This window comes from Oncorhynchus clarkii, chromosome 14 (assembly GCF_045791955.1).
Source record: "Oncorhynchus clarkii lewisi isolate Uvic-CL-2024 chromosome 14, UVic_Ocla_1.0, whole genome shotgun sequence".
NCBI classification, from domain to species: domain Eukaryota; kingdom Metazoa; phylum Chordata; class Actinopteri; order Salmoniformes; family Salmonidae; genus Oncorhynchus; species Oncorhynchus clarkii.
In genome coordinates this window covers 16586756-16730934 of record NC_092160.1, presented here as the reverse complement: position 1 = coordinate 16730934, position 144179 = coordinate 16586756, and the positions used below count along the sequence as shown (strand labels likewise).

The 144179-nt window shown below is 41.4% G+C and overlaps 2 protein-coding genes across 4 annotated transcripts in view; both read right to left on the bottom strand.

Moving 5' to 3' along the window:
- Positions 1 to 12439, bottom strand: part of LOC139366352 (ELOVL fatty acid elongase 6) — a 25615-nt gene extending 13176 nt beyond the window's left edge. The window contains exon 1 of the mRNA XM_071103734.1: positions 12174 to 12439. Within this exon, the coding sequence (XP_070959835.1) occupies positions 12174 to 12256 (83 nt within the window). The 5' untranslated portion in view covers positions 12257 to 12439. The remainder of the gene's footprint in view (positions 1 to 12173) is intronic.
- A 22050-nt stretch (positions 12440 to 34489) lies between these two features.
- Positions 34490 to 102765, bottom strand: LOC139366005 (paired-like homeodomain 2). Of its 3 annotated transcripts, none has more exons than XM_071103079.1 (4): positions 102665 to 102765; positions 42680 to 42748; positions 37803 to 38005; positions 34490 to 36490 (listed from the first exon to the last, which is right to left on the bottom strand). In XM_071103079.1, exons 2-4 carry the CDS (start codon positions 42723 to 42725, stop codon positions 35927 to 35929), a joined length of 813 nt encoding a protein of 270 aa, XP_070959180.1. In that variant the 5' UTR covers positions 42726 to 42748; positions 102665 to 102765; the 3' UTR covers positions 34490 to 35926. The 3 variants fall into 3 exon arrangements, with proteins under 3 accessions (XP_070959180.1, XP_070959178.1, XP_070959179.1); XM_071103078.1 differs by lacking the exon at positions 102665 to 102765 and adding an exon at positions 45489 to 45856 and having other exon boundaries at positions 35293 to 36490; XM_071103077.1 differs by lacking the exons at positions 42680 to 42748; positions 102665 to 102765 and adding an exon at positions 38695 to 39303.
- Between the last annotated feature and the right edge of the window lie 41414 nt (positions 102766 to 144179).

The following is a 144179-nucleotide window of genomic DNA, read 5'->3' as shown; positions in this document are numbered from 1 at the left end:
CTGCATTCCATGGCTTCTCTACAGACATCGGAATTCTCCAGTTGGAAGGTTATTGAAGATTTATGATAACAACATCCTAAAGATTGATTATATTGATTCTACAAGTTTCTTCGACCTGTAATATAACTTTTTGAAGTTTTCGTCCGACGTTCGGATGGACCTGCACGAGCGTTTTGATTTGTGTACTAAATGCGCTAACAAAAGTAGCTACTTGGACATAAATAATGGACATTATCGAACAAATCAAGCATTTATTGTGGAACCGCTATTCCTGGGAGTGCATTCTGATGAAGATCATCAAAGGTAAGGGAATATTTATATTGTTATTTCTGATTTCTGTTGACTCCAACATGGCGGATTATTTTATTTTATTTCTGAGCGCCGTCTCAGATTATTGCATGGTTTGCTTTTTCCGTAAAGTGTTTTTGAAATCTGACACAGCGGTTGCATTAAGGAGAGGTATATCTCTATTTCCATGTCTAAGAATTGTATTTTCATCGACATATATAATGAGTATTTCTGTAAAATGATGTGGCTCTCTGCAATATCACCGGATGTTTTTGGAACTAGTGAACGTAACACGCCAATGTATACTGAGATTTTTTTAAATATGAACTTTATCAAACAAAACATACATGTATTGGGTAACATGAAGTCCTATGAGTGTCATCTGATGAAGATCATCAAAGGTTAGTGATTAATTTAATCTCTATTTGTGCTTTTTGTGACTCCTCTCTTTGGCTGGAAAAATGGCTGGGTATTTCTGTGAGTTGGTGGTGACCTAACATAATCGTTTGTGGTGCTTTCGCTGTAAAGCCTATTTAAAATCGGACACTGTGGTGGGATTAACAACAAGAATGCCTTTAAAATGGTATAAGATGCATGTATGTTTGAGAAATTTTAATTATGAGAGTTCTGTTGTTTTGAATTTGGCGCCATGCACTTTCACTGGCTGTTGTCATATCATCCCGTTAACGGGATTGCAGCCCCAAGAAGTTTTAAAAGTTAGGACATTTTTTTTTACATTTAACTCAACATTAAATTACTTCGCCAATCATGCGTTGCGGATAGAGCAGCTTGCGATGGAGAAGGCAAGCTATAGATCAGTGAGATGTTTACATGCATGACAGAAAGACAAGAGGCAGCTGAAATTTTGCGGGTGGGGAGAGAGCGAGTGAGGGTGGAGGAGGAGGCTTGGCTGGAAGCACTGGGCATCTTGTTATGACATGCATCATTTGAATTTGGCCCACAGCATTATACCTACGGAGGAGCGGCTTCTATGGAGGAACTTTGAATGTCTTTCAACTTAAGAGTTGACTTAACGTTGGACCAGAGATAGCTAGCTAACAAACAAGCTTGTGAGGTCAGAGCAGCACCTAAATTAAAAACCCGTCTTACATTTTTGTAGTCAATAAATCCAATGTCAACTGTGATAACTATGTATCCCTAACCAGTAGCAGTGCATGGTTAAAATCACGGGGGGAGGCAAGCCCCAAAAAAAATCATATTAGAACCTGTGTTGTGAAAATTGTGTTGTTTGCTCTATAACCTGTTAGTTCATATGCCTTGCCACTGTGATATATAGGACGAAGGCTGAGACAATAAGAAGACAACGTGGCAGAACAAATTAAACCACACCTTTGTTCACAATACTGGAGAGCAACCACTGTCCAGTGAAGTCCGCAAAGCATATTGCATGTAACAAACAGTTACATGACCTATAGCATGGGCAAGCAAGCTAATGTATCCGACATTTTCGGACCACTAAATAGCTTTTAAAATAGAACCACGGAGAGTTACAGCAAGTCGCAAAGAAAACAGGAGCTGCCTCCACTATTCCAGCACCATTTCCACATTTCAACATCATCAAATCACCTATGCTTAGTCTCATACAGTGACAACTAAAATATACCAAAAACTATTTAGTCCAATCAACATAAGCTAACTATGATGTGGCTGTCCATTGTTCTGATTTGTGTCTGTGTGTGTGTGTGTGTGTGTGTGTGTGTGTGTGTGTGTGTGTGTGTGTGTGTGTGTGTGTGTGTGTGTGTGTGTGTGTGTGTGTGTGTGTGTGTGTGTGTGTGTGCGCATCCGTGAAAATAGAAAAAAACATGTTGTCTCACCCTACAGGTAGAGAAACGCCAATGCCATCCTTCTCTCTTTCGTGTTGCCTAAAAGGTCTATGGCTGTCATACAGTACACAATTTTATTTTTTGTTGTCCTAGGCTACCTGGATAAAAATGCGTTAGCTAGTTACATATTGAAAGGCTGGTCATGGCTCACATCAACACCATTATCCCAGAAACCCTAGACCCACTCCAATTCGCATACCACCCCAACAGATTCTCGGATGACACAATCTCTATTGCACTCCACACTGCCCTTTCCCACCTGGACAATAGGAACACCTACGTGAGAATGCTGTTCATTGACTACAGCTCAGCATTCAACACCATAGTGCCCTCAAAGCTCATCACTAAGCTAAGGACCCTGGGATTAAACACCTCCCACTTCAACTAGATCCTGGACTTCCTGACGGACCGCCCCCAGGTGGTAAGGGTAGGCAACAACACAACATGGGAGCCCCTTAGGGGTGCGTGGTTAGGCCTTCCTGTACTCCCTGTTCACCCCCGACTGTGTGGCCAAGCATGACATTAAGCTTGCAGACGACACAACGGTGGTAGGCCTGATCACCGACAACGATGAGACCTGGCAGTGTGGTGCCAGGACAACAACCTCTCCCTCAACGTGATCAAAACAAAGGAGATGATTGTGGACTAAAGGAAAAGGAGGGCCGAGCACACCCCCATTCTCATCGCCGGGTCTGTGGTGGAGCAGGTTTAGAGCAGTCCACATCACCAACAAACTATCATGGTCCAAACACACCAAGACAGTTGTGAGGCAGACAGGACAACGCCTATTTATCCTCAGGAGACTGAAAAGATTTGGCATGGGTCCTGAGATCTTCAAAAAGTTCTACAGCTGCACCATCGAGAGGATGTGGCATCTGGTGGCATCAGAGGAAGCCCTTAAAAATTGCCAAAGACTCATGCCACCCACACTCAAGTCATAGACTGTTCTCTCTGCTACCGCACGGCAAGCGGTACCGTAGAGCCAAGTCTAGGTCCAAATGGCTTCTTAACAGTTTCTACCCCAAGACATAAGAATGCTAATCAAATGGCTACTTGGACTATTTGCATTGACCCCCTCCTATTTATTCATTTCTTACGCTGCTGCGACTCGCTGCTAATTATTGATGCATAGTCACTTTACCCCTACCTATACGTACAGTTGAAGTCGTACGTTTACATACACCTTAGCTAAATACATTTACACTCAGTTTTTCACAATTCCTGACATTTAATCTGAGTAAAAATTCCCTGTCTTAGATCAGTTAGGATCACCACTTTATTTTAAGAATGTGAAATGTCAGAATAATAGTAGAGAATGATCTATTTCAGCTTTTATTTATTTCTTCACATTCCCAGTGGGTCAGACGTTTACATACACTCAATTAGTATTTGGTCGCATTGCCTTTAAATTGTTTAACTTGGGTCAAACGTTTTGGGTAGCCTTCCACAAGCTTCCCACAATAAGTTGGGTGAATTTTGGCCCATTCCTCCTGACAGAGCTGGTGTAGCTGAGTCAGGTTTGTAGGCCTCCTTGCTCGCACACGTTTTTTCAGTTCTGCCCACACATTTTCTATATGATTGAGGTCAGAGCTTTGTGATGGCCACTCCAATACCTTGACTTTGTTGTCCTTAAGCCATTTTGCCACAACTTTGGAAGTATGCTTGGGGTCATTGTCCATTTGGAAGACCCAAGCTTTAACTTCCTGACTGATATCTTGAGATGTTGCTTCAATATATCCACATAATTTTCCTGCCTCATGATGCCATCTATTTTGTGAAGTGCACCAGTCCCTGCTGCAGCAAAGCACCCCCACAACATGATGCTGCCACATGCGTGCTTCACGGTTGGGATGGTGTTCTTCGGCTTGCAAGCCTCCCCCTTTTTCCTCCAAACATAACGATTGTCATTATGGCCAAACAGTTATATTTTTGTTTCATCAGACCAGAGGACATGATTTGCACTTTTCACACCAAAGTACGTTCATCTCTAGGAGACAGAACGTGTCTCCTTCCTGAGCGGTATGGCGGCTGCGTGGTCCCATGGTGTTTATACATGCGTACTATTGCTTGTACAGATGAACGTGGTACCTTCAGGTGTTTGGAAATTTATCCCAAGGATGAACCAGACTTGTGGAGGCCTACAATTTGTTTTCTGAGGTTTTGGCTGATTTCTTTTGATTTTCCCATGATGTCAATCAAAGAGGCATTGAGTTTGAAGGTAGGCCTTAAAATACATCCACAGGTTCACATCCAATTGACTCGAATGATGTCAATTAGCCTATCAGAAACTTCTAAAGCCATGACATAATTTTCTGGAATTTTCCGAGCTGTATATAGGCACAGTCAACTTAGTCTATGTAAACGTCTGATCCACTGGAATTGTCATACAGTGAATTATAAGTGAAATAATCTGTCTGTAAACAATTGTTGGAAAAATTACTTGTGTCATGCACAAAGTTGATGTCCTAACCAACTTTCCACAAATTTCTTGTTAACAAACTATAGTTTTGGCGTGGTTGAAAAACACATTTTAATGACTCCAACCTAAGTGTATGTAAACTTCCGACTTCAACTGTAGATATTACTTCAATTACCTTGACTAACCTGACTAACCTGTACTCCCGCACATTAGCTCGGTAACGGTACCTCGTTATTGTTACTTTGTTTTTACTTTTGTTTATTTAGTAAATATTTTCTTAACTCTTATTTTTCTTAAAACTGCATTGTTGGTTAAGGGCTGGTAAGTAAGATTTTCACGGTAAGGTCTACACTTGTTGTATTAGGCATATGTGATAAATTAAATGTAATTTGATTTGATTTGAACTTCCATCCTCTCAGTCCAGAGGCACAATGTATGAATTTATGGTTAGATCAGAATCACCGTTATAATCACTGGCCAGAACGGAGAATTAAGTCCAAATCCCTATCTCCATCCATGGCTAATTTAGGAAAGGGATAATTCAAGCTAGCTAGCTAGCCACCGGAGGACAATACATCGAGATGCAAAAAATCAAGTTGTTTCTGCCAATTACATATTTCACGCAATGTGATGTGATAGGAGTGAAGCCAAGCACTTTTTTTCATCTTTTGTGGGACTGGGAAAAAAATGCCCAGAACTAAAATAATGTTATTAACGGGTTTAAAATAATGGTTCTGTTCCAGAACAGTATACTGTAGATCACTTTCATTCCCGGTTCTGATTCTGTTCCTTTAAAAATTGTGTTCTTTTTCAGTTTTCGGTTCTGTTACCTGAACCAGTTCCAACCTCTAGAAGAAGGTGCTCTGGTGCTATAGGGTTTGAGCCCGGAGGGAATGTGATAGTTAATAACGCTATGCTAAGCAAAAACAGTCCCTTGGTTTTTTTTTCTCTCTCTCACTGGGCAATGTCTCATCAGGTTTATACTTAAGACCACACAGAGAACAAACAGCGTCCTCTATATAAACATAAAAATATTGAGACATTTGAATGTACAATTATTTTCAGTTATAGCCACATCTTGCATTCTATTGCCACTGAACGGTGATCTCAAAGTGATCTTGTGAATGAATCTGTTTAATGTCAAACCATCATCAAAATGTCACAGTGCCACTTTGTTGACTAACTCCAAAAGAACAAGTGTCTGTTGCCAAAATGCTGTATGTTCCCAGGACTGAGATTCTTTGTTTTATTCAACATCATTTGTCAATGTAAGTCAAAGTAAACTGTTGTTTTAAGGTTGAAATTTTAACCACAGAATTATGTCATCATGGTAACCAAATTTCAACATAGACAATACGTAAAATGTGTACCTTTATTAAAACAACATCAGATCATTTATATCCACTATCAGAAAAAAAATTATAGGCTGGGCAACACCTACTGTCGAATTAATCTATCTACAGCTACCATTTGGTCACTCATCCAGGGTTTTAACCAAGCCCTGTCCTGCTTAGTTATGATATTTGTCACTATTACAATGTGCTATTATAAGAATGTTTGTTGAGAGATCTCCTCTTAAAAACTAAATAGATTCACTGTTGTTATCCAAGTTATTCCAAAGGGTAGGTTTATCAGAGCAAATGAAATGGGACAATACCTTATCACTCATATATCATAAATTATACTATTTTAGGTCATCAACAGCTATTGTTCCAATTCAACCCAGAATTCAACTAAAATTGACAATACAATAGGTCTAGGGATTTAAGCTCTGGTTGGCTTCAAACCTCAAAATGTGGCCATGTGTTACTCATTTTAAGGTTGAATGTTACTTACTGTTATTTACTGTATAACATTGATACGTTGGATTCACGTCTCCATCTCAATTAAAAATCTAAGTAAAAGAATCGGACTAAATCAAATCAAATTTGATTTAAAGTGCATTTAACTTTTGATTTGATCATATTCTTTAACTTTGATTGTTGGTTGAGATGGAGACGTGAATCCAACATATCAATTATTAATTTGTAGAAAAACTGGAATTAAAGACAGACTAAGTCAGTGGCACAGATGGAACTATCCAAGCAGAAAATAAATCCCCTGTAAAATGATGATATTTGGTTGTGTTGACAACCAAACATAATTCAATATTACTTTTGAAATCACTCCTAAAATACAATAAATAGCCTATTAACTTGTCCACAAGTTAAAGGGATACTTTGGGACTTTGACAATGAGGGCATTTATCTACTTCCCCAGAGTCAGATGAACTAGTGGATATCATTTTTGTCTCTAGCATCCTAGTAAATATCCACAGACTTCCTAATGCTAGTTAGCATTGATGCGCAAAACTACCTCTAACCTCCTTCATAATGGACACAGACATAAAAATGGTATCCTTTAGTTCATCTGACTCTGGGGAAGTATATACAGTGCCTTAGGGAAAGTATTCAGACCCCTTCCCCTTTTCTACATTTTGTTATGTTACAGCCTTATTCTAAAATGGATTAAATAAAACATTGACATCAATCTAGCACAATACCCCATAATGACAAAGCTAAAACAGGTTTTTCGAAATGTTTGCAAATGTATTAAACATTAAAAACAGAAATACCTTTTTTACATAAGTATTCAGACCCTTTGCTATGAGACTTGAAATTTAGCTCAGGTGCATCCTGTTTCTATTGATCATCCTTTGAGTGTTTTTACAACTTGATTGGAGTCCACCTGTGGTAAATTCAATTGATTGGACATGATTTGGAAAGGCACAGAACCTTCCAGGAGAACAACCATCTCAGCAGCACTCCACCAATCAGGCCTTTATGTTAGCGTGGCCAGACGGAAGCCACTCCTCAGTAAAAGGCAAATGACAGATCGCTTGGAGTTTGCCAAAAGGCACCTAAAGGACTCTCAGATAATGAGAAACAAGATTCTCTGGTCTGATGAAACCAAGATTGAACTCTTTGGCCTGAATAGCCAAGTGTCACATCTGGAGGAAACCTGGCACCATTTCTACGTTGAAGCATGGAGGTGGCAGCATCCTGCTGTGGGGATGTTTTTCAGAGGCAGGGACTGGGAGACTAGCCAGGATCCAGGGAAAGATGAACAGAGCAAAGTACAGAGAGATCCTTGATGAAAACCTGTTCCAGAGTGTTCAGGACCTCAGACTGGGTGGAATGTTCACCTTCCAGCAGGACAACGACCTTAAGTACACAGCCAAGACAACAAAGGAGTGGCTTCGGGACAAGTCTCAGAATGTTCTTGAGTGGCCCAGCCAGAGCCTGGACTTGAATGCGATCGAACATTACTGGAGAGACCTGAAAATAGCTGTGCAGTGACGCTCCCCATCCAACCTGACAGAGCTTGAGAGGATCTGCAGATAAGAATGGAAGAAAATCCCCAAATACAGGTGTGTCAAGCTTGTAACGTCATACCCAAGAATCAATCAAATGTATTTATAAAGCCCTGTTAACATCAGCCGATGTCACAAGGTGCTGTACAGAAACCCAGCCTAAAACCCCAAACAGCAAGCAACGCAGATGTAGAAGAAGACTTGATTCTGTAATTGCTGCCAGATGCTTCAACAAAGTACTGAGTAAAGGGTCTGAATACTTACATAAATGTGATATTTCAGTTTTATATTTTTTATAAATTTGCAAAAAAATCTAAATCCCTGTTTTTGCTTTGTCATTATCAGGAATTGCGTGTAGATTGATGAGGAAAAAAACAAATTCAATCAATTTTAAAATAAGGCTGTAATGTAACAAAATGTGGAAAAAGTCAAGGGGTCTGAATACTTTCCGAATGCACTGTAAATGGCCTCATTACCAAAATTCAAAAGAATCCCTTTAACAAATTATATGTTGAGTGGAAAAATATATGGCAGCTAGACTGTATGGTCTTCAGAGATAGATGGGAGGGGTTGAGCTTAGCTGACGGGTGGGACTAAAAACAAACAAAATATAACTAATGTAAAATATACTGTCCGTGAAATGTGTGTAGTCTGTATAAGCTGGAAGTGAAAGCATAAGTATTGTTGTCCCATTAGTTTACTCCAATTAGGGGAGGTGTGGTCGGGTTAGGGGAAAATAATAAAGGGTTTTTCTTCATTTTTACTATTTTCTACATTGTAGAATAATAGTGAAGACATCAAAACTATGACATAACACATATGGAATGATGTAGTAACCCCAAAAGTGTTAAACCAATCCAATTATATTTTATATTTGAGATTCTTCAAAGTAGCCACCCTTTGCCTTAATGACAACTTTGCACACTTGGCATTCTCTCAACCAATAACATTGATAGAAGCCACAATCTATTTACAATATTAAAGCTGATCTACACCCCCCCCCCCCCCCCCCCCCCCCCCCACCCAAATAAAAACAAAATAGAAGAAAATAAATTATAACTCAACCACAAATACAAGTTAAAGAATAGGATGGTCTAGTGGCTCAGATGGAACTAAGCAAGCAGTAGATACATCTCCTTTAAATGTTGATATTTGGTTGCATTGTCAACAAATACAATTAAATACTACTTTTGTAATACAGAAAATAGCCTTAAATTAATGAAAGTAACATTCAACCTTAAAATGAGAAACACATCCATGGCCACATTGAGGTTACTGTAACTATAAAGGTATTCTTATGTAATCATATAAAGTGTGCATGTTCAAGATAGTGTGCATAGGTCATCGCAGATCTGCGGAGATATTCACAATTGCTGCAATGATTTGCTCAGAATCTTGAACGCTATTGATCACTTGCACCATGTACTTTTAATGTAATCTCATCTGCAACACAGGTCATGTGGTTGTGCTATTAGATGAACAGTGATATCACAATTTGTTGTGTAAATAAACAAAATATCTGAAATTGTATTCCCATTTGAGTGATTGTAATCTCATTGATCAACATCGCAACCAAATATTACCCAATTATCCACCTTGAAATGACATGGTGTGCCCAGTGGGAGATTTTATAAATTCACTGAGTTTCAACCAAAAACATTTGTCCTGAGGGGGAGGGTATTTGCAGGAGCTAATGGCAAGTGAGGGTAGTTTAATTAGCAATTATGTGAGGGTAGCTATATGCTGTTTTTCAAGTTAAGCACACTGCACACTGCCCCCTGAAGCCGAAGCAGTGATTTGAAGATCAGATGCCATTTCCAGACATGCTGAGTCAACCATGACATTTTTCTCCCGTTTGGATTTAACACCCCAATAGCAAAGAGCAAGCCTTGTTATAACAACGAGACAAGGTTTGCGTAAGCTTGATTCTTTGCAGTCGTTCCCAAAAGAGCTTATCATCTGTCCTCACTTTCCCCAGGGGTTTTGTCCTCGCTGGACTAAGGTGCACTTCCTCTGAGTTTGTTAGTACTGGCAGCTACAGAGGCCGTCCCTGCAACTATTTCATCACACAGTAGTCAATAGACTGCAGCAGCCTACCATTAAAACTTTCCTCTATTTCCCATTGGTATTTGGTAGGCCTCAACATACAGTAGCCCATTCAAGAAATGTGATGAGAGAGAGAGGGAGGTCACCTGCATAGTGAGAACACATGCTTCAATTACAATGCTGTAGAGTTTGAAAGTGTTGTTTTGATTAGTACATGCATCAGAAAGTGCCATTATGGTATTTTGTTTCATTGAATAGGGCCCCAACAGTTAAAGGCAGTTGAAATGTGCCAGAAAATCACCCATGAAGCAATGCATTGTTATTGTATCTGTACGGCAGAGAAAGAAACAGGTTGGTTAGCATTCAATTATGATTTTTCACTTTAGGAGTTTAGGCTGAAGGGCTGCACCTATTTACAACTAAGTTGACTACTCTATAACATATCTCTCAAAACATGTAACATGTTCATACACCTATTGTGTAATGTCAATTTGGGTGAATATGACTAACCACTCGTGAATTTGTGCAGTAGTTATTTCCTCTCAGAACCATGCGGTATGGTCTTGTCAGAGCAGACATCCCTGCTGCAGTGCAAACGCTGCCCAGAAGAGTGGGCACAGATCATGAGCTGCGATGTGATTGGCTAGCACTCTGTCAGCAGACATCATAAGATAATTTCTATTGGTCCGTTGGTAGCACCAACTTATGGGCAGCTCCTGCACAATGTTTCCACACGCTTGATTCTGAAAAGGAACACATTGGACTTCTGTAAAATGTTCCTTTTTAAAGAATGTTTAATTGCAACATAAATGTTTCTACTATTACAAATTAACACACTTCTTTTTGCTATTTCCTAGTTCTGTAGCCTACCAATAAACCAGCATGTGGCATTAGTGTAGGCTGCTGTTGCATTACAAATGAGATTTTTACCTGTCTATGGAAGGTTTTTCAACAGGTATAAATACTTTAATCATTATTTAAGTCAGTTAATAACCAATGCATAAGTGGTGACTTCCCATAGGCTATTACAATGGTAAACACAGGAGACTAATTAGACACTGATGGTCATGGATAACAGTCAACTATAAAAATGATTTTAAAAAACATAATGGTGATTTATTTCCTAGACACTTACAGGTATTAGTAGGGTGTGATTGCAGATGGAGCATAACCTGAGCATAACCTGATTATGGCCGTGCTCATCACCTGCATCATCCGGCATCAATAGGCATTACCAAGACAAGTTTTGTTAGTTTTCTATTTATTCAGTCTGTGGTGGATATATAATGGTCTTACCCTGTCTTTGGTGAGCATATGTCTATGTTAAGGGTTTGGCCAGAACACGAACATATAGCCTATCCAGGCAGTGATGTTATTTTGAGTGTTTGCCTATAATTTGGTCATATTTTCTTAAGGAATGTGTTTGTAATGGTTAGCACCTTAGACTTATAGGCTAGGAAGGTTATTGCCACAGGCACTGGTGCGCTTTGTGTCAATGAATGAACACGTTTGTTTAGTTATTCTGTCTGTTTGGCCAGAGAAACGAGACTACAGACTCCAAACCGGTATTGTGCGTATTGTAGGTCTAAATGTAATCAGTTTTTGGAGCGCAACGGACTAGACAAAATAGTATGCTGATAAACGAAAGATCTACCTCTGTCAACTCTCGGCATGTGGGATTTATTTCATTCATAGCGTACCGGTTGTAATACAGGGCTATTGGGCAGCGGTAAATGTAAGAGGACGGAATTATCTGGTCAGCAGACAGATAACAGTAGCGCCGCATCACCTTGAATACCTGGAATCTGATGCCTAAAAATAAACATTCTACATCCGCAAATCACTGAAAGTCATATCAGAAGGCAAGGAAATTGTAACGAGATGTAGCCTAATAATAGAGTGATAGGTTCAGTTGGTAGGCTATTCACCAATAGGCACTTTCTTGATTCATTGTAACTAATTCACAGCCAGGCCTGCATATGTTGTGAATAGGGTAGGCTACTGTGTGCGGATGATCCTCTAGCTGCTTTATGAGAAATATGTTATTATAGGAAAGCAGACCACAACATAAGCTATTTGCAAGCTTAACGTTAGCAGCATCCAGAATATGCTATTCTTATTCATTAATTTCCTGTTTCTATTAATACGAGTATGAGGAAATTGTGTCACATATACACAAACAATCCTCCCCACATCAATATGATATTTCATAGACTATATCTACCAGTTTTCTTGCATCCATCGTATGGCTTCGTCCTCGTTGAACTGTCTCTCAAATTCGTACTCTTGTAGCGCTAACACCGACATGTTCACTGTGCGCTTTCCTGTAAACGGATACAAAGTTATATTCTGATTAGGTGTTATATTTAACTGGTTTCCTCTTTATCTCTCTATCTCATCTACACTCCTTGTCTTGCATCGCTCTTGCCACTGCCAAAAACTATCAAACTGAACGCGAACGTCCGACTATATGACAGCTCGATCCGGCATAGGCCCTCTCCACCAAGGAGGTGGATTCACGGTCCTAAAGCCTGAGTTGCCGAGTTTATTTTGCAAGTAGATTGTCACTGTGATGCCTCGTTCACGTTAACCATAGGAACCCCGTTAAATTGCGCAGGATGTCATTCATTTAAATGGTGACGTCCACAACAAAGTGGAATCGCAACGCCCCGGTGCCGTTGAAGGCTCTGCGGCGAGAAGGACGGCGCACACTTAATTTTTCCAAACTTTGCATCATCTTCAGTCCAGTCAGAGTCCGTGGAAGAACAGGAAGTGACCAACCACAGAAAAATATGAAAATGTGTAGTTTTTGGTGATGGCTTTATGGGATAGCTAGCAACTTGTAAACAATTACCCATTCGTATAGAGTACTAACGTTAGGGGGTAACTATCCCGTTGGGTAGCCCGTTTGGGTAGTTACCAAATACGTTCTCTGACTGTCACTGCTCTTGCTCAACAACAACAAAAATCCTCTGTGTCTTCTCAACTTTTGGACATATTTCAACAAAACTATTTTGTGGTAAATGTATCCATTTTTTTTTTTTTTTAAGTTGTAGATATAACGTTACTCCAATGAATTTGGATCTATAATTGTTTTTAAATGTACAAGCCTTAAGATAAATAATCCTCTTGTTTACAGAGAAATATTGAGATAATTTTTAAATAATGTTGGATGAGTGTTTTGGGGGCTAGTTACCCTTTTACGGTTATGAATGTTTCTACCTGTCATTTAGACAATGACTAGCACAGTTAGCGCTAGTTTATGCTAACTTGCTAGCAACTTCACTAGCAGGAAATGCTAGCCAGCTAACTAGTTAGCAAAAGCTGCTAGGAGTGCTAGCTAGCAACCTTACTACCAGACCGTCTGAGGGAAAATACATTAAAAAGATAACGTGACTTAATTTCAGTTGTAAATGACTGATAGTTTTGCAGTTAATCTTACTTTATTGAATTTTAGTTATTTTACACAGCATTTTATGTCATATAGCTAGATAGCTAGCTATGTTTTTAAGAGAGAGCTTTAAATTGGCATATCTCCCCATTTTCAGTCACAGGTGGGGACTGGATTAGGTTTGAGCATTGCAGGAGGTGGGCTCATGAGTTGTGCTCCAATTTTACTGGGGATAGCTTTATTTGTGACCTATGTACAAATTAGAATCATGCAATAGCAGAGCATAAGAGAGTTTCCACATCAATGTCACACTGAATTAATTAGTTAAGTTATTGTTATTAAATGTTATATTCCAAAGTTATTTAATGTTATTAGTTATATTCCATTCCAATATTATATTCCAAATAATATATGTTTTTTTTTATTAATTAAAAACATCTATTGAAAACCTTTTGCTCCTGAATGTCATTTTAATGACTGCTGGGATTGAACATTTTGCATTATTCAAATAATATTTAGTGGAATTGTACGTAATGGATTGTATGGAAAAGGAACAGCAAAGAAATAACTTTTTTTTTTTTACAGGTGTCACGCCCTGACCATAGAGAGCCATTGGGGTTCTCTATGGTGCAATAGGTCAGAGCGTGACTAGGGGGTGTTCTAGTCTTTCATTTCTATGTTGGTGTGAGTATGGTTCCCAATTGGAGGCAGCTGATGATCGTTGCCTCTAATTGGGGATCATACTTAGTATGGTCCTTTTCCCATCTGCGTTTGTGTGATATTGTTTCATTTGGTTTAGTGCTATGTGCGCTACGGCTATGGGTGGATGCGAGACCCTTCCTTGGCGGGAGTCGCCAAGGAGAATAGGAGGACAGTGACGACACTGGGGTCCGCGGCCACAGAAACTGCAAGATTTTTTTGGGGTGGGGGGGGCACAAGGGGCTGTCGGTCGAGCCGAGGAGAGAGCCAAAGACCGTCGGGGAGTCGATGGAGCTGTTTGAGGAGGGAGATCGGAGAGAGATGTTGGTTAGGTGTATTCTGCAGCGCATTCGCCCTGAAAAGCGCCTTCCTAGCCCGGTACGTCCTGTGCCGGTTCCTCTCACTCGCCCTGAAGAGAGTGTCATCAGTCCGGTGCCACCTGTGCCGGCTCCACGCACCAGGCCTCCAGTGCGCCTCCCCAGCCCGGTATGTCCTGTGCCGGATCCCCGCACTCGCCCTGAAGAGCGTGTCATCAGTCTGGTGCCACCTGTTCCGGCTTAACGCACCAGGCCTCCAGTGCACCTCCCCAGCCCGGTACATCCTGTGCCGGCTCCCCGCACTCGACTTGAAGAGCGAGTCATCAGTCTGGTGCCACCTGTGCCAGCTCCACGCACTAGGCCTCCAGTGCGCCTCCCTAGCCCGGTACATCCTGTGCCGGTTCCCCGCACTCGCCCTGAAGAGAGTGTCATCAGTCCGGTGCCACCTGTGCCGGCTCCACGCACCAGGCGTTCAGCCCGGCTTCAGGGTCAGATCCGCTGTCTGAACGGGGGCTACGGCCCGCACCGGAGCCAGGGGGGGGGGGGGGGTAAAACATTTTGGAGGTAGAGAGCCCTTGGGGTTCTCTATGGTGCAATAGGTCAGAGCTTGACTAGGGTGTGTTCTAGTCTTGAATTTCTATGTTGGTGTGAGTATGGTTCCCAATTGGAGGCAGCTGATGATCGTTGCCTCTAATTGGGGATCATACTTTGTGTGGTCCTTTTCCCTCCTGCATTTGTGGGATATTGTTTCGTTTTGGTTTAGTGCTATGTGCGCTATGAACTGCACGTTCGTTTATTATTTGTTGTTTTTTGAAGGTTCACTATAATAAATATGTGGAACTCTACTCACGCTGCGCCTTGGTCCGCTCATTATGTATACGACGAACGTGACAGCAGGTAAGTAAAAAGACTTTACATCAAATCTCCTCATAGTGCAGATATTAAAGGTGACATGTGCAACACCCTTTCCCTCCCATATTTTATTTAAATAATAAAAATAAGACAACTACACTTAGCGTTTAAGTATTACTTACAAATAATTCTAAATAAAAGTGATTAAATGGATTTTAACACACTTGTGTGAAACCCTATGCCATAATCTTCTACCTGGGTAACTGGCACCCCCAGTAACCGAAAGGTTGCTGGATCCAATTCCCGAGCTGACAAGGTAAAAATCTGTTCTGCCCCTGAACAGGGCACACCCCGGGAGGCCGTCATTGTAAATAAGAATTTGTCCTTAACTGACTTGCCTGATTATGTAATAAATAAATACAAATTCACCTAAGCATGACCTTCATCCAGATGCCACATTTTTTCCAAACTTTGCTTTTTTTTGTCAGGAATTAAACGTTGTTCTTAGGGGGTGCTAGTTACCCCCTAGTACCCTAAGTTAGTACTATTTTAATAGTAATGTTAAATAACACACATTGGCTGTTAATCCTATTAAATTATATGACTTGCAACCCATTTAAGTCAGTGTTGGTAATGAAGTTTGTTTATGATAATTATTAGGTGGGGTGGAGGTCGCTAGCTAGAGTGGTATCTTCAAGCTTGCCTAACGTTTAGCTAGCTAGCTTGACTTGCTACAAAGTTAGAGAAACAAGTTGAAGAAAAAGTAACTAAACAAAACATGTTTTACTATCACCTGAAGCAATATTTTTCCCTGTCTTGAATGAAAAGGTCATATTTTACAATCTCCCAAAATAAATGCAATCTCTGATGAAAGACATTCCTCCAACTTGTGTTAGAAACACTACACTTGTCCATTCAGTAGCGGGCAAGACTCTGTGAAGATGATTTAAGGTGTAATAGGTTACATTGTATTCAGGTATTTGGTTTTAAATATTCTTAAGTATCAAAAGTAAATGTAATTGTCAAAATATACTTAAGTGTCAAAAGTAAAAGTATAAATAATTACACTTGTCCATTCAGTAGTGGGCAAGACTCTGTGAAGATGATTTAAGGTGTATTGAAATACGTCACGGTGTGTACGGGGCTTATGTCATCACTGACACTGCAAATGCTTACTACATACAGCCTATTGGGAAATGTGCCTACTGCCTATTGAGAAATATGCAGCAAAAATAAGTTTCCTTTACTTATAGTAGTGCATAATCATTTGGTAATACTCCATATGAATACCATCTTCATACTGCATTAGAGCACATTCCTAATGCCTTATACGCTATGTATAACATGTGCTGATAACACTGCACATAAACATACATACATTGCAATATCCACAGAGCATTACAGCCAGTAAATTATAACACTGCTTCCTAAGGTGTTATTCAGTCTGGCCATAATGCTCTGTGGATGTTATAATGCACTACATGAAATGCTCCACAGGTGGGTAATGACATTAGAATCCATGCAGGAGTTCCGTATTCAGGTTTGCAAGGTTTTCAACTTGTTATGACTTATGAAGCAGTATTATAATGCCCTGTATGAAATGCTTTACAGGGGTGTAACGACTTCAGAGACCATGCAGGAGTTCCATATTTAAGGAGTTACATTAAATGCACATGCTTGTCAGTGGTGGGAAAAGTACCTAATTGTCATACTTGAATAAAGGTAAAGATACCTTCATTGAAAATGACTCAAGTAAAAGTGATTGTGACCCAGTAAAATACAACTTCAGTAAAAGTCTAAAAGTATTTGGTTTTAAATATTCTTAAGTATCAAAAGTAAATGTAATTGTCAAAATATACTTAAGTGTCAAAAGTAAAAGTATAAATAATTTCAAATTCCTTTTATTAAGCAAACCATGTGGCACACTTTTCTTGTTTTTGTATTTATTTAAGGATAGCCAGTGGCACACATTTACCAACGAAGCATGTGTGTTTAAGGAATCCGCTAGATCAGTGGCAGTAGGTATGACCAGGGATGTTTTCTTGATAAGTTTGTGAATTTTCTCTTCCTGCTTAAGCATTTAAAATGTAACAAGTACTTATGGCTGTCAGGGAAAATGGATGGAATAAAAAAGTACATTATTTTCTTTAGGAATGAAGTGAAGTAAAAGTAAAAGTTGTCAAAATATAAATAGTAAAGTAAAGTACAGACAACCATAAAAACTACTTAAGTAGTATTTCAAAGTATTTTTACTTAAGCACTTTACACCACTAATGCTCATTAAGTGTTATAGTGTCATTCTACCTTACACACGTAACTCTGCTTTAAGAGCCAAAACCTGTATACGGAACTCCTGCGTGGATTCCCAAGTCATTATGTGGATCATCTCATACAGGGCATTTTAACACTAATTCATGAGGCATTATAAGCTGCCGGTTCTATTCTGCTACTGGATGTCCCCCAAATTCGCAAACTTAGAGTTAGGGCTTATTAGCTGGGTGGTAGGGTGTGGAAGGTTGCTGGCTGGAGTATCATTGTGAATTGCTCCATCAGTTTGCATCTGAATACGTTTACAGTAGGCTGTTCTTATCTCAACTATTGCAATCAAAGAGCGGTGTTTCCCTAGCCAGCAGGTGGCAGATCGCCACACACACACATTCTGTTATCCAATATGGAGTGGACTCCCACAACCTTGCCCTAGATTTGAAAGGGGTAGGTTATATCACCTGATGTAGAAATACTGTCATCCTCAGTGTGTAATAATGTGGTAATATTTCTGTCTGCACATATTGAGTCATCAGGTGTTTCTCAATATGCATACTACCATGCTCCACACGCTCATGCTCTGAGTCCATTCTCCGATTACTTTCTCTTGAGTATGTTCTTCTAAGGTCGAGAGTGTGGAGAACGCATAAAACATTACATTTGAGAAGAACTCGCACTCTTCCTACTGTATTACCTCACGCTTTACCTCCCCATTCACTGAACCTTCTCCCAGCCAAGACAATGGCAACAAGATTTACACAAAGCAAATGTTTTAGTTCATAATTATCAGCTAGATATGTGACTCATAATGATCTACCTAGCCAGCTAGTTAAACAGACAAAAATGACCTTAAAGTAATGTTATGCAAGGTAAACGTAAAAGAAAATGTGGGCTAGCTATTAGTAGTAGCTAGCCAGTTAGCCCTATTGACTTATTATGGGCTTGCGATCTACAGTACGTAGGCAGGTAAGCGTTCCAAAATTAACACAGCGTGTATTTATTAACATATCAAGATAATATAGGCAACATTTCATTCTGAAGTCAGAGTGTATTTTCTCTAGATTTAGCTTAAATAGTGTCCGCCATTGATTTGAAAACATTTTGCGTCGTTTTTTTTGCGTGGTAGCATCATAGCCTGTCAGTGACTGAGCTCATTACATTAAGGACACCCCACAAAGCTAGATGACCTTCTGCCTGTCAGTGACTGAGCTCATTACATTAAGGACACCCCACAAAGCTAGATGACCCTCTGCCTGTCAGTGCCTGAGCTCATTGCATTAAGGACCCCCCACAAAGCTAGATGACCCTCTGCCTGTCAGTGACTGAGCTCATTACATTAAGGATCCCCCACAAAGCTAGATGACCCTCTGCCTGTCAGTGACTGAGCTCATTACATTAAGGACCCCCCACAAAGCTTTCTACTTGGATTGTGTTTTTTTCCTTCCTTAGAGATAACAGTGCACATCGCTCTTTCATTTCAAGTGATCATTAAAATGTTTTTATTTTAATGATCAAATTCTTATTTACAATGACAGCCTAGGAACAGTGGGTTAACTGCCTTGTTCAGGGGCAGAACAACAGATGTCAGCTCAGGGATTTGATCTAGCAACCTTTTGGTTAGAAGGTCCTGTGTAGATTGTATTTTCACCCAGAAACTACACTAATGGGCAAATGTATGTGGACACCCCTTCAAATTAGTGCATTCGGCTATTTCAACCACACCCGTTGCTGACAGGTGTATAAAATCGAGCACACAGACATGCAATCTTCATAGACAAACATTGGCAGTAGAATGGCCCGTATTGAGGATCTCAGTGACTTTCAACTTGGCACCGTCGTCGGATACCACCTTTCGAACAAGTCAGTTCGTCAAATGTCTGCCCTGCTAGAGCTGCCCCGGTCAACTGTAATTGAAGTGGAAACGTCTATGAGCAACAACGACTCAGCCACAAAGTGGTAGGTCACACAAACTCACTGATTGGGACCGCCGAGTGCTGAAGAGCATTGTGCGTAAAAACGTCAGTCCTCGGTTGCAGTACTCACGAGTTCCAAACTGCCTCTGGAAGCAACGTCAGCTTAAGAACTGTTCGTTGGGAGCTTCATGAAATGGATTTCTATGGCCGAGCAGCCGCACACAAACATAAGATCACCATGTGCAATGCCAAGTGTCGGCTTGAGTGGTGTAAAACTCGCCGCCATTTCACTCTGGAGCAGTGGAAACGCGTTCTAAGGGAGTGATTAATCATGCTTCACCATCTGGCAGTAAGAAGGACAAATCTGGGTTTGGCGGATGTCAGGAAAAAATGCTACCTGCCCCAATGCATGGTGCCAACTGTAAAGTTTGGTGGAGGAGGAATAATGGTCTGGGGCTGTTTTTCATGCTTCGGGCTCGGCCCCTTAGCTCCAGTGAAGGGAAATCTTAACGCTACAGCATCCAATGACATTCTAGACGATTCTGTGCTTCCAACTTTGTGGCAGCAGTTTGGAGAAGGCCTTTTCCTGTTTCAGCATGGCAATGCCCCTGTGCACAAAGCGAGGTCCATACATAAATGGTTTGTTGAGATCGGTGTGGAAGAACTTGACTGGCCTGCACAGAGTCCTGACCTCAACCCAGTCGAACACCTTTGGGATGAATTGGAACGTCAACTGCGAGCCATATTAATGCCCATGATTTTGGAATGAGATGTTCAACATACTTTTGGCCATGTAGTGTATTTAAGTGATAATGCCTGAGAAGCCGGTGTTTGGAGGATATATTGGCAGGGGTGTTGTTTGGCCCGAGACTTACATTTTTCTGTACCAATATTCTGTACATCCGGGAGATGATTCTACAAGTAGATAACACCTATCAAATCTATTCTCTCTGACTCTCTCCACATATGAGTGCTGTGTAATCTTGAATCTCTGACTTTCAATTTATACCTCAGTTTGAGTATGACATCATCGGTTCTGCACGGTCTCTATACAATTCCACCTCAGTGCCACCTCAAGGATCCACAAAGAGGTGCCCAGTACAAACAAATGCAAGGGCATAACAAACACACAGTATGTAGATTCCCCTATGGTCCACTTAAGCATCTGTAGGGTGGCAGGTAGCCTAGCGGTTAGGAGTGTTGGGCCAGTAACTGAAATGTTGCTGGTTTGAATCCCCGAGCTGACTAAATCTGCTGATGTGCTATTCACTCTGGATAAGAGTGTCTGCTAAATGGTTCACGTCATGAGCAGAGGGGAAAAGCAATACATTAAGTTTTATTTAACTTCACATTATTCATTTTCTCCTTCCCTCTCTTTTGCTGATAAGGCAAGGGGCCTTTCTGTTTCTCTCTACCCTCTCTCTCTCTCGACATCTGCTCATCTCTCTCTGTTTCTAGCACTCTCTTTCCCTTTCTTGATATCAGAAAATAACTGAATACATTCATGTGAGCTGATGTTAGCTGATGTCTCCCTGTACATCCTCTCTCGCTCTGTCTCTCACACCCAGATGAATGTCCTATCCCCCAGAGTACCTTTGAGGGTTCTCCTATCCCAGCTGTGCAGAATAAGGCCCAGATGCCTGGCATGACTGACCAGAGAAGCTGGATACTCCCTCGAGGCAAAGGCCACAAAAACAAGTGGACACACACACACACACACCAAACCAAACCAAACCAGTTCATCCTCCCCTGGACAATGAACACAACTTCATTCCTTTTTGATCCTCCTGTTGAGTTGTACCTGAAGCTTGGTCGGCAGGTAGCCTAGTGGTTTGAGCATTGGGCTAGTAACCAGCAGGTTTGCATGGGCGGGAGTTTTGGCTTGCCTGGTGACATCACCATGCAGTAACTGGGTTAATAGACCAATAACAAAGAGTTCCAAACCTCTCTGCCAATAACAGTTAGTTTTAAGTTTTCCCCTCCCCCTCAGACAGTCTGAGCAAAATTCTTGCTTAAGAAAAAATGTTTTGCTAACAAGTTATTTTTGCCCATTTTAAAGGAAATCTATTACGACATTATTGTCTCACAGAAACTATTTTATAGTAATATGAAAACGGTTGCATTGGGACTTTAAGCCTAGTCCAGGACTTGAAAGTGCTTTCAATGATGATTCTCTTTCAGAAAAGGCTCTTATAGGGAGCCACGGCCTGTGAATTATAAACAAATCTTTGACACTCTACGTTTGTGTTGCATTTTTGCCCTTTATGCATGGGGCGGCAGGGTAGCCTAGTGGTTAGAGCGTTGGACTAGTAGAAGGTTGCAAGTTCAAACCCCCGAGCTGACAAGGTACAAATCTGTCGTTCTGCCCCTGAACAGGCAGTTAACCCACTGTTTCTAGGCCGTCATTGAAAATAAGAATTTGTTCTTAACTGACTTGCCTAGTTAAGGTAAAATAATTGCTCCTTTAAAGTTTCCACATGCAGTTACAGAAGGTACCAAAACCAACAATGCATTTCTAAGGAAATTAATCACACCATAAACCTTGACACAGGAATCCAGGGATCTGACTCCGAGGGGATGCAGAGTACAACTCCAATTGAATATCCACCTCCATCTTGCACCCTTTCATGAAAAATACACATTTTACAAAATCTTCTGTGGTGCCATTAACGATGAGGTTCACGTGAGCTATGTCGTTCAAAGTAACTATGCTGTTCACATTAAATAGGCGGTTCACATGAACTATGCTGTTCACATTAAATATGTGGTTCACATTAACTAGGCCTGGGTGGACTAGCTAGCTCAGTGGGGTTGCTTTTGGAAATCCTGCAGGACGGTTGAACTTCACGGCATAGGCTTTATATTAACTCCAAATGGGTGTTCTATGTGTACTTTTTGATTAGACCCCGCAATTGTGGAAGCCCTGCAAAGGTAAGCAATTCCCAACCCAGTGTGAATTCCATCCGGATCTCCATAGAAAGCTGTTATGTTCCCCAGTTTCTGTGTTGTTGTGGGTTTGTATGTATGCATTTCAGGAAATGTCTTCCTGGATTCTAAGCAGCTGATTGGTCAGCCCCATCGCAGATTGGCGCTCTGACCCCTCCCACTTATCAGGGGATACAGCTGTCATTGCAATTACCAACTCCTTCTCCAGCTTGATAAAAGCTAGTGTTCCTGCCCCAGAGAAGAGTGTCTTTTTATGTTGTGTGTTGGTTGTTGGTCAGTGAAAGGTTTGTTGATGTTAGTTTGTAGCCGCTCCTTCAGAGGTATGTGTATACCAATAGGACTTAGTGTTATTGAAATTGTTCACTTAAAGTGTTAGTAATTATTTTGTTTAATTTGTTCCCAGGGGGGGAAGGGGAACGCACCCGTGGCGTGTTTAGGCAAGAGGCCTGCGGGCATACATAACTCGTAGTAGTTATTCTGTCTATGCACACTAGGTAAAACCTGGGATGGACCACCCCCTGTATTTTGGTTAGTGCGCCAGGTGGTGCTAAAGGTTAGGGAAGTAGTGGGAAGGCAGGTAAGGTAGGAGAGGGGACTCTTTAATTTTTACTTTCTTTGTTTTGGATCTGTCCAGTCCCTTTTCCCCACTTTACCATGTTAATGAATAAATAAATTCCCCGTAAACTGTATATTTCTCTGTCCTTCCCCGCACCTACGATCACATATCTTTTCACTCCACGGGGAGTTGATGTAGCGGGGTGTTGCGTTCCTTCCTCCAAGAGGCATATGTAACAAAAGTTTCAGAATGCTTTGAGTGGTGAGCAGTGTTCATTTTCTATGTGTGCCTAGCCTATTGAATTAAGTTTAGGAAACTTATTTGATCCAGACAACACATTGAGGGCCCACAACAGTAGGGTTTGTTCAATTGCATGATGGCTACATTATACAAGCACAATCGCACTATTGTTTAGGAGTAGACAAGTCTGTGTCTTCAAGGCAATGAATGAGAGGTATACAGTTTGTCTGCATGTTCCGTACAGTCATTGGTTTGTTCCAGTAGAGTGCCGTCTGCTGGTGATATATTAGCAGTGAACTTCAAGGAGCAGAACAGAACTATTCACTCACCTCAACAATCAGGATTCATGACATGGCCTCCCCTTCTATACTCTATATACAACCAACTCTGTACCTCACAATAACACTACTGCAAGTTACATTTTAGAAATAAGGGGGACATTTTCAATGAGACTGGGTGATCTGATGTGTGATTGAACAAGGTAAACAACAGTGATCAGTTCTAGCGTGAGCGCTTCAACCAAACTATACCAGTTGCTGTCACAGGGTTGTGCTGTGGGAAAGTGGCTATACAATCGGTTTAGTGAGGATAAAATACATTTTCCCTGACCTTTCTGCTTCAGTAACCTGAAGGATACCAGTTAAATTGCCAAAATGCAGGTCCAACCAAGTGAGGCAACCTTTTCTGTGACCATAGGCAGCACACTATTGTGACTAATTGTAGATAAAGTAGTTTGAACATGAACACAGAAGTTGTCATGTTACAATGTTTACAAAGAGTGTATAATGCAAATCATTGATGAGGATAATAGTGGTTTAATTCATTTCAAGCACAGTTAACTAAAATGTTTTCCAATGACCCAAACACCAAAACTCAATGAACTTGTCATGACCATACAAACTTCTCAAATGACGCTTTACACCATTTGAATTGGTTTGACTAAATTTGCTGCCCTCTTCTGGCTAGATGTGTGCATCAACACACTGAGCATGCTCCTCGAGGACTGGGGTTGTGTGGAGCTACCCCTTTTTTTTAAGCATACAGTGCTATTAAGAATGGACATATTTGTCCCAAAATGTATTCACAGGTCCAGAAAGAGTAAGGTTGGTGAAGTCATGGAGAAGGATGAACGCGGAAAAGATGAAGGCAGGAGATACCGCTGAGGCCTTTTACTCCACCATAGGAGCTGAAAGGAACAAGTCAAGTCCAGCAAAAGGTCAGCAGCACACTTGATTCAGGAAGGAACATGTTCATGCTAAAGAACATAGTAGACCTCAGGGGCAGCCTGCCTAGACGTCAAGAGAAAACATATGTGTTAGGCAGTTTCAGAGACACCACGTCATATTCTCCCGCAGAGAACACCAACATATTTGATCTGTGGTTATGTGTTGGGAGTCACATCCATCTTCCATCCATCCAATCCCTTGTGTGTCTTGCCTTACCGTTCTGTCCATTCCATTAATGATCGTGGCGCCTTCCAGCCGGGATTACCGCGTCGCACACAGTGGATTTCCCACTGCGCCCGGTAATGAGCAGCGATGTTGGAATGGGACTCCCATTATGGGAGCATGCAGCGGATTGCTTTTCACCAGAGTGTATTAGAGTGAGAGCGGGTTCGGACGTGCCTTCCTTATTAAATATTATAATTGGCAAAAGGAGGGAGGTTGGAGATGGCCAGGTAACTGCTAATGGTTGTTTGGTTGTATGGACATAAAAAAGTAATGCAATGTACATTTATACGCTTGTTATCTCAACCTGCCCGGCGCATATACCCGTGCGTGGCCCTTTCACCGGTGTGCAATTTCACAGCAAACAATTGAAGGGAGTCATGTCAAACTGGCCAGTTTAGGAGAGACTGCTATTCATGGTTCAGTATTACTATAGGGTGTCAATTCAATATACCTTGTTGCACCACAAAAATTACCTTTCAGCCGCCTCAAGCCAATGTACATGCTCTAACCTGCAAAGTAGTCCAGGCCTTTGTGATAATGTTAAGAAGGTTGAACTGTGTTTTGTTTGTGAAAAGATGAACTATGCCTTTAATGTTTGTGAGAAGATCAACTATCCCTTTAATGTTTGTCAGAAATTGAACTCTTTTTAATGCTCACCAAATGAGGCATGTCTTGTCTTGTCTTCCTGCTGTTGTTAAAGCTCTGTAATAAAGTAAGGTAACTGAGACATGGGTTGGTTGTCACAGACAGTGCTCCAGACCTGGGACACGTCATACATCAAATACTTGAGATGCACTTGATTATGTTTACAATGGAACTAATGGAATATATAGTCCCAAAAGTGCAATCTCCAAACTAAATTAAGCATATCTTAAATACTTTAAAGTATTTTAAAGTCGCTTCAATATTTACTTCATCTGAACAGTTATTTGGTGGTGTTGGATATTATCTGAATTACAGAGTGGTGAAAAGCAATATAAACACCCTGTCACTTATAGGAACAGTTTAAACCTTTTTAATCCCAACATGTTTTATGGACACTTTATTTATTGAGACAATAATCATCTTTGTGAATAACAATGTAATAATCAATGCTTGCATCTTGTCAAGACAAACCATATACATTTTAGCAACTGCATATAATGAACACTGGTACAGTAGAATGAAACTTGAACTGAAACAAACTATTTTCAATATGATTAGATTAGTCATTCAGTATTACTGGGCATCATGTTCCACTGCAGTATGAGCATGAACCACACTGTAGTGTAGAATCTAGATGAATAGAGGTAGAGGACCGTGGTGCCATGGTTCTCCCTGGTACAGTAGCAGGTGTCTGTCAGAAGACCGTAGGTCCTATATGAGATCACAGTAGCTTTGTCTCACTGCAGCCCCCAGTGGAAGTGGACATCCTGTGGAGATCAGGCATAGATAATGTTACCACAGATCAATATCCCTCAGTGTATTTCCTAGATCAACTTCCTGAGATTCTACCATCTGTGACATATAGCTTGAGCCAATAAGTCGCTTCTGGGTTCCAGAGCGATCCATTGGTCTCTACCCTCGCTCCTTGTTGATTATCCATGATCTACTGATCCTAAAGATCTGGGTAGGTATTTTCGTTGACATGGTCTAGTTTCTTATGATGACAATGATTTATTTATTTTCAGATCTGCAAGGGAACAAGTTTTTGGTTTGGAATTGGGCCATATAGACACTCAATACCTGCTAACCTCAAGACTGCAAAAAATGTCATATTGTGTACCATTAGAATGCACTGACTTGACGTCTTACCCAGATAAATTATCTTACTGCACTGGCAGACAATTTACCTTATTTTAACCTAAAAAAAGGCTTGATACAAGACTAAATAAATTGATGCATTTAATGGGCAAGAGAGATCAAAACAAGTAATTTTACCTCCATTATTTCAATACTAGACTATCAATCTAGGTAAGATTGCATTTTGTTTTTAAAGCAGTACCTAGGTTGGCTTCTGGGGACCTCAAGACAGTGAAGTGATTGTGTCTGAGTGTCTCAGCTGAAATGAGGGCCGTATTTGGGTTGTCTTGTCATTTCTCTCACCATTTAATTGACAGGAATAACATTAAATGCAAACTCAAGCATTGCCAATAATTACTTGTTTTAAGCAACTGTTAAAAAAATAAAAATAAACATTATATATATATCATGTTTTTATTTTATTTTTTTACAGTTGCTTAAAACAAGTAATTATATATATTATATATACACTTTAACCCTTAAGATGTCAACTGCTAATTTTCAGATTTACACCACACAGTCCAGTGAAATGGCTGTGTTTATCTGTTGCTGCCAAGTCATGATTTCCCTGGGGGTTAGCCTTGCAATAACCAAGTGGTGAAACACATAGCCCTCTATATTTAAATGTTTCAGGTACACCACGATAGGTGTTTGTCCTCATGTGTCTGTTTTTCAGCATAAAGTACTCCCTAGCCACTTAGTGTGGACACCAGGTGAGACCACACACACACAATAACAGTCGCTCTCCTTCACTTCATCCCTCTCCCCCTTCCCCCTAAATCCTCTAGGTTATATCAGCTGTTGTGGTAAACCCCTCTCGTTTCAGAAGAAAGTTCTTTGTTTCTGGCCATTTTGAGCCTGTAATCAAACCCACAAATGCTGATGCTCCAGATACTCAACTAGTCTAAAGAGGGCCAGTTTTCTTACTTCTTTAATCAGAACAACAGTTTTCAGCTGTGCTAACATAATTGCAAAAGGGTTTTCTTTTTTTACCCCCTTTGCTCCCCAATTTAGTGGTATCCAATTGTTAGTAGTTACTATCTTGTCTCATCGCTACAACTCCTGTACAGGCTCGGGAGAGACGAAGTTCGAAAGCCATGCGTCCTCCGAAACACAACCCAACCAAGCCGCACTGCTTCTTAACATAGCGCTCATCCAACCCGGAAGCCAGCCGCACCAATGTGTCGGAGGAAACACTGTGCACCTGGCGACCCGGTTAGCACGCACTGCGCCAGGCCCGCCACAGGAGTCGCTAGTGCACGAGGAGACAAGGATATCCCTACCGGCCAAACCCTCCCTAACCCGGACGACGCTAGGCCAATTGTGCTTCGCCCCATGGACCTCCCGGTAGGGGCCGGCTGCGACAGAGCCTGGGCGCAAACCCAGAGTCTCTGGTGGCACTAGACCACTGCGCCACCCGGGAAGCCCGCAAAAGGGTTTTCTAATGATCAATTAGCCTTTTCAAATGATGAACTTGGATTAGCTAACACAATGTGCCATTGGAACACAAACGTGATGGTTGCTGATAATGGGCCACTGTACGCCTATGTAGATATTCCATTAAAAATCAGACGTTTCCAGCTACAATAGTCATTTACAACATTAACAATGTCTAAATTGTATTTCTGTTCAATTTTATGTTATTTTAATGGACAAACAAATTTGCTTTTCTTTCAAAAACAAGGATGTTTCTAAGTGACCCCAAACTTTTGAACAGTAGTGTATACACAGTGGCAAGAAAAAGTATGTGAACCCTTTGGAATTACCTGGATTTCTGCATAAATTGGTCATCGAATTGGATCTGATCTCCATCTAAGTCACAACAATAGACAAACATAGTGTGCTTAAACTAATAACACACAAATGATTGTATTTTTCTTATCTATATTGAATAAATCATTTAAACATTCCCAGTGTAGGTTGGAAACCCCTAGGCTAAAGACTTCTCCAAAAGCTAATTGGAGTCAGGAGTCAGCTCACCTGGAGTCCAATCAATGAGAAGAGATTGGAGATGTTGGTTAGAGCTGCCTTGCCTTATAAAAAACACTCACACAATTTGAGTTTGCTTTTCACAAGAAGCATTGCCTGATGTGAACCATGCCTCGAAGAAAAGAGATCTCAGAAGAACTAAGATTAAGAATTGTTGACTTGCATAAACCTGAAAAGGGTTACAAAAGTATCTCTTAAAGCCTTAATGTTCATCAGTCCACAGTAAGACAAATTGTCTATAAATGGAGAAAGTTCAGCACTGTTGCTACTCTCCCTAGGAGTGGCTGTTCTGCAAAGACGACTGCAAGAGCACAGTGCAGAATGCTCAATGAGGTTAAGAAGAATCCTAGCGTGTCAGCTAAAGACTTACAGAAATCACTGGAACAGGCTAACGTCTCTGTTGACGATTCTACGATATTTAAAAGACTAAACAAGAATGGTGTTCATGGGAGGACACCACGGAAGAATCCACTGCTGTCCAACAAAAATATTGCTGCACATCTGAAGTTTGCAAAAGTGCACCTGAATCTTCCACAGCGCTATTGGCAAAATATTCTGTGGACAGATGAAACTACAGTTGAGTTGTTTGGAAGGAACATACAACACTATGTGTGGAGAAAAAAAGGCACATCGCGCCAACATCAAAACCTCATCCCAACTATAAAGTATGGTGGAGGGAGCATCATGGTTTGGGGGCTGCTTTGCTCCTTCAGGGCCTGGACAGCTTTCTATCATCAACGGAAAAATTAATTCCCAAGTTTATCATGACATTTTGTAGGAGAATTTTAGGCTATCTGTCTGCCAATTGAAGCTCATCAGAAGTTTGGTGATGCAACAGGACAACGACCCAAAACACAGAAGTAAACCAACAACAGAATGGCTTCAACAGAAGAAAATATGCCTTCTGAAGTGGCCCAGTCAGAGTCCTGACCTCAACCCGAATGAGATGCTGTGGCATGACCTCAAGAGGGCAGTTCACACCAGACATCCCAAGAATATCAGATCAAATGTTATGCAGAAATCCAGGTATTTCCAAAGGGTTCACATACCTTTTCTTGCCATTGTATATATTTATTTTATGTATTTTTTGCTATAAAATGTGCCTTTTAGGAAATGTATCCTCCTACATAAGGTCAAACTTTAACCAGCATGAAAGTATGTTCTGTATCAGAATAGTTGTCAGAGACTCTGGGTGGCTGACAGTAGGGGGTAGAGGTAATAGCCATTTAGAATGTTATAGGAGGTGACGGCAGAAAGGAAAACATTGAGAAGCGATTGACGCCGTTTGGCCAGACGGCAGACTTACAGTGTAAACTAAAGGTGTCTGAACATGATGATTCACATGAGGGGGAGACTCAGGTTAACATGAAGGGACATGAAGAGGAAGATATTGGTTGTTGCAGTAGGTGGGGTGATTAGTGGATAATATGGCTCTGTGTTTGAGATCGTTTTTTTTCAGGCATACCTCAAAAGGCACTATGAATGTGCTTATAATGTCTCTATATAGGGCAGCCAACAGAGACACAACAGCCGAATGTCATATTCAGTAAATGATAATGAATTAGTGTATTTTGCGTTTAAAAACCCCTCACGCTGTGAAGCACAGAAGGCTGCTTAGGGAAGGACAGCTCATAATAATGGCCGGAACGGAGCAAATGGAATGGCAGTTAATATCACGAGCCAGTTCTCCCCAATTAAGGTGCCACCAACCTCCGGTGCTGTAAAGGCATAACTTGTCCCATCCACCACCAATAAACGAATGTTATCCTTTTTCTACTCATCTGAGTTGCTTAAATATGGTATGATTCCTATTGGTTTGGTTTTACCATGTTAAAACATTCCTATGACATGTTAAATAAGGCTTTCTGACTCTGTTTTCCCCCCAGTGAAATGGATCACAGGTCGTACAGCAACTACAGAACATCACACTGACAGAAGAAAAACGCAAGGTTGGGGTTAACTTCAGGCTTTAACTCCAAATGTATAAGGTTAGGCATTCACTTAGAATGGTTAAGGTAGGGGATAGGCTTCATCTGCCCATCCGCCATTCCCGCCTACAACACACTCGCAAAACTGAAACCTACTTGAAGGTAAGAGTGCTCACTGTTACCCCTAGTGGCCTGTTTCCACATCATCTCCCGACATCCTCAGACATGGATGGACATTGATTACTGACTTGTATCACAGGTGACCTGGCTGGTCTCAAGTAGGAGAGCTGATCTAGGATCAGTTCCCCCCTGTCCATGTAATTGTATTCATTGTGGTCATAAGGCACTCCTGCTCTGAGACGCTTGATACATGGTCCCATGTCACCCAAAAGACACATAGTGCACATTCCTAATAGGCTATTACCTCCCATTCCAATACATTTCTAGAAGACTACTAGAACACTGAATAGTCAATTTAACACCACATGGTTGAAGGCAAGACTGTTAGAAAACACAAGACTGTTTATTTATCTACTGAATCCATCCTTGGATCATATTATTTTTCTATTCAAGGCACATTAGGGCCATGGTACCGATCCTTTGAACACACTCAAGGGTGAAGCCAACATGCTCAATGTGTAGCAATCGATTTGGAGACAAAACATCACATATTTTTTTTCTGCATCCTTTAATATAACTTCACAGAGCAGGAAGTGTGTGAGTCATGAAATTTGCCCTGGTTATCTGCTTTCACACGCTCCAGCCGACCGGCCAGCCAGCAGCCCATGGAAACAGGACGAGGGGAGCCAGAGCTGTCCGAGTCACACACACTTGCATGCTCCCAGGCTTCACAGCACAAGCAGAAGCATATACACACACAGGCATACACAGGTGCACACACACACATCGGTGTGCACACATGCAAACATATATATATATACACACACACACACACACAACACACACACACAAAACAAGTGACTTTAGAACCCCTTTATTGTAAGGTTCTTACTTGCGTAATGTACAATTATTTACCACAAACAGGTTTAACAGATGTTTTATGCAAAAATGTGTTCCCACACTGTAATTACACTGTCTATGCAACTACCATGTAACATGTATAGGTATTTTTCTTACTTTCTTCATACAAACAAAGACAAGGTGATGTATACACTTAGCTATGGAAGACACCTTTGTCTGAGAGGGAATAATTGTATTTCATCTTGTTATGGAGGGCCTCCTTGTGTGTGTGTGTGTGTGGGGTGGGGGGTGGGGGGGGGGGGGGCGTTGAGAATGTGTGAGGTCAGCTCATCTGACCTCTAGCAGCGACCCCTATGCTATGATTGGTCAGAAGCCCCCCACTGACCCAGAGTGGTATGGCCAATGTGTATGTGTGTGGATTCTTGTGCTTGTGTGTGTGAGAGGCGAATAATTGGAATTGATAAGCATGAACGAGTTTGTCTGAGATTATTCAATGTGTATTCCTACTATCCAGCCAATGCAAGAGGGCTTGCCATTCTCTTTGATATTTCACTGATTATGACAATACCAATTTGCCTTGTACAGCATAATGCAATCAAATCATCAAAAGGAAGAGGTGTACATTTCCCAGGCTGAATGGGATTTGCGTTTAGGCAACGCCTCTAATGTAGGCCTGCTCAATAGTTATTTGTTTATGGCTAGCCAATTTAACGCATGAGAATGTTGAATCTGACAAAAAAAAGTAGGCATATTCTTCTCAAATAATGTCGTCAATTCCGCCATTGACAAGCCAGCCTACAATGCAACAGTGTTGAAAGTGTTAATAAATTGGTAGTTTTTGAAATACTATAATTCAACTTAACACATTGGTAAAACAAAGGATGAAAATATAAATAGTTGTTTCGATAGTTAAGACCCAATTCACCCCGTTCCCAGTTCAAACGAGAAGAAACTCCATGATTCTATTGAATAATCGATCGCCATAACCGCTTGGCGCCCACATCTATTTTGAAAACATTAATTTTCCATTTGCTTAAGATTGTTAATGTATTATATATAATAACCCACTAAGATGACCAAACCTATGCCTGATTTGGTTGATATTTACAAAATTATTTGAATAGGAAATTGCTCATGCATTTTTATCAACTTGTGCACCCGTGTATCTGAAATGAAAAATTGCAAGGGCATGTCGAGCACATTTTGCACAGAACAGAAAGACCTAAACAAGTTGACGTGCATAACAAAGTCGTTGGAAAATAGCTTTCAGAAGATCGGAGTTGCATGTAATTGGTGTGTGTAATTGGACAACAAATAGACACCATATTGGCAAAATGTCTCACATGTTTGGCACACCATGACATGAATATTGAGAGCTTGTTAATTATTTAGATTAGAAGTAACGAGTCATGCACGGATGTGTGCTCTCACTTGCTTAATTTGAATTCCCCGGGGTGGGATAGAGGTGATAGGGTCTCTGTATTTTCTGTAACTTTTCCTTATCATACGAACCCCAACATGAGCTGACAAAATTAGACAACGAATTGAATCAGCATTCACATTATGTTTCGGGATATTTCTATTTCTGTAAAGAGTAAACTACAATCACAGTAGAAATAAAACAACCAAGCGAGAAAAAAAACTGCAAAAGGGTAACATCTTCAAAAAGGTAACAAAGCGTTGCTTATTCTCTAAAGTCGAAGTAGTTATTAGTCTTATTGGTGCTGTTTGTGGTAGCCTAATAAACTGTGAGGTTTGACTGTACGCTTGTTCATTCCATGTGTAACTCTGTGTTGTTGTTTTTGCTCTATCTTAGCCAGGTCGTATTTGTAAATGAGAACTTGTTCTCAACTAGCATACCTGGTTAAATAAAGGTGAAATTAATGTAAAAAAAATTATTAGGTTATTAGCGAAGAAGGCCCAGCTTGGTGGAGGATAAGCTCTTGAACTAACATTGACTTAATGAAACAAGGTGTTGAGTTTACTTTTGAATGGTTGTTTACATCGCTTTAAAATGAATCTCAATAATGACAGATATCAAACCGAAGCGTTTTTAATATTATTAAGGACGTTCGTTTTGCAGGAGGTAAAATTGAGCTGCAACCAAATAAACCTGGTCAAATAGATTGCCTTCCTAAATTTTTAAAAGCTAAAAGCATTTTGCATCATTTTAAATTCAAAAACGTGAAATAATTTGGTCACAAATAAAATGTTTGAGCAAACCACTTGTGGTCAATTACCAAAAAATAAGCCTGTCAACCCTGTTATATTTTTGTAATTTATTGAAAACATTGAAATATATTTCTTACCAGGTAGTCCATGCTTAACAGAAGGAGAGGTCTGGAGGCTTGGGCGGTTTCTGGGCGAGTGAGATGTCTCCCTGAAGACTTGTCTCTTCAGGCCCTCTGTGCCCAAATGTTGATTGGGATGTGTATTGAGACGCAGACTGCATATTCGCCAGGCTGCAAGATTTATCATTGTCAGCCTAATATTGCTCCATGTTACCGACTCCATCAAACTCGAGTGGCTCTGAAATTGAAAATGTACTGCCTCCAGGTCTTTAGGAAACATTTTTAGGGGGGCTCTTTTTATGGAAAAGGTTCGTTTGGTGTAGCCTAGGTGCTCCAGCTGGTGGATGCTGCTTTTAAAAATCAGACCAGTATTTCTTTCATGTTATGTTATATTTGATGAGCCTCAACGCGCATTAATATGTGCTAATAAAATAGTGATTGACTTTCGCTACAGCACAACTAAATTAGGTCAATTATTGTTTCAAACATTGTATGAACAAGGGCTCACCTGAAAATATGAAATAATTCCTCTAGGCCAAATAAACCCCCATGCACAGTGCATTTGATTTCGAATTGAAGGCTATTTCCCTCGACATCTGCTGAAGGTTGGATTTTCCTTGTTAGCCAATGTGGCCAACAGTGGTAACTCTTCCATTTTTCATCAGCGCTCTACAATGATCTCGAGCTCTGCGCTGACATTAGATCACAAGTCTCAGCCTCCTCCGTCCCCGAGCTTTCTTTGTTTGTTCAAACTTGTGAATTATATTTTCTCGGTGCCTTGTAGTTGTTTTGATTTTCTATAAACGCACTGGTGCATTTGATAACGGACCACAGCACATTGTAAACAGGACTGTATAGACAAAACTACCATCCCGGAACGAACATGTCAACACAATGCGTAAAAGAAGGTGCATGGGCTCTCTGGAAAAAATAGTAGGCCACATTTAAAAATGTTTAATGTACTATTCAGCCAAGTATAACATTGTTATTATCGTAGTCATAGTTAGCCAATTGTTATTGATATTATGATTGGTGTTGTTATCTTATTGAAAAGACAGATTGTTGTAGATCTGCACAACAAATATAGCAAAAGTGAAAATATTTACAATATGAACATCTACGCCCAGAACACGAGGCCATAGGCCTGTCATATAGCCTATATCTCAAATAGGCTAGAGAATGGTTTTGCAATAGTTAATCGTTGTGTTTATGAGAGATTTGTAGAACATTGCACAAGTCAAAATAAAAACAAGATGCTAACATTGTATTGGTATTATTGATTATTTTGTGATATAGAATGTTATGTAAGTCTATAATCACTTTCCACTGCATCAAGAGGCGCATCTTAAACGTCCAGTGCTGCTCATTGTTTGGTTATATATAGCACTCGTGATTATTATGTGTCAGAAGGTAATGAGCTCGGGCCTTTGTTGTGTGGTCCAATTCCAGTTTGTTGATTCCAGTGTTATTTCAAGCACCAGTGATCACTCCGGGTCCTTGGCTAAAAAGCAGACATGTATTCAGCAGTTAATCTGGCGGGGCATCTCGCCCTCTCCACCCGTGAATCTCCCTGCGTCTCGATTCATATGTGTATTGGAGAGGGCCATTGTTTTCGCTTTAGATTAGTAGGCCTGGTAGCTAGCATAATCGAACCCCGATAGACACACTGTCATTCCCTGCACTATAGACTCGACAAAACTTACACTAACACTTTGATCAGCACAAAAATCCTCAACAAAACGTTTTGAACAATATATTTACTTCCATTAAATAAAACACAATAGTTTATTTATTTTTTTGTTGAAAAAAAACCGAAACAAAATTCCGTACTAAATAGTATACACAGAGCAAAACCAATTTAATTTCGCAGGAACATTTGATGCGTCTTTTTATACGCAAGATTGCTACTCTAAATCGATATTCACACAGACATTTAATAATAAATTTATAATATGTTAGAAACACACAACTGGTGCGTTTAGTATGTACATTCCCTTGTTTGCAAGCAAAACATTATTCCTTTAGGGTTTTCACATGCTTTGTTAAATTTAACCTTGAGAAAACTGGAGAGCAACAGCATTCGCCTCAATAAACTGGAGATGATATTTCGATATATATACAACCTTTCAGTCAATTAACGTCCAAAATTAGAAACCTCAAAATAAACAAGCGTGGAAAGTAAAGTATCATACATTCTCCACTCGCCGGTGTAGAACAAAATACTAATTAGGATAAAAAAAAAAAAAAGCCTAATTACTTCCGTTTAAGTTTGAAACTCCATCGCGGGTTTCGGTGGTTTAGTATTCTAGTGCCCTTCTGAAAAAAAAAGAAGTAGTCTCTCGTTCCTCTGACTGGGGCTCGTGAAATTCTCAGGTATTACACTGGTCTATCCACGGCGTACTGGCACGCGCTCAGATTTGAGCCTGGATTCTGAACACTGGTGTATCCAAAACTCGAGTGCTGCTTGGCTTTCAGTCTCAGGCTTGCCAGACTGGAGTTACAAGTGTCCCTGTACACATAAGGAGGGGTCGGCGGGGCGTACGGGCAGGTTGGCGTGGGAACTCCCGAATTCAGAGAGGGGTTGCTAAGGTTGTTTAAATTATTGAGGCTGTTGAGGCTCGAACCCGGCACGCCAGTAACCGAGGACGGCACCATACTGGAAGTCATGCTCATTGAAGAGATGGAGTTGGGCGGGGAGAACATCGTCTGCGATGACAAAGGGTTGACGTTCATGGAATTGAAAAAAGGGAAGCTTTTGGTGGACAAGGAGGCCGAAGTTAGCCCTTTGGCGGCCCAGTTGTTGTATGTGTAGCTGGGGTACATGTCTTCATAGGGCTGCATAAGTCCATTGAACTGAGGACCGAAGCCGTTCTTGCATAGCTCGGCTTGCTGGTTTCTTTCCCTTTTCCTCCATTTTGCTCGCCGGTTCTTGAACCACACCTATGACAAAGACAAATATGAGTTCAGAATTTAATAATAGGCTATTACTGCAATATGAAGGCGGCCCCATGAGCTTTATTTTATAGCCAACAGGCCAACATAAGAATATTAGGACTTGTTGGCTATCCTGTGCAATTCACAAAAATGTCATTGATGGGTAGCCTAATTGGTCTGCAAGGAACCAGATGTGGTATTCATGTGTGGCCTTCAGGTGTGTCTTAAGTCAAAATCAGACATACAACTGTAAATCACTTAAATTAATTTCTCACAAATGACAAATGTCACCTTACCAATTTGCAAAATAATATAAATATACAACTCAATTATTATTGTTGTTAACACAGGCTTTGCAAAATAATATAAATATACAACTCAATTATTATTATTGTTAACACAGGCTATGCCAAAAATCTAGTTATCCTCAGACGTTTAAATAATTTACATAATCCCCCCAAAAAACGATTGTAAAAGCGCAACGCTATTTGTGATAACAATAGTATGTTGGATTGCAACTCTACCAGGCCTAATTGAGTCACTTTCTCTCGTGCAGAGCAATCTGTGTTGATTCCAATAGAATCCCAATACACATCCATCGTTCCTAACTGTCGTTGGACCATCTTAATGTGGTGTCTGAAGATGTGTATTCCTCCATAGGCGGAGACAAACACGTTAGTAGCTTTAGTTATACAACACGAGAATGACAAACGCAAAATACAAGCTTTGCACCTCATTCAAACAAACATAGTAACAAGATTGGTATCTGTCAGCCATTAATGTCAATAGTTCTAACAGCTAACAAGTTAATTAGCCTGTAATTATGCTTTGTTTTTCTAAAACAACTAATAACAGCCTAATTATCTAGTTATCAGCAATGTCAGATATCTAACAAAACTGTGATATTATAGCCTAAATATAGTAAATGTGTGAAATGGCTATATTTAATACATTTCCATTTTATCCACTGCAGAGATATTGACAGTAAAATCATACTGTTGTACAGGGAAAAATATACGAGTAAAGTAGGTGGACGGCCTATCATTAGAGATTTTCTAAATAACAATGCATTATAGGCGTAGCCATCTAATGTATGGTATTTTACTATTTTGTGACATTATAACTGAGTCATATCATTGCAAAGAATAACCAGTCATGCAATTTTATTTCCCTAAGACAACATGTTCTGGAGGTGAGTAATTATGCGTGCCCAAATTCCCTGCGTAATAATTGACATCCTTGCCTCGACTCCATATATGAGTGGCACAAATAACCCGAAATTATACACATGAATGGTGTTCGTTCTCAAGGGCCTTACCCTGACGCGGGCCTCTGTGAGGTTGGTCCACACGGCTATCTCCTCTCTTGTAGACATGTCCGGATAGCGATTCCTCTGGAACGTGGCCTCCAGTTCCTGTAGCTGCTGGCTTGTGAAGTGAGTCCTCTGTCGCCGCTGTCGCTTCTTTTTAGAAGGATCATCTGAAGAGTCGTCAGTTTTGCTCTGGCCCTTTGAGTCTTTCTCTGTTGAAACAGTGAACAAAATACTAAATGAGTCATTGTCGGGTCGGTCACAGGCCTATCCTGGGTGGTATTATAAGAGGTATCCTCATTAAATTGGAACCCATTTTAAAACCTTTGGATCAAATGTTACTCTCATAGTTAAACTACTAATAATGTAACGATTCCTTATTTAAAGCATGTAGGCTACATGAAAATGAGTTAAAAAGCCTACAACGTGACTCTAAAACAATGTCAGTATGCACAATGGTAATACTACACAAATGGTATTTAAAAACGTTTCTAGATTTTGTAATTCATCGAATATAGGTTTACATTTAAAAAATGTAAACGTTTTATTACAATTATTACACTTACAAAAATATGCGTGAAGACATGAAACATTTCGAGAAAAATATATATAACTTATGAAAGTAACGACAGCGTCACCTTTCCTGACACTTATGACACAAATAAATCAATTACTGGCGTAATCACAATATCTGCATAGTCAAAAAGAGAGTGATCCTCTGTCTGATATTTCCAATACCCAGACTATTTGCATACATAAACTAATAACGTCCTCGGTCTCAAACTGCTTTTGTTTAGAGAGGCTGTAGAGAGACATCTTGTTTCCTATCATCAGAAAAACGGCCATCCATCCTCAAAAAGCCATGTGCTGACAGTAGTCTGCACCACGGGATGATTCTTACCTACGGACTCCGGACTGGAGGTGTCTGATACTGTGTGCACCTCTAACCGGTGTTTCGAGTCCACAGACCGCTGCAACGGCTGCAGACTAGAGGCCATTGCTAGTGCCGTGTGGTGCGTGGAGGAGAGTTTAGTCCCGGTTAGGTGGTGGTGGTGATGATGGTCCAAATTCAATGGATCCTTCATAGAGTTCATATGAATAGGATAGCGCGCAAAACTCGCTGTCAGAGGCGGATTAAGTTCCCTCAGTGCAAGCAAAAAAAGAGAGACGTCCGACGGATAGAGAAAAGGGGGAATCAGTGGTGTTAAGATTCACAGCAACACGTCTCCTCTGGCAAATTAATGTTTAAAAAAAGTTGTTTAAACGGCTTAAAATGTATTTAGAAGAAACCCAGCATTATTCGCGTTGGGTGAAAATGCAACGGCGTTTTGATTGAAGGAAGAGCAAATATGTATCTCGGGCTGATACTGTTAGCTGTGCGGAGTACCAGAGTGACAAGGGCAGGTAGGTGATATTAGATCCAGAGGCTAGGCACACTACGCCGCTCACTCTTCATTTCAGCTGTTCGCTGCGCTCTGGCTGTCCCACTGTGACTCTCTCCTACACCTTTGACGTCACCGAGAGCCCTCCCATTTGTTATACAGGCCGTCAACGTGGACATGACGGTTTGCCCAGCCAACCGGTGCGCGGAGAAATAAGAGATGTCTGCCAATGTGTTTATGCGGGGTAGAGTACGGTGCTTTTTTTTCTTTTTTAAAAAGCATGTAAAGAGAGACAGGAGGCACCGTGTAGTATGTAGCCTACCCAAGACGAACCGAATGTCCGTTTTGCAGAATTGAACACTAACCCAACTAAGGCAATCATATCTAAAAATCAAGTCAAACGAACAGCATGATGCATTTATTTGGTCAAATTTGGCCTATTCATTGTGTTCTTGCCAATCTTATCTTCTTCCCATTGAAGAAACGAAGCAATAAAGATGACCTGATGAACTGACCTTTCCATTAACAGTCGGCTATCTCTAAAGCAAGGCACAAGAGCAACGCTACAGTATGTCTATGATGGGGATATGGTGATGCGCTGACCCCATTCGGGGCCCAGTTCACAGAACTGATGTTGTCACTTTCAAGTTGTTGCCCATTTCGGGACTACCAGATAAATGATGACCAGATAAATCAACCACATCAGAAGTAAAGTGACACAATCTAGTCACACATTTATCCTAATTTGTCACCAATTGAGTAAAAGTTAAATGGCCTTGGTTTAGGCAATAAGTAACCATTTCATTCTAGCTCGTCAAAATGACGCAGTTTATCTCGGTCCTTAGCCGATATCCTGTACGTTTGGACCTCTCAGCGGTTCTCAGGGAGTCGACTTGTAGTGGTTTTTAATCTGATAAGACTCTCATTTGCCTAAGAATTTGGTATAAGGACTTTTAATGACTTAGAGCTGATTTCCCATTTCATTTTCGCTAATTCCCTCAAGATCATGACGCCTAAAAATAAAGTAAACATATGTCCAGTATCCTAGCAGATAAATGGCCTATGCTTGGAGGATATTCTCTAATCAGGCTTTTGACAGCAGTTACATGTGACCACTATACTTCCCCTTAGGCCTTTGTGTTAACATTGTAAATGCAAACAGCATTAAAATCTTCATTCATGCTACACTATACACAATAATTTGGAAGAAAACGTTGTCAGTCCCCACAAGTCAGATAATATATGAATTTATAATATATTATTATTTATGAATGCATTGATATTATTAATTAATAATAATAGAAATAATAATAATATCACACAAATTATGAATAATTTGAGTTGATGAAAAAAATAAATGTTGCATGATTTCTTGATAAGGCAATAGCCCGGCATGTAAACTGCTGAATATTTAGCTCACGCGTCTTTTCACCCCATTCTCGTAGATATCAGGATATGGGCTACTAATACGTTATTGAGCTAATCCCGTGAAAGCCCTTGATATACACGTTATTTGCACTCTTGTGGGAGAGCTGCCCGCGGACCATGGAGGAAGGTAGCGAAAGCTGTTGAAACCAAGGGTATGATTATTCTTCCATCCTCCCTCCTTATAAAAAATTATTTCGTGTTGTGTGTTTAGCCACCCCACTGTAGGTACATATGTAGCTGGCCGATAATATATGCAATCCTTGACTGAAGATGTGAATTTAGCCTGCAAGTCTTCCGTTCATCATTTATTTCTTCAGTTTATTTGAGGATTCTCGGGAATGCCTATCCATCCACCCCTGTCAGACATACCAGGTGGATTTTATTTGTTTAAATCTCCCTGATATGCGATTAATGTGGGGTCTAATGCTTCATGATCTAAATGGTGACTCATTTTATTTGAGGCCTATATAGGCCTAAAGCATTCACCTGCAGTCTGCGTGTTGGCGAGGATTCTGAGTATTGATTTATGTTGACTGATTTATGTCTTTTTTAATAGGCAAAAAAAAATAATACTAATCATTTCAAAAGAAAAACATGTAAATGGCATAACAGTCCAAAGGTTTTGTGTAGGCTATGCAAGCAAGTGATTGCTCAATTATTTTCTGAAAGTAATACTAGACTTGCAGTGGATTATCGGTTTCCTCTTCTGTTTTACCTTCAGGATGCTTTATCTCTCTTCCGCGGATTACCGCGCGCGATACGCCATAGAGGGCCATTAATTAGTAATTCAGTCAATATAAGGGAGACGACAAGGCTTTTTACATAAGATTAAGGGGACATCAGATTCCCCCATTAGTATATTCCTCCTCACGAATAAGCTTTCATTATACATTTAGTTTTCCCCGGAGTCAATCTATCAAGACCTGCATATATTAAGGCTGGTGTAAAACAGTTGAAAGGGGATCCCAATAATCAGGTCGCTCGTGTGTCTCTTCACTCCGGTGCCTACATTTGCAAGCCTCGTTGGCTCATCATTGCATTACCTCAAATAATTATGTTTTCTATTAATCTTATTACTGTTAATCAATGAGTGATCATAACGCCGTCCTTGCTCAAGTTGCTGCTATGGAGCAAAGTAGGCTCACGTGCGTTGTCACTTGATTAGATCCAATATAGCATGAACGAAAATAAAATGAGCTAAATTAAGAGTTGACAAACTGGTCATTCGTTTAGCACTTAAACAATATTCGTTTTATGTCATTCCCTGAAAACAAAATCAATTAAATCCACTCCAACATTATTGACATGGCCCAGACGAAATAAACGGTATTTTTCTTTAATTTTTCTTTTTTATACTCATACGGACAATAGCAATTTTTGTTTATGTGCATATTTCTGTGTATGCATTTAAAATGCGTCATCATATTTTGGCATAGGCTAACTGATATGGGCCACAACTTGGTGTAAGATACATTAATTCAGCATGGATATCCATTACAGCTACTGTAAGTTTCAATGGGAGTCTCATAAAAATAAGAGTTCCTTATAGGCTAATTTAATAAATACAATTAGATAGCCTGTCATTCATAGGCCAAGGGTCGGCTATTAGACTACTTAATAAGTCAAATGAAGAAAACAGACAACATGACAACAAATAAAAGTAGTCCATATATAGTGTTGCGAGTAATTTGTAACCTCTGGCACGTTTAACAAAAGCTGGGTGTATGAAGATAGAATTTTTGCTTAGGCCTTTTCCAGTCGCCCGCTACTGCGCATCCATACCCAGCCACCAGGTGCCACTCTAAGACAGTATAAAACCACTTTTTCCATATTAACTAGACTAAAGCGCATTTAGGCCTAGACAGGTCTCTGACATTTTGGGAACGAAGAAGTAGGCCTTTGTGACAAAAAGTGACAATTAAAGAAGAGAAATGCATCGTATTTCCTGCTATGCAACGGAAACAAAACGCGAAATTATGCTGCTATAATCTCAGCATCTGTTTTCTGTAGTGGGCGAAAATAATGTCACGTTGACGTGTGGTGATGGTGCGTCAAGAGTTACACATAGATACTCACCTATTTGTGCACAAGTTGATGCAAGTTTGCGGCAGTGGGAGTCCATTGTTGCAATTAGAGGAACGGCTTCTGGAAAAGAGAGGGACTGGATGTATTATGAGAATGCTGAAAATGTTGCATCGATTACACACTACCTTGTGTGCTCCAAAGTAATCACACAATTATTATTAATCTACAGTCAAATTGTAGTACAGGACCAAACACAATTTTCACCTATATGTTTTCATAATTGTTAATATATGACGCTATACACAATTTTCCTCAAGTTTCCTCACATATCCAACGTTTGAATAGGCCCCATTACTTAAACTGCTCTTCAAATGTGAGGCCCATGCAGTCCCACAGAAAAGCAGTTCAACCGTACTCTGTGACGGGGTTGGCGTAAATTGTGCCAGGCAGCATGCAGCAGTTTGGGGCGCTGGAAGTTGAGTGAATCCGCAGTAAAATCACGGGATTAATGGCTGATTGAGATGTCTGTCGGTGGGATATTACAAAATTCATTATCGCAGCTCTAAACTAACTCGATATGAAGTAACACAGATGGGATTTTATTAGACCAGACTTCCGACTGTTTGCTTATGATAATTTAAGATGGGAAATTTGCATGCAATCATGCTGTTAACCGTTTTCCCCCTTCATTATTTTTCTCTCTGGACCCGCCTGCGCGGCACGGATCTCCTACTCGCCTCACCTGCTTTATAGCATACATCTGTGATTTTATTCAAAAGGGTGAGCAATCGGAGGTTAGTTTTCCCATGGCGTGTACCTGCTAACCCTGGTTTTGAGTGGAGCAGGTTCTCGTGTATTCCGCCGTAAAATGAAAGATGGGGTGTCAGGTTGCAAGGTGCAAGGTTATTGCAAATCCCTCGTGTTATCTAATCAGCGGCAGAAATACGATTTCATTCATATTTCAGCAGGCTCCCCTTAACCCCTTCTCTTTACAACTGCTTTGGAAATGACATTGACGGGGAATAGTCGTTTCAAAGAAGCCACATAGAAATATTCACTTGAATTTGAAAGTTCCTGTTTAAGTTTTGGGCGAATAAAATTACATGGCCACAAAAAGGAGCAGTAGCCTTGTATGCACATAGGCCTGTGTGAGAAATGTTAGAAGTTCAATTGATCATATTAATTGGATTCGTGTTACTTAAAAATAAGAAGTAATAGTTCAATTAATATTGCACGATTAGGAGGTAAATGTACCTGTTTGTAGAGTTTATTTTAACTCCAATTTAGCTTGCAAGCATAGTTAATACATACTATACATTACTTTGCAAATCTCTCATTATGATAACCATTGTACTACTACTACTTCTAGGCCTACTACTACTACTACTACTACTACTACTAGGTCTACTACTAGGTCTACTACTACTACTACTACTACTACTACTACTACTACTACTGCTACTACTGCTACTAACACTGCTACTATTACTTCTACTACTACTACTAACACTGCTACTACTACTACTACTAGGCCTACTACTACTACTACTATACTACTACTACTACTACTACTAGGCCTACTACTACGACTACTACTACTAGGTCTACTACTACTACTACTACTAGGTCTACTACTACTACTACTACTACTACTACTACTACTACTACTAGGTCTACTACTACTAGGCCAACTACAACAACAACAACAACAACAACAACAACAACAACAACAACAACTACTACTACTACTACTACTACTACTGCTGCTACTATTACCACTGATCCTACTATTACTACTACTACTACTACTACTAGTAGTATTGCTACTACTACAACAACAACAACTACTACTACTACCAGGCCTACTACTACTAGTTCTACTACTGCTACTACTACTATTACTACCTGCTACTACTGGTACTACTACTACTGCTACTGGTACTACTACTACTACCACTACTACTACTACTACTACTAGGCCTACTACAAGGCTTACTACTACTAGTTCTACTACTACTACTACTACTACTACTACTGCTACTACTGGTACTAATACTACTTCTACTGCTACTACTACTGCTACTGCTACTAGGCCTACTGTATTATTACCACTTGTAAAAATATAATAATAATAATTAGGTCAATTTAAATGTGTGTATTGTGACACCATTGAATGTCTAATTATGTTTGTCCTAAATCATAACATTCGGGTCTATATTCGTTGATAGCCTAGTCATACGCATAAATGATCAGTATTGATCTATATCATCATTAATATGCCTTTTACTGGTGTACAATATTTTGAGGGTGTTACTATAATCGACATATAATATAAATAGCCTATATTATATTTATTTCAATCGGATACATGGCCAGTTTGAGATTAAGAATGCAATCACAGCAATATACGCAACGCAACTGATGCGCAATCAGTCCATTAGCCCACAACCAATTGTTGAATCAGAAGCGATATTTGAAGGTTCGATGTATGCTTCTTTATTTCTTTGGTTTGCACAATTCCCTTCAAAAACACGAACAACCCCAGTCCAGCCTGTCTGCATTAAGAAAATAAAAAACAAAAACATGTGTTTTTGCATTAGGATAATTAGAGGCGCAAGACCATGAAGTCCAGTCCATTCCATGTTCAATTCAGTGCTAACGATACATCATTATCATCTGGCGGACTTGTAAGGTGAAACCTGCCACGAACTCACTTATCATGTCCCTTCATATTACTGCGGTGCTGATGAAATTCACATCAGACTTTCCCAGATTACGCCGAAAAGGCTAACCCGAGGTGGAACGAATTATTTCACTTGCATTAACTCACATCTCCGCAAAGTGTAGCATCAGCACTTACCAGTGGTCGAAGACGCCAGCGCGTTTCGTCCTTTCCTGTTTTATTCTTGTCTGGTTAAGAGGTAAATTCCACACCGATGGGTCCGCTTCTCACCTTTCAGATAAGAACCGGAGACAGCGAAGTTCCAGGTCCAAAATATGAAAGTTGCTGTCTGCCTCCCGAAGGAAAAAGTCTCAGAGCTACTTAGATTTATTTTTTCCCCCGCTTATTGGATAAAAACTGAAGCCACATACGATTTTATAACCATCTAGCTAACAGTGCGATTAAAAATGGTGAAGCAGGCGCTGTCACTTCAGTAGATAATTCTCTTCTTGGATCGTCCTCAGCCTTAACAACTTTTTTCCCCAGACAGTCACTCAAAGAGTGGCGCATTTTTTTCTCTCACTCTTGAGTTTTGAGACAGAGCGCGTGGGTGTGTGTCTGTGTGAGTGTGTGTTCCTCAGTGGGTGTCTTTATCTGCGCCGACGTGCATGTGTAGTTAAAGACAGTATAAACTTAGAAACGCTCAATTCACAACCACAATGAAAAATAAAATAAACGAAATGTAACAGTATTGCATAAAACCTCATTAAAACAAATAGGTTACCCTTAGTATTTTCTTGTTTTTTAGGCCTTCATTAATTAAGATAATATATCAAATATGGAATTAATTCACAGTGTATGTTTGCATAAGCAAATTGGCAATGACTACATATTTTTTGACTCTATAATTCCCGTATAAAATAGCCTATACTATTTATATCTCTCAGTAAGATTAGGGCATTTGAAGCCTATGTTAATTTCTATCACTGTTATTTCCAAGTCAATCATTTCTTTGCAGCCCACATAGGCTACAAGACATTTGCTGGAAGAGAGTCTTATTATACATGTTGAAATTTACCAGAAACCAGTCGCTAAAGCTATATATTCATGAATTGATTACATTTACTAACCGGCATCACAACAATAAACCATAAAAGTAGACTAGAATTTAGTTGGCAGGCGCAAATATGAGAATTGTGAATGTTCATATCATGATAAAACAAATATCTGCCATTTGATACAGATTTACAGTGTCAGTGTACATTACCATGTCTTAAATGTTAATTGAAAACATTTATATAATGTTTTGGCAGTTTAAAGTGAAACATTTTTGTGTGAGATTTTTGGTGTAACAGAGATAAACATTTATATAAATCTAGTTAGTAGGCCTACATTTTAATTGACACGTTTTTTGTTAGACTTATCGAATATTTTCTGCAGAAGCGAACAGCTGGCTGGGATGCAAATGCACTTTATAGATCCTTAAAATACAGACTGATATTCCTTTCACATCTTAAATGAGCCAAGCAGACCGGATGTACATTTCACGTGCCTAATCCTTCTTTCACATTTTTAGTCATACTCTCATTAAACAAGGAATTAATGCACACAACCACATGGGAATTTCGCGGCAAAGGGGCACTGAAGCAAAACATGCACACGACAGATGACTTGTATATCTTATGTTTTTCCCCACATTGCCCCTTTAATTTAATGATGCGCGCAGAATACCATTACGCATACTATTTAAAACACCTTCCTAACATGTAGGCCTTATAGTCTTGTGGGTAAATTATGCATTCGACGTGCATGTCTAATGAACTATTGTAAAGATATGATTATACTGGTGCTATCATTTTCGTGTAAGGCAATCGGATTAGATCTATGGACACAGGAAATCAATTACCCTTATTTATGAGAGTTGCATCCCTGATTTTCTCTGCGTCCGGTCATAGGCATAACACATGTCTATAGCCTAGTTAAATAACAAGCACATTCGTAGGCTATTATGAATTAATACACGCGCAAGGTAGCCTGTAATGCAGATATAGGGCTATATTTTCTGTTCTGCGACGCCTTTTTTTAATATCAGGTCACAAAATGTTCTGAAGATGTCCTATATACACCCATTATATTTGATCTCCGTGTGGGCCGCAGAATTCCTAAATCCCCCAACTCTGTTATCAAATATATCAACCTGGCATGCATCCCTTTGGTACATCACGCCCAACCCCGCCTGTCATATCAGAAGGGGGAAAAGTCTGCGTCTTGAGAGTCACGTTGTTCTATAACCGCGCTTACCTTCATCTGGAGAATAAAAACGAGAGCCTGCCTTCTCTTTTTCACGAAGAAAGGTGCAAAAGAATGCATGAAGTTCAGTCAAGACTGCTTGCTGCTGGTGCTATGAAATCTTTTGCCTCGGGGGCAAACCGACGGCTTCTTTTCATTTCAAGCACTTATCGATTTGCTGTTGTCATCTTTGGCGACGCAGAAGGACACTTGAAAGAATTTCTGATGGGGCTGTGATGTGGGAAAGGAGGTGACCTGACCAAGTGCGCTCTCCTGATTCTTAACGAGCACATCATCTACTTGGCACACATTCAGCTGTCGACAGCAGTACAGTTAGACTTTTCAACTTTTTACTTGTGCATACTCTAAACTTTTAGACATGACCCTCTCCCTTTCATGTTTATGGATGTATTTGTTATTCCACGATATGAATGTGTAAAAAACCAAAGAGAGGGCAAATAATATGGGATTGACTATCAGTTGCTGAACTAATCAATCAACTCCATAGTCTATTCATTGTGAATATGGTATAATAAACATTGCATTGCAAATGGAATTTGTAAAAACCTGTGTCACATGCATGTGAGTGTTTTCTTGGCTGGATTTTGATATAGCCTACATCTACCTTTTTCTTCCTAAATTATTTATAGTTTGATGTATGTTACATTAGTAAATGCTTCATTGACTGTGTTGTGCCAGAGCAGGACAGTCCTCTCTCTCTCTCTCTCTCTCTCTCTATAGGCCTTGTTGCTGTGAGCCCAATAACTAGATTGTTATGTGCGGTGGGGGGTATAGGGGGTGAGTGTTCACTGTGTATAGCACACATTTGTTATAGATCATTTATCACTGGTTCAATTATCACTCACCTGTACTACATCAGTGGAGGCTGCTGAGGGCAGGACGACTCATAATAATGTCTGTAATGGAGTCAATGGAGTGGTATCAACCCCATCAACGACATGGTTTCCATGTGTTTGATACCACTCCATCGACTCCATTCCAGCCACTATTATGATCCGTCCTCCCCTCCGCAGCCTCCACTGATACTCATGCACCAAAATCAGAAAAGTTGAGATATTGAACTATTTGGCATTGTATCACACATCTCCCTCTATTCAGCTCCATAGTGTCATTAATATTAAGCCCCTGACACAGTGTGTTATAAGTCTATTTCGAGAACACTTTATTTCTTCTGACATGTAGGATAAATAGTTTGGCACATCCAATTATTTTTCGTACCCCAGTTTCTAGTCATTAAAGTCAAATCCAGCGTAGACCATGAGGAATCAATTAAAATATAGTTAAATTAGACAAAAAATACCCCAAAGCAGAACGTTGTGCAAATGTTTCTCACCTCCACCAATCAAATCTCCACATCACTATTATCAATACATTCCGTTCCAGGTTGACATGAACTTGTACATTTTTCATACCATCTCCCACCCCAAAACACTGGACTATGCATGATGACATCATATGGTCCACTATCAATCTGTCTTTCAGCATAACATCTCTCTTTCAGTGACAGGCTTTGGTAATGTGGACGTGAAGTCGATTTCTCAGGAGTGTACGTCTGCCTGAGACACTGGTCTGCCTCGTTTTCTGCATCAGCCCTCAAACCCACATGTGATTGTCGCCTAACGTAATGTCTGGCCGGCACTCTGTGGCCATGTAATAAAATTTGGAGTCAAATGATGTTTCCAAGGCCACAAATCTTGAAACAAATCAGTTTATGTACTGCTAATATGTTAGAAACTAATGGCTTGGAAATCAGTTTCATTTACCATCGCTACATTTGAGCGAGGAGGAAAGGGAGGGAGAAGAGAGAGAGAAATAGAAAGAGAGAGTAAGAGAGAGAAAGAGATAGAGGTAGGGAGAGAGAGAAACAGGGAGAGAGAAAGATTAGAAATTCACTACTACAAACGTCTTCAATGGAAAAAACATGTATTTCAACTGGCCCAGCATTATTCTAAGTCAAATTAATAATAAGAAGCTGCCTGTAAATTAACAAAATTAAAAGGATGACTCCTGGATAGCTCTTGAGCTTGTTGAATGGCTTTCCGCCTGATCCTTATTATATCCAAGCTGTGTCTCAACACCCAGTGGGAAAGATGCAGCATGACAGTAGGCTAGGCTATTAGTACAGTCCAGCTAAACATGAGTCTGTGGTTTGAATTTAATAGAGCTGGCACATATAATGACTTACATGGTTGCTTGCACTCCCCCTTGCCTACCAACTCATGCAGTGTATATTTAAAAAGTACTCAGATGTTTGCCTATCCTATCTTCTTTGTAATTATCCTAGCCTTGAGTTCCCAAAGAAAATGCACCGCTGATGTCACGGTGGTTTTGGCCTTTGACTGCTCTGATATGAATCTCATACATTACAACGGCTTCCAATGAGAAAGGATTAGTTTGAATTAAACTTGGGCCCACGTTGACACGTGAACAAATATTCTGTTGTCATTTCTGGTCAGATTTAACAGGCATGTCTGTATTCTTATTGACTTAAGACATGACATTGCTATGGTCAGAGGTGATTTAAAATGTTCCAGAGAACAACAAAGAATCCCCCAGGGAAGTCAACCCACGCTCACATAGAACACAATGCAACCTTTTTTTAATACGAGTGCCAAGATCCCACAATCAGTCTTGGCAAAATATTGACGGACACATAGATAAGGGCACGTAGCATGCGGATCTTAATCACAGATGCAAGGGGACCAATAAATTGCTCAAGCAGTTCGCTGATCAATTCCACACAACAAAAAAATCTATTGCGAACTGCCACTAACCTGCCGAAGGGGAAATTGGCCAAGAATGAAATTGGTGTAATAAAAAGACCATGATACTTCCATCTTGTCAATAACATGTAAAACAGATCGGCTACACGCTAACTCCCCTGACCATGTACCTCAGGTGTATCGCAGGTCGCAATCGGAATCAGCTTAGCCATAATTGGTCTACTGAGGCAGAGAGAGAGTATGACTGTAAGGGAAAGAGTGATAGAGATAGATGTTGATAGTAGAAGGGGAGAAGAGATGGAGAGATAGATGTTTATAGTAGAAGAGGAGAGGGGAAGAGATGGAGAGATAAAGGTGGTATATAAAGATAGAAAGAACGAGGGATAAAGAGCAAGAGGAAGAGGGAGAGCGATTGTGCTAAGGACCTGGGCCCGTTTGCATAAAACATCTTAAGTGTTTCATTTAAAGATTTCCCTGAACAAATAATTTCCCCTTACCTAAGGAAATTTAAGGGTGCTGCAGAGCCCCTAAAACATTTTCCTTAGGTAAGTGCATAATTTAAGGGGTTTTAGGGTAGTTTGAATGCATACTGTAGATGCGGTAAAGAGGTCAATCGATCTCAACCAAAACAATGGGGTTGCCATGGAAACATGTGGAGGAAAGGGCCATGGGGGAAAGATCCCGAGTCTTGCCATTGCCCCCCAGCAGAATTAGCCTACATGTAGGCTATTGTTTATACGTATTTCACACTATGTTTAGGTAAACATCTGAGTATAATGCTTGTATGGATGTCAACCCCAACACATGTTCATGTCATCCTTACCAATCAACTGCATTACAGGTAAACACGAATTTGATTACCGCCACCGATTTCTGTATGCTAGCTATGCTAACAAGTTTATACGAACGGGAGTAGGCATTTAGCAGTCACTTCTTCTAAACCTGAAAACTGACAACTTCTAAATGTCTGCATTCCATTGACTCCTTCACCACATCTATGCATGGCAGAAAGAGTCTGGTTATCATGTAGATTGACTGAACATCTTGTCATACAGATGGCATTTTGGGGGATCGCAAAATAGAACTTCTGCATTCAAGACAGGAGAAACAAATAAATTCAGAAAATAATAAAACGCGCTTTGTTTAGTGACTTCTTCTCAACTTGTTTCTATTACTTTCTAGCACGTCAATATATCTTAAAGAGCTAGCTAAGATTAGCTGTGTAGCCGTGCACCTTCCATTGTTTAGCTAAGTAGCTAGCTATCTATACACCTAGCTAGCTGGTTGATGTTTTACGATAAAGGCCTGATTGATGGAGTGCTGCAGTGATAGTTGTCCTTCTGGAAGGTTCTCCACAGAGGGAATCTGGAGCTCTGTCAGAGTGACCATCAGGTTCTTGGTCACCTCCCTGATCAAGGCCCTTCTCCCCCGATTGCTCTGTTTGGCCCGGCGGCCAGCTCTTCCAAACTTCTTCCATTTAAGAATGATAGAGGCCACTGTGTTTTTGGGGGCCTTCAATGCTGCAGACATTCCTTGGTACCCTTCCCCAGATCTGTGCCTCGACACAATCCTGTCTCTGAGCTCTTCAGACAATTCCTTCAAATGTATTTAACTAGGCAAGTCAGTTAAGAACAAATTCTTATTTACAATGATGAACTACACCGGCCAAACCCAGACGACCCTGGGCCAATTGTGCACCGCCCTCTGGGACTCCTGGATTCGAACCAGAGTGTCTGTAGTGACACCTCAAGCATGAGATGCAATGACTTAGACCACTGTGCCACTTGGGAGCCCAGCTCATGGCTTGGTTTTTGCTCTGACATGCACTGTCAAATGTGGGACCTTATATAAATAGGTGTGTGTCTTTCCAAATCATGTCCAATCAATTGAATTTACCACAGGTGGACTCCAATCAAGTTGTAGAAACATCTTAAAGATGATCAATGGAAACACAATGCATCTGAGCTCAATTTCGAGTCTTATAACAAAGGGTCTGAATACTTATGTAAACAAGGTATTTCAGATTTTTCTTTTTAATACATTTGCATACATTTAAAAAAATCTGTTGTCACTTTGTCATTATGGGGTATTGTGTGTAGATTGATGACTAAAATGTTTAATTTAATACATTTTCGAATAAGTCTAACGTAACAAATTGTGGAAAAAGGGAAGTGGTCTGAATACTTCCTGAATGCACTGTAGCGAGGTATCTTTCGTCATGTGAAAGTGGCTCACTTTTTAGCCAGGTAAATTTCTATGTCAACGAATCCTTCTGAACTAACCTACTCAGAGGCTAACTCACGGCTAACTCCACTTACCCTGAATGAAATGACTGAGCCACGAGTTGAGGAAAAATTAAATCAGTTTCCCTGCCTCTTACAAAGATTGTGTCATCATCCCCTTCATTTGAAGAAGACAACTGACTAAATATTTTATTAATCAAATGTTTATTTGTGTTAAAAAACAATGATGTTAAAATATATCAAGGACCTCAGCCACCTGAGCCACGGCTTGTTCAACCCGCTACCATCTAAATGGCGACAGTACAGGTAAATCAAAGTTGGGACAGAGAGACTGAAAAACAGCTTCTATCTCCGGGCAGTGTTGTAGTACTCTAGACCGGTCACGGACCCCATGTTGAGTGTCTTGGTCTTGTCTCCGTGTCAGATACATTTGTACTCAGTCTCGGACAGCGAGGACTCCTAATTTCTTCCCAAGACCAGCCGAGACCAGCGGAGTAAAAAACTTGAATTAGCTTCCATTCAGTCAGCGCATAAAACCCCTTCGCCAGGCCAAATATTTATTGAAACCTTAATACAGTTTCTTAACAGCCTTTATATCTACTATAGACATGTTTGCACAGTGGTGAATCTATAGGCCTTCAATGTGTGACAGGTTAGTACAGCGGCGAACCTATGTTCAGTGTGTGACAGGTTCATGATTCTGAAAGGACAGCAACCATAATACCATTGTGTAGGAGAGAGCACTTTAGGTAAAACACAAATGGCCAGTGATGTAGTGGAGGCTATATGCAGGTATAAACCGTCTACACACTTATTTTTCAGTGGGCATTGCCTATACTCACTTCTTAATCCCTACTGATGCATATCAAAGTAGTGTAGTGGAGGTATACGACTTATTCCATATGTAGTACAATAAAGATATCATGCACAAAGCAGCCTACACAATTGCAAAGCATGTGAAATATATTCACATGCACGCCGCACACATAGCCTAGTTTCAGCGGAATATCATCTGCAGGCAGCAAGAGTGCGCAGCTCTCGACTGGTTTTGGCATGGAGCAGCTCACAGAAGAATGTCATCGGTAGCCGGCTGGGTAGGAAAGACATTTCGACTTATGATATCTATCAGTAAATGCCAACTAAGGCAACAATGGGTATGCAAACCAGGTATTGAAAAAGTTTAGTCCAAAGTGTTGGTTAGTAAGGTTACTGGTTACTATTTCTGATCCGCAATTGTCATCATGCACTGTTTGCATCAGGGGTGTAGACATGGATGGGCCTGGGTGGACTGAGGCACACCCACTGGGGAGCCATGCCCTGACAGGCACACCCAATCAGATTGATGTTCTATAAAAAAAAATGTAATTTTGAGAGTGAAAATCACCTTTGGCAGCGATGACAGCTGTCATTCTTTTGGGTAACTCTCTAAAAGCTTTGCACACCTAGATTGTACAGTATTTGCACATTAATTAAAACATTCTTCAAGCTTTGTCAAATTGGATGTTGATAATTGCTAGATAGATATTTTCAAGTCTTGCCATAGATATTCAAGCAGATTTAACTGTAACTAGGCCACTCAGGAATATTCAATGGCATCTTGGTAAGCAACTCCAGTGTATATTTGGCCTTGTGTTCTAGGTTATTGTCCTTTTAAAATATGGATTTGTCTCCCAGTGTCTGTTGGAAAGCAATCTGTACCAGGTTGTCCTCTAGGTTTTAGCCTGTGCTTAGCTCTATTACGTTTCTTTGTATCCTAAAACACTCCCTAGTCCTTGCCGATGACAAGCATACCCATAACATGACGCGTCCACCACCATGCTTGAAAATATGAACAGTGGTACTCAGTGATTCTAAACATAAAGCTTTGTATTCAAGACATAAAGTGCATTTCTTTGCTGCATTATTTGCTGTTTTACTTAAGTGCCTTATCGCAAACAGGATTCAAGTTTTGGAATATTTCTTATTCTGTACAGGCTTCCTTCTTTTCACTCTGTCAATTAGGTTAGTATTGTGGAGTAATTACAAGGTTGTTGACTAAGCCTCAGTTTTCTCCCATCACAGCCATTAAACTCTGTAACTGCTTCAAAGTCACCATTGGCCTCATTGTGAAATCCATTAGTTGTTTTCTACCTCTTCGGCAACTAAGTTAGGAAGGACACCTGTATCGTTGTAGTGATTGGGCATATTGATACACCATCTAAAGTGTAATTAATAACTACACCATGCTCAAAGTGATATTCAATGTCTGTATTTTTTATTTTAGCCATCTACCAATAGGTGTCGAGGGATCTTACATAGTGTATGTGTGGGGTACAGAGAGGAGGTAGTCTTTCAAAAATCATCTTAAATACTATTATTGCACACAGAGTGAGTCCTTACAACCTATTATGTGACTTGTTCTGCAAATTTTTACTCCTTAACTTATTTAGGCTTGCCATAACAAAGGGGTTGAATACTTATTGAATACTTATTCATTTTTTATGAATTCATTTTAAAAAAAAATCCAATTTGACATTATGGGATATTGTGTGAAGGCCATTGACAACAAATCTCAATTTAATCCATATTAAATTCATGCTTTAACAGAACAAAATGTGGAAAAAGTCAAGGGGGGTGAGTACTTTCAGAAGGCACTGTAGTAATTGAAAACAGGACAATTTAACAATTTTTACATCATGTTTTACTCACTTCATATGTATTCTAGTTACGGCTCATCCTATATAACTTCTATACCTTTTCTATCCATATACTGTCCATAATGTTTATATACACCATCATCTACAGTACATACAGTATACACTGAGTGTACAAAACATTAGGAACACCTTCCTAATATTGAGTTCCACCCCCTTTTGCCCTCAGAACATCCTCAATTTGTTGGGGGTATGGACTCTACAAGGTGTCACAAGCATTCCACAGGGATGCTGGCCCATGTTGACTCCAATGCTTCCCTCAGTTGTGTCGAGTTGGTTTGATGTCCTTTGGGTAGTGGACCATTCTTGACACACACAGGAAACTGTTGAGCGTGAAAAACCCAGCAACATTGCAGTTCTTGACACACTCAAACTGGTGCGCCTGGCACCTACTACCATACCCTGTTCAAAGGCACTTAATATTTTGTCTTGCCCATTCACCGTCTGAATGGTATACATACACAATCCATGTCTCAATTGTCTCAAAGCTTAAAGATCCTTCTTTAACCCATCTCCTCCCCTTCATCTACACTGATTTAAGTAAATTTAACAGGTTACATCAATAAGGGATCATAGCTTTCACCTGAATTCACCTGGTCAGTCCATGTCATGGAAAGAGCAGGTAATCCTAGTGTTTTGTTCACTCAGTGTATATTTATATTCCAAATCAAATCAAATCAAGCCTTATTTATTCAGCACACACCAGACATGAAATGCAACACAATGTGCTTCACAGGAAAAAAATAATAAAAAACTATGAAAATTAAAGCTGAAATATTTACTACACAAACAAAAAATGACAAAAATGTAATGACTAAAAAGCATCCGAAGGAGAAGCAAAGCTAAAACGAATTGTACTAAGACCCCCCCCCCCCCCCCAGGTTCTCTGGCAGGCTATTCCAGAGGCTGGAGGCATAATAACTAAAGGCTGCATCATTGCCACTTGGCCCTAGACTTTGGGATAGTTAAAATTCCAGTGCCAGAGGACCTGTATGTTTTGCAGTTTACCAATGGCTTTCTTGGGTAGACCAGACAGGAGAGCATTACAGTAGACAAGCCTGCTTGTAATAAAAGCATGGGTGAGTCTCTCTGTATCAGCCTGAGATAGAAACGGATGTACCTTGGCATTGTTCCTCAGGTCGTAAAAAGCTATTTTGGTCACATGATTAGAAATTTAGTTCAGAATCTAAAATAACACCTAGGTTTTATTTACCTGCTGTTTTATTTTATTGTTTATTGAATTAAAATGTGCAGCCAGATTCTCTCTCTCTGTGCTTTGGCTCAAACAATACATTTTAATAATACGTTTTAATAATGTCTGTGCTTTGGCTCAAACAATATGTTTTAATAATAAGTTTTAATAATGTCTTGATTTAGCTGGAGGAACTTATGAGCAATACAAGTATTTAAATCACTAATACAGTCCAATGATTTATCCGTGGAGCTAAAATCCTCTGGTGAAACAGAAATGTAAAGTTGTTCTTTCTGAAAACGTTGCCAAAGGGTAACATATATAAACTGTACGGGATCCAAAACCAAACCTTGTGGAACGCCACATGTGATATGTATTTTCTCTGAGGGATGTTTCTGTTTGACAAAAAACTCTTGACCGGTTAAATAGGTCCTAAACCAATTTAGAACTGGACCGGAGAGGCCGGAGAGGCCAACCCACCCCTCCAGTTTACCCAGAAGGGCATAATGGTCAAAGTGTTGAATGCGGCACTTAAATCTTAAAGGACAGAGAGCTGTTTGGCATCTATGTTGGCTCTAAGATAATTGACCACTTTAACTAAGGCTGTGCTGTGGTGGGCACGAAAACCAGACCGGAATTTTTCAAAAATACAGTTGCCACTTAAAAAATAATTTAGCTATTTGAAAAACTATTTCTCAATAATTTTGCTTAAGAATGGAAGGTTGGAAATTGGCCAAATATTGCTAAGAGCTGAAGAATATATCTTACCTTTCTTCAGAAGGGGTTTCACCATTGCAGTTTGTAATGAAGTGTGGAAAGTGCCTGTGGACAGGGCATGATTAACAACTGCTTGCGCTTCTTTAGATATGCATTTAAAAACTGTTTTGAAGAAGGTGGCACAAATCATCAAACTTCTCATTAAGTCTTGCTTGACTGATACCCAGCCTAATGTTGGTTGTATTATCTCTGAAATACGCCACAAACTTATCACATTTATATATCGAGGAAAGTTCACATACAGTTGAAGTCGGAAGTTTACATACACTTATGTTAGAGACATTAAAACTCGTTTTTCAACCACTCCACAAATTTCTTATTAACAAACTATAGTTTTGGCAAGTCGGTTAGGACATCTACTTTGTGCATGACACAAGTACTTTTTCCAACAATTGTTTACAGACAGATTATTTCACTTATAATTCACTGTATCACAATTCCAGTGGGTCAGGAGTTCACATAGACTTGGTTGACTGTGCCTTTATGCAGCTTGAAAAATTCCAGAAAATGATGTCATGGCTTTAGAAGCTTCTGATAGGCTAATTCACATAATCTGAGTCAATTGGAGATGTACCTGTGGATGTATTTAAAGGCCTACCTTCAAACTCAGTGCCTCTTTACTTGACATCATGGAAAAATCAAAAGAAATCAGCCAAGACCTCAGAAAAAATTGAAGACCTCCACAAGTCTGGTTCATCCTTGGGAGCAATTTCCAAATGCCTGAAGGTGTCACGACATCCGCCGAAGTTGGCTCCCCTGCCTGTTCGGGCAGCGCTCGGCGGTCGTCGTCACCGGCCTACTAGCCGCCACCGATCCCTTTTTCGTTGTCTGTTTGTTTTGTCTTATTAGTTTCATCTGTGTCCTGTTGTACTGTATGTGCTTAATGGGCTTCCTTATTTAAAGTATGTGTACCCACCCTTGTTTTGTGCAGGATTGTATTTATGTTACGTGTGTGCGTTATGTACACACAGGGCGGCAGGGTAGCCTAGTGTTTAGAGCGTTGGACTAGTAACCGGAAGATTGCAAGTTTAAAACCCCGAGCTGACAAGGTACAAATCGGTTGTTCTGCCCCTGAACAGGCAGTTAACCCATTGTTCCTAGGCCGTCATTGAAAATAAGAATTTGTTCTTAACTGACTTGCCTAGTTAAATAAAGGTTAAATTAAAAAAAATCTAGAGGTGTTTCTGGACCTGGAACCCTGTTTTTTGGGTGGTTCACATTATTGTCCGCGCCCTGTGTTTTGGGCTTGTTATTTTTTGTGCCACATTAAAGTGCAACTTTTCCCAGTGGAACAATCTGCGCCTGATTCCTTCCTCACCCACCTAGTCCCGCGTGACAGAATGTACCACGTTCATCTGTACAAACAATAATACACAAGTATAAACATCATGGGACCATGCAGCCGCCATACCGCTCAGGAAGGAGATGCGTTTTGTCTCCTAGAGATCAACGTACTTTGGTGCGAAAAGTGCAAATCAATCCCAGAACAACAGCAAAGGACCTTGTGAAGATGCTGGAGGATACAGGTACAAAAGTATCTATATCCACAGTAAAACGAGTCCTCTATCGACACAACCTGAAAGGCCGCTCAGCAAGGAAGAAGCCACTGCTCCAAAACCGCCATAAAAAAAGCCAGACTGCGGTTTACAACTGCACATGGGGACAAATATCGTACTTTTTGGAGAAATGTCCTCTGATCTGATGAAACAAAAATAGAACTGTTTGTCCATAATGACCATCGTTATGTTTGGGGGAAAATGGGGGAGGCTTGCAAGCCAAAGAACACCATCCCAACCATGAAGCATGCGGGTGGCAGCATCATGTTGTGTGGGTGCTTTGCTGCAGGAGGGACTGGTGCACTTCACAAAATAGATGGCATCATGAGGCAGGAAAATGATGTGGATATATTGAAGCAACATCTCAAGCATCAGTTAAAGCTTGGTCGCAAATGGGTCTTCCAAATGGACAATGACCCCAAGCATACTTCCAAAGTTGTGGCAAAATGGCTTAAGGACAACAAAGTCAAGGCATTGGAGTGGCCATCACAAAGCCCTGACCTCAATCCTATAGAACATTTGTGGGCAGAACTGAAAAAGCATGTGCAAAAAAGGAGGCCTACAAACCTGACTCAGTTACACCAGCTCTGTCAGGAGGAATGGGCCAAAATTCACCCTATTTATTGTGGGAAGCTTGTTGAAGGCTACCCGAAACGTTTGGCCCAAGTTAAACAATTTAAAGGCAATGCTACAAATACTAATTGAGTGTATGTAAACTTCTGACCCACTGGGAATGTGATGAAATAAATAAAAGCTGAAATAAATCCCTCTCAACTATTATTCTGACATTTCACTTTCTTAATTAAAATAAAGTGGTGATCCTAACTGACCTAAGACAGGGAATTTTTACTAGGATTAAACGTCAGCAATTGTGAGAAACTGAGTTAGCTAGGTAGCTAAACAATGGAAGGTGCACAATCCATGGCTACAGAGCTAGCTGGCTAGTTAGCTAGCTATTCTGTAAGCTAGCTTGACATGCTAGAAAGCATTAGAAACCAGTTGAGAAAAGGGAACCTGAAGAAACTTGTTTTATTATTTTATGAAGCAATTTGTTTCTCCTGTCTTGATTGTAAAAGTTATCTTTTGGGATCTCACAAAATAAATGTGATCTCTTTGTTTAGTCAATGAATCAGGCTGTCTCCATGGTAATGAGATACTGTTTCTTTCATACATGCTTTGAAAATTATTCCTTAAGGTAAACCCTTAAGAGAAAAACTTAAGATGTTTTATACATCCAGGCCCTGAAATCAGACTGTGTAGTACTGTATCATAAACATGAAGCTGTTGTCACTTTTGGCGATAGAACGCTGGTCCTGCTATCTAGACCTGAAACACATCTTATTTATCATTGTCAGTTTGTTCCAATTGAGGCAAAATTGGTCTCTGCTTCATGGTACTACTTCCCTGAATTGCTTTGTACACAGACAACTACAGTAGAACCACCAACCCTGCAATTACCAGACCCCCCATTGCCTCATACTGAAACATGCTATCCCTTGTGTTGACCAAGCATCTTCTTGCCAATGTTCTTCACTCTTACTCTCAGAGTTTATTTAAGCTATAAGGCCCGAGGAGATGTGGTATATGGCCAATATACCATGGCTAAGGGCTTCTACTTATGTACAACGCAACGCAGAGTGCCTGGGTACAGCCCTTAGCCGTGGTATATTGGCGATATACCATAAACCCCTGAGGTGCCTTATTGCTATTATAAACTGGTTACCAACATAATTAGAGCAGTAAAAATAAATATTTTGTCATACCTGTGGTATACGGTCTGATATCCCACGAATGTCAGCCAATCAGCATTCAGGGCTCGAACCACCCAGTTTATAAATGTAGATAAACCATGTCCTCCCATTTTCCTCAGTATTGTATTCCAATGACAGTCAATGCAATATAAATACAATGGTAAAACAGTTAATATTAACATGGGATGAACAACACATATCTACAGTATGTAGCCATGTCAACCTCTCCTCAAGCCATTTAAAGAAACACTAATCCATGGGTGAGGAACCGTCGGGGAAAGGTGTGTGTGTTGTGTGTTAGCTAGCAAGGAGGCGCCTAATCCAGTCCCTGTGTGAAACTGTTGACATTTGTGCTTTTTCCCCCTTCATTATGTGACTGAGGCTGTTTTGCGTTGGATTAGCTACAAATCTCCCATGCAGCACATTCAGCATGCCACTAGTAGTTTAACTTCATTAATAATGGATGAATAGGTTGTAATCCTCAAGCAAGGGAGCAGGAGTGGCAAGACACTAGCAGAGAGGAGAGAGCAGTAGAGGGAGTCACAGTTTTTCCCCCAACACTTAACTGAATTGTTGATTCACTGATAACATTCCCAATCATCGTTGTCCACTTGTAATATCCAATCTCCGATCAATAACATTGTTTGGGATTTAATTTGCCGGGAACTCACAAAGGTTGGGGCGTTTAAGCCAATGTCTGGAGGTGGAAAGGGGAAAATAAAGAGCGAGAGACTTCGGAAGTCTCGGCGGTGCATATCCCGGTGTCTTCCATTGATTGTGTTTACTCAAGCTTCTCATTGCTGACTATTACAGAGGACTGAGGCACACCCTGCCCTAACAGCAGGATAAGGGGGATTAGCATTCAACGTGTTCACAATCTCTTCACCGCCGGCATTGCTTTATATCAACATAATGGGATATACATGTGCCGTATAGCTGCCTATTGCCCTTAGGATGAGCATGATGAGTATGTAATGGGGAATCACCTCAGACTTCAGGATCTGCAATCACTTCATATGGTTTATTGAGACATGTTGTCATAGCTGGGTTGTTTGGATGTGGTAGGTTTGAGGTAAAGTCATTTGTTCTCCAACTATAGCCTTGTGGTGCTGGTGAACTGGCTGGCTGGTGGTCCATCTGCACTGGTTGCTTATTGAGGGCGTTGCTTTGTGTTGCGGCTGCTGTCTCATTTGGATGACCGTGGGTATCAAAGGGGAGAGGTTGGTAATCCTGAGGAGACTCTCCACAACCACCATCTTTAGTAACTATGTCACATTCGGCCCTAATGGAATAATTCTAGTCAAAGAGAGGAGATAAAGAGAGAAAAAGAAGAACGGCGGCTTTGATGTTTTCCTAAACCTTTTCCCGGAGGAATGGCCATCCGAAGAGTTAGAGACACTGCTGTTATAGTGTCTGATGTGCTTCTTCGCTCCAGTCTTCTTCTTCTCTGTCTTCTTTCTTTCTTTCTTTCTTTTATTCCTTCTTTCAAGATTGCTCTTCTTTTTGTTCAAGATTCAATCCCTTGAATGTGATTGGATTTGTATCATAATATGGTTCAACTATTGTATCACATAATTGATTGTTCAAATATTGTATCACATTATTGATTGTATTAATTACTGTCTATTGATGTCTATTCCATACCTATATGTTATTTCTTTCTTTCTTCCTTCTTTCTTTCTTTCCTTCTTTCTTTTTTTATTTTTCTTTCTTTCTCTTAGTAACTAAGATGAACTGTATGACAATATACCATGGGAATCCCACACAGTATCCATTAGACACCTCAGATCCCTGTCATCTATAGAGTGGAATGAGGAGTAGATTAACGTTCTTTCCCTCTATCAAATAGGTATGGACTACTTTTTAAAAGGGACAAGGGTTAAGCACCCAATGGCATAAATCTGACAGGGCAAGCTTTAACAAAGTGAATACTGTACGCTTGACAGGGGCTCCAGTACGCCTTTGATGTTTATAAACAGCTTGAGGATTGTCAATGTCTACAATTACAAGAGCAGCCAAGTATTACCGTAGCGGATTTGGAGGGTAAACCAGCGGAATTCAAAAGTGTCAAGTGTGAAATGTCACGATACATGTATGAACTATTATTGTTTATCATTTTCATGCAAATGTTTTTCATTGAAACATTACCTTTAAATATAACTTGCGTAGGAGGTCTTGCTAATTGGCTGTGGAGAACACGTTGAGAAATGAAAGGTAGGTTGGGCCTAGTCCTGGCTGCTTTCAAGCTTCTACAAATGCCAGAGAGGTCAGTTTTCCTTGGCACATCAACAGACTTCTCACAAAAGACACAAACTTGCCACTGGAATGCATCTCGTTTTGAACATGTTCCTGTCTAACCACATATCAGTAAATCTGTTTGCTCATGTCATTCTAAATGGAGCTTGATTGCACAACTTGCCCCTCACTGATGACTCGCAATAAAAATAACACCACCTCGCCTTTCAAAACAAGCCAGCTGATCCAGTGTTTGCTCATGTTCAAAAATGAAAATGACAGAAGATATGGAAGTTTGGCTTTGAATGAATTCCTATGCTGAGATAAATCAAATCTATATTTAACAAAGAATATTGAAATTGTGACCTTGCAACAATGCCCCTATTAGGGAACAGCTCATAAGCTCCAATACCTTTTAAGTGGTATCTAACAGCGATCCATTACAATTTACCATCTACTGTCCTTAATAACATTTTTTATATCAGTGAAAATTAAACACAGTGAGTGCCAAGTTGGTTATACAAAACTTCACACTAGGCATTCCTGCAAACAGTCCTTCTCCAAGTTATCAAACCAGATCAGGGAGTGGAAACAACCCACTGCCCATTTCTGTGCCGTGGGTTGACATCCAATGTTATGCACACCCATTGCTGTGCCTTGGGTTAACATCCAATGTTATGCACACCCATTGCTGTTCCTTGGGTTAACATCCAAAGTTATGCACACCCATTGCTGTGCCCTGGGTTAACATCTAATGTTATGCACACCCATTGCTGTGCCTTGCATGTATTTGCATTCAATGTTGTGCAATGCATTGTTACAGTTTGGATGTGTTATTACATTCAGGCATGGGACTATGAAATGGCATAGTAAATACCAACTGGACAGCTTTGATATGTGAGGTGCCACATTGTGACAAATACATGTGTAATAGGGTAGGCATTATCGTCATTTACTTTATGGCAGATGTCTATCTCGTAAATACTGCTTAAAATAAAGTATTTCAGAGGACACCGTTAGACTGACACCTCGGTTTGCTGCAGGGTTGGTGAACCCAGCATGCCCTGGAAGCTACGGGACAACACTAGAGTTTCATTGTAACCCCCCCCCCCCCCCCCCCCCACTAGCTTGTTCCAGGTTTGGTGTCTCTGTGAACACCATTTTGTCTTCCTGTTAGGACTGTAAAGCCTGAAGGAAATGGTGGTGTCTGTAAAGATGGCCACCATAGATGTTTTCCTGTCTATATACTTGCTATTTAAATACCATAGGGGTTAACACAGCTAGAACATTGGCCACTTGATTCTTCGCTACCCTTGATGACTGTCACCTTCATCATCTCCATTCAAGGTCAGCTACGTACGCAAAAACACACCGACAAGTTATGCTACGGGATTCCCACAACAAACACCAATACAACTTTGTATAGACTAATTATTATAAGATAGAGTGTGTCACTAATAGATTATTACGTTACACAGTGACAAGGTTTAGTGTCATGTGGAGGGGACTGCATTTACATCGTCTCGTCTCCCCATGTTTCTCACCCTTGGCTTCCTTCCTGGTAATGCTTCAACACGTCAGTAAATCATGAAATGGTGTCCCACAGTTTCCTCGAAAATAAGCCACACCAAAGCAATAACTTTGTAACCAATGGGGACATTTCTGTGGCCACGGTCTCTATATGATGCGACTGCTAATACAGAGAAGGCTGAGTACTAAGTTACATCTGGCCCCCCTGGTTGGAGGGAAAGCCAGCCCATTGACTTGAGCCAAGCTGCCGCTTGATGTCTTGCTGCTCTCCGTGTCTACAAGTCTATGTGTCCTATTTGATGGCGATGTGTCAGCCAAGGCCATTTGAACTCTGCGCACATTCCACCCATCTAGCGTTACAATTAATTGCAGGGCTGTCACAAACGATGTTTAGCTAACAGGAAAGACATTGGGCCTTGACACAAAGTCCCAGATTGTTGATAGATGTCATTAGAAGTGTTAAATCTTGTTCCAGGTTGTTTCACTCCCCCGCCACAATGTACTGTACAGTATGTTTCATAAGGGACACAACAACAGAGTCATGTCTGAAGACATCGGGGTTGTGTGATTCCACGGGACACTCTGAAGTTCCTTCATCCTTCAAATGGGTACACATACAGTTGCCAAATGACTCATCAATAAAAATACAATGATAATTGTTATCATTTGTAATATCAAATCTTATACCTTGGAATCAGACACCTAGGAATAGAATCCAAAGAGCAGGATGACTTGTGAGGAGAGAGAGGGAAGGAAGGGAGGGAGGGATTGAGGGAGGGAAGGAAGGAAGGAAGGAAAGAATTTAGGGAGGGAGGGAATTGTTAATAACTGAAGAGGTGTTTACTGAGTTGAGAAAAAAGCCGTAGAGCAAAAAGTGGTGGCTGAAGCCTTTTTTCTATAATCGAGAATAGCTGCTTTGATAGATCATTTAAATGAGATCATCTCTTCTCCCTATGCATATGACTTGTTTATTTTATTTTGCATGTCTGAGAGGGCAGACGTTTCTGTCTTGACAACTTTTGGCCCGTTGAGTAACTCCTTTATGCATTCTCACCTGTCTAAGTGCAATTAATAGGAAACATGACACAAAATACATTTGATTATCGTAATTATCATTCCTCTTTCACCCCAGCTGCCAAACTTACCCTGATTTAGATTACAGTGCCTTGCGAAAGTATTCGGCCCCCTTGAACTTTGCGACCTTTTGCCACATTTCAGGCTTCAAACATAAAGATATAAAACTGTATTTTTTTTGTGAAGAATCAACAACAAGTGGGACACAATCATGAAGTGGAACGATATTTATTGGATATTTCAAACCTTTTTAACAAATCAAAAACTGAAAAATTGGGCGTGCAAAAATATTCAGCCCCTTTACTTTCAGTGCAGCAAACTCTCTCCAGAAGTTCAGTGAGGATCAGTGGCCTTTATGGAAGAGTGGCAAGAAGAAAGCAATTTCTTCAAGATACCCATAAAAAGTGTTGTTTAAAGTTTGCCACAAGCCACCTGGGAGACACACCAAACATGTGGAAGAAGGTGCTCTGGTCAGATGAAACCAAAATTGAACTTTTTGGCAACAATGCAAAACGTTATGTTTGGCGTAAAAGCAACACAGCTGAACACACCATCCCCACTGTCAAACATGGTGGTGGCAGCATCATGGTTTGGGCCTGCTTTTCTTCAGCAGGGACAGGGAAGATGGTTAAAATTGATGGGAAGATGGATGGAGCCAAATACAGGACCATTCTGGAAGAAAACCTGATGGAGTCTGCAAAAGACCTGAGACTGGGACGGAGATTTGTCTTCCAACAAGACAATGATCCAAAACATAAAGCAAAATATACAATGGAATGGTTAAAAAATAAACATATCCAGGTGTTAGAATGGCCAAGTCAAAGTCCAGACCTGAATCCAATCGAGAATCTGTGGAAAGAACTGAAAACTGCTGTTCACAAATGCTCTCCATCCAACCTCACTGAGCTCAAGCTGTTTTGCAAGGAGGAATGGGAAAAAATGTCAGTCTCTCGATGTGCAAAACTGATAGAGACATACCCCAAGCGACTTACAGCTGTAATCGCAGCAAAAGGTGGCGCTACAAAGTATTAACTTAAGGGGGCTGAATAATTTTGCACGCCCAATTTTTCAGTTTTTGATTTGTTAAAAAAGTTTGAAATATCCAATAAATGTCGTTCCACTTCATGATTGTGTCCAACTTGTTGATTCTTCACAAAAAAATACAGTTTTATATCTTTATGTTTGAAGCCTGAAATGTGGCAAAAGGTCGCAAAGTTCAAGGGGGCCGAATACTTTCGCAAGGCACTGTACCATCCTACCCATGCTAGATTACGGAGATGTAATTTATAGATCTGCGGGTAAGGGTGCTCTTGAGCTCCTAGATGTTCTTTACCATTCGGCCATCAGATTTTCCACCAATGCTCCTTATAGGACACATCACTGCACTCTATACTCCTCTGTAAACTGGTCATCTCTGTACACCCGTCGCAAGACCAACTGGATGATGCTTATTTATAAAACCCTCTTAGGCCTCTCTCCACCCTATCTGAGATATCTACTGCAGCCCTCATCATCCACATACAACACCCTTTCTGCCAGTCATGATCTGTCAAACATCCCCAAAGCACACACATCCCTGGGTCACTTGTCTTTTCAGTTCGCTGCAGCTAACGACTGGAACGAGCTGCAACAAACACTCAAACTGGACAGTTTTATCTTCATGGACAGTTTTATCTTCATTCAATGACTCAATCATGGACACTCTTACAGACAGTTGTGGCTGCTTTGCGTGCTGTATTGTTGTCTCTACCTTCTTGCCCTTTGTGCTGTTGTCTGTCCCCAATAATGTTTGTACCATGTTTTGTGCTGCTACCATGTTGTGCTGCTGCACTTTCATATTGCTACCATGTTGTCGTCATGTTGTGAATCATTGTAAATAAGAATTTGTTCTTAATAATTGACTTGCCTAGTTAAATAAAGGTTAAATAAAATACATACAACATATTATTACGCCACATTGCCATTTTGACAAGTCTCAACTGCAGACAAACCTTTTTGAAAGCACCTTGTATTTGACAAGAGTTATCTGAAGTTCAGGGTGAGGAATATATGAAAGTCTCTACACTGATGTTGTGGGCCAGAATGCGGAAAGGTTATATTTCTGATAAATAGGGCTCAAGTGGTTTCCTTTAGGAAAATCTATCTGAAAGCCAGACCATGCATAGACAAACTGACTCAAGGGACTGCCTTAAATGAACCTAAAGTATACATGAATCATGACTAATGAAGGACTTGAAATTACCTAGTGATGCTCACTATCCTCTTCTACCATCAAGAGTGAGGTGCTTTTCTCATCCATGTGAGGATGGAGTTACATGGAGAAGGCTTCTACTGAAGTGTAATGGTTTACAGTAAAGTACCCTTCATAAGGGGTTTATACATGTTTTGTCAGTAGCTAATATTAGGTTCATTATTAATCCTGTAGTTATGTTTATGAGTTATACCTGTTTATAAACGAATAATTAATAGCCTATAAACCCTTTTGAACCTTGGGTGCCTTAATATAAAGTGTTACCATGTTGGGCTATACAACAATGCAATGCACATACATGTGGTTATTCCCTTACCCACGGTGCACTTTGCAACACCTTCACATTGTTGCACAAGATTTACTGTCATGGAACATGAGTGATGTTGGATGCTAATATAAGCACAGTGTAGATGCAACTGCCATTTGTTGATAATGTGTCAGGTTGACTTTTTCTGATAGATCTGCCAGCTGAAAAGTCAAAATTGGCAATATCGTAAAAAGGTATGAAAACATTATTTTTGGTCTACATTTAAGGTTACGGTTAGGCATTAGGGTTAGCAGTGTGGTTACAGGTAAGGTTAAAGTTAGGTTTAAAAAAAGATTTTATGACTTTGTGGCTGTGGTCAGTATGGGTGAGCCACTCTGCAGAGCTGCCTCCAGTGCACGATTAATGACAATAAATGCCAATCTACGATAATGTGCCCCTAGAATCACTTGCATTAGTGCACGCTGTGGTGTGACCACATTTGTTGAATAAAGGGGGCTATGTGATGCTTGACTGTGATGAATTTCAATGACGTTAGGCTTAGCACTGGAGCAAGGTATAAGCTAGGGGTTAATTTGACGACGCTGCTAATAAAGTTGACTAAATCTAACAAAAGTCTGCATGATGTCCAAGCGTGATTATTAAGCTTGCAGGTGTGCGTTTCGGTGGCCGTGTCCAAATACCTGTACTTGCATTCTAAATAGGCATTTGGGTATGTATAAAGTTTATAGTATTAGATTAGATTGTCCTCCCAGGAGGAAATTCATTTCCACATGCTCGTACATAACATTTAGTCATAATAGTCATAACATTATAAATACAGTCATATAGTCATAACATTCACGATACCAAACCAAACTCCTGACAGCAAAGGCAAAGGTACCTGTGGCCAGGGGGTAGTCTTTCAAGACAGTGGTGGAGTGGGTGGTCCAGGTCAGAGGCAGTGGTGGAGTGGGTGGTCCAGGTCAGAGGCAGTGGTGGAGTGGGTGGTCCAGGTCAGAGGCAGTGGTGGAGTGGGTGGACCAGGTCAGAGGCAGTGGTGGAGTGGGTGGTCCAGGTCAGAGGCAGTGGTGGAGTGGGTGGACCAGGTCAGAGGCAGTGGTGGAGTGGGTGGTCCAGGTCAGAGGCAGTGGTGGAAAAAGTACTCAATTGTCATACTTGAGTAAAAGTAAAGATACCTTAATAGAAAATGACTCAAGTAAAAGTGAAAGTCACCCAGTAAAATACTACTTGAGCAAAAGTCTAAAAGTAATTGGAATTGCTAAAATATACTTAAGTATCAAAAGTATGAACCATTTAAAATTAGTTAAGTAATCCAGACGGCGCAATTGTCTTTTTACATTTTTGGTTGACGAATAGCCAGGGGCACAGTCCAACGCTCCAATTTACAAATGAAGCATTTGTGTTTAGTGAATCCGCCAGATCAGAGGCAGGGGATGCCAGTGATGTTCTCTTGATAAGTGTATGAATTGGACCATTTTCCTGTCAAAATGTAACGAGTACTTTTGGGTGACAGGGAAAATGTATGGAGTAAAAAATTACATAATTTTCTTTAGGAATGTAGTGAAGTAACATTAGGCAAAAATGTAATTAGTAAAATAAAGTACAGATTCCCCAAAAAAACAACTTAATGTCACGAACATCGTCAGGGAAATGACCGGACCAAGGTGCAGCGTGGTGAGCGTACATGTTCCTTTAATGTTATAAATGTCGCCAACAAAACAAGCCACAACACAACCAAAACGACCATGAAGCTTACTAGGGCTATACAGGCCACTAACAAAGACAACTACCCACAACTAAGGCGGTAGAACAGGCTGCCTAAGTATGATTCCCAATCAGAGACAATGATAGACAGCTGTCCCTGATTGAGAACCATACCTGGCCAAAACATAGAAACAGAAAACATAGAAATAAAGAAACTAGAATGCCCACCGTAGTCACACCCTGGTATAACCAAAATAGAGAATAAAAGCCTCTCTATGGCCAGGGTGTGACACTTAAGTAGTACTTTAAAGTATTTTTACTTAAGTACTTTACACCACTGGTCAGAGGCCCTGTGAAATTTAGAAAATTGTGTATGCTTTAAATAGTATAATTAAATAGTATAAATAGTATAATTAGTAAACAGTATTTTGTTTTAGGAAGTAGTAGGCAAGATAGATTTAGGACACGGCCAATGTGTGCCTAAGATACATTATCACACCTTTGGGGGGGGACCATTGTTGCAGATGACCCTAATACAGTGAAAAATGAGTACTGGTCATGGAATAGAGTGAATCATCTCTATTATTATCTCAGTTATTGTGGCACCATAAATGGCCTGCTCTGTAGCCATTCAAACTCCATGTGTGAGGTGGGTTCCATAGTGTGCTTACAGAAGGGTGCTATAGGGGCAGGACCATGATCCTAGCAGAAAGAAGTGACTATCCTCCAGTGAGTTCAAGGCCCTGCAGAGCACCCCAGTCTTAACCTCCTTTATGGTGCTCATGGGTACAACACCGGGCCTCAAGTTCAAATACCGCCAGTTCACTCGACTTCAAGAGTCTTTAGGAGAAGGAAATCCATCAACTTCTATATGACTCCATGATGGTACCGTGACAATTGAGAGCCAAGACAGTTTATAGTTACACTCAGTTACCATCACTTACTAAATTTTAACAAAACCAACAACGAGGAGGACTATTTCTAACATTAAAGACAAAGGGAAGAACAAGCTAGATTAAGATGATCTCTGAACAATTTCTCAGGAAACCAAATAGAAAATGGCAGCCGTATCTCCTGACACCCAATTAAATTTTCATCCAATTACAGCAGCACACAACACACACACACACACAACACACAGATCCCCCAGGGTTTTCAACCCAAGGATCTAAAGAAAATTACATCTGGAAATCTGAGCATGCACATCGTTCAACAAGACAAACTGAATGGGGGTCATAAGTACAGTTCCCCCTGTGTTGATGTGGGGGAATGTAGAAACATTGCAGGAACACTGCAGTGTAGCAGCAAGCAGGCAGGAGTTGGCACCGAAGGTGGAACCCACCGCCCAACACTACAGAAGGTCACAATTGGACATTTTTTCCCCCTCGACTCTCGACATGGTGTGAATGGAGTGGAGCACTCTGGGTCGCCTGTCAGCTCTGCAGCCCAGGGCCAACAGCTTCTTGCTGACCCACTCCGTCACGGCTCCAGAGCTCCAGAGGTTGCAGCCATGCAACTCACAGTGGGGCAGAACAGTGTACAGAAGTGGAGATGGCTGAGGCTTGCACCTGTTCACCTCAGCCAAACATCAAACCCTTCGTTGTCCTCCCTCCCATTGTCCCTTCCTCCATTGCTCACACCCAAGTTTCCTCAGTGTTCTACAAATCAGTGTTATGAAACACCATTCAAATAGATCAGGGGTAGGCAACCCTGTTCCTGTAGTGCCACAGGTACTGCAGGATTTTATTCCAACTAGGCGCAACACCTGACCAACTGAGCTAATTGATCAGGGATTGCCTAAATTCAACACAGCTGGTCTTCTAGGTCGTTTAAATCAAAAATATGAAGCTGCCTACCCCTGAAATGGTTGGCGACAGACTGGGATGTACCTGTTTAGATCTGTGATTGGAGTAATGGAAGCATATCCCTGAATCATAAGGCTCCCTACTTTGAATGGCGTATTCCAATGCCACTGGAATCCTCACCCAGTTACATGACAGTGTGATCGCATCACTTAATGAGTGAAGTGCTATCTTCCTGCTCGGTTTGGGTAAACAATTCCGCCCAAGTAGGGACATGATGGAGTGGAGACACGTCTTCCGTATTGGTTAGCACAAGGCACAATTATGATGTGCTTTGCAAAATCACCTTATTAAGTTCCCCCATTTTTGTGTATTTTGGATGTTTCAAGGATTACCAGGTCATATTCTAAGGAGTGTCGCTCTAATTCTTGTTGAGCCTGAATGTGCACTTGGGATGAATATGCATCCTGTAATGTATAGGCAGCACATATCATCTCATGCCATATAACCGTGGAGACCCGAGCGTTAATCTGAGCAACAAACAGCGACTGTTGAAAGGGGGCACAGTTTGGAATTAAGCCTCTTTCCTGACAATTGCAATGACGCACAAATGGAAATAACATCAGAAAATCCACACCAATTTATTATTTATTGTGTCCCTATGCAGATGCCTCGCTACCAGGTGATGAAAGCCGAAGGAGATGGAGGAGATGTGAGCATATCACCTGGGACTTTGATATATCACTATCGAGACCAGTGAACTGGAAAAGGCAGGATTTAATATGGTATCTGCTCCTACTAAGTCCCTACTAATTCAATAACATTATGCTTATGATTTATTAGGCATCATCCGATTTAGCATAAACACATTTGCATGGTAAAATTCCAAGCTGTGGCACATATACTCCCAGGTGAATGAAGCTCCAGAGTTTCAAAATGGTTTGCTTGTGCTAGGAATGTGTAGACCAGACCTGGCGTCAAATGACATTTTCAATCTTTTTAATACGAAGCTGGGCTTGATTGGGCTTGCCTGGCACAGTGGAATCAATGGAATAGCCCTGATAGTCAACGCCATTGTCCTGGCACTCCAGGAAGGCTCAAGCAAAGGCTGACAGTATATGAACGATTTATCTGTAACATGTATGAACATAAACAATGAAACGGCCTATAATACACCCACATATTAATTGAATGACTGAACCAACTTCTCAGTGCCTTTGTTATGGCCTGTCTAGTCTCTAAGATTGCAGTAGTCTCCCTACATCAGTAGCTCCAATGTTGAGTTTATTTTGAGTGTCATCCGTACCCTTCTAGTTCGGGGGATGAGGATGTCTGTTGGATGAGTGCTGGGGTCTGCCGTTGTACCACTCCCACTCGCAACCCTGTACCATTACTAACCTCGTTATCAAGGAATGTGTTTAAGTTCCTACCCATTTCCTTTAGTTCTCCCACTCTGCTATCACTTGCTGGCAGGGCACGGAGTGCTAGCTATCTCTTTATAAAGTGTTCAGGGGGAAATTAATAAACGAATCAAATGGAAATGGATTCCTCTAATCTTTTTTAAATGTGTACTCTTGTCCCTGCTCTTATAGTTGTCAAGTTGTAAAAGGTACACGGAATGAGTTTCAGAGAGGCACATTTAATGGCCAGACCATCTTCTCTCCTGGAATCCATTAAGAAGTATATTAACCCCCCAATTGTCGGTCTGAGATCCTTGTGAATTTGAAACCCCAGAAGTGAGTGATTGTTTCATTGCAAATGGGGCATGAAAGTTCTTCTTTAACTTTAGTTTTTGGTCTTGTCATGCTTGATTACAATTCTCCAGAGACGCTTTTCCTTCGTTGTAGGTTGCTCCTTGTGACTTGCAGCACCCTATGTTCTATTAAGGCAGTCAAACAAAACATACGCTACATGACCAAAAGTTTGTGGACACCTGCTTGTCGAGCATCTCATTCCAAAATAATGGGCATTCATGGAGTTGGTCCCCCCTTTGCTGCTATAACAGCCTCCACTCTTATGGAAAAGGCTTTTCACTAGGAACATTGCTGAGGGGACTTGTTTCCATTCAGCCACAAGAGCATTAGTGAGGTCGGGCACTGATGTTGGGCGATTAGTCCTATTTCACAGTCGGTGTTCCAATTCATCCCAAAGGTGTTTGATGGTGTTGAGGTCAGGGCTCTGTGCAAGCCAGTCAAGTTCTTCCACGCCGATCTTGGCAAACCATGTCTCTATGGACCTCGCTTTGTGCACAGGGGCATTGTCATGCTGAAGCAGGAAAGAGCCTTCCCCAAAGTTGGACAGCACAGAATTGTCTAGAATGTCATTTTATGTTGTAGCGTTAAGATTTCCTTCACTGGAATTCCCTTCACAATAACAGCACTTACAGTTGACCGGGGAAGCTCTAACAGGGCAGAAATTTGACAAAATTACTTGTTGGAAAGGTGGCATCCTATGACAGTGCCACATTGAAAGTCACTGGGCTATGGCGATTACATGGCTGTGTGCTCAATTTAATACACCTGTCAGCAAATGGGTGTGGCTGAAATAGGCGAATCCACTCATTTGAAGGGGTGTCCACATACATTTGGCCATGTAGTGTATCACAATCACCAGGACAAAATATAATCCGATCACTTCCAATTGTATCCTGGTTGATGTGTCAATTTCTATTTGTTGCTAGTCACAAAAAAAGAGGTCTAGTCTTTCCTTGAACAGTCACAGGAGGCTCCGTGTCAACATGGGATGTGTGTTGTGACAGGGGGATGGCTGTGTGCACAAACACAGGGCTAGTTTTTCTGGGGAAGTAACTAAAGCTGGCGTGGTGTTGACACCTCCAGCTGTCTCCAGGGTGGAATAAAGATCTGACACCAGCAACAGTATAGAGCTACAGACACCAGCTGGGCCTGGAGCCAGAGGAACAAGGAACTGTCTGTCTTCTCTCCCGTTATTCTCTCCTCTCTCCCTTCCTCCCTCCTCTCCTTTCTTTCTCTTTGGTTCTTATCTCTTATCCCTTGCTCCTGTCTGACCTACCCTATCTCCTGCTCCTGTATCACCTACCCTATCCCATGTTCCTGTATCACCTACCCTATCCCCTGTTCCTGTATCACCTACCCTATCCCCTGTTCCTGTCTCACCTACCCTATCCCCTGATCCTGTCTCACCTCCCCTATCCCCTGTTCCTGTATCACCTACCCTATCCCCTGCTCCTGTATCACCTACCCTATCCCCTGTTCCTGTATCACCTACCCTATCCCCCGTTCCTATATCACCTACCCTATCCCCTGTTCCTGTATCACCTACCCTATCCCCTGTTCCTGTATCATTTACCCTATCCCCTGCTCCTGTATCACTTACCCTATCCCCTGCTCCTGTATCACCTCCCATATCCCCTGCTCCTGTCTCACGTCCCGTATCCCCTGCTCCTGTCTCACCTCCCGTATCCCCTGCTCCTGTCTCACCTCCCGTATCCCCTGCTCCTGTCTCACCTCCCGTATCCCCTGCTCCTGTCGTACCTCCTCCAAACTGCCTCTCTACTCTCCTCTGCTATTTTGTCTCCTCCTTCCCTCTGTGTTTTTCTTCAGCCTCTGCTTTCAAGTCCCTCTTCTCCTCCTCAACTCCTCCAATTCTCCAGTTCTCAAGAGACACTCACAGACTCTGCCAACTTTACTTCCCTCCTCTAACATTGCTATCAGTGACACGGTAGCTTTTTACTCCAGTGATGACTTCATTCCACTACTCCCTTGGCCAATGTGACAGACTGAGAACTTAACCAGGGTATGAGGAATAGTAATACTATCTTAATGCTATAGGCAGGCCTCTGCCAGTAGTGTTATGGAAGCGTGATATAATGCTGATAAGACATTTAAGTGTTACAAAACGGCAACCATGGGAGATATACCTACTACACCCTTAGAACAAATGTTTCCAAGCTATGTTAATTTTGGTTTGTTTATCAGCAGTAATTGTTCCTTGGTAGTTGTGACAAAATGCATCATTCCACTAGGACTGCAATCGTATACACAGCATACTGTTGCAGAAAAGTACAGCATCACTCATACGTACTGTTTATATTTTCTGCAACCTCTTCAGAAATGACTATTCCTTCAGCCTATACCCATTTTGATACTGAAGAGTAGAACATTAAAATGTTAATTAATATAATATACGGACCCTCCACCTTCAAATCGATCCTGCTCCAGAGTACAGGCCTCGGTGTAACGCTCATTCCTTTGACGATAAACGCGAATCCGACCATCACCCCTGGTGAGACAAAACCGCGACTCGTCAGTGAAGAGCACTTTTTGCCAGTCCTGTCTGGTCCAGCAATGGTAGGTTTGTGCCGATAGGCGACGTTGTTGCCAGTGATGTCTGGTGTCATTGCCTTACAACAGGCCTATAAGCCCTCAGTCCAGCCTCTCTCAGCCAATTGCGGACAGTCTGAGCACTGATGGAGGGATTGTGCGTTCCTGGTGTAACTAGGGCAGTTGTTGTTGCCATTCTGTATCTGTCCCGCAGTTGTGATGTTTGGATGTACTGATCCTGTGTAGGTCTTGTTACACGTGGTCTGCCACTGAGAGGAAGATCAGCTGTCTGTCCTGTCTCCCTGTAGCACTGTCTTAGGCTTCTCACAGTACGGACATTGCAATTTATTGCACTGGCCACATCTGCAGTCCTCATGCCTCCTTGCAGCATGCCTAAGGCACGTTCACGCAGATGAGCAGGGACCCTGGGCATCTTTCTTTTTGTGTTTTTCAGAGTCAGTAGAAAGGCCTAAGTTTTCATAACTGTGACCTTAACTGCCTACCCTCTATAAGCTGTTAGTGTCTTAACGACCGTTCCACAGGTGCATGTTCATTAATTGTTTATGGTTCATTGAACAAGCATGGGAAACAGTGTTTAAACCCTTTACAATGAAGATCTGTGAAGTTATTTTGATTTTTACTAATTATCTTTGAAAGACAGGGTCCTGAAAAAGGGACGTTTCTTTTTTTTGTTGAGTTTATATACAACTATATTTCTAAGTTACATTTCATGCTTGTGTAAGAAAAAAGGTTCAATGTATAACCTTCAATGCAGATTCAATGCAGACGTGAAATGCTTTGTGCATTCTTTTCCCACAGCCGAAAGCTGCCAAAGTAAACTGGTAGAACACTGACATGTAAACATTTCAGACAGAACAAAAATGATCCTGTAGCTTTTGCAGCCTGTAAGGTAGTGGCTAACAACAAAAAGAGCAACTGTTTGACACTGAAGAAAAAACTGTCAGCAAGAGCTCAATCAGTAACATTCATTTACAATTGGGCAGCGGCCTTAGGCACTGCATCTCAGTGTAAGAGGCAACACTACAGTCCCTGGTTTGAATCCAGGCTGAATCACATCCGGCCGTGATTGGGAGTCCCATAGGGCGGCGCACAATTGGCCCACCGTCGTCTGGGTTTGGTCGGGGTAAGCCGTCATTGTAAATAAGAATTGGTTTTTAACTGACTTGCCTAGTTAAATAAAGGTAAAACAAATAAAAAGCTATACTGCATGATTATAGCCAAGAAACAGAAAGAAGGAAAATACACATGCGCAGACACACAGGTACAAAAGACAATAACAGCATGTTTGTTTCTAATTGATGCCTCTCTTTAGTCAATGAGATGTAATTCATTATTGTGTACTTCAAGCATCACTGTCCCAGCAAATACATTGTCAACCATATAGGTCATTCAACCAAAATCACAAAAAGATCAAGTTGAGGATTGAACAGAAACACATTACTAGTGGTGGAAAGTGTACACAATTGCCATACTTGAGTAAAAGTAAAGATACCTTAATGGAAATGACTCAAGTAAAAGTGAAAGTCACCCAGTAAAATACTTATTGAGTAAAAGTCTAAAAGTATTTGGTTTTAAATATACTGAAGTATGAAAAGTAAACGTACAAACCATTTCAAATTCTTTATATTAAGCAAACCAGACGGTACCATTTTCTTGTTCAGAAATAATTTACAAACGAAGCATGTGTGTTTAGTGAGTCTGCCAGATCAGTGGCAGTAGGGATGACCAGGGGTGTTCTCTTGATAAGTGTGTGAATGTCAAAATGTAACGAGTACTTTTGGGTGTCAGGGAAAATGTATGGAGTAAAAAGTACATTCTTTTCTATAGGAATGTAGTGAAGTCAAATTAAAAGTTGGCAAAAAATATAAATAGTAATGTACAAATACCCCCCAAAACTACTTAAGTAGTACTTTAAAGTATTTTTACTTAAGTACTTTACCCACTGCACATTACACAGGTAGAAGTACCACATCATATGACATCACATGAGCAGAAATTAACACAGAGACTTTCACAGTGATGTGGCCCATGGGACCCAGTCAGTTTGCTGCAGAAGCAAGACCCGAAACTATAAAAGATCATTGTTATTTTCCGAAGTTTCATTGAGAAAGTCACCAACTCAGTTTTGCTGGAATACAAATCAACCCAGAAAAGTCTAGACATGCAAGGAAAAGGGCAACATTTGCATTTTCTCTCAACTGCAGCACAGAATAGTCCAATTCATTAGCTGTCTTTTGTGGTCACCAAAACCACATATAAGAAACATCCGATCTACGAACAGAGCTTTCCACTCCAAGAAGTTATCCCTCAGCTCTCTCGCTCTCTTACTTTACTCTCTGAAAGGTTTCATTATACATATAAAGGCTGAATAACTTTAATGATAAAAGTCAATAAACTTCAATTGAGGGGGTACTTTTACATTTCTTCTGCAGTAAACGAGAAGGGCATGGCTTTGGTGAAGGCTCCAGTGATTCTGTAAGGGTGCAGAAGGGGAAGGGATTGCCTTCAGATGTCATTTGGAAGGAAAAGGCTGATGCTGTGGTAACCGAATGCAGACAAAAATAACTAGTAACAGAGAGAAAAAAGGAAAAGAATGATAATAGACTGACGTGTTTCACAATAAAATGTTGTGGTCACACAGAAGCAAGAAATTCCCAGTTTTTCCCCAAATGTTTTCCTTTCCCTGGTCTTACACACTTTTTATGGGCCCCATATCCTGCTCTATCACTGGTTGAGAACTATGTGTCATGGTATGTATGGGGACTGACATAGGTGGAATTCCTTGCTTTGATAAATGCGAGTTGGATCCGTGTAGCTGGATCGCATCGTAACCTCGCCAATATCCCAGCATGCTGTTGGTCTTTCTAAGAACAAAGGGTCTATGAAAGCCCCTGCGGCAGACTGCCAGACACCACCCAATACGACGCCCTCTAGCCATAAAGTCACTACCTTGTTGACAGTGGACGGAAGATTGTGTAAAATAATTTCAGAACCTTTTGACCTGCTTGGGTTTTATAAGAATTAGGGAGAAGATCATTTTCATTTAAACCTGTTGGTGACAAGAAAGATGGGCCGTGGGCCAACGTTGGTGACTGATGGAGAGGGCTGTCTCTTCAGCTACCTCCTAGCCCAGGGAGAGAGCGGCCCAGAGAGGTAGAAACTAAATATAGAAGGCTATTTTTCACCAGGGGTGGGTGGATTACTACAAAGTGAAACAATGTACAATGTCCAGTGGGGTAACACTATGGCAACAACACATTATGACATGTGCATTCATTCAGCATTTATTGTCTTGTAAGGAAACTGCATTTGAAAGTACCATGTTACAATAGACTTGATTTACCATGTTACAATAGACCCGTTTTTGTTGATGTTGTGACAATTTCTTTTTGTTGTTGTTTTACTACAGGACGTCACAAACTAGACAAAACAAAAACAAAATGCTCACTATAAAAAATATTCTGCCTCACATCCACAGGCAACTTGTATGGTGTTGTGTGGGCGAGCGGTTTGCTGATGTCAACATTGTGAACAGAGTGCCCCGTGGTGGCGGTGGGATTATGGTATTGGCACACATAAACTACGGACAACAAACACAATTACATTGTGTCGATGACAATTTGAATGCACAAAGCTACCGTGGTGAGATCCTGAGGCCCATTGCCATGCTATTTATTCATCCACCTCCATCACCTCATATTTCAGTATGATAAACAGCCCCATGTCGCAAGGATCTGTACACAATTCCTGAAAGCTGAACATTTCCCAGTTCTTCCATGGTCTCCATACTCACCAGACATGTCACCCATTGAGCATTTTTTGGGATGCTCTGGATTGATGTGTACGACAGCGTGTTCCAGTTCCCGCCAAAGTCCAGCAACTTTTCACAGCCATTGGCGAGGAGTGGAACAACGTTCCGCAGGCCACAATCAACAGCCTGATCAAGATGTGTCGCGCTTTATGAGGCAAATGGTGGTCACACCAGATACTGACTTGTTTTCTGATCCACGCAACAACTTTACATTTTTTTTTTAAAGATATCTGTGACCAACAGATGCATATCTGTATTCCCAGTCATGTGAAATCCATAGATTAGGGCCTAATAAATGTATTTCAATTGACATATTTCCTTAAATGAACTGTCACTCAGTAAAACCTTTGAAATTGTTGCGTGTTGCATTTATATTTTGATCCAGTATAGTAAAGATTTGACCAAATGGACAACAGACACAACAAAGTCGACAGTTCACTGGACCTAACGCATCCACAAAGTAAAACTCAAAACATATGGGTGATGCACTTCCTGAAATTCCATTATGTAGATGACTATTTCCTTATTCATTAACCGCACCATCTGTGGCGGAAAACAACTAAGTAGAAAAAGAAAAACAATGTGCATATTGAGTCTAAACTGGAAGCTACTGCAACAAAGAGTGTGGCATGCTGTTTTGAAAGGAGGTCTGCACTCCTCCTGGGGTATTTTGTTGTCAGCTGGGTTTGTGTTCTTTGGAGAGCAGCCCAACAACCAGATGTTTCTCTTTGAGCAACTGAAACTGATATCTCATAAAGCAGGGCAATTTTTCAAACCCACTCCGACTGCGCCACTCAACACCCACATAGTGTTTCATTTATATAAGTGGAATGAATATGGACTTTGAGGTGATATTCTCCAGCAAAATTTAATGGGTGCTAGAGTGGCATCTTTAAACTTGCTAAAAATGATCTTTCCAAGGAAAAACTCTGTGTGGGAGCATTTGGTTTCCGAGAGAGAAAAATGCAAAAAACAATCAATATGATTTTAAATCGAGCAACATGTCATTAATTCCTGTCCTTTGTTTGGTGAGCAAACACGAAAACACATTTCGGGGAGGATTTCCCCCTTTCCTTTCTCATATTGCCTTGGTGTTTTCCTCCTCTGCAATAGTAAATTAGCACCGGGGCTATATGAGATTTGCTCATGGACAGTTGAATAATTTCCACAGTGATGCGCAGAGACAGCAAAGATCAATACCCAATGAAAAGAGGTGAAATTAAAAGACAACAAGAATAATGTATTGCTAGATGAGTTTGGATTGTTAAGCTTTTGGAACTTCTCACTTACGCTATTCAATGCCCTCATGGTATGTTTGCATCCTTTCAACACTGGATGAATTTATGGATGCTATTGCGTAGACAATCTCACTGAAATAAAGCGTGCCCAGGTTCTATAAATATGGTCACAGTCAAAAATACCCCTGCCCTTCCAGGAAGTCTTTTCACTTGTTAAATCACCAAGCGCATTGGACCAAACTATCAGGACAGAGGGGAATACTATAAAGTATAATAGAGCTTCTCTCTCTTACACCAGATCATATGACACATGATACAGCATTGTTGAATACTCATTTCTGATTGGCTAGAAGGGTATTTTAGGGTGGACATTACATTCATATATACGGGACAGTTGGAAACAATATAGGACACCTCTGTTGTAGTTCCAGCAGTAAATGCCTTTTTACCGTTTTAAAAAATATGAATTCATTTATCAAAATGAAAATATCTTTGAAAATGTTTTCTTTAGCAACCGTGTTCTCTACATTATCTGGGAACTATTGAACCCCGCTGTGACGACCCTCCCACTCTGTCTGCCGTATTCTGTCTTTGTTCTTGTTTCCTTATTAGGATGCCGGTGGGCGGAGTTGGGATGGTCGTCAGCTTCATGGGAAATACCTGGGCCAGGTGTCTCCCAGGATAAATAGACCTCTTCCACATTCATGGAAGAGACTCTCTCCATGCAGACACCTTTGTAGATTGTGGTGTGGTTCTTGGTGGCCTTTTGTTTGTTTGCTTTGGCACCTTTCAACACCCTGCATTATCACATTCATGCATGCAAAACACTCACTTACACTACTGATTACTGATTACACACACCATTGTATATTTTCCTTAGTTGCTTTAGTTAATAAATATATATTTTGTTACTCCTTATCTCCACGTTGTCTCCCTTTGTTACGGGCTTTGAGCCGGTTCGTGACACCGCGGACCACCATTTGAACTCTGTGGACACCCATGTCGTCCATTATTTCAAAGATAATATGCAGAGTGTCTGCGTTTATCCCTTACACATCCCAATGACAAAAGAGTCAAAGGTCACAACAGATGCCAGCCCCCCTCTTGAGACACAAGGAAAAAACAAAAATGCCAATAGTGACCATTTGCCTCATGGGGACCTTTTTGAATTGTCCGTATAGATAACAAAAAATGTGTGCCATTGATATCCCTGAAGCAATGTTGCACAAGTGGCTCTTATTTGCTTGTTGATTGGGCAAGGTTTCATTTCTCCAACAAATCTTGTCATGGCACTATGGCATTAAAACATGCCCTGACAGCACTAACTTATAGCTTTTCTAATGGGTCAATCCATATGTGCGTCACAATAAATAAAGGAGGCCTTCATTTGAATATGTGCCAGAGTTATTTTTGCTACAACTGTATGTATGTCTCTGATTTCAGCACCGTTCCAACATACACATCACAACAAAGACATTTATTTCTGAAAACAGGTTTTTCTTTTTTTAGGACCTAGCTAATTTGCAGAAGGGGCATTACCTACATAATTGAGGAAAGTAATCAAGCAGCATGTGTGGGGTGAGATGGCTTACATCATGAAAGTTCCTGGTTGTTTGAACTGACCCAAGTATTTTCATAGGGATGCTTATGGTCTTGAAATTTAGCTCCCTGTCGTAATCCTTTGCATTGTTCTGTTAGTGGGGAGCTATGTCAGACACGTCACTGGATATAGGACGGCTAGAATATAGAGGGGAGGACGCTGGGAGTCAAGTGCAGTCCAAGTTCGCCTCGTGCCATTGTGTCAACGACCAGAAATGAAGAATCACCAAACAACTGGAATCGCAGGGGTCAGGAGTCATGGTTTCGGGTGTCTCTTCAGCTCAACAATAACCAATCAATGTCAAGAAAGCAGAGCACAACTGAGACTAGCACAGCAGGGGGATGTTCAGTTTGTTGGCTTTGGAAGTGGTGGATAACAACTTGTACATGGTTGTTTAAGCTCCTGAGACTTATTAATGTGGCTACACAATACAATTTGTCAGCATTTCCCAATTTCCTCGGCTGTTGTTTCCCCTTTGAGTGACAGAGAATCCCTCGACGTGATCTGGATACAAGGCAGTATTTTCAAGCGTTCTCTCTCTCTCTCTCTCTCTCAATCAATGTTGAAGTTTGTCCAAATTTTATTTTAGAAATGTGATGTGCAGACAAATGTTTGTGTTGTTTATGGTACACAGGTACTTAAGCTGTGTCCATGAGTACTATCACAATGTATTGTCGTTGACATGGTCACATTGCCACTTCCCCTCTTGTTTTTATCATTTTTTCCCAACAAAGGGCCAAAGGGTTAAATCACACATGTTGACGACCGCTTGTAAAATCGACACACATTCTCAAGAGGTGTTCTCATATCGACATTCCCTGTTTTGTTTGTCAGTCAAAAGGGGTGTGTGGCGGTCTGGGAAATTAATTAACTCTGTAACAGGGTATCAAAGGGGGAAACCCAATATCTATGCAGGCTACAGTGGGGAACCCCACCTGTTTAGGCAGATAATGGGGGTGGTGGGGTTCTCTGTCCATAGTGTGCTTGATAGGGTTTCCATATTACCACTGCCTCCACTCCAACCCTACCAGACCAAAGCATCACAGGTGGGTCTCAAATGGCCATCCTAGCCCCACGCCGGAACGACAGGTGGGTCTCAAATGGCCATCCTAGCCCCACGCCGGAACGACAGGTGGGTCTCAAATGGCCGTCCTAGCCCCACGCCGGAACGACAGGTGGGTCTCAAATGGCCGTCCTAGCCCCACGCCGGAACGACAGGTGGGTCTCAAATGGCCGTCCTAGCCCCACGCCGGAACGACAGGTGGGTCTCAAATGGCCGTCCTAGCCCCACGCCGGAACGACAGGTGGGCGAGTGCTTTTTCTTTTCTTTACGATGTCTGCCCTCTCCGTCTGAAACATTTGGGGAACGCAACATGAGACGTCAGAAATGCCAGCTGTAAAGAGGAGGCGAACTTGGGGGAACTGTATACCTGAACTGTTAAGTTTATGGTTCTGGTCATTGTGACGTGACGTGGTTGGGCATTTATTAGGGAACAGAGAAAAGCTATTGGTTTGAATAAAGTGTGAGGCATAACAGAAAAACAGAAAAATAGATATCTACTTTTTTTTAAATCTGTGATCCAGTGTGGTCAGCCAAACACCAGCCACGCCACCTTGTTTGGAAAAGAGCAAGCTCTCGTCAGTTCTCGGTTCTTGACTCAACAACCTCTGTTCGACCTAAAAAAGCATAGACAAACTCAGTAGCCTAATAATAATTGATAATTGGACAAATATGTGAGAAGGCTCTTTCATAACAAGGCATTTTCTACATAAAGCCCTGAGTCAATCTTCAAAGTCTACTGGGCCTAAATTAGAGCTGATTTTGAAATTGCTTTTGCAAGGCTTGGATGTAAAATTGGTTTCAGCAAGTAGGAATCTGGTCAAAGTAATGATTCATGACGGTGAAAGTGACAGAAACCAGACATCACAGACAGAGAAGTTGATGAAAGACCAAAAATGATCATGTCATCATTACTCACATGCAGTAAAGCGATATAGACCAGTATTCTCAGAATGAACAAAATCTCTCCTTTAAAACTGTTGCGGTAGACAGTACTGTATCATTTAACTGAGGTATGCTTGCGTTCCGACAACTGCGTTGAATCGTACTCAAGTTCCCTTATTAATGCAAACCGTAGGATTGCTGAAGCAAGGGGAGAATAAAATGTAGAAGCCTAGTAAGTGGTAGCTGCAGTATTTGTCAGCTAAAGGGTTGGTACGTTACGCCATGGCCTCAAGACACGTGCAGGCAGCCAAAAGGCAGAAGGTACTGAACGCTTAAATGAACAGCCAAAGCCAGGTAAAGCCCCATCCAAACCACTTGGAAAATAACATTTGTGCGTTTCTACTCCCAAGTTGGGGAAAGTCCAAATGACCAGGGAACTAAGCATCTCCAAACCTACCTTAGGCCTCTTACTACTTGACTTCTTATTTTTTTATTTGACCTTTATTTAACTAGGCAAGTCGGTTAAGAACAAATTCTTATTCTCAATGACGGCCTAGGAACAGTGGGTTAACTGCCTTGTTCAGGGGCAGAACCACAGATTTTTACCTTGTCAGCTCGAGGATTTGATCTTGCAACCTTTCAATTACAACATTCTAAACACTAGGCTACCTGCCGCCCCTACCCCAGACTTTAGGTCTGGTGTAATTACAAGACAACGTTATGCCCATATAGTGGCAATACAAATGACAAAATAAATACATGTCTTTTTGGGGTGTTTATATTTCAAATGAGTCCCCCTTTTCTTCCTACTTGATTCTGGTGTATGGAATGCTAAGAAAGCACAGCGTCAAGATTTATTTTCATTTTTTGATATGTCGAATTCTATTCATTCCAGTTGAGGCTCCTTGAGGAATCCTTTAACAAACTGGCCACCACAGTTTTTCCATTCCATTTCAAAACATTTCCATAGCACCACATTTTACGTCCCATTGAACTACTGCCAAATGTTACAGGTTTATCATATACCACCCTATATGTTAACCAAATAACCGTACCAAAATTGTCATTATTCTCGCTGCTCAAGGAGCCAGCATATAGTTAGATCAAAGTTCCATCTCAAGTGGAATCTGTTCCCATCCCATCTATCTTTAGATCTCCTTGCTAACTACCTGCTATTCTGGACTTGACTGGAGATTAGCACATTTTCCTTCTTGGAACAGAGTACAAGTAGATTTGGCAATGGGTGAACATCCATCCTTTTATATAGAAGCTTTAAGTCCTCTCAGTCTTCTAACTGGATGTGCACCTCCTATTTCTGGAGAATAGAGGCAATGGGCTTCCAAAGAGTACAGCGTGTTGATCAGGACCTATTAATAAAGGTCCCCAGGGGGTCTTTGTGTGTGTGAGTGGGTGTCTGCATGTTTGTAGGGATAGTGTGTGTGTGTGTGTGTGTGTGTGTGTGTGTGTGTGTGTGTGTGTGTGTGTGTGTGTGTGTGTGTGTGTGTGTGTGTGTGTGTGTGTGTGTGTGTGTGTGTGAGAGTGTATTGTCAGCAAGTGAAACTGTGTGTGTGAGTGTAGACTGTAAGAGAGCTCCCAGCTCGTTGGCTGTAGACTCTGTAAGAGAGGTCCCAGCTCCTTGGCTGTAGACTCTGTAAGAGAGGTCCCAGCTTCTTGGCTGTAGACTCTGTAAAAGAGGTCCCAGGTCCTTGGCTGTAGACTCTGTAAGAGAGGTCCCAGGTCCTTGGCTGTAGACTGTAAGAGAGGTCCTAGGTCCTTTGCTGTAGACTCTGTAAGAGAGGTCCCAGCTTCTTGGCTGTGGACTCTGTTTAGACATTCACAGGGCAGCATATGGGACAGACAGCTGGTGGGGCTCAGGACTCTGAAGGTTATGATCACAGTGCTCTGGTAGGAGCCTAGTAGGAGCCCCCCTCCCGCCCCACCATACACACATACACGGACATACTGTACACACACACACACACACACACACACACACACACACACACACACACACACACACACACACACACACACACACACACACACACACACACACACACACACACACACACACACACACCCATCCCATGGCCCTCTCAGACCCCCCTAGACAGGTGGGCCATGGTTCTGGTTTCACCACCACCTTTATTCAATATAAACTCACTCCGCTAGAAGAAGGGCACGCACAAACCCAGGGACTTCCTGCAAGAACTCTTCTCGAGTCTGGACCTGCGAGAGGCTGAACCATCTGTCCGTCAACAGGCTCTCACTCTCTCCTATTCTCCCTGACTTTTCCGGTCCCCACCTCCCCTACTCCCTTCCTCCTCCCCTCTCTTTCTTCCTCTCCTCCGTCCGTTTTCCTCCCTATCACGCCAGCTGTGGTCTAGCACAAAAACAGATTTTTGGAGCGTTAACCATGATGTTCTTCCTACCCGGCGGCCGGATTTCATTTGCAGAGCACATGGGGGCAATATCTAGGGTAATTCCTGGGGTTTAGTGTCACTGATCTTCTCACAGCTCACCTCGGGAGAGAAATTAAAGCCCAGATAAGGCCATCTCTGCTTCCATCTCCGTCTTCCTTAGGCTGACCAGGACCATTCCTCACAGCACTGTGCTGTCAGGGCTGTCTGAGATGACACTATGGTACTGCTGTCCTACTGCATGTCCACCCTCCACTGGCATTGTAATAGGTGTGATCTAATCTCTGACCCATAGAATTTACATACACACAACACTTCGATTATGCATTCACACACACCTGAATGTTCGACATAAAGGCAATAAAATAAAAGGTTTAGTACGTACTAACGGAATAATGGATCTCAGCTATACTCGAGCACCCTTACCGGATCAAATGTAATCGACGCTGACCAAATATCATTCAGTGTCATGTTTGATTTAGTTGTTATAAAGGTGTGTGTGTGTCCTTTAGTTAATGACACTCAAACATAAGGAATTGTTATTTTAACATATTGCAAGGACTTAAGGTTTGAGGTGATGGCTACTTACATGTGGATTTGCAGTCTCTTGTTTGTTGGGTAAAGGCCATGCAGGGAAAGCAATAAAAAAGACCAATGATTTTAGTAGAATTTTTCTCCCTTTCAAGCAGCAAACGGCTTGCCTAGTATTTAATGAAAACCTTGTCAACCAGACTTTTTAGGACTCTGGTAAATGTCATCTAGTGGAAATGGGACTTCATAAGAATCCTAATTTAATTTAAAAGCTGTTAAACTCGACAGCATCGCCTTCAAAAGGGGGGAGAGGACATATTTCTCCTGATTGTATCAATGTGATGAAACATAAATGAAATGTCAGAAGATTTATTAATTTTCTAAATTCAATCAAAATATGGCAGAGCGGAGCACTTCGAATATTGAACTTAGTATTAAAATGAAAAATGATGTTCTGTTCACCGGCGCAGGCATATACTAGCTTTAAGCTTGGTGGTCCTGCCAATGACATTGGTTGTCATCGCTCAAGTAGTGTGTCTGAGCTGTGCGGTGGGAGCAATTAAAACAGGAGGCCTTGTTAACCATGTGCTGTGGCTTAACACAGTGGAAAATAAAGTTACAGAATAGTGCCCAGTCATGTGCTTTATGGCCTTCTCTAAACACCATACAGGCGGGCCAAGTGAATACACACACCACACACACTCACTTTACATCCCTGTATAGTAGAGATCATTCCAACGGATTAAGGCTTCCACATCACACACACGCACGCACGCGCACACGCATGCACACACGCACACACACCATTCCGCCAAACACAGCCCTGCATGTCAGGGGGCTTCAGAGTGTGAATCCAAGTTTGACTAAACCAACCATTGGCTTGCTGATTAAATGGTTCAGTTATCCTAACTTTTTCTCATACTAATTTCAATCTTTTTTTGCCTGGCACAGAAAAAATAAATACTTGACAGCATCAACAAGCATGCCTGTCGGTTGGTTTGACTTTATAACAGCGAGCGCCTCTGTCACACCCTGACCATAGTTTACTTTGTATATTTCCATGTTTTGGTTGGTCAGGGTGTGATCTGAGTGGGCATTCTATGTTACATGTCTAGTTTGTCCAGTTCTATGTTCGGCCTGATATGGTTCTCAATCAGAGGCAGGTGTTTGTCATTGTCTCTGATTGGGAACCATATTTAGGTAGCCTGGGTTTCACTGTGTGTTGGTGGGTGATTGTTCCTGTCTATGTGTTTTCACCAGATAGGGCTGTTTAGGTTTTCGTTACGTTCTTTATTTTGTAGTGTTTGTATTAATTCGTGTTTTACGTTTGGTTATTAAAACATGGATCGCAATCTACACGCTGCATTTTGGTCCGACTCTCCTTCTCATCAAGAAAACCGTTACAGAATCACCCACCACAAAAGGACCAAGCAGCGTGTCAACAGGCAGGAACAGCCCAAAGTGGAGTACAGTATGGACTATACTTCTTGGGAGGAGATAGACAGGTGGGCGGTCGACCCAGGGAGAGTGCCGGAGCCCGCCTGGGATTCGATGGAGCAGTACGCGGAAGGATATAGGAGAATGGAGTTTGCGAAGCAAGCAAGGCGCCGCGGACGGAGGCCCCAGAGTCAGCCCCCAAAATTTCTTGGGGGGGGGGCTCAGGGAGAGTGTGGCAGAGTCAGGAGTCAGACCTGAGCCAACTCTCCCTGTTTATCGTGAGGAGCCAAGGAGGAGACCAGAACCAGAGCCGGTGTTGGAGGTGAGCGAAACAGAGACTGTGAAGGAGTTAATGGGGAAATTGGAGGAGAGAGAAATGAGGGAGTTGCTGTGTTGGTGCTTTTTGCATGGAATTCGCCCGACGGAACGTGTCGGGGATTTGATGGCACCTGGGTTAGCGCTCCATACTCGTCCTGAGGTGCGTGTTAGTCGGCTGGTGAAGTCGGTGGCAGCCTCACGCACCAGGCCTCCTGTGCACATCCCTAGCCTTGCACGTTCTGTGCCAACACTGCTCTCAAGATCTCCAGTACGCCTTCACGGTCTAGCCCATCCTGTGCCACCTCCACACCCCAGCCCTCCGGTAGCAGCTCCCCGCACCAGGCTTCCTGTGCGTGTCCTCGGCCCAGTACCACCAGTGCCAGCACCACGCATCAGGCCTACAGTGCGCCTCGCCTGTCCAGCGCTGTCGGAGCCCTCCTCCTCTCCAGCGCTGTCGGAGTCTCCCGCCTGTTTAGCGCTGTCAGAGCTTTCCGCCTCTACAGCGCTGCCGGAGTCTCCCGCCTGTTCAGAACTGCCAGTCTGCATGGAGCTGCCAGTCTGCATGGAGCTGCCAGTCTGCATGGAGCTGCCAGTCAGCATAGAGCTGCCAGTCAGCAAGGAGCTGCCAGTCTGCATAAACCTGCCAGTCTGCAAGGAGCTGCCAGTCTGCAAGGAGCTGCCAGTCTGCAAGGAGCTGCCAGTCTGCAAGGAGCTGCCAGTCTGCATAAACCTGCCAGTCTGCAAGGAGCTGCCAGTCTGCAAGGAGCCGCCAGAGCTGCCAGTCTGCAGGATGCCGCCAAAGCTGCCAGTCTGCAAAGAGCCGCCAGAGCTGCCAGTCTGCAAGGAGCCGCCAGAGCTGCCAGTTAGCATGGAGCAGCCAGAGCCGCCAGTCAGCATGGAGCAGCCAGAGCCGCCAGTCAGCATGGAGCAGCCAGGGCCGCCAGTCAGCATGGAGCAGCCAGGGCCGCCAGTCAGCATGGAGCAGCCAGGGCCGCCAGTCAGCATGGAGCAGCCAGGCAGCATGGAGCAGCCAGAGCAGCCAGTCAGCATGGAGCAGCCAGTCAGCATGGAGCAGCCAGAGCAGCCAGTCAGCATGGAGCAGCCAGAGCTGCCAGTCAGCATGGAGCAGCCAGTCAGCATGGAGCAGCCAGAGCTGCCAGTCAGCATGGAGCAGCCAGTCAGCATGGAGCAGCCAGAGCTGCCAGTCAGCATGGAGCAGCCAGTCAGCATGGAGCAGCCAGAGCTGCCAGTCGACCAGACTCTTCCAGATCTGCCAGTCGACCAGACTCTTCCAGATCTGCCAGTCGACCAGACTCTTCCAGATCTGCCAGTCGACCAGACTCTTCCAGATCTGCCAGTCGACCAGACTCTTCCAGATCTGCCAGTCGACCAGACTCTTCCAGATCTGCCAGTCGACCAGACTCTGCCAGATCTGCCAGTCGACCAGACTCTGCCAGATCTGCCAGACTCTGCCAGATCTGCCAGTCAGCCAGACTCTGCCAGATCTGCCAGTCAGCCAGACTCTGCCAGATCTGCCAGTCAGCCAGGATCTGCCAGATCTGCCAGTCAGCCAGGATCTGCCAGAACCGCCAGCCAGCCAGGATCTGCCAGAACCGCCAGCCAGCCAGGATCTGCCAGAACCGCCAGCCAGCCAGGATCTGCCGGATTCAACTACCTGCCTGAGCTTCCTCTCAGTACTGAGCTTCCTCTCAGTGCTGAGCTTCCTCTCAGTGCTGAGCTTCCTCTCAGTGCTGAGCTACCCATCAGTCCCGAGCTACCTCTGTTCCGAGCTGTCCTTCTGTTCCGAGCTGCCCCTCTGTCCCGAGCTGTCATTTAAGAGGGTAACATATCTAGGGACGCTAAGGAGGTGGACTAAGACTATTATGGAGTGGGGTCCACGTCCAGCGCCAGAGCCGCCACCGCGGACAGATGCCCACCCAGACCCTCCCCTATAGGTTCAGGTTTTGCGGCCGGAGTCCGCACCTTGGGGGGGGGGGGGTACTGTCACACCCTGACCATAGTTTACTTTGTATATTTCTATGTTTTGGTTGGTCAGGGTGTGATCTGAGTGGGCATTCTATGTTACATGTCTAGTTTGTCCAGTTCTATGTTCGGCCTGATATGGTTCTCAATCAGAGGCAGGTGTTTGTCATTGTCTCTGATTGGGAACCATATTTAGGTAGCCTGGGTTTCACTGTGTGTTGGTGGGTGATTGTTCCTGTCTATGTGTTTTCACCAGATAGGGCTGTTTAGGTTTTCGTTACGTTCTTTATTTTGTAGTGTTTGTATTAATTCGTGTTTTACGTTTGGTTATTAAAACATGGATCGCAATCTACACGCTGCATTTTGGTCCGACTCTCCTTCTCATCAAGAAAACCGTTACAGCCTCAATGTGTTTTCAATGTGAAGGAGATACGAGGGTCTGTTTTGTGACATGCTTCCCTTTGAAATGATGTGCCAGCCTGAGGAAAACATAAACAAATGTTTACCACCAAGCACGTTCAAGTTTCCTCTGGAAAAAGCCACAGCTTCACATGAGAACCATTACTGGGAGGGAGGACACTGAAAACCTATTTTTGGAATTAAAACTTTCAAACCAGATCAATTCTCTAATTGGCTCCTTTCACAACATTTGCATATTGAGTTAGATTGAGGAGGTTGATTGGCTGTGGTGTCTTGAGACTGAGGTGTTCGGTGGGTGGTACAAAGACACACACACACACACACACACACACACACACACACACACACACACACACACACACACACACACACACACACACACATACACACACACACAGTGCATGTTGGAAAGCTTCTGAAGATAAAAGCCTCTCTAGGCGAACAGAGACCGTGTTGACATACGAGGCAAAACAAACAGTCTGACTTCTAAGCTTTGACATGCCGGGTGACTGGGACCTCAGTTTCTCATGCCGAGTGACTGGGACCTCAGTTTCTCAGCTTTGTCATGCCGGGTGACTGGGACCTCAGTTTCTCAGCTTTGTCATGCCGGGTGACTGGGACCTCAGTTTCTCATGCCGGGTGACTGGGACCTCAGTTTGTAAGCTTTGGCATGCCGGGTGACTGGGACCTCAGTTTGTAAGCTTTGGCATGCCGGGTGACTGGGACCTCAGTTTCTCATGCCGGGTGACTGGGACCTCAGTTTGTAAGCTTTGGCATGCCGGGTGACTGGGACCTCAGTTTCTCAGCTTTGATATGCCGGGTGACCGGGCCCTCAGTTTATCATGCCCGGTGGCTGGGACCTCAGATTCTTAGCTTTGGCATGCCGGGTGACTGGGACCTCAGGTTTTCAGTTTTCCTACTAGATGCCTATAGGCTTTGTGTTTTACTAGTATTCTGTTTCTCTCTTCCTCTGTGCTTCATTGCTTCATTAACCCCCAGAGAGGGGATGAGAATGAGAAAGAGAGGGGAAGACTGGGAAAGAGAGAGAAAAATGGAGAGAAAGAGAGCGAAAGAGAGATTGCAATTAATTTAGTAGGCCTCATATTTTTGGTAAATAATTGGCACAATTTAACACACTGACACACACACACAAACACACACACACACACACACACAAACACACACTTTGTTTTCCTGAAATGGTAGGACTTTTTGGAGTGTAAAAATGTTTGACCATTAAAAACCCTGGTTTCCCTAACAGCTAACCCTAATACTAACCTTTAAAGTGGAACTGACAGCGTTTTAACAACTTTGCGGATATGAAACAAACAGACAATAATAATATCAATCAAAAATATCAAATTCCCCATTGATGCTACAACACCAACTTTATAAGAGGTCTTAAAAATAGGTTATGTTTGACTCAACATTCCATGACGTACACTAAGGCATTGTTGGCCAAATAGATGGATACAGTTTAATGCATGATTAATATAATTCACCAATACATTTCTTGGTAGTCCAAAAAATATTGCTATCAGGTTGTAAATCACATCTGGCCTGTTCAATGTTTTGCTGCCTCCATTTGGGATGGAGCTGAAACTGTTTCAGTTTCAATGATTCAATATTTCAGATAAAAATGTAGAAATGTAAGTAAGGCTGGGAATGCCAAGACAAATAAACTAGCAAGGGCAACAATCACAAGTCAGTCATAACGTGGCTAATAGGTTACCATATCTTTTTATGTAGAAAGCAAAAAACAAGGAGCCTACTGTTAGCTAGATAGGTAGCTGCTGGGAGGATGTCATGTCATTGCAGAACTGGGTGAGTGACTGACTTTTCCCCCTCACATCGTTTTTCGGTGGCTATACACAGCTAGATATGCAGGTGCTATTTGGTTAGCTAGCAAGAACTTGAATGACTGTTATCCAGTTAGGATGTCTACTCCGATTTCAGAGCGCTCTCATCTGAGTGTGCCTGGGGGCAGAATAACTGATACATTTGCAACACTCACTCGATATGACAGTGTCAGTAAACATAGTCAAAAAAGGTAATAGTTAGTCACGACCACTCTAGAGAACAAGTAAACAGCCTAACCAACTCTGCTACGGTGAGTAAAATGGTCAGAGTAAGGTGTTCTCTCATTTGTGTCTGGAAGTAGCTAGCTAGCAAGCTAGCAAACTTTAGCAGTTAACTTGGGTGCTTGGTTGGGACAAGAATTAATGCATTGGCAGGCAAGCTCCAGAAGGACAAGTAGGCTTCTATTCCCCATCGTTTATGAGTGCAATTTTGATGGGCAACTAGCTGAAAAGGTTTGAGAGATTTTATGTAATGTTCCTTCGTTAAATATTAGCTCATCTTGCTCTGGCTAGCGTTAGTTTTTGATCTTGTTGTTGTGCATCACTGAGGGAGAGAGAGCCTACCCTTTCATGGTTGTCTGATCGATAGGACTGTAAAGTTCCCAAATGTTAAAGGACTCCTGTAGTATTTACATATTTGCAGAAATCCGTTCAGGAATATTTTGTCACTTTTGGCGAATGTTGCAACTTCCTGTAAACACACAGTTAATTTCAAAGTGAATGTTGGCAGGCCAAATGGCTTGTTTGCATAAAGGCCTACTGTAACTCTGATTGGCTATGGCACATCGGTCTGCATAGACTTCGGTTTTGGACGAGACAGATGTGTTTATTAGGTTTTATTTAATTAAGTGTCTATTAATTGTCCAAACGCACGGCCTCTTTCCCACTCTATATTGCTATAGAATTTTTTACAAATGCCTTAGTATATGTAATCCCGAAACGTTCTAAGAATTTATGAAAACGTGAAACTGACCATATATATAATTTTTTTTAAAGTGTCATATTCTCCTGGGGGTGTATATGAACAGATGATTTTAATAAGATTTCATGTTGCCAAATTGCTGTCAGTTCCACTTTAAACTAACCTAACACTAATGTTAACCCCAAAAACCCCAAACCTAACCGTAAACTTAACCCAAAACGTAACCCTAACCCTAAACCTAACATAAACCCTAGCTCTAAACCTATCCCTATCCCTAACCTTAACCCTAAAACCCTATATCTAACCCTTAAGCTTAAAATAGCATTTTAATAAAAATCTGGACCTGAAAAAGTGAAATGTTAGGACTTTGGGGTCCTTATAATGTAGGAAATCACACACACACACACACACACACACACACACACACACACACACACACACACACACACACACACACACACACACACACACACACACACACACACACACACACACACACACACACACACACACAGAGAGAGTAGTGCACTCTCAACAGCTCACCTTTACAATAGCGAGCACAGCTAACTCCCCATTACAACCGCATCAAAAAGAGACACAATAACTCCCCCTTTTCACCCCTCAATACGAGAGTCCTCACTTTTGCTGACAAGTCGCGACAACACAGACGTCGACGGCACCACTCAACGCTTTTCTCCTGTCTTTTCCTCCCGTCTTTCCTCCCCTCTGGTCCTCTTGCCCTCCTCCTGTCTTTTCCTCCTGTCTTTCCTCCTGTTGATCCCCCTTTTGAACCGCTGCCATGTTAAGGAAACCCAATCTATTGTTTGAAGTGAACAGACAGATTTCCTTCTAGAGATTGTCAAATACTTTGTTTAAACAGTGTGGTGCTTTGTTGAACCTATCCTAGGTGTGACTTAATAAAGATGAAGACTATAAGGTGCTGGTTGATAAATGCGAACCACATGCACAAATACGGCGCGGTGCTCAACGTGAGTGTGTGAGAGAAAACAGTAATCACATCGGTTTCCTGTGACAAACAATAACATTTGTTTTAAACCGCCGGCCTTCTTCTCAGAGCGACTCTGTAGCTCCCGTGGTAATATATCCCAGACTGTCTAGATCCCTGAGTACTGGGAACTAGCTAACTTCATAGGCTACTTCTAGGGCCAGTAGGAGGTCAGATTGGGAAGCTATACGCTAAAAGGGGTTTATTTGAGAGAATTGATTTAATCACAGAATGAATACCAAACTTACAATAGACTGTGCTCATGGCCAAAGTATACAGTGATATTAGTGGACAGAAACGTAGTAATGATCTATGAAAAATGATTTTTGTCAGCATATAGATGCTATCTCAGATGCAGCATTAGCAACAAGAAAACCACTCTTAGACATAAAAATATATCTCCTTGACATTGTGATCAGTTGCTGTATGTAGGCCTATGTACATACACACAAAAAAACATTTCAAATCATTCCTCCCTCTATTTAACCAATGATGCCATGCGCAACCCACTTGGCTCCGTTTAACCTTGATCAAGAGGAAGCTAACAGGGTGTCTCGTCCCTTAACGTATAGGGGCACTGTGGCGATGATAGATCACACTGTTTTCATCAGAAACCCATCGGGCTCTGCTTGCCTCAACTTTGGGGTTTCTGACCTAAGAGTTCCCCCCTGTCGGGGTGATTTTACTTGGACAAATTTCTCCTCCTACTGGGGCCTCTTTACTGCAAGGGGATCCATGTCAGACACTCATCTGCCTCCCATTACACGTCCCAAATAGAAAACCTACACGGTGGATGTGTTAATGGATGAAAATGCAGTGCAGGAACATTGAGTGCCGGACTGTTAAAGAGCAACTCCCCCCGAGCCCCTTAAACTGCTGGTGCAGTCAAACCTCCGTCCTTAACCTTGCTACAATCCCATCTTATGGGTGTTCTTCACAGCTCGGTACATGGTGTTACCAGCAGTTATGTCACATGACTAGCAGACAAGGCCTACACGTTTACAATAAGTGAGTCACATATTGGGAACTTTCTGTTGAATTTACATGACTTGATTCATTTAAGTTTTCCTTACAACTTTTTGTTGTTTATGGTGTAAAACACTGTCCACCACTTAATATGGCACCAGATGGCAGAGTTAGCGATAAGGTATAAGAATCTACGTCTGTTGTAACATCGACACTGTTTGGTGTACAGTAGACCTAGTCTTCCAACCCCAGCCTTTGTCCTTGCATTATTAGAATGTTGGTCCCATGTCACTTTACAGAACCTCTAACACCCTGAAAGACCCCAGATTAGATCAGATTAGTTATCAGAAACAAGCAGAGGTGGGTTACCTTTCGCCAGCTGTCAGTGGTGGCGGGTGCAGGGTGCAGTGTCAGTGTGGGCAAGTGTCTCTGATGGCAACAGAGAAGGCTGGATGTTTGATACTGTTGACTGGTATGATGGGTGCCACTGTAATCCCACAGGGGATCATTCTTGACCCCAACACTTAAATATAGAAAACTCCTGCTATTCTGGAGGATGAGGACGATGGGCTGATGGGCCTTCCAAAGCAGAGTGCTACTTGTTATTCTTCAATTAAAGCACATGTATTTGTTGAGTGGTCATCTACTTAATTAGTCCTGGACATTTTGAACTGTTTTAAAAATTAGGCCTACAGCACCATGAAAAACTATGACAAAGCATATCAATCCATTTTCTCTATAAAATACTTTAATTTAGTGATTGAGTGTTATGGTGTTTTACTATAAACAAACTTCACACCTGTGCAGATGAACAATTGACACTAGGATGCGATATAGATGCTTTTCATATCCACAACTATGTCCTAAAGACAGATTTTTGCCATCAAATCAAACTATAACAGGGAAAAGGCATTTTCAATAAGCAATTGAATACCCTCAGCTGTAGCGTGACCCCAGACACATGAGTCTGACCTGGTCATATGACTAGGTAATGGATTTCTAACCATTAATGAATGCTCTCGTTCATTTATTATTAATGCAATTTTCAAATACTGCAACTATACCTCCTTGATCCGTTTATCTTACACATGGCAGTCCAAACCCCCCACCACCAAATTACAGTGAGGGCACAGTTGAGAAAAAAAAGGCATAGGTGGAATGAGTAGGCTAAAAGGCAATGCAACCCAGTGGTAAGGCCCGCTGACGCTACCCATAGTCTTACTCAACAACCCCCCCATCACCACCACCAGCATAAATCATAAGGTTCATTCAGTGAGCTGTCTGGTCTAACCAAAGAAAGATGTGCACCGCTAAACCTGCCAAAGCTCACTTTGATGCTGAAAAGTCAATGTCTTCTGGATGGATTATGATACCAATGAATGCAATTAGGGGAGCTAGGGATAAATTCAACATATTCTGTCTTACTGACGCATCCTTTAACAACTGCTGTGTCAAAATACGCTGACTGTTGCCAAGAGAAAACATTTGAATATGTACCACATTTTCTCTCACTTATGCACGAGATGAAGTCCAAATGACGAAAAGAAAATGGAGTAAGTATTATGGACAGGCTTTGGTCTAAATTGAATTAGTCCTTTATGAGATGACTTGCAGTAAGAAATGAAATGTCATCCTCTCCAGAGAGAGAGAGAGGGAGTAGAAATGTGAAACATATGAATGTGAAAGAGAGTGCGGTTCCAGCTACGCTTTTCTTATGTGCTGACTCCACTTACTAAGATGTGTCATGCATAAATCAGTGCTGTGTTGTGGGATGAGAAGCAGCGCCCCACAGAGCCTCAAAACACACACAGACACTGATTTGACTCCACAGTCTTTTGTCTTTCATTTTCCAGTGATAACTAACCCGGCATAGTATCATTGCCATCCCATGTGTTTAGAATCAATAAAACATATATGTGTCATTTTAACTCCTCTGAAAGTGTCGGCGAGCTCCTCCTAATTTCCAAGAGTTTGAAATATGACGCTGAGTGCTAACGTGGAACGCTGAGTGAAGTAGAAGGAGAAAAAAAGATTGTCAGGGGTTTTTAATACAGGATCTAAAACCCGGAGCTCACAGAGTTACATATCATGTTTCACCAAGGCTTGAGTAGCTCTATATGTAGAGACACAGAATCCTAACCTGCTGCGAAAGTCTTTTTTTCTTCTTCGTGGAAAGTTACACGCTCCCTGCTGCTAGACTTGATGTTGATACTCGCGACTCATAAAATAAAATCATGTTCTGAGCAGATGCAGTGAAGGGGAATTTGCTTTTATAGTTGGCACGTTTTGAATTTTCATGGCCCATGAAGTGATACTGTCAGTTAGGATATCAGGATTTTGTCAGGTTAGTTCTCCCCTAACCTAATCAAGATGACATTCTAGCCATGGACTATCACCATCCTACATTGAAAATTGTTTCATTTTTTTAAATAGTCAAACGATTCAGAAACAAACATTTCTAGTTTTAATCACTACTGAATGATCTGACAGGTAAGGTTATTAACTCAAAGCTGTGAAGCAGCCTGGGAGATATTTGGATGTCTATTTTGATAATAAGCTTTAAGTATTCCACAGTAGCACTCCGAGCATGTGTCAGAGCCTGTTAGCAGTCATATCATTATGTATTTCAGATATGGGGCAGAGAACAGGAAGTTGACAAACTGTCACTTCCTGTGTCCGTGTCTAGACCAAACTCAGCCTGGGTGGGGGTCATCACACTGCAGAGACATTGCACATGTTTCTGGGTGATGATGGGTTTGAAACTATGTTATCCATCACCGGCCTTGCTAAGTCCACTGGCCTCCTGCCAATACCACATCCATTTTCAGGTCGCTGGGAAAAAAACGGATAAAATGACCAGGCTTTTTTCCCCCACAGGAGCCTACATTAGAAACGTATGGAGAGATGTGAGAGTTAGACGACCTTCCACACATACTGTACTATCCTGCCCAAATAAGACAGCATCAAAAGACTTCTCTCTACACTCAACAATGTTTCATAATTGATAAAATACTACATGGTAGACTGGCAGAATTTCAATTGAGCTGGCTTCAGTTCTGTCTGTTTGACTTTTAACCAAACAGGCCCAAAACCCCACTATTTTTCCACTGCAGTGCGAGAGATGAAAAAATCCCACAGAGACTGGGCCAAAAGTACTTTTTCATATTATAAATTAGGGAGATGACTGGGGCTTTCAAAGCAAACCATTATGATAGTTAACATAAAACCACTTAAAAGGCCAGCTGTGGGAGTGACGTGAATAATGGTGTTTAATTTGTCTAATCTTAGCTGGAGCAGTGGGTGGTTGAGCGGGGGGGGGGGGGGGGGGAGTGGTGAGGGGTGCCTCTGCTTGGTTAGGCTGGTACCCTGCTGGCACTTGAAGAGATTGGGTTTTGCCACAGTGCGGTACAAATGCCCTAAATGGTTGGCTGGCTGTGTTGTTGTTTTTTCTGCGTGTTGTCCCCTTTCATTTGTATTTGGTCTGTTGTTAGCATACTTTGTGAATGCTGTGGACATGGAAAAGCTCTTTGGAAAGTTAGTGCTCAGTTAAAAGGCTGCTGCCAGGCTGCCAAAAGGAGCTGATTGAGGAGCTGATTTCTTTTTCAAGGCCACTAGTTTTCTACAGCACTAAAAAATCTCTAGAAATAAATAATTGAAGAACTTGTTCATATAGTTCTGAACTATTTTCACGTGTATATGTCTCCACTTTTGTATTGCGCACAGCATAAATCTTCAATGACTTCGATTGAATATTTTTCCTTATTAGTGTACAACTTATAAGATGTAACATATCTACTGTACGTTGTTAATAAATGTAGCCATTTATTAACAGTAGTTTTAATTTCTTACATCACATCGCATGTGGGGGCAGTATATACAATAATTTACACATTGAGAAATTTGCAAGTGTTCATCATATACAGCTTGTGTTTTAAGTTTATACATTTCCTCAGTTTTATGTCCCAAAAGAATAGAGTGGTGTCTGAACTTCGGTATCACTATCCAGAAACAGTTTGGCAGGGCAATGCTTATGGCTGATGTTATACAGCTGATGTTATACTGCTGATGTTATACAGCTGATGTTATACTGCTGATGTTATACAGCTGATGTTATACTGCTGATTTTATACAGCTGATCTTATACAGCAAATGTTTACTGCTAATGTTAAACAGCTGATGTTATACAGCTGATGTTTACTGCTGATGTTTACTGCCGTTTACTGCTGATGTTTACTGCTGATGTTTACTGCTGATGTTTACTGCTGATATTTACTGCTGATGTTTACTGCTGTTGTTTACTGCTGTTTACTGCTGATGTTTACTGCTGCTGTTTACTGCTGATGTTTACTGCTGTTTACTGCTGATGTTTACTGCTGATGTTTACGGCGGATGTTTACTGCTGATGTTTACTGCTGATGTTATACAGCTGATGTTATACAGCAAATGTTTACTGCTGATGTTTACTGCTGATGTTTACTGCTCATGTTTACTGCTAATGTTATACAGCTGATGTTTACTGCGGATGTTTACTGATGATGTTTACTGCTGATGTTATACAGCTGATGTTATACAGCTGATGTTATACTGCTGATGTTATACAGCTGATGTTATACAGCTGACATTATACAGCTGATGTTATATAGCTGATGTTTACTGCTGATGCTTACTGTTGATGTTATACAGCTGTTGTTTACTGCGGATGTTTACTGCTGATGTTTACTGCTGATGTTATACAGCTGATGTTTACTGCTGATGTTATATAGCGGATGTTTACTGCTGATGTTTACTGCTGATGTTATATAGCGGATGTTTACTGCTGATGTTTACTGCTGATGTTATATAGCGGATGTTTACTGCTGATGCTTACTGCTGATGTTATATAACGGATGTTTACTGCAGTTATACAGTGGATGTTTACTGCTGATGTTTTACAACTTCTTTTCAACTTGACACAGTTGTATGTTGGTGTTAAAGCCAGCATTTAAAGATGGTCCTGCAGTGCAGAGAAATCTCCCGTAAATATCCCAATCACCATGCGGGGAGTGATTTGGGAAAAGCCTCTCCTTTATGTTTTAATGGGTGCATGAAGTTCTACTGTACTGTATCTAGACATCCTGTATATAGACATCCTGTATATAGACAGAACCAGACTTGTGGAGGTCTACAATCTTTTTTTCTGAGGTCTTGGTTCATTTATTTTGATTTTCCCATAATGTCAAGCAAAGAGGCACTGAGTTTGAAGGTAGGCCTTGAAATACATCCACGGGTACACCTCCAATTGACTCAAATGATGTCAGTTAGCCTATCAGAAGTTTCTAAAGCCATGACATCATTTTCTGGAATTTTCCAAGCTGTTTAAGGTAGAGTCAACTTAGTGTATGTAAACTTCTGACTCACTGGAATTGTGGTACAGTGAATTATAAGTGAAATAATCTGTCTGTAAACAATTGTTGGAAAAATGACTTGTGTCGTGCACAAAGTAGATGTCCTAACCGACTTGCCAAAACTATAGTTTGGTAACAAGACATTTGTGGAGTTGTTGAAAAACTAGTTTTAATGCCTCCAACCTAAGTGTATGTAAACTTCCGACTTCAACTGTATATATATCCTTTATTTAGACATTCTGGAAATAGACATCCTTAATATAGAAATCCTGAATATAGACATCCTCTATATCTACTATCCTCTATCCTGGACTATTGGAAGATTAGTCCAAATGGGGACTAAAAGAGATCCAAATAAATTCAAAATCAAATCAAATCTAAATAGACATCCGGGATATTGTGTGCATCTTGTGTGCATGCAGGTCATATTGTCACCTATTGTTTTATATCATCCAAGTTTAAAACAATTAAATGCACAGTGAAGGGTTAATCATGAAAAGTATAATTGCAGTAAGCAGATGTTAGACTACACTCTTAGATGCAAATGCTGAGAACCAAGGCTCTAACCTAACAACGGTGTTTAATGGACAACTCCAACCACTGTTCAGCACTGTGGTAACCCGAACCAACATCAACACCATTAGAGGAGGGTTCAAAACCACTGTGGATGGCACCTACCCCTCCATTATTTCAAGAGGCCTTCGTCACACCCCCATCCCCTACCACCACCACCCCAGCCCAATTCTTCCTCCTCAATACCCCCTCTCCTCCTTCAAATCAGGGCCTTCCCAGTGCCTCATTGTCCCAAAGTGAGTTTTGATTACCAGCTTAAGTCCTGAGAAGGCTTGCCTCAGTTGCCACAGCTGATCTTTTATACTAATTTAGGATTAATGCGGGGTCTGCAACACTGCCTCAACACCGACGCTGAGAAGGCCCCTGCCACACACAGCTAAACATTAATCCTCCTTAATGCGCAGAGTCAACTCTGAGTCCTTATCAGAATTTGCCTTAATCTCTGCCTAGGCTGTACAAAACTCCCTACTGCTCTATAGTACAAATGTATACACCAGGTACATGCAGAGAAATAGGAAATCCTCTTTTACCTTGGAAAAGTTTTGGATGAGTTGTTCTAGTTAGCAGACTTGGAGTTCAGAGAAGATATTCTGTAGACAGACGGGGTGTCGACTTGAACTTTATTTTTATTACTGCTGCTGGCTATATCTTCCGACTCATCCTAACGGTCCTGATACTCACATGACAGAATATCTGACAAGGCTCTTGTCCAATCACAAGTTATGCTTCTGTTAGCTATCCAATTGTCATCTGATTTGACTTGAAGAATCTCCTTCCTCCCAGTTAACTTCTTGCCAGACTGTTTAGAACAACTTTCCCCCTGTCTTGCTCCTTTTTCCTATATTCCATCTCAGAATTCTGGGTTCTGCTCTTCTGTGGGTGCTAGTCAGTGACTGGCAGGGAACCCTCCCTTGAAGACAGCCTTGCCTGTAATCAGTGGTGTAAAGTACATAAGTAAAAATACTTTAAAGTACTACTTAAGTAGTTTTTTGGGTATCTGTACTTTACTTTACTATTTATATTTTTGACAACTTTTAATTTTACTCCACTACATTCCTAAAGAAAATAATGTACTTTTTACTCCATACATTTTCCCTGACACGCAAAAGTACTCATTATATGTTGACAGGAAAATGGTCCAATTCACACACTCATCAAGAGAACATCCCTGGTCATACCTATTGCCTCTGATCTGGCAGACTCACTAAACACAAATGCTTTGTTTGTAAATTATGTCTGAGTACTGGAGTGTGCCCCTGGATATCCGTCAGAAAAATAAATAAATTGTGTCGTCTGGTATAAGGAATTTGGCTTGTTACAATATTTTGGGGCGTGGTTTGTTCACTGCTCTTTTTGTGCAACTGTGAGTGAGAGTGTCATTCCAGTTGATCTAATCTGTTGACATTACTGTACATGTTATATATGTCTAGGGCCAGTGACCATAGCATATGGCCTTGTGTCAATTGAGAATGTTTGATTAAGTCAGTGGTTCTCAATTCTCTCCTCAGGGACCCCCAGCTGTTCAAGAGCTAGCATACCTGATTCAACTTGTCAATTAACACAACAATAACACCTATTGGAATGTTTCCACTATAATATGGCTTAACAGAATAAAACAAACCTGTAGGATTCTTCAAAATGATCTGCAAAGGGTTACGACCATAGCAGAAACCTGTTTTGGTGCTATATAGAACATATTTTTTTAATGGTTCTTTATAGAACCTTAGGTAAGGGTTCTTTATAGAACCTTCACAAAAAAGTTTTATATAGCATTAAAAAGTGATCTGCTATGGTTACAAGCCAAATAACCCTTATTTGGCACTACATAGAACCATTTGTTTTTAGTGTGTAATTGATTCACTTTGTGATTGCTAAGCTGACCTCATACAAAGAACATTCCTTGATACTCTTTAATAAAAGTTTAAAATAAATGACATGGTGCTTTATCAACAACCATGTATGGTCTGACTCAATGTTGCATATAGGCCAGAATAGGCTTTTGCAACTACCAGCAGAAAGCCGACTGTATGTAGCCTTATTACCATGTAATTATTTGTATTTATTTAACTAGGCAAGTTAGTTTTAGAACACATTCTTATTTACAATGATGCCGGCTGGTTGTGATACAGCCCAGGATCAAACCAGGGTCTGTAGTGACGCCTCTAGCACTGAGATGCAGTGCCTTAGACCGCTGCGCCACTAAGGAGACTTTAAATCATAGGCAGGTACCAGTTAGCACTTTGGTACACACTGTTTTCATCTTACATTTTAAAAGAGTATTAGCTCGCAATACTATGCAATACTGTTACCTCCTATTGTATTACTTTTTTTCATTACTCATTATAATTTTGATTTAGGTTCCCATGTGGCTCAGATGGTATGGTGTTGGCATGGTGTTTGCAATGCCAGGGTTGTGGGTTCGATTCCCATGGGGGACCAGTATGAAAATGTATGTACTCAGTACCTTAAGTCGCTCTGGATAAGAGCATCTACTAAAATGTAAATGTTGGTCCAATTTAGACAGCATGTAACTATTCTAATGGTTATATGTGGTGCTGTGTTCTCCAGTGTTATGTTGGTGCAAATGCTAATATTGTTCTTATTGCATTTGAAATATCCTTCATCTTTCAAGTTAGAGTCATCCAAACATTCCCCAGACAAACATGTTCAAAGATTCATTGGAGGGGATGCCATAAGAAATGAGTATTCTTTCACTCATAATTTGTCAAATAAAACTTCAGGGTTAGCCTACGTTTTTTACAGTATAGCAAGTCAGCCAATGTGAATGCCGGTACAGTGTTGTGAAGGAAAATGTAGTTTATCACCCAAAAGTATGTTTTATTTGAGCATTAACTCACATAAAATACAAATGTTCTTCTATATTATGTAATGTATGAGTTCACTGCTCCTGTTTCTAGCAGGAGGGGTTACTAAGGAAAATAATAGGTTATTTCAAAGGGGGGTTGGGATTTCATAGGGAAAATGAGTGGCCGAGCCCTTTGGGTGAAAGTGCGCTACGGCGCGGCACCGAAGGGAATGCCAGAGGGCTAATCTCACTGTAACCTGAGCCCACAAACTGAACTGCTAATACGATGTGGAGCGGGGAGTCAGTGTGACTGTGTGTCGAGCGGGTCCTATGCTTGTTAAGCTGGCAAAAGTAAACAAGATCAGCCTCGCAAAAAACGGGGGCCGCTTAATTATAACGTTTTAAAGTAAACGCCACGGCGGACAGTAAGCTCTTATAAAACAGAGAGCATGGAGTAGAAAAGGGTCTGGAGATGCTACGCCCATACCGGCATACTGAGGCCTTAACAGGCTCACTGTTTAAAATGACGTTCGCTTTCACACGCCACTGTCTTTTTTTTGAAAGAGTCTCTGTTGGCCAGTTCTCAGCTTTAATAAACAAATCGCTCGTTCTGAGCTTGAGGGTTGGAGATTTTAATTGAACGCTTTCACATTTGGCATCAAGGACTCCATGCTCTGAAATCCATAATTCTCCAGGCAACTTTTTCTCCCACATTCAGCCTCAATCGAGTTCCTTGTAATTATGGATATGAAGAGATCAATGTTCTTGGAATATTTTGTTCATATCTCTGTGGTCCAATAACTCAGTAGTATTCTTCCTGAACACAACTCTGCTCTATTCCAACTGCATATTGCCCTTCTGCATGACTCACATCCACTACATACTCTTTTCTTTCCTTTATGAGCTGTGAACTGACCACAAACCTAAGCCACCGTTCTTAACGTTGTTGTACCTCCACTTCTTTTCTCATCCTTTTCCAGTGTCCTTCTCAAGCCTCTGAGGAAGAAAGGAAAAAACTCCAAACCCAACTTTCAAACGGAAAATCCCTTAATGCAATTCCTACCTTATCTAAAACACCTACATACTGTCTCCAGTCTGCGGCCTTTGAAAGGATATTTCAGGCCTGGGATTGAGGGAAAAGCTCCCTTCAGAGACAGGGCTAGGGATGAGTTATAGGCATCTAGGAGATGGTGAATCTCAGGGGCCTTACCATGGCTTTAGCAAACAGCTCCAACTACGAGCAGGGCAGCAGCAGAAACAGACGCAGTCCCCAGCGCCCTAATAATTTGGAGAAATAAAGCAAGCCAAGGAAAAGGAAGGGAGAAACTAAGAAATATTAGACTTTAATTTCTGTCCAAGTAAAAACGCCTTATGTCTCTGTCCAAGCAAATTGTCTGTGAGGGAAACTAGACACTGGTTGAATCATTCCCCTAGTAGGGTGGAGATATACAGAGCATACTGTTATGATGTTCTGTGATTGAAGATATGTTAAGTTGAACAAAGGACAATGAGGCACATAATGCAGGTATTACTATATATATTACTACACTGTTTCCATTAATAATGGGTCAAATCCTAAATTGAGAAAAATGGCTTTACTCAAACTATTGCAGAACTCATGCATATCAACAGGACATTTTTGTAAAATGTTTAAGTTACATTCAAACATCTAAAGATCTAGTCCTCATCTTATAAATCGGGACTAGACATTGTAACATCATTCATTTTTATGACGATGCCAACACCTCTAACCTACTTTCCTAAGATATCAGAACACTATTCCCATAGCTTTAGTAAAATGTTGAATTGGAAAGGTTTGGCACTGCATTCATGTCATCCTGCCCCTGTTACCTTTATTTTAGTAAGACTTTAACAGGCTGGACCGATCTGGCTCGGTAAATCATCCAGCGGAGGATAAAGTTCAAGTAGTTAAAATCAAACAGATGTCGGTTGGAGGGTAGTCTTCATGACCCATAAAAGTGTGCTCATCAAAGAGCTGAATCAATTGTTTTGAATTATTACATTGTTATCAAAAGGGACGGCATCGGCCTGTTTGCGGAGGAATAGGATCTGTTTGTGCGAAAACAAGGGGAGAGATGCCCGAGCCCAGCGGAACCTTGGGAGAGTGTGGCGAGAGTGACGGCTGACAGGAGGAGCCAGCTGGGGGAACCGTTTGATTGACAGCTGTCACGTCTGGGTTTGTGTTTGTGTTGTGCAGTAGAGTAGACAGTGTTCTGTCTGGATCTAGCCTATGCAACAAAGTCAACGCAAACATCAGTCCTCAGAAAAAGATTAAAGAAAGAGGAATGTTATTTCCACAATAGTTTTGTTGAATTTCATAGAATATCATACTTGTGGTTCACTGATCATCATTGCCTATATAGGGTGTTTCCTGTGTTTCAAATTCGATTAAGTGCCTCCAAATTACGTTTGGGATAAGATCAAACTCAAATTAAGATTCTGAACTGATAAACTGAATTAATGTTTACTTTTTCTGTATCATTGGGCACACGCAGGACTTTTTTCATTCAATTTTAGACCTCTTGAAGATAATTCCATTCGGGGTTGGATATTCAGTGAAAGTTCAAGTTGAGGTTAAATATTTGCCTCATTTCTTAGATCTTGTCTGCAGTGATCAGTATAAGTGACGCCCTGGACAAATCAAAGCTTCCCTTTAGTGAATATGCCCCTGAAATACTTTAATTTATGTTTTGGTGGAGGAAATAAATATTGTCTATTTTGCCTCACCTTCCAGACAACGGATTTGCAACTGCTGTGATAATTCAGCCCTGAGAAATTCACAACGAGGATAAGTTGTTTGTGAGAGGGTGCAGTTCCAATTTAAAAATGTCTGATGTGCTTGCATTTACGGCTTTCTTAATACTTACTTTTTACACATAATGTACCTCTTAACTTAACAGCAATCTAAGATATATAAACTGGATTTGTTCACTGCGATGAAATAGATTAGATACTGTAAAATCATTACCTTACAGAGACAAAGTACTGTAAGAATGAAATCCACTTATTTTTCTCTGGCTTCCATTTGTGACCTTGTTAGTCACGAAAGCATGTACATCTATCCCTCTTTAAAATTGCATATTGAAACCTTACAGCGTCACTGGGAGTTTCACCTTGACTTTTTTATCATTTGGAAAAACGTTGCATGACCTGCAACTGGAGCTAGTTGAGAAGCGTCTCCCTCCCTACTATCAAGTATACAGCTGACCGAAGAAAAGCAGCTCTCCATGAATGATGACAGCAACTGACTTATACAAGTGCAATAACGGAGGATAGTTTCATCTGTCAGTTTGCACAACCTCTGAAATGCAGCACCAATGTTCAGTCTTACAAAGGACGTCTATCATCATGGAAAATTCACACAGAAATTTTGACTTGTTTGGTAGAAATGTTGAAACAAGACTCATCTCTCCGCTAACATCTACTAACAGCTTGATCTACTGTAACTCTTTTTCTATTTCCCCACTGCAACGATCCTGGATTGTCCACTGAGTTTTGTCTTTAGTGAAGCAGAAGGTATTTTTGCGGTCAAGGAGGCCCCAGAGTGCAGTGCGCCCACTAGATTATTCTCCCAGTCACAGTGTGGGGGCAGCCGACCAGTAACCAGATAACTCCCCTCAGCAGTCATTAGGCTCTTTATAGCCTTACTTCTGAGTTTCTTACTGCCTCCTCTGGGGATCGAATATCACTGCAATATCATTCACTAATATAGCTGTGTTACTAAAGTTATATTATAACTATCAATTATTGGTATTGCTCTTTCAATAAACCCATTAAACAGTTGGGAACATTTACTAGTTTTACATTTTAGTCAACTTATCCAGAGTGACATACAGGATCAATTAGGGCTAAGTGCCTTGCTCAAAGGAATATTGAAAGACTTCTCACCTAGTAGGCTTGGGGACTCGAACCAGCGACCTTTCAGTTTTTGTCCCATCACTCTTAACCACAAGGCTACCTGCCACTCATACTGTACACAAAAATAAATATAAAAAGCCATATTTTGCTGTAGGGAAATCTTAACTTAGCCAGACAGGAGAAAGTAATTTCATAAACAACAGGTCACAGAGTATGAGAATTGCCCCAAATAAAGAAGAATTATGTCAGGAAACGCTGTTGTTTTTCTAAGTGAATTCCTTGCCCCTTGCAACACATGGGGTCTTTTGCAAGGCAGCTTTACTTTGAAACATACAATAGCTCCCCAAAGGATGTAATTGCAGAAGCTTGTAATTGCAAGCATAACACTAGTTCAAAACTGCCTGGGAGTTGTTAGTCAACACCCATTACCTGTGGGTGCTGCATTGATTAACCTGTGTCACATTTCTTTAACACCCAGCAGGGTGAATAGGACTGGTGGGAGGGACCGTAAGGGTTACATATGATCGAGAATCTGCCCTAGTCTGACTTTAAGTTCATATAGGCTATATATGTTGGACATATATGCGTAAATATATACAAATTGTGAATCCAGAAGTAAACTGTAATATGGGAGTAGCCTAAATGTTAAAAAAAAGAGTAATTGCATTTTCACATTGGGCACAATTTAGGTATTATAGACCCTCAACAGACGTCACAAAAGTATAGATAGCTTGCTTTGACTATATTTCTCAATACTTCTTTTCCGAAGACACCTGAAGGCACTCGAAGACAACAATAGACACCTGAAGACATCCTCCAGATGTGTAATTTGTTGATGCGCGCTCCTCCTAGATAGGCACGTGTTAAGACAGTAGTGGTCATCATAAGACTCCTGCACCGCTGACTCCATGAGCGGGCCAACCGTACGCGGGGAACTCAGTTGAGATTAGTTGATATTTCACATTGACATTTAGCAGTTACCGGTGACGCTCGGCAGAGAGGAGAGCGGAAAAGGACAGCCGACCTTCATATCTGCCAGAGGCTACACACCTAATGAACAGTGTGGGTTCTCCACTGGACGTCTCAGTTATTGATACTGTACGGTCGGTCGAAGATAGCTCTAGTTTTTCTTCCCGGGTTCTGGCATCAGCGGCGTAGCATGGTAGTGTTTACATACTGTATTTCTCCGTGTTTGCACTGTGGAAGGGGGCCATGGTGGAATTTTTTATTGACTCTGCTAATGTTTAGTGGGTAAGCAGCAACACAGCCTCTGGTTGCTGATGAAATGATGACAAAAGAGTTGTGGATACACCCGTGTGTGACTGTGGCCAACAGACAATAACAGCCAATGACTGACTGATGTAGTGGTGGAGGAAAGGATGACTGACGGCTGCACAAGCATTATTGTGTTGGATAATGCTTCACAAAAGACACTCTACTAGACTAATAGAGTATAGTCCGGAGATGATTTTTGTTGCACTTGATTTAGCTCGCCCAGCATGCTGCAAAGGCAGAGATTTCGCTATTTGAAACCATGGCCCTATCCCTAGGGTGTAATTTCAGCTAAACTTTGTGTATGGCAAAGTGATGGGGGGGGGGGGGGTTACCGCATTTATACACAATTAAAAAAACATTAAAATGCTATTTGGAGAACAGCAAATCAAGCAAAATTGATTCCAGCCATTATCACATTGGCTGCTGTAGCTTCATTCACATCAGTCAATAGGGGATTTAACAGTCTACAAACACGTCGTACAGCAAATAGCTGCTGCCCACTAGCTCAGCAATGGGATTAAAACTCTAGTTTAGTTTCATGTCAAGTCAAACAGCAGTTAAACCACATGACCAAAAGTATGTGGACACCTGCTCGTTGAACATCTCATTCCAAAATCATGGGCATTAATATGGCAAAGCATTTCTGTATGGACCTCGCTTTGTGCACTGGGTCATTGTCATGCTGAAACAGGAAAGTGCCTTCCCCAAACTGTTGCCACTAAGTTGGTATCACAGAATCATCTAGAATGTCATTGTATGCTGTAGCGTTAAGATTTCCCTTCACTGGAACTAAGTGGACTAGCCTAAACCATGAAAAACAGCCCCAGACCATTATTCCACCACCATCAAACTTTAGCGTTGGCACTATGCTTTGGGGCAGGTAGCGTTCTCCTGACATCTGCCAAACCGAAATTCATCACTCCAGAATGTGTTTCCACTTACACCACTCCAGCCGACACTTGGCATTGCGCATGGTGATCTTAGGCTTGTGTGTGGCTGCTCGGCCATGGAAACCCATTTTGTGAAGTTCCCGACGAACAGTTCTTGTGCTGACATTGCTTCCAGAGGCAGTTTGGAACTCGGTAGTGAGTGTTGAAACCGAGAACAGAAGATTTTTTACACGCTACGCACTTCAGCACTCGGCGGTCCCAATCTGTGAGCTTGTGGGGCCTACCACGTCATGGCTGAGCCGTTGTTGCTCTTAGACGTTTCCACTTTACAATAACACCACTTACAGTTGACTGGGGCAACTCTAGCAGGGCAGAAACGTGAAGAACTGACTTGTTGGAAAGGTGGCATTCCATAACGGTGCCACGTTGAAAGTCCCTGAGCTCTTCAGTAAGGCCATTCTACTGCCAATGTTCGTCTGTGGAGATTGAGTGTCCAGGTATGTTAATGTTGTCACGCCCTGACCGTAGAGATCTTTTTATTCACTATGTTTGGTTGGTCAGGGTGTGACTCGGGTGGGAAACTCTATGTTCTTTGTTTCTATGTTTTGGCCGGTATGGTTCTCAATCAGAGACAGCTGTCTATCGTTGTCTCTGATTGGGAATCATACTTAGGCAGCCTTTTGTCCTTTTGTATTTGTGGGTAGTTGTCTTTGTTAGTGGCAGTATAGCCTAAGTAAGCGTCATGGTCGTTTACTTGTTCTGTGTTTTGTTGGTGACATTTATCAAATAAAATAAATGTACGCTCACCATGCTGCACCTTGGGTCTCGACCCCGCCCTGTGCAACTGGGTACTGGACTTCCTGACGGGCCGCCCCCAGGTGGTGAGGGTAGGCAACAACATCTCCTCCCCGCTGATCCTCAACACTGGGGCCCCACAAGGTTGCGTTCGGAGCCCTCTCCTGTACTCCCTGTTCACCCACGACTGCGTGGCCACGCACGCCTCCAACTCAATCATCAAGTTTGCGGACGACACAACAGTGGTAGGCTTGATTACCAACAACGATGAGACGGCCTACAGGGAGGAGGTGAGGGCCCTCGGAGTGTGGTGTCAGGAAAACAACCTCACACTCAACGTCAACAAAACTAAGGAGATGATTGTGGACTTCAGGAAACAGCAGAGGGAACACCCCCCTATCCACATCGATGGAACAGTAGTGGAGAGGGTAGCAAGTTTTAAGTTCCTCGGCATACACATCACAGACAAACTGAATTGGTCCACTCACACAGACAGCATCGTGAAGAAGGCGCAGCAGCGCCTCTTCAACCTCAGGAGGCTGAAGAAATTCGGCTTGTCACCAAAAGCACTCACAAACTTCTACAGATGCACAATTGAGAGCATCCTGGCGGGCTGTATCACCGCCTGGTATGGCAACTGCACCGCCCTCAACCGTAAGGCTCTCCAGAGGGTAGTGAGGTCTGCACAACGCATCACCGGGGGCAAACTACCTGCCCTCCAGGACACCTACACCACCCGATGTCACAGGAAGGCCATAAAGATCATCAAGGACATCAACCACCCGAGCCACTGCCTGTTCACCCCGCTATCATCCAGAAGGCGAGGTCAGTACAGGTGCATCAAAGCTGGGACCGAGAGACTGAAAAACAGCTTCTATCTCAAGGCCATCAGACTGTTAAACAGCCACCACTAACACTGAGTGGCTGCTGCCAACACACTGACACTGACTCAACTCCAGCCACTTTAATAATGGGAATTGATGGGAAATGATGTAAATATATCACTAGCCACTTTAAACAATGCTACCTTATATAAATGTTACTTACCCTACATTATTCATCTCATATGCATACGTATATACTGTACTCTATATCATCGACGGTATCCTTATGTAATACATGTATCACTAGCCACTTTATACTATACTATGCCACTTTGTTTACATACTCATCTCATTTGTACATACTGTACCCGATACCATCTACTGTATCTTGCCTATGCTGCTCTGTACCATCACTCATTCATATATCCTTATGTACATATTCTTTATCCCCTTACACTGTGTACAAGACAGTAGTTTTGGAATTGTTAGTTAGATTACTTGTTATTACTGCATTGTCGGAACTAGAAGCACAAGCATTTCGCTACACTCGCATTAACATCTGCTAACCATGTGTATGTGACAAATAAAATTTGATTTGATTTGATTTGATTTGATTTGGTCCGGTCATTTCCATGACGACAGCGTTCGTGACAAATGTAGGACTGTACACCCCTGTCTCTTTCACAGCTTCAATGGAGAGGCAGCACAATATGGATATTTTAGTTCACCTTAACTGATAATAACTAGGTAACTTGTACGCTTTTTAGAATGAAAGCAATACCTGAGTATTTCCCTAGCTGGCCAGTGTTGGCCTGTCTGTCTGTCTGTCTCTAGTTCATGGCTGATAGACTCTAATTTTAAATCAGACACCATTCCCTATGATTGAAAATACTCTGACCCCTGCCCTTGGCCAATGCCCTTCATTCTCTATGCCTCCTCTCCCCCGTTCTGTACAATAAACTAGACAACCAATTTGGTTTCCATTAGATAGTTTACCTGAGTTCTTCAGACACTATTGATCTATTTTGTTTCTTTGAGCTCTGTTAACCAACCAGTGTTATTGACTCAGCAGAGGTGTCTTTCAAAAACAGAGGCCTTCAAAGAATTAGAGTTTTGGTAGACTTTCAACATGTACAGTGTTGGATGTTGAACAAAGACATGATCAGTGGTATGAATGTTGCAATGTTAGATCACCTTTGAGTAGGTTCCATGATTAGCTTACAGACCCTCAAAAAATAAACCTCAATCCGTCATGGTTGGTTATATGGTTGATGACATTACAAGCAATGAGTATGGACTTCCATGGAATTTAAATGGATATCTCTTGACCACAAGTTAGAACTAAATAAACACTTTATCTAGTAGTGCCTTTACCCTAGTACTGCTTCAGTCATTTTTACTGTCAAAGCTCATTCCAGATATTCCCAAGGAGGGTTCATTTCATGGTAAAAGTTAATTTCTCCGCTAGAGATGGCGGCATCCTGAGTCCTGACCTTTCTCATATGACCAGTAATGACTAGATGGCAGCCACCTCCCTGGCACTTCCCAGATCACTATCCAGATCACTGTTAGCATTTATAAGGCCATGCCCCCTTATAAAAGTGTATTAATACACCAGAACCAGAACATTCAGTGACATTTTACAGCAAGAAAAATCTGTAAAACTCACATTACAACACACCACAATTGAATCAAGTGTAATTCAGGGATACTTACATTTACTCTTAATTCAGAATGAGCTGATTGGTTATTATTCTTCCCACTGCCATGCATAGGTGGTCACAGAGAGACAGTTAACACCTGTAGGCCTAAATACCAGTGGCAGCAAAATACATTTAGAAAGGATGCGAAAAAATACAGCACATTTCTTAAAAACATCAACACAGTGGTCAAGTTAGACCGACAAAAGTGATTGGGGACACATGCATCATGGTGTCTATGTGGGCCAATGACAGCCATTTTTGGATGCTTTGCCCCTTGTGATGTCATTCCCTTTGGATTTGATTGGTCAGCAAAGTTTCCACAGGAACTCATGGAATGTCCTGGCCACTGTGGTAGACCTATGTTTTGGGCCAGTACCTAGTATCAGCTAAGGTTTGGCAAATGGAGCTCAGATTTTACAGCCATTTAATTTAAGAAGATAATCCAAAAGCAAGCATAAATGTATCATATGGAAAATTGTTTAAATATAATGAATAGTGGCAGAATAATACTCTGAATCTGAACGTTTTGTAATGTCAACTCAAAATCATTTTCAGCTTCTTTATAATGCATTATTAAGAGACATGTGCTGTATGTTTTGGATATTGTATCTTGACTGACTGACCTTATAAATTCAAACCCAGGCCAGCAAACTGATACTGAATTACCAAACTGCGAGAATATCATCCCCGGCTCACTTATTTCCATGTTCTGCAGGACATTCTGAGGTGGAAAAAAAAATAAGATGTAAATGAATTTAGCATTCAGGAACGTCTGTTTACATTAAATGTCAGGCTAACATGACTAAATATTACCCTCTCTCACCAACCCCTATTGCACGTTCCTCCTTATTATTACTACAATGGTGGTTTCACCTTTTCATTTGAATCATTCCCGTAGATATTAAACTGCACATGCAGCTGGGGGCTATATAGCATAGGACTTACTGAGGGATTTGCATCTTCCTGTCAGCAGTTCAAATCTCTGTCTTCACAGATCAAATTATCATAACCACCATCGGGCAGAACTGCACTATGAAAATACGGCACAGAGAAATAAAAAGGCTGTCAGCGATTCCCATCGTGTGGAAATATGGTCGTTTTACTCGGTGGTAAAGCCTGGGATGTTGTTCTGGTTCTCACGCCTGTGTACGGCTGTGTCCTAGCAAGATACAGTTATTGTGGACAAGGTTGCTAGACAACTCAGTGTATTTAATTGAAGTGACGCCTGACGTATGACATTTCACAAGAGGTAGAAAAATGATAAGGGTTTCAGATGGTGCTGGGTTGAAATTGACTGGTGTTCATGTTGACACTACACTGCAAATGTAAACAGAACATATTGTTTAAGACATAAAAGCAGAAACATGTTATGCTGCCTTTTTATTTTAGTTTATATACAATACTTAATAAAACAATTGTAAAATATAATCTACACTAGCAGATGTAAGGCCTATATGGAGGGTTCCATGCAAAACTTGAGGGGCCATTGAATTTTTCATACTGGTGAACTGTCACCTATGACCTAAGCATTATTTACCAAACTGAATACATCATCAAGGAGTCTACATACCATCGTGTGACTGGCTGTGATGCCATAACGCTGAAAGTAGATGAAGATGACGCGGAGGAACCCGAGAAAGTCTATAAAAGATGAAACTTGTATTATTATTTATTTGATTTTGGATAAGCTGAGAGCGGCTGAGGCAGGTCAGCACAATCTACAAATAGTTTGGCACCTCAGGCACCTATATACCATCCAGGGGAGGGCAAACACACACACATACAGGGGTACCGATATATTTCCTGACCTTAAACCAGGGCCAGGCTAGTGTGGGAAAAAACACTTTCTTTCCTTTCTCTCCGGGAACAGGTCAAATCCTCTGCTAGGCGCCTCAGGCTATTTTTCCACTCCTCTTTTTCAGAACACCTTCCTACCAATTGAGCAAAATCCCAGTCAGTAGAAAAAAAATATAACTACTCTTCTGTTTCCACTTCAGAGTTTGTTCTCCAGGGCTGAAATAATTAAGATCAATATATATGAAAGTTCAAGATGTTTTTTTGAAGTTGGTTCATTGCGAGGTAATTAAAGTGTGGAGCAGATTGTGTGTGAGCCTCTTCAGATTGGGCTCTCTGCGTTGACATAGCATTCGCTCTGCAATGGCCAGCTCACTAGCCCCACATTTCAGACATGCTAATTGTTCCTCCCTCCATTTTTATCTGCCCCCCCTACACTGTAATGAGAGACATTCAGAGCCTGACACGAAGGTTTGATGTTTGTGCGCCAATTATTGGAAAATTAGACACACACACACACACACACACACACACACACACCGTTAAGACAAATTTTATTTCAGATTTTTTTTTAGTTTGCATCTTTCAATTATTTGAGCTTTTATATTGAAAATGATTTACCAATATTTTTAACAGACATTAAAAGTATATAAAAAAAACATTTTCCCGCACTTTTCTTTCCTCAATTTTATTTTTTGTATCACAGCATTTATTCACAAATATTAAAACAATTATTTTCTTTCCATTTTTACAAATAAAAGTTTGACATGAGGTTACAGAACACACTAAATTGTTTTCTGACTCTGATCCCATACTTAGATATACCGTGCTTTCAGAAAGTATTCACACCCCTTTACTTTTTCCACATTTTGTTGTCTTACAGATAGATTCAAATGATTAAATTGATCTACACAAAATACCCCATAATGTCAAAGTGGAATTTTGTTTGTAGAACATTTTAGAAATTAATAAATACAATTAAGATGAAATGTCTTGAATCAATAAGTATTCAACCCCTTTATTATGGCAAGCCTAAATAAGTTCAGGAGTAAAAATGTGCTTAACAAGTCATATTATACGTGGCGTGGACTCTGTGTGCAGTAATCGTGGTTAACATGATTTTTGAATGACTACCCTACCTCTGTGTCCCACACATACAATTATCTGTATAGTCCCTCAAAGCATATCCCTTTGAGCATCATAAAGTTATGAATTAGGCTTTGGATGGTGTATCAATACACCCAGTCACTACAAAGATACAAATGTTCAGCTCCTTCCTAACTTAGTTGCCAGATAAGAAGGAAACTGCTCAGGGATTTCACTATGAGGCCAATGGTGTTTTTAAAACAGTTACAGAGTTTAATGGTTGTGATAAGAGAAAACTGAGGATGGATCAACAACATTGTAGTTACTCCACAATACTAACCTAAATGATAGCGTGAAAAGAAGGAAGCCTGTACAGAATACAAATATTCCAAAGCATGCATCTTGTGTGGCAAAGAAAGGAACTTTTTGACCTCAATAAAAAGTGTTATGTTTGGGGCAAATCCAATGCATCACATTACTGAATACCTATTTTCAAGCATGGTGGTAGCTGATTCATGTTATCGACTAGCACTAGGGAGTTTTTTAGGATAAAAATAAATTTAATAGGGCTAGCTACAGTATGAGCACAGGCAAAATCCTAGAGGAAAACCTGGTTCAGTCTGCTTACCAATAGAAGATTGGGAAATGAATTCACCTTTCAGCAGGATCATAACTTAAAACACAAGGCCAAATCTACACTGGAGTTGCTTACCAAGATGACAGTGAAATGTTCCTGAGTGATCTAGTTACAATTTTGACTTAAATTGGCATGAAACACTATGGCAAGACTTAAAAATGGCTGACTAGCAACGATCAACAATCTACTTGACAGAGCTAGAATAATTTCTTAAAGAATAATCGTCAAATATTGTACAAGACAGATGTGTAAAGTGCTTAGAGACTTTACCCAGAAAGACTCACAGCTGTAATCGCCACCAAAGGTGATTCAAACATGTAATGACTCAGGGGTGTGATCACGTAAATGAGATATGTCTGTATTTAATTTCCCCAAAATGTGCAAACGTTTCTAAAAACAGGTTTTCACTTTGTCGTTATGGGGTATTGTGTGCAGATGGGTGAATGCTGTTTTTTTTAATCAATTTTGGCATTCAGGCTGTAAAACAACTAAATGTGAGGGGGTATGAATACTTTCTGTGAGACACACAATGTATGGAGCAAAACAACTGGTGAATTCCTCTGATACAAAAAAATATGGAAAGGATTGTGGGGTCAATAGTAAGGGAATATGAAATATATGGCTACTTCTCTTTCAGACTCAGTCAAGAGTTTTTTATATAAAAATTGCAAAGTATCCAGAAATAATTGGAAATGATTGTGTTTTCCATTTCTCCCTAACACAATTTTCCTACACCCAATCTCATGTAGTTAGGATGCACTATGTTGTATTTTCATGAATTGAAATTCCTCCTGAAATGTTGTCTCAAGTAGCACTGGGTGCCATGCATCTCCCCATTACTAGTACCATTATAGTACTAGTAAACCTGTTCTCTGAACCATGGCATGTGAGAAAACATTCTCTCTGCAATACACAGTTTAGAATGGCATAAGTCCATTACACTGGAGAAGATCCCCCCCCTCCCTGTAGAGGTCACTTTGGCGTCTACATCACTCCCTGGTCCACCCCAGCCCACCCTTCCCCATCTATACCCACTTACTGTAGTATACAGATGCACAGGGAACCCCCCAGGGGCCATCAGGAGATAAACAGAGGATGGTTGAAAAGATGTGTGAGAGAATCAGAGAGATGGAGAGAGTGAGGAGAGAAAACGTACATCTTACTGATGCAATGGATGATTTATGGAGGAGCTCTATCCCATGGGTTCTGGTGGAGGGTTGCAGGGCTGCAGCTGTCTGGGGCTGCACTGGAGGGAAGTTATAAGAGAGTTAAGGGTGAACTCACATAGGCATCGTAGGGCCAGCTTTATATGAGGAAGAGACACACACATGAATGCACGTACACACACTAGAGGTCGACCGATTATGATTTTTCAATGCCGATGCCGATACCGATTATTGGAGGACCAAAAAAAAGCCGATACCGATTAATCTGACGGTTTTTTAAAAGTTTTTTTGTAATAATGACAATTACAACAATACTGAATGAACACTTATTTTAACTTAATATAATACATCAATAAAATCAATTTAGCCTCAAATAAATAACGAAACGTTCAATTTGGTTTAAATCATGCAAAAACAAAGTGTTGGTGAAGAAAGTAAAAGTGCAATATGTGCCATGTAAGAAAGCTAACGTTTCAGTTCCTTGCTCAGAACATGAGAACATATGAAGGCTGGTGGTTCCTTTTAACATGAGTCTTCAATATTCCCAGGTAATAAGTTTTAGGTTGTAGTTATTATAGGAATTATAGGACTATTTCTCTCTATACCATTTGTATTTCATTAACCTTTGACTATTGGATGTTCTTATAGGCACTTTAGTATTGCCAGTGTAACAGTATAGCTTCCGTCCCTCTCCTCGCCCCTACCTGGGCTCGAAACAGGAACACAACGACAACAGCCACCCTCGAAGCAGCATTACCCATCGCTCCACAAAAGCCGCGGCCCTTGCAGGGCAAGGGGAACAACCACTCCAAGTCTCAGAGCGAGTGACGTTTGAAATGCTATTAGCGTGTACCCCGCTAACTAGCTAGCCATTTCACATTGGTTACACAAGCCTAATCTCGGGAGTTGATGGGCTTGAAATCATAAACAGTTGCTGGCAAACGCACGAAAGTGCTGTTTGAATGAATGCTTACGAGCCTACTGCTGCCTACCATCGCTCAGTCAGACTGTTCTATCAAATCATATACTTAGTTATAACATGATAACACACAGAAATATGAGCCTTAGGTCATTAATATGGTAGAATCCGGAAACTATCATCTCGATAACAAGACGTTTATTCTTTCAATGAAATACGTAACCATTACGTATTTTATCTAACGGGTGGCATCCATAAGTCTAAATATTGCTGTTACATTGCACAACCTTCAATGTTATGTCATAATTATGTAAAATTCTGGCAAATTAGGTTGCCCAAACTGTTGCATATACACTGACTCTGCGTGCAATGAACGCAAGAGAAGTGACACAATTTCACCTGGTTAATATTGCCTGCTAACCTGGATTTCTTTTAGCTAAATATGCAGGTTTAAAAATATATACTTCTGTGTATTGATTCTAAGAAAGGCATTGATGTTTATGGTTAGGTACACATTGGAGCAACGATACGCACCGCATCGATTAAATAAAGATGTAAAAAAAAAAAAAAAAAAAAATCGGCCAAATCGGTGTCCAAAAATACCGATTTCCGATTGTTATGAAAACTTGAAATCGGCCCTAATTAATCGGCCATTCCAATTAATCCGTCGACCTCTTTATGCACACACACGCACGCATTCAGTGAAAAGATGTAAGGAAATTGAGAAATGTTACAGGAATGGACCAGTAGTTTTAATATAGGCCATTTCATAAGGTCAATATCAGTGTACTGTAGATAGTATGGTGTGTGGCCATCTAATCCAATTGTATCATCGTGCTCATTCAGTTGTCCAGCGGTGCTCGGTGCCCACCCAATTTGGATTTAATATTGCGGGCATTGTGTGCCCCCTCCATCCCCTAAAACTACAGATGGGATTCCTCTTGTGCCCTGGGTGAGCTAGAAATGTGATTGGCATCATTCCAGGCAGGTGCTGCCAATGTACAGGGTGTGGATGTCATTCTGGCTTGGTGAATGATATCATAGTATCATATATTCAATAGTATCATCATATGGTTGACCTGAGATGGCAAGCTAGTTTACATTAAAGATCTGGAATTTCACTGAGTAGACATGTTGATAATGCTAATTTGATGTCCATATGACACATCATTGTCAAAATGCTCACCTTTCGTGGTACAGTGATTGACCACCGTACATGTTTGATTGGTTTGTGAAACTTGAAACTGAGGTCCACCTAATCAATATGACTTTATGCCTACCGTGGTGTATGTCTATTTTATATTTGAAAACAACTTAATGTGTAATACATATTTTATATTTAGGAAAACTGTGTTCTAATGCAGGCTTAGGGTACGCTGCTAAATTGGTGGCATATCATACCTCCAAGAGACAACCAAGGCAGAGCGAAATACAGAGAAGAAGTAAACTAATTCCACTGAAGTGCAAAGGACCACTGTTCTAAATGAAAGGATTAGAGGGTAAGTCAATGGTTCGCTGAGGTAGGATTTACAGTATAATAAGTTGTCAATTTGAATGTTACTTTTACAACCTTTTACATTTTGTAACAATTTTTGTTTTCTGTACATGTGTGTTTGTGCTTGCATACGTGCTTACATGTCTTTTTAGTAGTTGCTGGGATTTTTGGGATAGTAGCATCAAAACAGAAAATCGTGGTAAAAAAAAAATACAGTTCACAGATAATGATACAGTGAGGTAAATCTCAAAAACGAAATGAAAACGTTAAGAGACTCTAATACACAATTTAATGTCTGAAATGTATAATACAACGCATCTCTCTGACAGTGAATGCTCTTTGTCAGGGATATTACAGTATGTAATAACATCATCCGAAAAGGAAAACAATATAGGAGCCAAAATAGAGATATTATTCCCAGGAGCTTTGCCACGGATTCAGTGGAGTTAGTAGCTGGGTTATCCAGAGGGCAGCCAGAAGCAGTGTTTAATTTGGTAGACACAGAACAGGCACTAGCATGGACAGCAACAGGCCAATATACTGTTTCTTTACATCAGGAAATAACAGGGAAAAGGGTGAGCTAAAGAGAGACAGGGATGAAAGACAAATCTGAGACAGAATACAATAAAAGGGAGATGGGAAGAATTGAAGCAAGATTCGTAATTTAAGTGAGTAAACAGGAAAATGTTCCATAAGTGCAGTCCACAACTGCAAAATAAACCATACTGAGAGAAAATGAAGACATTTCATGGTACCAGAGTGGTCCACCTGGGATACTGAGCAAGAGGATTTTTGAACCGAGTCCAAAGGCAAGTTCAGCCAAACACACAAACTGTTATTAAACTTCCTGTTTTTAGCCACCGGGAACAGACACACACACACACAAAACAAAAACCAAAAGAGCTGTGGTGATATCAACGACCAACCTTCAAGGTCAATTTGAAACGGTGAGGTTGAAATACTAGGCAGCAGAGGGATAGACCCAGCAACTTGCAAACAATTCCAATATACAACTGTACACAAACACCTCACTCTCCTCAACACCATTTCTTACCCCTTCCACCTATTTGCTCCGAACACCTCCAATTTTCCCAGCATTAACAAGCAGTCTTAAGGCCAATGGTAACACAGTAACTATTGGTCTTCAACCATAACTGTCCACATAGTCTAACCGCTACTAGCTGGGATGGGCCGCCTATATGATCAAATGAAATAAAGTCACGATAAGTAAAAGTAAATGGATTTTCCTATTGAATGTTATTACTTGAGAAATTGGTGCAGATGGCTATTGATCTGCCTCATCCTTGTCCATTACCGTTGGGATGGCAATCAGGGCCTCAGTCTGTTCGCCGGGTAAACAAGCATTTTCTCCTCCTGCTCACTGGAGCCTCCGTGGAGATTGAGAGCAGTAAGAGGTTTTGGAAAACATTTCTATCAGACCTCTTCTTCTACCAACGATTCTGCTAGGACGATTGAAATGTGTCTGTCATTCCTGGGTGGCCCCAAAACACATTATTGATTCTTCTCCCACTGTGGTGTGTAGCGTTTATAGTGATGTGTATCGGCCTTGGGATGGAAGGTGTTGGTTAGAACCCAAACACACACCCAGGAAGGAGAAAATGTTTACAGATACACAAGGCTTGGCTTGAAATGTGCTATATCGTATGATTACATATCATTTTTTAACAGCATATACTGCAGTGGAGGCTCCTCAGAGGAGGAAGGGGAGGACCATCCTCCTCAGTGAATTTCATAAAAATAAAAAATGTAAAACATTGAAAGATTATCATTTTTAGATGAAACTATACTAAAAATATTCACATCACCAAATAATTTACTAAAATGAAGGTCTACAGTAGCCTCAACAGCACTCTATAGGGTAGCACCATGGTGTAACCGGAGGACAGCTGGCGTCCGTCCTCCTCTTGGTACAATGACTTCAATACAAAACTTAGGAGGCTCTTGTTTCTCACTCCCTTCCATTGACTTACACAGTAATTATGACAACGTCTGGAGGACGTCCTCCAACCTATCAGAGCTCTTGCAGCATGAACTGACATGTTGTTCACCCAATCAAATGATCAGAGAATGAATCTAGTACTGAAAGCATAAGCTACAGCTAGCTAGCACTGCAGTGCACACTAGTAGTTGACTCAAAGAGATAGAAAGACAATAGTTGAACAGATTTCAACAAATACATTTCTTAAAAAATGAAAGAGAAGCAAGAGAGAGAGAGAGAGAGAGATTGTCATTTTCTTTCACTTTCAGTTTCACTTACTTAGGAGGCAAATGCAGCTGGTTAGTTTAGTTATTCAAACACCCGGCTCAAACAGAAGGATGCTACGTTAGCTAGCTGGCTATGACTATCCAACACAGCACTGGAACTCTTCCAAGTGAAGGTAAGCTTTTGGTTTTATTAATTTATTGCCACTGTGGCCCGCCGGTGTAACTGCTTACTGACTATACCCTGTAACATTACTGCATGATTGTAGCGGGTTTACTATTGCATTAGTTCTATTCGCTATGTTGACTAGGACATTACTTTAGCTAATATGGCTACAACAATGTAGGCTGTGTGTAGCGGTTATGACATGGTTTGGCTTGGATTTTTTTTCCGCCTGGTCACATACAGCTAATGTGTTGTTCATTGAAGTTCACAAACGAAGGGAAAAGGTGAGAGGAGGAGAGTACATAGAGGTGAGAAGGAATATAACATGGCTGCTATGAAAGTAAACTGTGTTTATGTGTGATCAGGGGTGTATTCATTCCGCCGATTCTGTTGAAAAACGTTTCTTAAACGGAAGCAAACGAAACAGGGATATAAATACCTGATTTTGTCCAATATAAACTCTCATTTGCAACTGTTGGACTAATGATTACACCCTAGATAAGCTAGATGCAGGCAAGAGTGTGCAAGGCGATATTGAATGTGTTGCTGTCTGTCCATATGTCACTGTCAGTCATCTGAAATCTGTGTGCTCCTACGTTGTAAACTTTCATTCATAGGCTAAGTTGTAGCAAACTCACGATGGGCATAGGGAAAATTTGAATATCATGTGGTAGCCTAAACCTATCGATGTTACATTGAACTGGGTGAATGGAATATGAATGACAGTCATCCAACATGCTGTAATAGAAATAAGGCCACTACATGATACTCTTAAGTGGGAAGTGCATGTATTTTCTCTTTCATTAACAGTTGTACATTGCAATTCATTCTGCAGCAATTCTGAGTGACTATGGTGGTTCTCTTTGGACCAAGTCAGATCAGATGCAGCTAAATACAGCCTCTCCGTGGCTAAATGTCATTCCAACATCATTAAGTTACTCTCATGTCTGGCCAACGACCCGTCGCGCTTCTGACCTTGAGAAAATGAAGAGAAAGGTAAGAAGAGAGCGACCATAAAAAATCCTGCAGTGGAGGTGGGAGTCTGGGGACGGGAGGGGCGGTGCAGCATCGTGAGAAACATTGAATTGGTTAACATCAATCAGTCCATTTTGATTATGTGTTATGGAGAGACTAACTGTGAATGAATAGCAGCGCTGGTGTTGACTGAATACGAACACCTTGTGTAGTAATAGAGCTTGACCTTACAATCCCTATGCCATCGTTAAGATGATTTTAAGATGACAGGGGCTCACTACGATAGCTTTCCACAGGTGAGAATTGGACTTCTCACCAACAGACCAGACATAGATTGGTCTGGATCCAGTTAATACTGAGCTATTCCACTTTGAACACTTCAACAGACTCCTCTTGATTTGAGTGGTGTATGACGCTATCTTTGGCATCCTTGTCTTTGGAGACATTCTCTTCCAAAGTCATGCAGGTTTATTGTTGTTTTTCATTGAGTCCATCTATCTCTGTCCTTCACTCCAAACTTGAGGTGGAATCACACAACAATATAAGTTCGGAAGACCCTATTCAAACATCTTCCAGTAGCTTCCTCAATTCAACCATGAGCTTGTTGAGTTTTCACAATAGTCAAGAGAAATAAGATTGAACCCGTGTACTTTCCTCAAATTACTTAATTTAATGAGGAAGATAGTCCTCACTGAATAAGTGTCATCTGAGTGAGAAGTTCAAACGGCACTTGGCAATATTGCTGCCTGTCAGTGTAAGGTTATTACTACATTCAAATGCTAATTTATGACTCAGATGTAGTTATATTTAGGAGCACATGGCAGTGTTGATTTAGTCAACAAAAATAGTGACTAAAAATATGAGTTAAATACATATTATCTAAAAACTTATGAGACTATTATTGACTAAGTACACCCGACAAAACTATTACTAAGCTAAAATGATTTTTTTTTCATTTCAGTTGACTAAAACTAGACGTGACGAAATGATCTCTGTGACTAAAATCGGACTACTAAGTGGACTGGAAAAAAGTTTTCAGTGATTAATATTGGCTGGACAGATGTGCAGCACAGTTCTGTTCCTGTGGGCAGGCAGGCTCCAATCCGGCTCAGCCTCCGATTATACACATTGTGCAGGTGACTCTCCTGCTTCCCCATAGCTAACCAATCACCACTAGGCTTCTATTCAGCTAACCAATCACCACTAACCTTCTAGTCAGCTAACCTTTGCCCGATTAAGAAACACAAGCTGCAATGAATTCAATAATAAAACAATAGTCTAGCTATGTTTTTCTCTCCTTTGAGTATAGAAAAGTAGGCTGTCTTGAATTTCTAGTCTCGCTCAACCCTTGCACTTTCCCCACTGCATTACATAGCCAGGTTCTGTATCCAATGTAGCCAAGTCTCCCTCTTTTCTTCAGAGAAAACGGCTTGATTCTAGCCCTTACTGTTCGTAAGACATGATCCACAATACCGGCACTACGTTTTTGACTTTCATTGGTGGGCCGTATTTTACTTTCATAAAGTGGGCCATTATAAAACTATGCTACTTGTGGACAGGACCGTTAACCATTTGTTTAAGTTATCACCTTATTCAGTCATGTTACCTCATTAGCTAGCTGTAGCTAGCAACCTGTGGCGCGTTCACAGCAAGACGCAACATTTTGGAACGTTCAGATAGGAATATGCTATGTCATCGGGACTCGTGACTCGACTCATGACTCGACCATTGGTGACTCAGACTTGGAATCAGACTCGAGCACAGGGGACTTGGGACTCGATTCAGACTCTAGGTTTAGTGATTCGACTAAATCACTGGTTGAAACGCCATTATGGCCCGTTCAAAGTCATTAGCCCCCGTTTTACTTTTGGACATCAATGTTGCTGCAGCGTCTGTAGAAAGTTGATAACAATGGCAATGACGTGATCGAGTGACGGAAACGCAATCCATACTACTTTGCCAATACTTTCCGGCACCATCTGGTGATTGTGCAACCTCTCTCTCTCTCTCTCTCTCTCTCTCTCTCTCTCTCTCTCTCTCTCTCTCTCTCTCTCTCTCTCTCTCTCGATGCCTTTGTGTGTCTGTTTGTTCTGTATGTAATGTGCAATATCTACAGTACCAGTTAAAAGTTTGGACACACCGACTCATTCAAGGGTTTTTCTTTATTTTACAATTTTCTACATTGTAGAATAATAGTAAAGACCTCAACACTATGAAATAACACATATTGAATAATGTAGTAACCAAAAATTAGTTTAACAAATCTAAATATATTTTATATTTGAGATTCTTCAAAGTAGCCACCTTTTGCTTTGATGATAGCTTTGCACATGCTTGGCATTCTCTCAACCTGCTTCACCTGGAATACTTTTCCAGCAGTCTTGAAGGAGTTCCCACATATGGTGAGCACTTGTTGGTTGCTTTTCCTTCACTCTGCGGTCCAACTCATCCCAAACCATCTCAATTGGGTTGAGGTCGGGGGATTGTGCAGGCCAGGTCATCTGATGCAGCCAACATCACTATCCTTCTTGGTCAAATAGTCCTTACATAGCCTGGATGTGTATTTTGGGTCATTGTCCTGTTGAAACACAAATGATAGTCTTACTAACCGCAAACCAGATGTGATGGTGTATCGCTGCAGAATGCTGTGGTAGCCACGCTGGTTAAGTGTCCATTGAATTCTAAATAAATCACAGACATTGTCGCCAGCGAAGCACCCCCACACCATTATCCCTCTTCCTCCATGCTTCACGGTGGGAACCACACATGCAGAGATAATCTGTTCACAAACTCTGCATCTCACAAGGACACGGCGGTTGGAACCAAAAATCTCAAATTTGGACTCATCAGACCAAAGGACAGAGTTCCACCAGTCTAATGTCCATTGCTTGTGTTTCTTGGCCCAAGCAAGTCTCTTCTTATTATTCGTGTCCTTTAGTACTGGTTTCTTTGCAGCAATTTGACCATGAAGGCCTGATTCACGCAGTCTCCTCTGAACAGTTGATGTTGAGATGTGTCTGTTACTTGAACTCTGTGAAGTATTTATTTGGGCTTAAATTTCTGAGGCTGGTACTCTAATGAACATATCCTCTGCAGTTGAGGTAACTCTGAGTTTTCCTTTCTTGTGGCGGTCCTCATGAGAGACAGTTTCAGCATAGCACTTGATGGTTTTTGCGACTGCACTTGATGAAACATTCAAAGATCTTGACATTTTCCAGATTGACTGACCTACATGTCTTAAAGTAATGATGGACTGTCGTTTCTCGATGCTTATTTGAGCTGTTCTTGCCACAATATGGATTTGGTCTTTTACCAAATAGTATTCAGTATACCAACCTTTTTTTTTTTTTTTTTTTTTTTTTTACCTTTATTTAACTAGGCAAGTCAGTTAAGAACAAATTCTTATTTTCAATGACGGCCTAGGAACAGTGGGATAACTGCCTGTTCAGGGGCAGAACGACAGATTTGTACCTTGTCAGCTCGGGGGTTTGAACTTGCAACCTTCCGGTTACTAGTCCAACGCTCTAACCACTAGGCTAACCTTAGCTTGTCACATCACAGATGATTGGCTCAAACACATTAAGAAGGAAAGATATTCCACAAATTAACATTTAACAAGGCACACATGTTAATTGAAATGCATTGAAGCTGGTTAAGAGAATGCTAAGATTGTGCAAAGCTGTCATCAATGCAAAGGGTGGTTACTTTGAAGAATCTCAAATATAAAAAATATTTTGATTTGTTTAACACTTTTTTGGTTACTACATGATTACATATGTTTAATTTCATTGTTTTGGTGTCTTCACTATTATTTTACGATGTAGAAAATAGTAAAATTAATGAGTAGGTGTGTCCAAACTTCTGACTGGTACTGTATGTAGAATAAATTAGGAATTTGCATGGCCAGATAATTCTTATATATTCTTATATATATTTGGCATTTTTCTGCTCTTGGGAATAGAATAGAATGTTATGCAGAAAAATATGTTGGTAGGACAAGGCTATGTATGTTTGTGCACATGGAAGTCAGTGATTTATGTTTACTATAGGTTAATGAGGCAATACAAATGTGATGTAACTAAAGTGAAAGGACATTTAGTTGACTAAAATGGCCCAGAGTTTTTGTCATTTTGACAATAACAAAAATAAATCATTATTCAAATGAAAAACAATTGACAATGATGTTTTTAGTCAAAATCACTAGGACTAGACTAAATCCACCCCATGAAACCTAATCCTCTCTGAAATTGCACAAGGCAGCCAACTACCATTACAGTGTGATACATTTCTTATTTCTTCAGATTATTGTGGCTTTGGGAGATAAAGTGGTAATACTGTATACTCAAGGAGAGGAGCGGCGATGCAGCTAGTAGAGTCAGTCGTCCCTGTGCCAAAATATGTGGAGACATGCATGGCTCCCACCAGATTAGCAACATGGGCTTGTTTCCCTGGCATTACCCGAGTAACTTAGCAACAGGACCACGCCAGATTCTTACCTCACCGTGTGCGGCTCCATGTATTAACCTCAACATAATATTTGTTCTCTTTTTTTGTTTCAGAATTTCACCAGATTGAAGAGATATTATAGGTACATGTGTTCGGTGAGAGATCTTTATTTAATAAGAGAAATGCAGCACCAGTTGAAGATTTGCTCAGTGTCACAAGTGGACACCTAAGAATGTGATTGGAACAAAAACCCCACCTTGTCTTTTGTCCTAGATTGACAGGAGTCTTACTTAGCCAGATTAATCTGGGATGCTTAGCTTCATATCTTTGAACTGAGGGATTCAAAACTATGCCGGCTGAATGCTTAATATCGGCAATATCATTCGGAGTCAAATAGAATGCAAATTACTTCTACATTTGAAATGTCAACTTAAACATGCCACGCATTGGGCTAGTGGGTAGCCAAGGAACTAATTTAAAGTAATTTAGTTGATTCAGAGCACCACTAATCCTTAATTTTCTTTCTGACATTGAGGTTACAGGAAGTATGGGTGGGAAGAGAACAGACGATGACACTAGTGAGAATCGTAGATTTATTTCTACCTGGCCCTGTCGTCACTAACGTGCTAATGCAGAGTTATTTCCTCCTGTAGACTTAATTTTATGTCAAGAACAACTCTATGTTGTAGATCACAACAACACACATACTGTACACTAGAATTGCCTGGGTACAGACAAGAATGCTGTACTTACATATACAGTACCAGTCAAAAGTTTGGACACACCTACTCATTCCAGGGGTTTCCTTTATTTTTACTATTTTCTGCATTGTAGAATAATAGTGAAGACATCAAAACTATGAAAAAACACATATTGAATCATGTAATCATGTAGTAACCAAAAAATTATAAAATAAATAAAGATATATTTTATATTTGAGAAGTAGCCACCCTTTGACTTGATGGCAGCTTTGCACACAATTTAATTCAAAACAATTGAAAGAAAATCATTGTTTTGAAAAATATTTGTACCAAAAGATTTTACCGAAGAAATCCCCCCCCCAAAAAATCTACCAAAGAAATATCAACATTTTATTTTTTGTCATGAGATGTTAGGTTGTTCCCTTCCATTCTGGAATGTTTTATTTGATCTAATGAGTGTCTGTGTGGCAACAAGGACACACTGCACTGCGTGTGAACAACATAACTGTATGCTGCCATAGGACTACTGCAGTCCAGTACAACTCAACAAAGCATTTTATCTCCCTTATAAATGAAGATACTGGTCATGGACTTCCATCAGGAGCAAACACAGGTGCTCCCAAGGGAGAGGCAATTCAAAGAGAAGAGAGGAGGGGGATAGAGTAGGAGCTAAAATACAGCGCAAATTGATGGCCACATGTCAATGAGATGGAGACAACCAGGGCGAAAGGTAAATGTCCCTGGGTAGATGTTTGTGCAGGTATATTAGTGGAGTTCACACTGGGCCCCTGGCTGTGCGTGTGTGTGTGTGTGTGTGTGTGTGTGTGTGTGTGTGTGTGTGTGTGTGTGTGTAAATCATGACTATCCCCTCAGCCTTTCCCTTTAAGGGCCCAATGGAGCACTTTCAGCTATTTTATACAGCAATAATAATTGTTATATTTCATAGTAACAGGATACAGTGGGGAGAACAAGTATTTGATACACTGCCAAATTTGCAGGTTTTCCTACTTACAAAGCATGTAGAGGTCTGTAATCTTTTATCATAGGTACACTTCAACTGTGAGAGACGGAATCTAAAGCAAAAATCCAGAAAATCACATGGTATTATTTGTAAGAAAATTAATTTGCATTTTATTGCATGACATAAGTATTTGATACATAAAAAAGCAGAACTTAATATTTGGTACAGAAACCTTTGTTTGCTATTACAGAGATCATACGTTTCCTGTAGTTCTTGACTAGGTTTGCACACACTGCAGCAGGGATTTTGGCCCACTCCTCCATACAGACCTTCTCCAGATCCTTCAGGTTTCAGGGCTGTCGCTGGGCAATACGGACTTTCAGCTCCCTCCAAAGATTTTCTATTGGGTTCAGGTCTGGAGACTGGCTAGGCCACTCCAGGACCTTGAGATGCTTCTTACGGAGCCACTCCTTAGTTGCCCTGGCTGTGTGTTTCGGGTCGTTGTCATGCTGGAAGACCCAGCCACGACCTATCTTCAATGCTCTTACTGAGGGAAGGAGGTTGTTGGCCAAGATCTCACGATACATGGCCCCATCCATCCTCCCCTTAATACGGTGCAGTCGTCCTGTCCCCTTTTCAGAAAAGCATCCCCAAAGAATGATGTTTCCACCTCCATGCTTCACGGTTGGGATGGTGTTCTTGGGGTTGTACTCATGCTTCTTCTTCCTCCTGGAGTTTAGACCAAAAAGCTCTATTTTTGTCTCATCAGACCACATGACCTCCTCCCATTCCTCCTCTGGATCATCCAGATGGTCATTGGCAATCTTCAGACAGGCCTGGACATGCGCTGGCTTGAGAAGGAGGGCTGCAGGATTTTAATCCATGGCGGTGTAGTGTGTTACTAATGGTTTTCTTTGAGACTGTGGTCCCAGCTCTCTTCAGGTCATTGACCAGGTCCTGCCATGTAGTTCTGGGCTGATCCCTCACCTTCCTCATGATCATTGATGCCCCACGAGGTGAGATCTTGCCTGGAGCCCCAGACCGAGGGTGATTGACCATCATCTTGAACTTCTTCCATTGTCTAATAATTGTGGCAACAGTTGTTGCGTTCTCACCAAGTCTACAATTTTATCCCTGATGTCCTAACACAGCTCTCTGGTCTTGGCCATTGTGGAGAGGTTGGAGTCTGTTTGATTGAGTGTGTGGACAGTTGTATTTTATACAGGTAACAAGTTCAAACAGGTGCAGTTGATACAGGTAATGAGTGGAGAACAGGAGGGCTTCTTAAAGAAAAACTAACAGGTCTGTGAGAGCCGGAATTCTTACTGGTTGGTATGTGATCAAATACTTATGTCATGCAATAAAAAGCAAATTAATTACTTAAAAATCAGACAATGAGATTTTCTGGATTTTTGTTTTAGATTTTGTCTCTCACATTTGAAGTGTACCTATGATAAAAAATTACAGACCTCTACATGCTTTGTAAGTAGGAAAACCTGCAAAATCGGCAGTGTATCAAATACTTCTCCCCACTGTATATCATATGCAGTTGAGTGGGAGCTCTCCAACATGACATCGTTTGAAGAAGCACGCCAGTGTGTCACAAACATTATCTCATCAATGTGACCATTTCACTGGGAGATTTCAGAGTCTACATGAAGGACATTCCAACATGGCTACATCTCAAAGTGATCACAAATTATTTGAAACAAATCATGCTGACTTGAGGCTGTCCTAATATGGACACCAGAAAATATAATTTAAGGACTTCCCACAGTTAATATGTATATAGATACTTGCAGTGGTGTAAAGTTCTTAAATATATTTTAAAGTACTACTTAAGTAGTTTTTTGAGATATCTGTACTTTACTTTTACATTTATATTTTTGACTACTTTTACTTTTACTTCACTACATTCCTTAAGAAAATATTGTACTTTTTACTCCATACATTTTCCTTGACACCCAAAATGTCACGACTTCCACCGAAGTCGGCTTCTCTCCTTGTTCGGGCGACGTTCGGCGGTCAACGTCACCGGCCTTCTAGCCATCGCCGATCCATTTTTCATTGTTCCATTTGTTGTGTCTTGTTCCCCGCACACCTGGTTTACATTCCCTAATCACATTGTATATATATATTCCTCTGTTTCCCCCATGTCCTTATGTGGAATTGTTTTGTGTTACTTGTTTTATGGGACATGCCAGGCTGGTTTTCCATGTTCTCTGTTTATTTCACGGAGTATGTTTATTTGGTAAACTATAGCTTTTGTGACTGTTTTCGCGCTTTGCACTTTTGCCATTTTTGCTGGAGGTTTTGACGCAGTTGCGTCCGTCTGCTGTTTGCTCCTGTCTAAATAAAGTGTGCGCCTGTTCACAACTCTCTGCTCTCCTGCACCTAACTACGTACGCACACCCGAGACATAATTCCACACCACCCATGGAGTCAGCAAGAGCAGGTACCCCGGTTAGAGGAGTCGAGGAACGCGTCCGAGAACTCTCGGCGATGCTGCAACATCTCGCCGCCACTATGGATCGCGATGTCCAGGCCATGGACCTCTGGGAGAGACAGGGAGTCTCTCCTGCGCCTCAACCAGCACAACCAGGGGTATCTCTACCTGTCCCTCCTGGATCCAATCCCAGTGGGATGTGTCTCTCCCTTCCCAGGGAGTATGATGGGATGGCAGCACATTGCCAGGGGTTCCTATTACAGCTGGACCTATACCTGGCCAACGTTCACCCAGCTCCCTCGGGAAGGAAGAGGGTGTCCAACCTCGTCTCATGCCTCTCAGGGTGAGCTCTGGAGTGGGCAAACGGAGATGCGGCGTTGGACCACTTAGAAGAGTACCCGCTTCCGGGCAGTCGTTGACCATCCGCCCGAGGGTAGGAACTGGGAATTATATCGACAGAGCGTTTGCCCTTAGTTTAGGGATCCCCATTGTTCCTATGGTTAGACCTTTCCCGGTACACGCTCTGGATAGTCGACCATTAGGGTCCAGGTTAATTAGGGAAGCCAACATCTCCATGGCCATGGTGACGCGGGGGAGACATGAGGAGAGCATCAGTCTCTTCCTCATTGACTCGCCTGCGTTTCCCGTGGTACTAGGCCTTCCCTGGTTGGCTCGTCATGACCCCACCATTTCATGGCAACAGAGGGCTCTAACGGGGTGGTAGAGAGAGTGCTCAGGGAGGTGTGTAGGGGTTTCAGTTGGTGCTACCACGGTGGAAAGTCCAAACCAGGTCTCCACCGTGCGCATCCCCCCAGAATATGCCGATATGCCATCGATGGGGGGGATTGTGCGATAAATCTCCTGGTAGACGCTGCACTTCCCAGGAGTCACGTGTATCCCCTGTCGCAAGCGGAGACGGCGGCTATGGAGACATATGTCTCTGAATCCCTGCGTCAGGGGTACTTTCGGCCTTCCACTTCACCTGCCTCCTCGAGTTTCTTTTTCGTGAAGAAGGAGGAAGGTCTGCTCCCGTGCATTGACTTTCGAGGTCTCAATCAAATCACGGTGAGGTACAGTTACCCGCTACCTCTCATCGCCACGGCGATTGAGTCAATGCACAGGGCGCGCTTCTTCACTAAACTGGATCTCAGGAGCACTTACAACCTGGTGCGTATCCTGGAGGGGGACGAGTGGAAGACGGCGTTCAGTACCACCTCAGGGCATTATGAGTACCTCGTCATGCCAAATGGATTAATGAATGCTCCATCAGTGTCCGTATGGACAGCGGCAGCCACACAGAGTTGGTGTCAGTGTCACACAGACTGGAAGAAGTACATTAAAAGTATAGATACACAGGATACATAGTTATCAGAAAGTACCAAGTATGAGGTTTCCTAGACATTCATGTTTCATCTGAAGGTGAACAGTAAAGTGAAGAAAAGTACCCACATCAAAGTTCTCGTGTTAAATTGTTCTGGCAATGTGTGGTTGTATCGGTTGACATGGGTGGGTTTGGAATCTGTGATCATTATTGTTGAGCAAAATTGGTCCAACTACATACAGAAACTCTATCTGGGTAAAGTTTTTGACAATTTCACAATTTTAGATTATAGCCTTGCTTCTCATTGGCATTAGGCTTTATGCAATTGTTCCAGGGAAGACTCAGTAACCAGGAACATATTTAGGACCATCATTGTGTTTTATTTGGAACAGTCCCTTCCTCTGATGTGAGTGAAGATCGAGGGAGTGAAGCAATTGATTGGAAAACTTTCTATCGCCGATCTCGGATCCAACTCCAGCATAAGCCAAAAACATGTGAATAATGCATTTCAAAGTATGTTTTCTTCTCCGTACTTAAGAGGAAACTTCATAAATGGAGAAAATCCATCTTTGATTCCCATTAAATGACAGTGTAACAAATGGCTTTGTTTAACAGCCCCTTCAGTGTCTGGGGTTTTATTGATAGAAGCTGGGCCGCTGGTTCAGGATTTATGGAAGAAAGAGAGGAGAGGGTGATAAAGTATTTGTGTGAAAGTTACCGATTTCTCAGGTGGCATGTCTGGACCTTGGGGAACTATTGGCTCCAAGCGGCCGTGTCGACTCCTCCAGTGTCTGTCCTCAATAACAAGTGTTGGACAGCTGTGATTTCATATTAAGGAGTTTTCCTTTGCGTTCCTATCCCGTTCGGTCTGCAATGCGCTCCTGGTACCTTATTGTCGATCTAAAGTGTTAGGTCTTCTGGGAGCCATTGAGGGCCCAGCTGCCAAACAACGGGGAGAGAGACCATTTGTCTAAGCCTGCTCATCTCTAGCTGAGCGCCCTACTTTTCCCTCTCTCTCTTTCCCTCCCTGGTGGACACAGGCTTCTGTGAGGACACAGGATTCCAGTGAGGACACAAGGGCAAAAAGAGGGAGAAAGAGAGGAAGTGAGTGAAGAGGAAAGAGACCAGGGAGAGATGAGGGAGTGAAAGAAGAGGACAGAGACCAGGAAGAGATGAGGGACACCCCACATAGCCTGGTTCCTCTCTAGGTTTCTTCCTAGGTTTTGGCCTTTCTAGGGAGTTTTTCCTAGCCACCGTGCTTCTACACCTGCATTGCTTGCTGTTTGGGGTTTTAGGCTGGGTTTCTGTACAGCACTTTGAGATATCAGCTGATGTACGAAGGGCTATAAAAATACATTTGATTTGATTTGAGAGAGGGAAGGGAAGGGGAAAGAGACCAGGGAGAAATGAGGGACTGAAAAAAGAGGACAGAGACCAGGGAGAGATGAGGGAGAGAGGGAAGAGGAAAGAGACCAGGGAGAGATGAGGGAGTGAGGGAAGATGACAGAGACCATGAAGAGATGAGGGAAAGAGAGAAAAGGACAGAGACCAGGGAGAAATGAGGAAACAGCTGAGCATGCTCCTTGTAGTGCACTCCAATCAGACAAGACTGATATACATATGTTATGGTGTTTTATCTTTCTTTATTCAAGTCTTGTGAACATTATATTAATGTAATATCCTATATATTTTAGTTTATACAAATGTACAATATATGTTACCATTGATCAACATACTGAATCAGCAAGCAACTGAAAGGGAACCTGTGATATTTTCACAACATAAATAGAATTAAGAAAATTACCCCCCCCATCACCAAATTGTCTATATAATACTTCAAAAATGATTGCCTGAGATAAATCTGTCACACTCATTAGCTATCCTTTTTGGCCTCCATTCTCCATATGACCAGTTTTCTGTTGTGCCATCAAAGCTAAAGAGTCAAAAGGTAAATGTGATCATAACCGCAAATAACATCAATAAAGGCAGTAACATCAATTTCATCATGGTTGCCTAATAGTCATTACTTATTTACTTTACCAGGCAAGTCAGTTAAGAACAAATTCTTATTTACAATAACAGCCTACCCCAGACAACACTGGATTTGAACCAGGGACTGCAGGGACACCTCACTGAGATACAGTGCCTTAGACCTTTGCGCCACTCGGGAGCCCAAATTGCCTCTGTAAGAAATTTAATTATAATGTATGGTATCCATATTAGGACAGCCTCACTCTGATTTATTAAGATATTATAATATGTAGGTTGTAGAATGTTTTTTTTTTTTATGTTTGGTGTTTTTATGATGGTACAGTAAGCATAGCCGAAATGCCTATGAGAGTATTTGAGACTGTAGTACTGATTACTATTTTAAAGGCCTCTAATAGTACCAGACAGGATATTGATGACTATGCCCTGTGGAAGACTTCACTCCTGGGGGATTTCCTGGAATGTTATCCAATGTAGGGCTCTTCTCTAGCAGAGAGGATGATGTCCCAGAGTTTCTCCCTCCCCTAGACACTTTTTCACATTATACCTACTGTGTATTCACAACTGGTTGCAATTATGTCACTAGTCATCAGGAAACAAAGATGGTTCTGGATACATTAGTGGTACATTTTCAGAGTCAGTCATCCACCACCTAATGACCCTGTGAATGGTACATTACACTACAGGGAAGGCAACAACAGGACTTTTGAAGGATAGAATAAGGGGCTTCAGACAGGTATTGTTGTTTGTTTGCTAGGGGGTAAATTGTGTGTACTCCCGGGTTGGGGGTTTCAAAGAGACAAAACAATGAAAAACGTCCCTAATATCACTGGCTTCAGACTGTAGCTAACGGGGAAAGCCGGCCTGAGAAGATAATTTTTAACTTTTCCCAAAGCTTTGTTGGAGGTAAAAAAAAAGAAAAAAATAAGCCTAGTCTAGACATGCAATTGGACTAGGAAAAGGGGAGCAAGAAATTCATGGATTATGCCGGCAGGAAAGAGTAATCTCTATGCTACTTTGTTGGGCTTACTGTTGCATGTCAATGTTAATGGCGCTTGAAAGATCCCTCAGAACCAACCCTGATATTTAGGGTTTGCATCGGGCTATTGACCCATAATTACCTGTGTTTTGACGAATTACAGGTGTGCGAGGCATGGGTTTCACATCCTGTGTAAACAGTGAGAGAGAGATGATGCCTCAGGCCTTATATCATCAAGGGACCTTGTGAGCTGGGCATAATAAAAAAATAATACTAGTAGTCATATATATATATATATATATACATATATATATTTTAAATCCCCATGCTCAGACTGGCCCCTGCCTGGGGCCTGTAAATCACTAAGTCTGCCCATGCAGTTAGTGACAACCAACATACAGCGGTGAAACACCTCAGCCTTGCTAGAGACCTGAGAGGTTGTGACACTAGACGTTGGCCACAGGGGTGAACTGATCCTCTGCCAAATTGATCCGTGTGTCGATTTCCATGACAGCCCAATTGAAGAGCGCCGCTCCTCGAATTTATCACCTTGAGCTGAGGCAGTCGACTGACAGACCAAGGAAAATAAAACATCCTTGTAGAATCCCCACATTGAATGCTGGAGAGAGACTATAGGGACTTGGGGTGTGTAACTGACTATTATGTACAGTATGTCCTAATAACCTGTCCGCAACATATCCTATTTACATCTGAAATATATTCTTCAAAGTGGCTGAGTAGGAGAAAAAAAACGATAACAATTTATTATCAAAGAAATCTATTTTCTTTGTGTCATGCTGTAGGAATTGCAGGAGTATGCTGGCACATTTACTTGAAGAGAAGGCATGACAAAAGATGCCCTATCGAGTGAACTGGCACGGTAACCTCTGCCTGAGTCACAAGTTGAAACCAAAAGCAGTTTGTTTTCTCTTCCTGGGCTTGATTAGCAAAGGCAACAATCGGCGTGCATGAAACATGTTCTAACTTTCTAAGGAGCATAAGTGTAGTTTACATAGGCTCTTGTCACTGAAGCAGAAGGTCAGCAGGAGATCGGCAGAAGATCAGCGTGAGGGCAATGTTTTGAGAACCACATTAAATGTTGGTTTACCCTTCAGAGTTATTTTTAAGACTTTATTGACCACAGATGGCTCCTGTACAACCAAACCAGGCAAAGACAGACAAAGTAGGTCACCTAACTTGAGCACCTTATCACTATCGGATGAGATTCATGACACCTAAACCTTAGGGATATCTAGAACTGAAAAGGTTCTTCAGCTGTCCCCATAGGAGAACCCTTTGGAAGAAACCTTTTTGGTTTCAGGTAGAACCCTTTTGGGTTCCATGTAGAACCCTTTGCACAGAGGGTTCTACATGGAACCCAAAAGAGTTCTACTTGGAATCAAAAAGAGTTCTCCTATGGGGACAGCCAAAGAACCCCTTTGGAACCTTTTTTTTTGAAGAGTGTAGGTTTAAAAATGAGAGAATAATTAAAGGCAAGGCCTTTAAGGGTCATAAGGGCAACATGTTCATGTTGTTTTTATACCTAAACCTTTATTAAACAATAATGTTGCTTCTTACAGGCAGACATGGAGGATTAATTCACTCTATTGAATACAAATAATTCAATATATTTAATTTGTAAAAATCACAAAAGTGGAAATGTATATTGTAGTTAAATTGTACATGTCAAACCCTTAAAAATCGGCGAGAACTCATAAGTCATAACTCTCTGCCTAATTGTCTAATGTTGCTGCAATTGTTACCATTTCTCCTTGGATGCTCATAATATACAGTAAAATATTGCATAAACCTAAATCAAAACAATTTTACAAACTAGCAATGCAGACATAATGTCACAAAAACAAAATAGATTTATCAGTGGGTAAAGAGCTTGAAATGTCCTGTCTGTCACAGAGCTATGGTCAGAACAAACTGTGTGTTGTGGTAAAATGCAGCGTACGTTTTTGTTCAAACACTCGTTTGTGGGAGCTTGTGCACACTCAAAGAGCTCAGTCTGCATCAAAGTGTAGCAACATCTGGTTCTGGGCAGAGGGCAGGTGGACACAAGAGGCCTTCATTTTATCTAGGGGGGTTGTTAGGGGGGCACAGCGGGGTTAGTGGGTTAGTGGCAACATAGTAACGCACAACACACTGCTGTGAGATTAATTTGACTCAGGAAAAACAGCATTGCTATTTCCTGGATCAATGTTTGAAAATGAACCTTATCCATACATCTTTCTGGGTCCCTCTGTCATGTGGGCTTTTGTAACAAGTAAATGTACAAAGGATGGAGTCAGGTCATTTAGATTGATTCAAGATACCAAGATTATTATCTGTTCCCGTTTAATTCATTATCTTTTGATGTTTCAGCGGTTTTTGAGACACTTTGCATTTGTGTGATTATGTTTCTAATGTGTGGAAGAGATCATTGAAAACAAGGAATGCACATAATGTGCCTGTTTTTAATACCAGTAACAATGAAATAATAATAATCAGCATTTTCCTTTATTGCTGCTGAAGAGAACTGTGAATGAGAGACAAATAGTGTGTATGAGTGTATGTGAGAGTGTGTGTGTGTGTGTGTGTGTGTGTGTGTGTGTGTGTGTGTGTGTGTGTGTGTCTGTGTGTGTGTGTGTGTGTGTGTGTGTGTGTGTGTGTGTGTGTGTGTGTGTGAGAGAGAGAGAGAGAAAGAGAGAGAGTGTGAGAAAGAGAGAGAGAGACCTCTGTGACCACGGCAATGTCTTCTTGAGAAAGATTGCTGGCAGGCCTGGGGTCAGAGGTTGGGCCTCTCAGGGAATTCTCTCTTTAAAAGGTTATCTGGTCCTTGAAGGATGCTCTCTGATGTGATTCCAATTTATAATTGGGTATGATTGAAATAATATATAATATCAAGAACTCGCTGGAGGTCACCTTCTTCCCAGGATTATTTTTTGCTCAAGAAATGTGCTAAAAATGTGTAAAATGTTGCACATTTTATTTCGCAAGTGAAATGTGATAATGCATCCAACATGATGCATACACTTATTGATATACTGAGGTGAATTGACATGGTGTTCAATTCTACCTTGCAGCAAAGACACGACAGCTGACACATTTTAGTCAGCTAGTTCTCACAGAATATTTCTCTAACTGTGCTCAGTTACGCTTCAGTGTCTCTCAACTGAAATGTAAGTAAGGACATAGCGCACAAGGGTGCATTTCACCTTGAAAATGCTGTTTAAGACAAAATAACATACATTTTCTCAGTATTTCTCGTGTTCCACTTCCTCTCTGTTTGTTGGTTATTTTATTCCTTATTAGGGGGACTTTCATTTGCCAGTTCAGTTACGTCCTAGCGTCTAAACCTCCTTAGATATTTTTTTCTTGTTGGGAGAAAACTCAGCTAAATCCGGGAAAGCTTAATATTTATTCAATGTGAAAATAATTAGTCAAAAGTGTTTTTCTTAATCCTGATAATTAGAGCGCGCCGAAAGACAGATCAGTGTCATTGTAAATCACGGGCCCTGGCCGATTGACTTCTGGTCCTTATACATTTCAGGTGAAGATGTGAGCGGATAAAGGTTAGATTAGGCCTAATCCAGAGTAGCAGCAAACCCTTAATCTGTTATGATACAAGGATGATCACTTAAAAAGGTCTGGATTGAGGGCCTGTGTCCTGGTTGGAGGAGAGAGGGCTCGACTGGGACCGGTCTTAAAACGTGCTTAGCGGACATGGTGGCGTGGCAGCTGTGAGCACTCGGGTGGTGAAAGAGAGAAAGAGAGAGAGAAGGAAGGGAAGACATCTCAGCATCACCATCTCACCCCACATCTGGGTTTCCCACAGAGGGAGGGGTTTAGGGGAAACCTGTTGTCGAGCAATAATCTGAAGATCAACAAGCGAGGTTTGAGGCCCAGGCTATGATTTCACTATGGCGCATAAGGGATCTGCCGAATGAAGCCTCAAAGTGGCATTAAGGGTCCACATGGAAAACAACTCATCTTGTTAGAGAGGGAGACAGGAGACATGAGGCTCCGCAGCCCCGAGTTCTTCCGTTGTTTGAGGGATGAGGGAATGAGAATTTGGTCATCTCTTCTCCGTGTCATATTACCCAGGAGAAGGGTAAAGGGAAGGGAAGGGAAGAAGCATGGAGAAGGGGATTAGTGCAAGCAAAATCTGCATGGCTGGGTGAAATAGGGGTGGAAAGGACTGGCAGACTGACAAGATGCAACGCTGGCATCTTTGCGGTGCCGGCCTGAGTGGCAGGGTTGCTTATGGATGGCCTTGCCAGCCAGCTGGGGCACAGTGATGTGTAAAATCCTCATTGATCCTTGTTTTATTGAGATTTGATTCACCAATATTTAAATAATTTGTTTACTGTAGCACACATTTGTCCATGTACATAGCTGGCAGTATCAGCGTGTTTCAACACACACACACACACACACACACACACACACACACACACACACACACACACACACACACACACACACACACACACACACACACACACACACACACACACACACACCCTAGAAATGACGAGAAATACATTAAAACCTGGAGAATGAGGCAACCATAAGTGCTACCAGTATTGGCATTAGTTTCTGGCAAAAGACTGGTACTATATAGTTTGCCTTGTGGGCTAATCAAGAGGCAAAGGGGGATCCGTTGATATGCTATGTCACTTATTATTGCTGTGACACTGGAGCATTTTGTTGTCATTATAGTGTTGTCATTATAGTGTTGAATTAAAGAGATATAATACATGACATAATTCATCTATCAGGTTGATGCATAATGGAAGCAGATAAGGGTTTTATCAGGCTATGAATATAAACATCATGGCGAGACCAATGTGGAGAGGCTTGTCGCTCAAGTAGCAAGTTGACTGATATTGAAGAGTGTCCCAGAAAATCATTTGCATATTCACTGAGCTGTTTTATATGATAATAACCGGGATGAAATTAATTCACGCATATGTTTATTGACTTTTTGACTGGCCTATTGATTGACACAGAGATAACCCGATACATAGTTACTGGTCTGGTTCATTATCTCATTTGGAGATGTGTCATTAACATGGAATTTAAAATGCCACACCAGATGTATTACTGCTCATGATTCCCCATGTCTTCTGGCCATTGATATGTGAAATGATTTGTGTATTCACTGAGCTGGGCAAGTAGACTTTGCTCATACATTGCAGGCAATTTGAAGGCAAACGACACAAGATAATATGAGAGCATGATGCATCGTAAGGTCATGACCCGTGTGTAACATCGTGCTTAGTTTATCATTAACCAATGCATATGCTTAAACATCACACATGATATTACCCATACTAGGCTATTCTTTACTAATTATTTTTCTGTTACTATGCTAACTGCCAAGTTTGTCAACTACAACCAGTTAAAACATGGGTTTAGTCCATCATTTAGTTCTAAACAAATAAATAAAGCTGACTGTATTTACGCACAGTATGATATATGCGCTGTAGGTATAGCATGGACGGACGGACGGACGGATGGAAGGACAGATTGGACAGACTAGTTCAAATTGATGATGTAACATGGATTACTATTGTCAATACTCCACTCTCCACCATTAATAAAATGTGTCTGTGTCTCACTATGGTAACTTCCCGTAATTATAAAACCAATCAACGCATATGCTAAACAATGCTTTTAATAAACACATAAGTCTCTGTCTACAGGGGTACAGGGAGAGGTTTTATTAGATTTTTATTCTGCTCTGAATTTAAACAAGCAGAGGGATCACTCTCATGTCGACCACCTAGCTGATTAGCCTGGACCACAGAGTCCAGAGGTCCACTGAAGTCAAACTTATTAGAAAATACTTCTCTCATTTAGTTTCCTAAGGAGCCATTGAAAATAATACCAAGGAACATATGTTCCAATGAACATATAACAGCCTCTGCTGTTAGCCTGCTACAGTGTGAATTTATGCACGATTATGGCCAAACCTAGACAATCGTCTTGATGGAGTCTCATTACATTCTGGCTAGTTTCTCTCTGATTTACCAGAGGGACTCTGGCGTGCGCGCGAGGGCATGTGCAATCTCTATTGTCTGGATATAAAAGAATAAATATCCCGCTAAATCCAGAGTGCTCCCAGGGTTGGGCTAAAGCTGCCGCTCAGTATTCACCGCTGTGTCTGGGTCTTTGGTTCCTCCATCCTGGAACTTTCCTTGCCTCTTTCGGAGCAATAGTGAAGGAGAGAGAAAGAGAATAGAAGGAGGGAGGGGAAATGAAGCGTGGGGGCGTTTGATGTGTTGATTGGGAAGAGGGACGAGAACAGCAGCAGCTGCACTGGGGAGATTCCCTTGGGGGAGCCGACTTTATCGCTAAATGAAGACCTCTAGTGCTTTCTTGTTAGCCAAGATGGATCCCCGCGACCAGATGAAGCGGCAATTAGTCCATGGTGGCCAGCTTTAGGTGCACGCGATCAGAAGCCACAAATCAGTGGTTCTTGGGGCGAAGGGGTATTGGCAGCTACTGCCCCGGGCTGTGTCCTTGCCCCGCTGGCCCTTTTGCCGCCTCTTTACCACAACAGAGGAGAGCGAGGA

Excerpts from the sequence above, each read along its gene's own strand:
- LOC139366005 (XM_071103077.1), bottom strand. The coding sequence starts at position 38,887 with ATGAACTCTATGAAGGATCCATTGAATTTGGACCATCATCACCACCAC. Across the intron at positions 38,006-38,694 it reads CTCCAGTCCGGAGTCCGTAG|AGAAAGACTCAAAGGGCCAG; the intron begins GTAAGAATCATC and ends CTGTTTCAACAG. Across the intron at positions 36,491-37,802 it reads TCACAGAGGCCCGCGTCAGG|GTGTGGTTCAAGAACCGGCG; the intron begins GTAAGGCCCTTG and ends TCTTTGTCATAG.